Source organism: Jaculus jaculus, chromosome 14 (genome assembly GCF_020740685.1).
Source record: "Jaculus jaculus isolate mJacJac1 chromosome 14, mJacJac1.mat.Y.cur, whole genome shotgun sequence".
Lineage (NCBI taxonomy): Eukaryota > Metazoa > Chordata > Mammalia > Rodentia > Dipodidae > Jaculus > Jaculus jaculus.
The window spans coordinates 82,660,402-82,789,817 of record NC_059115.1 but is presented as its reverse complement, the minus strand read 5'-3'; the positions used below and the strand labels follow the sequence as shown (position 1 = coordinate 82,789,817).

General features: G+C 43.9%; 1 protein-coding gene and 1 non-coding gene across 2 annotated transcripts; one reads left to right on the top strand and one right to left on the bottom strand.

The window, feature by feature from the left end:
* Positions 1-8,838: 8,838 nt before the first annotated feature.
* Cmya5 (cardiomyopathy associated 5) lies at positions 8,839-115,538 on the top strand. Its single transcript, XM_045133397.1, has 13 exons — positions 8,839-9,011; positions 49,555-59,077; positions 64,506-64,601; positions 66,562-66,795; positions 68,564-68,586; positions 74,691-74,809; positions 84,014-84,163; positions 88,300-88,446; positions 90,522-90,669; positions 106,873-107,006; positions 108,129-108,228; positions 110,806-110,979; positions 114,745-115,538. Exons 1-13 carry the CDS (start codon positions 8,839-8,841, stop codon positions 114,989-114,991), a joined length of 11,268 nt encoding a protein of 3,755 aa, XP_044989332.1. The 3' UTR covers positions 114,992-115,538.
* LOC123454936 lies at positions 40,747-40,818 on the bottom strand. Its single transcript, XR_006633580.1, has one exon. It is a non-coding gene; the product is annotated as a small nucleolar RNA SNORD24 (small nucleolar RNA).
* Positions 115,539-129,416: the final 13,878 nt, after the last annotated feature.

The window sequence follows — 129,416 nt, the reverse complement described above, 5'->3', positions numbered from 1 at the left end:
GAGGTGGGGAAAGAGTGAGGATGGGTGTGCCAGGGCATCTTGTGCTCCAGATGAATGCACCACCTTGTGGGTCTGGCTTTATGTGGGTGTTGGGGAATTGAACCCACTCTACAGGTTTTGCAAGCAAGCACCACTGAACCATCCCCCTTGCTCCAAGGTTGAGTATTTTATGTGAGGTCTTTTTCTTGAAAAGATTCCTAAAATTGACTATGCATTGTGTAACTCTTCTCCATCAGCTATGTTCAGTATAATAATATCCTAGTGGTAATCCAGGGACCCATTGTAAACAACAGTCATTGTACTGCAGTTCTTAGGAATGGGTGGGGGGGTGATCTGTAGTATTGTGACATTGCCTAACAGAGCCCCAGGATTTACCATGGTGTGCCCCTCCCCCGCCACTGTGTTCTCAGCTTTCAGTGGCCCACCCTGCTCTACTCCTTTGCAGCTGATGTAACAAATAGATCAAGAAGTTAATAAACTCACATTTTTATTCTAACTCCCATGGTCTGGCATCTAAGATGGCAGTCCAAATAGATCAGTTGGTTAGTATATGTGAGTCATTTAAACTTTAAAGTTATTTTCCATCTCATTCATGTGGTAAATACTACATTATTTTTATTTTCCATTTGTGGTGATACTTACATTTCTTTCTATTTCCATGTTAAAATATTGCTAAAGTTTAAAATATTCACTGTAAAGTTTAAATTGGTTTGACATAGGATTTTTGCAAATAAATCTTGTATACTTTAATGTTTTGAAGAAATTTGGAGATATATGGAAGAAAGGGAATGACTGCCTGTAGTTTTTGTTAGGATTCAACAGAATCCCACAACCATTGGTAAACATTTGTCCTGGGTGAGCTAGCTAGTTCTGAGAGAGAGAACATCTGGACTTCAGGAGTACATATATGGACAGACCTAACACTTGATCTATGCTCTTGATCTGTGTGTCTTTCCGTTGTTGTTTATTTTTATGTTATTTATTTGAGAGCGACAGAGAGAGAAAGAGGCAAAGAGAGAGAAAGGGCGTATCAGGGCCTCCAATCCCTGGAAACAAACTTCAGATGCATATGCCACCTTGTGCATCTGGCTTATGTGGGTCCTGGGGAATTGAGCCTCGAACCGGGGTCCTTAGGCTTCACAGACAAGAGCTTAACCGCAAAGTCATCTCCAGCCCTTGTGTGTCTTTTTATGTGCTGGTCCTGTGCTGTTCTTATTGCTATGGCTTTTTTATAGTTTAGCATGGAATCAGGTATGGTGATGCTTCCAGCACTGTTATTTTTTCTGAGGATATTTTTGTTTATCTAGAGTCTTTTGTGCTTCTATATGAATTTTAAGATCTTTTTTCCTGTTTCTGAAAAGAATGGAACTGAGATTTTGATTAGGATTGCACCGAATCTGCACATTGCTCTTGGTATAATGGACATGTTCATGACATTTCTAGTCTGTGGGCCTGGGAGGTGACTCCGTCTTGTGGTTTCCTCACTGTTTTCCTTCCTTCCTTCTGTGTTCTCATTGCTGAGGTCTTTCACTTCCTTTGTTAGATAGAGATACTCAGAGAGACTTAATTTTAGTGGGTGTGGATATTGTGCATGGATGGGACTGCTTGCCTGGTTTCTCGATATGTTTCTCTTTGGTGTATAAGAAGGCTTCTGACTTTTTTTTTTTTTTTTTGAGGTAGGGTCTCACTCTGGCTCAGGCTGACCTGGAATTCACTGTAATTTCAGGGTGGCCTTGAACTGTCGGTTATCCTCCTACCTCTGCCTCCCGAGTGTTGGGATTAAAGGCGTGCACCACCATGCCTGGCAAGGCTTCTGGCTTTTGAGTGTCGCTTTGCTGAAAGTGTTTGTCAGCTCTAGGAGTAGGTAGTGTCTGAAGATCTTTTAGATGTCAAATTATATCACCTGCAAATAAGGATAGTTTTACTTCTTCCACTCTTTCTTGTACCATTTTTATTTCTTTATTGTCTTATTGCTCTAGCTAAGAGCTCACAATCACTGTACTACATAGGAGTAGAGACAATACCCTTGTCTTCTAGATCTTAGTAGAAATGCTTCAAGTTTTTCTTCTGTATGACATTGACTATATAGGTTTGTTATATATAGGCTCTATTGTACTGAACATACACACACATATCCATCCCTAGTCTTTCCAGAGCTTTTGTCATGAAGAGATGTTGGATTTTTTCAAAGGTATTTTCTCTGTTGAAATGATTATGTGATTTTTTTCCATAAGTTTTTTTTAAAATTTTTTTAAAATATTTTCATTTATTTATTTGAGAGAGAGAGAGAGAGAGAGAGAAAGAATGAATGGGCCTGCCAGGTCCTCCAGCCACTGCACAGGAACTCCAAATGCATGCCTCACCTTATGCATCTGTCTCATGAGGGTCCTGGGGAATTGAACCTGGGTCCTTTGGCTTTTCAGGCAAGTACCTTAACTGCTAAGCCATCTCTCTAGTCCATGTCCATAACTTTTTATGTGATGATTACATTTATTGATTTATATATGTTGACTCATTCCTGAATTACTAGGAATAAAACCTGCTTGATTGAGTTAGATGATTTTTTAAAATTTTATTTTTTTTATAAATTTTTTGTTCATTATTTATTTATTTATTTGAGAGTGACAGAAAGAGCCAGATAGAGAGAGAGAGAATGGGTGCTCCAGGGCCTCCAGCCACTGCAAATGAACTCCAGATGCTGTGCGCCCCCTTGTGCATCTGGCTAACGTGGGTCCTGGGGAATCGAGCCTCGAACCGGGGTCCTTAGGCTTCACAGGCAAGCACTTAACCGCTAAGCCATTTCTCCAGCCCTGATTTTTAAAATTAATTTTTATTGACAACTTCCATGATTGTAAACAATATCCCATGGTAATTCCCTCCCTCCTTCCACTTTCCCCTTTGAAACTCCACTCTCCACCATATCCCCTCCTTCTCTCAATCAGTCTCTTATTTTGATGTCATGATCTTTTCCTCCTATTGTGATGGTCTTGTGTAGGTAGTGCCAGGCACTGTGAGGTCATGGATATCCAGGCCGTTTTGTGTCTGGAGGAGCACATTGTAAGGAGCCCTACTCTTCTTTTGGCTCTTATATTCTTTCTGCCACTTCTGCAATGGACCCTGAGCCTTGGAAGGTGTGATAGAGATATTTCAGTGCTGAGCACTCCTCTGTCACTTCTCAGCACCATGGTGCCTTCTGAGTCATCCCAAGGTCACTGTCTTCTGAAAAGAGAAGGTTCTCTAACCAAAAGTGAGAGTAGCATTAATTGAGAGTAGCATTAATACATGGGTATGGACATTAAGAGAAGTGCCTACTGCGCAGTTTGATGAGCATAGAATATACATTTAGCCAGACAGCAGCAGACATTACACCCCTAGGTCTCCTGACTACCCCCAGTTGTACGTTTTCAGTATCAGGTATGTATTCCGTCCCATAGAGCAGGCTTCCAGTCAAATTATTTTTGTTTATTTGAGAGAGAGAGAGAAAAAGGCAGAGAGAGGAAGAGTAAGAATGGGTGCGCCAGGGCCTCTAGCCACTGCAGACTCCAGATGCATGCGCGCCTCTTTGTGCATCTGGCTGATGTGGATCCTGGGGAATAGAACCAAAGTCCTTTGGCTTTGCAGGCAAATGCCTTAGTGGTTGCTAAGCCATCTCCCCAGCCCTGGATGATATTTTTAATGTGTTCTTGAATTTGATTTTCAAGCATGTATTGAGAATGTCTATGTACATGAAGGATATTGATCTGTAATTTGTATATGGTTTTACTGTTTGTGTAGTGCTGGGTTTATAGGTGTTAGTAGCATCTTTTTTACTATTTTATGAAGTAGTTTTATTTCATTTTTAATTTTATGAGAAGCAGTGGTTTCAGGTGTGATAGAATTCGGAAATGAACCCATCTGGGCCTGGTTGCTTTTTTTTTCTTTTTTTTTTGGTTTTTCGAGGTAGGGTCTCACTCTAGCCCAGGCTGACCTGGAATTCACTATGGAGTCTCAGGGTGGCCTCGAACTCATGTCAATCCTCCTACCTCTGCCTCCTGAGTGCTGGGATTAAAGGCGTGCACCACCATGCCCGGCTCCTGGTCTCTTTTTGAGAGTGTGTTTCTTTTTAAAATATATATCTGAATCTGTGATTAAAGGCATGTCTTGCCACACCCAGTCCACTCATTTGATACCTGTTTTTATAATGCAGACTAAATTTAGAGCTATGTACTTCCTTTTTAGGACTGCTTTCATAAGTCCATGTAACTACAGTCACCTGATTTCTGACAAGAGCCAATAAATAATGCGTTGTGTAAAAGACAGCATTTTCAACAAATGATGCTGAGAAAATTACCTATCTACTTTAGAAAAATGGATCAAGGACCACAATGTAAGACCTGAAATCTTGAAACAACTAGAGGATGAAAGGAAAACGCTTCAAGAGACATGTGTGGGGAAAGACTCTAGTAGCCCAGGGAATAAGGCAATCAGCAAATAGGGCTTTATGAAACTAGAAAGCTGTTGTATGTATAGCTAAGGAAACAACTTAAAGAATTGGAAAAAGTCTTTGTCACTATATAGCTAACAGATTAATTTCTAGAATATACAAACAATTCAAAAAATAAAGCATTAAAAAAATCTAACAACCTGATTAAAAAGAAATGGACCATGGAACTAAATAAAGTTCTCAGAGAAATACAAGGGGCCAATAAATATATTTTTTAAACTTCTTTAGTCATCACAGGAAGGCAAATTAAAACTACTTTCAGATTCCATCTCTGATTGGAATGGCTATCATCAAAAGGGGGAGGGCCTAGCCATTAAAGCACTTGCCTACGAAGCTTAAAGACCCAGGTTCTATTCCCCAGAACCCTTCTAAGCCAGATGCACAAGGTGGTACATGCCTCGAGTTTATATGCAGGCTGTGACATACCCATTCTCTCCCCTCCCCACCTCACTCAAATAAATAAAAGATATTTATTTTTTTTATTTTATTTTATTTTATTTTATTTTATTTTTTGGTTTTTCAAGGTAGGGTCTCACTCTGGCTCAGGCTGACCTGGAATTCACTATGTAGTCTTAGGGTGGCCTCGAACTCTTGGTGATCCTCCTACCTCTGCCTCCCAAGTGCTGGGATTAAAGGCGTGCGCCACCATGCCCGGCTAAAAGATATTTATTTTAAAATGACAAATTCTGGGCTGGAGAGATGGCTTAGTGGTTAAGTCCTTGCCTGTGAAGCCTAAGAACTCTTTTTATTTATTTTTTTAAACCCAAAAGCTGCTCTTGGTTGGGTGATTTCTGCCAGCAGTGTAAAACTGACTGCAACAGTAATGTTGGTACCAGAGAATGGGATTGCTGCTAGACATCTGACTATGTGGTTTTGGCTTTTGGAGCTGATTTTCAAGAGGAATTTGGAAAGATTTGAACCCTTGGCCTAAGAGACATCTTGCAGTGCTGTAAGTACAGCTTGATGGACTATTCAGGTCAGAGTTGAAAGACCTGAATGTAGTAAGAACTATGGACTGTGAGGTTTGGCTTTTGAGGGTGAGAAAAAGTTTTGCTTGGATTGGACTAGAAACAGTTTATGTGAGAGACTTGCTGTTATGGCCATGTCCTGAGAATTTTTGCAGGGTTGCTTTGCATAGAAATGGACTGGTGTGAGCAGAGGGATATGGCACAGAAATGAAATCTTTGAGCTGAAACTTTTGCCCTGTTCAGCTGCGAGTGTATGAGAGATTACAACCATTGAGATTGGGCCAACTGACCTGCACTGGGGCAACAGGAAGAATGTAGACTTTTGAAGGGGTCTGAATGCTCAAGAAATGTCCTGTTCTTCAAAGTCTGCTTCCCCCCTGGATTAACAAATTGGCACCATACCTGTTATTATGGAGTATAAGAAATGCAGGAAATAGAAGGGCATTGATTTTGCAACATGATCTTGTGTTTTGGAAATGGTCATGGGCAGTGTGAAGCAGGTTTGCTGGATGACTCACGGATAGGGTGGTGAGAGTGAACAGTGGGTTGCAATGGAGACCCAGTGGAGATGCTGGGACCACAAGATGGCTGCTAAGGAAAGCTGCCGGCCTGATGAACTTTTCAAGGACTGTGAGTAGCCTAGCTGGAGGGGTGGAATTGGCACTCCAGAGACTTGTTAATTAGAATTGTTGGAGTTGTTGGACCTGGAGCAATAGAGTTTGATGTTTGCCCTAATTATAAGCCAAAATAAACCCTTTTCCCCCAAAGCTGCTCCTGGTCAGGTGATTTCTGCCAGTAATTTGAACCTGAGTGCAACACCACCAGACTTAGTTGGTAAGACACTGTTGTTGAAGACACCACATGCTGTGGTCACAGGAAGCTCAGAGATCTAGCTGGAACTGAGCTGGAAGATGCCACCCTCTCCCTATTGGCTAGCTGCCATAGTGCTGGGCCATGCTGTGCAGGCTCCAGGGAGTGGGGTGGTGGAGGGAATCATCAGCAGTATTAACCAGCAGTGGGCCCTGTGTGCTTTACAACCTAGCTGCTGACAAAATGTGCCCAGTGATGTGGTAGCGGCTCACAAGTTCGTGGGAAGCCACCTACTTTGTGTTATTGAAAACAAGTCAGAAGCCTATGGCTTGGAAGATCATGGGCCCTAGGAGGAAGCTAGTACTGTCCTTTGGCTAAATGGGTACATTATGCCCATCAAATGGCTTTTCTAAATATGTGTGTTTATGTCCATTGATCAATGCTACTCTCTCTTTTGGTTAGAAAAGCTTCTGTTTGCAGATGTTGGTGACATTTGGGGAGACCCAAGACTCATCAAGTTGATGAGAAGTGATTGTTGAGTGCTCAGCACTGGAGGAGATACCTCCATCACTCGGGAACATTGTGGAGGTGAGGGTGAAAAGAATATTAGTGTTGCTTTCACCGCTTGCCAGAGAAGTTCCTTTCTGGAGATGGCTATGGATACTGGGGAGTCTGAAAACTCATTAGAATGCTGCAAAGAGTTCAGCACTATAAGTGACATCTCCATCACACCATTCAAGGCTCAGGAACATTTTAGAAGAGGGGATGGAAAGAATGTAAGAGCTAGAGGGTGGAGAGCAGTGCTTTGGGACACTATCCTCCTGGACACGAAAGGGGTTGGTGCCTTCATAACCTCACAGTGAAAATAGCTAACACTTCACCCTCCAAGGCTTGGGGTCTGTTGTGGAAGAGTCGGCAGTAAGAACATAAGAGTCAAAGGAACAGTAGGACTCTTACAATGCACTCTTCAGACACAAATGGCCTGGCTATCCATGACCTCACAATGCCTGCTACTGTCTACACTGGGCCCTCATAATAGGAGGAAAAGATGGTGATGGCAAAATAAAGGAGAGACTGAGAGAGGGAGGGGGTGAAGGTTTTAAAAGAACAAAGAAAATAGCTCTCTTATAAGACCTGCACAATATTGAGCCCATCAACATTTTGACATAGGTGATGGGGCAGTGTTTCTGGAATTGGGAGGTGGAGAAGAGGGATTATGACCAAATTATGCTATGTTCACGTATTACAATTCTCAATTAAAAAAAATTATGCACACACAAAAGACAGTGACGCAGGGCAGGCTGTGTTCTCCCTTGGTCCTGTGAATCATGCCTGTTTTGCTTCTGTACTGCCTCTCAGCTGTGCCCCGTGGAGCTGAGGATGTTGCTTGGGATAAAAGTGATTTGTCTGAGTTCCACCCCCTTGCCCATCTACACTTTGTCCACAGACCTAATGCCTGCATTTGAAGTGGGCTAACTGGTGAATAATGCTCAAACACCATGTTTAACAACTGCAAATATAATCTGTTGTAACTAAGAGACTTGTTCTAGCCATAAGCTCTTTGTACTTTTCTGCCTGTTGATGTACTCAGCAGGTATGGCCTATTCTCTTCAGAAAGTATTTGTTGAATTTCTGTTATGTTCTAGGTACTTATCCAGCTTATGAGCTTGTAAGAGCCGGGGACAGTGCGGGTACTGATGACTAGTCAGTCAGTCAGTCTGTTGGGGACAAACATACTTCCAAGGCAGGCTGGTGTGGGTTCCTGGAAAACTGGTGTGGGTTCCTGGAAGGGTTCAACTCGGGATTTCATCCAAAGGTGGTGGTTTGAAGACCAGTAAGTAGAGAGAGGACTGGCCTTTCAGGCAGAAGGGATTACGTAAACACGGCATAGCGGAGTGGCGGTGCGTGGGGAACCCTGGATCTCAAAGTGGGTTGGTGGGCAGCATTTAATCTTTGAGAACCTTGAGCTTTAATCCCTCCGCAGTGGCTGAACTCTGATTTACCCAGTCCAATGAGGTCTGGGGCCTTTAGACAAAACTTCCCTTAGGTAATATGGCGGTTTAAGATTGGTGGGGATAGTTTGCTGGCAAAAGTTAGCCACCCTCCACCCGCTTAAGGAATACAGTTTAACATTTGCAAATGAGCCTCAGTTTCCTCAGGCAGGGACCCAGCACTGAAGTTAAACCAGCAGCAGCCGCAGCACCAGCGAGTTGGTAGGGCAAAAGGAAGAGCGAGGCCGGCGCGCCTGGCGCTCGGCAAGCTGTGCGCTCCCCAGTGCCTGGAGCCCCCTTCCTGCCCGGAGCCCGCGGCCTCCGCCAGCTGTCCGCGGGGCCCGGGGAGAGCGGCCAAAGCGGGCGGGGAAGGCGGGCCGGGCCGCACAGGCTGCTGGCGAAACTTTCCGACACTTCTATTTAAAGGCCGGGGGCTTGCCCGCCCCTCCCCCGCGCCGGCCGGGCAGGGCAGGGCAGGGCAGGGCAGGGCAGGGCAGGGCAGGGCAGGCGGGAGGGCGGGCGCTCAGTGGAGGGAGAACACCGGGCGGGCGCGCGGGCGGGCGGCTCCGGCTCCAGGGCGAGCGCGATGGCGAGCGGCGACAGCGACCAGGCCTTTGCGCACAGCTTCCTGGGCTCGGACGGGGACGAGGAGGCGGCCCGGGAGCTGGAGACCGACGAGGAGGAGGAGGAGGAGGAGGAGGAGGAGGAGGAGGGCGAGCTGGAGCCGGAGGAGGAGGAGGAGGAGGAGCCCGATGCCAGGTAGCGGAGCGGAGCCGTGCCGGGCCGCTGGCTGCGCGGTGGCCTTGGCCCCTTTGGGGGAGTGCATTGCCCTGGAGCGAAGTACTTCCAGCCTTTCCATAAAACGGGAGTGACCCATGGTGGGGGTGGGGGGGGGAGCTGCTTGGATAGTCAAGTTCACTGTCCCCCATCCCCTCGCCCCCCAAGCTCCCTGCGGCTTGCTGTTCGGGTTTACTCTGGGAAGTTTATACTTGGGGCGCTGCCTAATGGCAGAGCTGTGCAGAAGGCTGGCCTCTGGCTCCAGGGGCCTCAGCAGTTTGACCCACTGAGCCTGAGCGGGAGGATGGAGGTGGACAGACAAGGCTTCTGGTACCTTCAGAGGAACAGAGGCCTTTTCTGGTCACAGTACTGGGCTAATTCACAAGAGGCAAACTTTACTCTGGTTCAAAGACCCTGAGAATAAAGAAACGCGAAGGCCTGGTGTGGTGGTCCATGCCTGAAATATCCCAGGACTAGTAAGGCAGAGATAGGAGAATCATGAGTTCAAGGTCAACCTGGGCTACATAAATCCCTGCTGGTTCTGTATATCAACTGTCCAATAAAGGTGAAGTGATTAAGAAATATATAAAATGACAAGTCTTGGGCTGGAGAGATGGCTTAGCGGTTAAGGCACTTGTCTGCAAAGCCTAAGGACACAGGTTTGATTCTCCAGGTCTGACGTTAGCCAGATGCACATCCTGGTGCATGCATCTGGAGTTCTTTTGCAGTGGCTAGAGGCCCTGGTGCGCCTATTCCCTCTCACTACCTCTGACTCTAATAAATAAATTTTAAAAATTATATAAAAGAGATAAGTCTCGCAGGGACGCTTTAATCTCACCCAGCGCATAGGAGGCAGAGGTAGGAGGGTCTCAAATGAGTTCAAGGCCAGCCTGGAATTACAGAGTGAGTTCAAAGTCAGCTTGGGTAACAGGGAACCCTACCTCGGAAACAAACAAACAAAACGCGTCAGGCTATGAGGGCCTACATTCACGTAAAAGGATGGCTCTCTCCCCTGCTTCATGCACAATCAGAGCAGTAGTAGAAGTGTCTCTTTCTGAGTACCCATGTCAGTAGAAGGGTTTTGAAGGTGGCAGATGGATGGTACCGTTTCAGAATAGCCAGCCAACACCACAGGTTGAAGAAGGAGCCCAAAGAGTGGTCAGGCGGACTTAAATCACCAATTACACGTTTTCCAAGCAACTTGCAAGAAGGAAACAAGCACAGCGTCTGTCCTCAAGACCGAGGGAAAACTAGAGAGGAGTAAGGACGTTCCCAGGGCCGGGAAAAGCTGCCCACTGGGCAGGTGCATCACCGGCTGCCTGCAGCTCTCTGGCCTTTTCCCTTTTCCTTGTCATCCTCTGGAGTTCATTGCCTTGGAGCTAAGCACCTTGACAAAGCATGGGTTCTGCTGAATACCAGAAGAGAGCAGGCACGGCTGCCTTGAAGCAGTGGGCATGAGTGGGCTTCAGAAGGCAGTGGAAGATGTATAAAGAAGGAACTGGAAGAGCCGTGAGAAATGGAAAAGAGGAGGCAGTCAGTGACTCTCCGCCACATTGAGAAGGGACTCCCTTAGTGGCACTTGGGTTCATATCCTTGCTCAACCACTGTTTCTCAAGAGAATCCGAAAATTCCTTGTGGGCATCTGACAATTTGAAGTGCCACATTGGGGTTGCCCTTGACTAGGGTCCAGGCCTTCAAGTGAGTGTATGCTTCATCTGTGGTAAACTTCAGCCCGCTCTGACTAGTTGTCAGGTAGACGCACCAAGGAAGGAGGTCTGGATAACTTGGGGGAGATGGGGATAAGGTAGGTGGTGATGGAGGCCTGGAAAACAAAAACACATTTTTAAAAAACTGATGACCTATGTAACAAGGAGTCAGTTAAACTTCTGAATAGAAAAGTAGTGTGAAGCTGTGTGTGGTGGGACATACCTTTAATCTCAGCACTTCTGAGGCTGAGGTAGGAGGATAACCATGAGTTCGAGGCTAGCCTGAAGTACATAGTGAATTCCAGGTCAGCCTGCACTAGAACGAGACACTACCTTGAAAAATAAAAAAAAAAGAAAGAAAGAAAGAAAAGAAAAAAGCAAAGCAGTGTGGTAGGCAAGTTAGGAAGTTGAATTTCAGAAGGGTTTGGAAAAGCTGAAAGTAAGTGGTGTGTGGACCATGGTAAGGGCAATGGGCTGTATCTAGATGTAAAGTTCATTCCTTGGGGTGCAGGGAGTCCCCAGATCACTCCTGCCTCAGAATATGGTCAGGAATTAAATCAATGCATTGTACATGAGTTTACAAATATGGCCTGAAGAACTGTGTTCCTCTGGGACTAGAAGTGGGAACTTGAATGATCTCCAGTAGATGTAAGGTGAGACTGATGATTTCTTTACTTCCACAGAAATTTTAGAGCTAGAAGAGGGCCTTGCTGTGCCAGCACAGTCTTAAGTGCTTACCTGTGTTGTCTCATGTTAAGTCCTCCTAGCCACATGACGAGGCGACTGTCCTGTTACAGATGAACACACTGAAGAAAGCAGAAAAATGTATGACATGAGCCAGTGTGCCTGCACCATAAGTCACCAGGCTTTCACTGCCCCTTTGTTTTGGGGAGATGTCCTTCCTTACCCCCTGGGAAAATGGACTGTCTCTCCCTGGCTTTGATTTTGAGAAGAATTAGGGAAAAGGGGAAGCTCTTATCTCTATAAAAAAAAAAAGTGGGATTTTTCTGCTGCTGAACTAGGGAACTCTCTCTACTTTCTCAGAGGTCAGTACTATTCTCAGAGTTACAAATTGGCTTGTTAAATTAAGAGGTATATAAAAGTTTGAGAGCTTATGAGATTGTTTAGTGGTTAAGGCACTTGCCTTCAAAGCCTAAGGACCCAGGTTCAGCTCCCCAAAGCCCACGTAAGCCAGATGCACATGGTGGTGCATGCATTTGGAGTTCATTTGCAGTGGCCCTGGTGCACCCATTCTCTCCCCCAACTCTCTCTCATAAATGAATAAAAATATCTTAAAAGTTTGAAAGTGAAAATAGCCCAAGTAATAATAATACAATGGTTAATATAGCAACTATGTGATTTAATCTTACTAAGCCACAATCTAAGTGCTATTTATGAATATTATAACAATAAGAAAATACTCTGTTGAGTTTGAAAATACAATTCATAACATAATTTAAAATGATATCAACCATAAAATAAAGGATGCACTGGAAATAGACAGAAGATGAATAAAGATTAAATTAAAGTTCACTTCATATAGGCTAGCCTTGAGGTTTAGAAAGACTAACATCAGTTCCTGCATAGTGGGATTATAATTTAATAGAATTTATATTTGTGTGACCTTTTCTGTTTTTCCACAGAGAGTATGTTATACATTATATTGTGCAGAAAAATAAACTTTACTTTTAGAAATTGAAATGATAAACAGTAATCTGCTTCTAAAGCATTTCCTTACTCTAGGACATATGGCATCAAGAAGCTTGGTTTGAACCCTGTTAACTGTTCTATCACAGACCAATTCTATCCTTTCGGAACTCATGATTTTTTTGTTGTTGTTGTTTGTTTTTGAGGTAGGGTCTCACTGTGGTCCAGGCTGACCTGGAATTAAGTATGTAGTCTCAGGGTGGCCAAGAACTCACGGCGATCCTCCTACCACTGCTTCCCGAGTGCTGGGAATAAAGGTGTGTGCCACCACACCCTTTAAACTCATATTTTTAATCCATAAAAGAATAGTATTAATTCTTTTTCTTTTTTTTTTTTTTTTTTTGGTTTTTCGAGGTAGGGTCTCACTCTAGCCCAGCCTGACCTGGAATTCACTATGGTGTCTCAGGGTGGCCTCGAACTCACAGTGATCCTCCTACCTCTGCCTCCCAAGTGCTGGGATTAAAGGCGTGCGCCACCACGCCTGGCTTTAGTATTAATTCTTAATTCAAAGGTTGTCCAAAGGAGTAAAGTAGCTGCTAAAGGATGACAGCATACTTGCCTCTCAGCTTCCTGACTCGTTTCTCTTTCTGACAGTCCTAAGAGGGGTCATTGCAGAGCAAAGCTCCACCTCTGCCCACTGGCTGCTGAGCAGGGCAGAGGGATGCCATCAGTTTTTCACCCTGAGTGATGGCTCCTTTCACTGATGCTCTGCGTGTTCATTTCTTCACTGAGTGTTCATGGATTGCCATGGTTCACGCGAAGTGTTGGAAACAAAATATTAAGAATCTTTTCCTGTCCTCAAGGAGCTCGCATTCTGGGTAAAGACACAGACCATGACTGTGTCATTAACTGGTGAAAGAGACTGAAGGAAGAGAAGTTTCCATGTGAACTTCCTCAAAGGGAGACAGTACTCTGTCACCAGCAAGGGTGTGGGAAGGCTGCGCCACGGGAGCAGGACTTTGTGTCATGACGAAGTTTCCTGAAGGTTTACATTAGGTGGAAAAGCATTTTTGTGCTATGAAAATGTTACCCAAAATCATTTGTGAAAGCAAATCTACAAAACCCACAGGATTTTAGAGCTGGGAGAAGTCCGAGAAGCATCTATTCTCAAACAGTCCTCTTTGCAGATTCAGAAACCAAGTATGCAGGGACAGGGTTTCAAAGTTACACAGCTTTTAATGGTAGAATTAAGACTTGTCCCCAGATGTCTGGACTCCAACCTAATGTTCATGAATTTATTCTTTCAGCAGAGATATGCTGACTCCCACAGTGTGCCAGGTACTGCTTAGGTGTAGGCCTGAAGGATACTGGCAGTCATCTACAGACTCACGTAGCAGGAGAGAGGAAGGGTGGATGGTGAAGAAAGCAGGCGTTGAAGGCACACACCTCCTGGCAAAAGGGAGGGCATGTGTCAGGGCACTGTGGCAGGAGTGTGTGGTTTGCTTGGGAGCTCAAAGAGCTCTGGCTACTGGATGAGCAAGGGCAGAATGGCCAGGGAGAGTCTAAGACATTGCTGAGCTGCACATCATGGACGGCCTTGGTACAGATGTGGAATTTTATTCTGAGTAATACTGGAAAGCCATATTCAGACTGTCAGGACTGAAAACAAATTTTTAAAGATGGTGATTGTGGCTTTTTTTTTTTTTTTTTGAGGTAGGCTCTCACTCTAGTTTAGGCTGACCTGGAATTCACTATGTAGTCTCAGAGTGGCCTAGAACTCATGGCAATCCTCCTAACTCTGCCTCCCAAGTGCTGGGATTAAAGGCATGTGCCACCACGCCCAGCTCTTGTAGTATTTTTTTTTTTAATAATACATTATCTTTCAAATTTTTTTTTCAAGTTTTTATTTCTTTATTTATTAGAGAGGGGGAGAGAGGGAAGAGAGAGAGTGTGAGAGAATGAGAGAGAACAGGTGTGCCAGGGCCTCTAGCCACTGCAAACAAACTCCATATGCATGTGCTACTTTGGGTATCTGACTTACATGGGACCTGGAGAATTGAACCTGGGTCCTTAGATTATTTGGAAGGCAAGTGCCTTAACCACTAAGCTATCTCTCTAGCCCTGTAGTTTTCTTCTTTTCTTCTCCTCCTCCTCTTCCTCCTTCTTTTTAAGGAAAAAGGGCTGGAGAGATGGCTTAGCAATTAAGGTGCTTGCCTGCAAAGCCAAAGGACCTCGGTTCAATTCCCCAGGACCCACATAAGCCATATGCACAAGGTGGTACATGCGTCTGGAGTTCGTTTGCAGTGGCTGGAGGTCCTGGTGCACCTGTTCTTTCTCTCTCTCTTCCCGTGTGTGTGTCTGCCTCTCTCACTCTCTCAAATAAATAATAATAAAAAAAGAAAAAACACCCAGGGCTAGGGAGATGGCTCAGTGGATAAAATGCTAACACAAGCATGAGTACCCAAGTTCAGATCCTCAGAACCTATGTAAAAAGCCAGATTCTGTGGTAGGCTTCTATAATCCCAGTGTGCCTGTAGCAAAAAGTGAGGCAAAGAGAGAAATTTTTTTCTGGAAGCTCATTCATGGGCCAGGTATCCTATGAATAAAACAGTAAACAACAAACCAAGAAAAGCTGCCTTAACCAAGACAGAAGACAAGGCCTCACACTGGAAGTTCTCCTCTGACCTCCACATATATGTGCTGTGGCATATGCATGCCCATCCTCACACATATGAACGTGCATGTAACACACATACAAATATTATACACACTAATAACAGAATCAACATGATACAGTCATATTTTCTTTAAGTGAACATTCACTGAGCATGTACCATGTGCCAAATGTTTCAAACTCATAGGCCCTGTATGGAGGAAGCTGTGGAAAGAGTTTTGTCTTTGTATTTCTTTTTTAAAATATTTTATTTTTATTTATTTATTTGACAGAGAAAGATGGGGGGAGAGAGAGAGAACGGGTGAGCCAGGGCTTCCAGCCACTATAAACAAACTCTAGACACGTGCACCCCCTTGTGCATCTGGCTAACATGGGTCCCAGGGGAATAGAACCTGGGTCCTTTGGCTTTGCAGGCAAATGCCTTAACTGCTAAGCCATCCCTCCAGCCCTTGTCTTTGTATTTTTCTGACTGTGAAACCCAACTCTTTTATTTATTTTGTTTTTCTTGTTTGTTTGTTTTTTGAGGTAGGGTCTCACTGTAATCCAGGCTGACCTGGAATTCACTATGTAGTCTCGGGCTGGCCTCGAACTCACGGGGATTTAAGATGTGCGCTACCACACTCAGCTGATTTTAGCCTTTTCTACATATCACTTAGAAACTTTTTAAAATAATTTTTGTTTTGGATCAATCTCTGTTGAGTAAGTTTAATTTTTTCTATTTAAGCATGGAAAAATTTTGCCACATCAGTAGCTAAAATTCAAAAATCATCTTCTAGCCAGGCATGGTGGCACATGCCTTTAATCTCAGCACTTGGGAGACTGTGGTAGGAGGACTGCCATGAGCTCAAGGCCAGCCTGGGCTTTTACAGAGTGAGTTTAAGGTCAGCTTGGGTTAGTGTGAGACCCAGCTTCCATATATATATATATATGTATGTATGTAAAATATTCAATATATATATGTATATATAATCTTTTGCCACAGCTTTTCCAGGCCTGTATTAAGCCTGTCTGTCTGAACTGATGAAACTGAAATTACTGGCGGCACTTGTATTTAGCTAGTCACTATAGAGAACAAGCATTTTGGAAGGCAAAGGCAGTTGTACGTGGTCTTGGCTATCAGTACGGAGCAGTCTGTTTCCACACATCTATTTATGTACTGTCTTTCGCTGATTTGCTTACCTGGGTGTTTTTACAAGTGTGTCATTTGAGCTAGTCCTCTTCTGAGGTCAGTGGAAAGAGCTGGGGATGGGAGGGGGGCCTGAGTGCCCTGGGAGGGAGGAGGGGGAAGAAAAATGAGGCACTTGGATGAGAAAGTGAGTCGCTGCTAAAGTGTTGACTGCATGGCATCAAATGTCCTTAGTGAGACTTGGACTGGATAGTCAGGAACAGGGAAAGAATTGGACTTGATTTTTCCTTTACAACAGTAAGCCTACTAAAGTGTATGATACACTCACTGAGAGAACTCGGAGGACGTACCTTGTGTTCCCTGGCTGTTCCTTTTCTTTCCTTCCTTCCTTCTTTCTCCCTTCCTCCCTTCCTTCCTTCCTTCCTTCCTTCCTTCCTTCCTTCCTTCCTTCCTTCCTTCCTTCCTTCCTTCCTTTCTTCCTTCCTTTCTTTTTTTGAGGAATGGTTCCGCTGTAGCCCAGGCTGACCTGGAATTCACTATGTAGTCTCAGGGTGGCCTTGAACTCACGGCGATCCTCCTACCTCTGCCTCCCGAGTGCTGGAATTAAAGGTGTGTGCCACCACACCCGGTTCCCTGGCTATTCTGAATGCAGGCTTAATGAAAACTTAATGTCTGGTTCCATCCAGGCATTGTCACCAAATTCACCTTCCTATCAAAAAACTGTCTGTGATTTGCACATGAGCATAATCTTTGATTTAGTTGGCATTAACCAACAGAAATAAATGTCAACCATATAGGTAATTAAAAAATGTTGGGGGCTGGAGAGATGGATTAGCAGTTACGGCATTTTCCTGCAAAGCCAAAGGTCCCAGGTTTGAATCCCCACATAAACTAGATGCATAAGGCGTATATGCATCTGGAGTTTGTTTGCAGTGGCTACAGGCCCTGGTATGCCTGTTCTGTCTTTGTTGGTCTCTCTTCTCTCTGCTAGCAAATAAATAAATAAATATAAGAAATTATTTAAAAAATGTTGGCTTAGCTATTCAGGCGCTTGCAGGCAAAGCCAAAAGACCCATATTTGATTCTCCAATGCCCACATGAGGCCAGATGCACAGGGTGGTACATGTATCTGGAGTTTGTAGTGGCTAGAGGCCCCGGTGCATCCATTTTTTTTCTCTCTGACTGTCTCTCAGAGTGAATAAAGTTTAAAAAAGAAATGCTAGTAGCAACTAAAAATACTAAAAACGAGGGGCTGGAGGGATGGCTAAGCAGTTAAGGCACTTGCCTAACAAGCCAAAGGATTCAGGTTCAGTTCACCAGGACCCACATAAGCCCGATGCACAAGGTGGCACATGCATCTGGAGTTCATTTGCAGCAGCTGTAGGCCCTGGCGTGCCCATTCTTTCCCACCCTGTCTTTCTCTCTGACTCTCTCTCTGCCTCTTTCTCTCTGTCAAATAAACAACAATAAAAATATTAAAAAGGGACTGGGTATGTAGCTTAGTTGGAAGAGTGCTTGTATAGCATGAAGGAAGTCCTGGATTTGATCCCAAGCACAGCATAAAACTGAGCATCTCAGTATTCAAGAGGAAAAATCAGAAGTTCCAGGTCAACCTTGGCTAGATAGTGAGTCTTTTGATGCTAATCTAGGTTAGATGATACTCTGTCTCTCTCAAAAAGTGAAAGATTGGGGCTAGAGATGGCTTAGCAGTTAAGGTGCTTGCTTGTGAGGACCCAGGTTTGATTTGGCAAGACCTATGTATGCTAGATGCACAAGGTGGTGCATGCCTCTGGAGTTCATTTGCAGTGGCTAGATGCACTGTCACTCCCATTCTCTCTCTCTTTTTTTCTCTCTCTCTCCTCTTTCTCTCTCAAGAAAATACTTTTTTAAACAGTGAAAAGTTAAAAATTTATGTAATATGTGATAAATAAATAATGTACATTTTAATAATGTATTGTTTTAAATATTTTATTTATTTGCAAGCAGAGAGAAAAGAGGGAATGGATATGCCAGGGCCTCTAGCCACTACAAACAAACTCCAGATACATGTGCCACTTTGTGCCTCTGACTTAACATGAGTACTAGGGATTCAAACATAGGCTGTCAGACCTTGTAAACAAGCAATACAACCACAGAGCAATCTTTCCAGTCCTTAAAAATGTATTTGATTTAACCCAATGATCTCAACGTGAAATCAGAGTGAAAATATTAATGAGATAGTTTTATTATTTTGTACTCCTTTTGCATTTTACATTAGAGCATGAATCTTTTTTATAAAAATATTTTTATTTAATTATTATGCAAGTAGGAAGAGAGAGAGAGAAAGAATGAGAAAATGAGCATGCCAGGCCCTCTTGCCACTACAAAGAACTCCAGACACATGCACCACTCTATGATTTGGCTTACATGGGTACTTGGGCATTGGAACCCGGCAGTCAGGCTTTGCAAGCAAGCACCTTAAACTGCTGAGCCATCTTTAGCCCCACAGCACACATCTTACTTCATCTTCCCTCAGCACATCTCAAGGGCTGTGGAGCCGCATGTATCTCGTGGCAACCGTCTTGAACGGTACAAGCCTGATAATACCTGAAAGCCTTGGAATCCGTAGAGCTGCTTCACTGGTAATGAGGTGTGTATGCTGGGCCCTATGCCCGGTACCAGAAATTAAAGTGATTAGATGAAACATTTGTTTCTTCCAAAGAGCTTGTTTACAGGCTAGGGAGGGGAAATAGGGACCTCCAACTTCATATCCAGTTCACTACAGAAAGGATAACCAAGGGATAAAAGGCAGAGCTCTTTACTGCAATGTGAGAAAGTTTTTGTTCACTGACTGCAGCTGGAGCGAGGGTGTTCCAGACACAAGATGCGGCTCGATGTTCCTTGACTTTCAGCCCCTGTGCCTCTAATTGCTGCTCTATGCTTCCCTCTGTTATCCAGAACCACTCAAGATTTCCCAGGGTTGATTGGCTAAATGCATAGTATGAATGAGTGAGCAAATGTGAGGTCACCAGACTCTGCCGAGAAGCAAACGTCTTTGGGATATTGAAGTCGAATCAGGTGGAATTGTGCTGGCTGTTGACGGCACCCTTACCACAGCCCGACAATGGGCAGAAACTCAGGAAGTCCAGAGGTGTGGCGGGACGGCGATAAGCGCTGGAGGATTGTTCAATTATGCTGTCTGCAGAGAACGCTTCCGTCTGCAAGCCTCGCCAAAGCCGCTCCTACCAACCCCTGAGCCAGGTTTCAGAAGGAGGGATAAGAACAGGCTTTGCTTCTGTTAAGGCAACTAGAGTGTCCTTACCTCCTAACTTCTACATCCTAATCTGGTGAAGTCCGAGATGTGAGGGAAGATTACTTGGCACTTCTGTTCAATCTACCAAACTCTAAATGCTCTAAACCCACTCCTGGAGCTGTTACTGTGTTTCATTTGGTAATATTTTTCTTTAAGGAAACACCAGATGCTAAACAGAAATTTACATTCACCATTGTATACCATAGACATATTAAATTTTATTTATTTATTTGAGAGAGACAGAGAAAGAAGGAGAGAGAGGGAGAGACAGAGAGAATGGGTGCACCAGGTCCCCCAGCTGCTGCAAATGAACTCCAGACACATGTGCCACCTTGCGCATCTGGCTTACGTGGGTCCTGGTGAATCAAACCTGGGTCATTTGGCTTTATAGGCAAGCGACTTAGCTACTATGCCATCTCTCCAGCCCCAACATATTCAGTTTTTTTAAAATTTTTAAATTTTTAATTTTATTATTCTTTTGGTTTTTCGAGATAGGGTCTCACTCTGGTCTAGGCTGACCTGGAATTAACTCTAGTCTCAGGGTGGCCTTGAACTCATGGCGATCCTCCTACCTCTGCCTCCCGAGTGCTGGGATTAAAGGCGTGCGCCACCACACCCGGCTTGCAGTTTTATTTGTTTAAGTTTTAAAATTTTGCAAAGCTTATATTCACCACAAATTTTCTCTTACTGGCTGAACTCATTAGTATACTAAAAGTTGTTGACTTTTAAATAAAATTAATTTCCCCCATTTTCACAGAGTTATCTACAATAGCCAAAAAGGCTTAGTCACTCAACAGGTATTTATTATGAATTTACCCTGTGCTGGGCAATGTAAACATTGAATGAACCAAAGAGGTCAAGTTCCTATTGTACCCACTCTAGCCTCTGTAGAGGATTGAGTTAAAGAAATATTTTTTATAAATCATGAATTATAGGCAGTACACTGGCAAACTGGATTGGTTCTAGGGAGCTGAGGTAGGGTCTTCAAGGACACTAAGCCTTCGAATTCCAGCCCCTCGTTCATTCTCTGGTTGTTTTCTGTCTGGGCTCTTCTTGCCAGTCCTCCTCCTGCCCAGAGCCAAAGGATTCACTGTCACTGATGGATCTGGCAGGAGAGTCTGGCTGTTGGTGACACTCACCCTAGAGGGACTTTGATGTCACCTTCTGACCCTGTCATGTTTGGGACCAGTGACAGAGGCCTGGAGAGAGGAAGGGAAATCAACACTTATTCAAGGAAAACCCAGGCTGTTTTGAGCACTGCCACTTGGGGGTTTTTACAATAGCTCTATGATGTAGGTGTTGCGTTAATCCTTATTATGTGAAAGAGAAATTGGAGGCTTAGCACTGTTGAATGATTTACCTAATTCCAGAAAGCGAGTAAATACACCAGCAAAGGTCTGACGTGGCCTGGAGGCAGAACCAGTGCTGGAGCTCTCATTTGAGTTGGTCGCAAGAGTATATCTAACTCTATATAACGTGTAATAGGTTGTACATGTGTATACACGGGTGTGCTCTATATAATGTATATGAAACAGACATCTGTTTAGCTAATTTGCTAAATTATTTTTTCTTTGAGCATAATCACAGCAGTTTAAAATAATTATTTTAATTTATTTAAAGCTTTTGTAAAAACCAAAAGCATAAAAGAGCCTGCAAGCCTATGCAGTAGCCAGTCTTGACCAGCACCTTAGCTGTATTACGTTTCTTAATGTGGAACAGAGTAGATCTTATATTTAAAAATAGACATTAGATAATTGAGTATGCTTGCATTTTCATAAGGTCAAAGATAACAACACTAAAATAACTTCTATACAGGCTATATGGAGTCATGTGATAAACATTCAGTAAGAACCATAATAGCCATGAAATTCTGATACTTGATTTTAAAGGCAGAATTTAGAGTAGGTTTACAGTGATAAACAATGAAGTTTCCAATCTATATTTTTGTATCTTGTGTATTTTATTTGGAATTTTTTTGAGATCAAGTCTCACACTATAGCAAAGGGTGGCTTGAAACCTACTATGTAGTGAAGGCTGGTCTCAAACTCACAGCAATCCCCCTGCCTCAGCCTCCCAAGTGCTGGGATCAGACATGAGCTACCATGTCCAGTAGCATGTCCTTACACGACACCATATGGCCCACTGTCCTGGGAAAGAGGACCCTGGAAGGGTGAGATGGGTACTTCGGCGTGAACGGCCCCTCTGTGGTGAGCAGCTGTGCCTCCATCTGTCTTACTCCCATGAGCGAACCTAGGACTCTCGCAGAAAGTTGAAGATACAGCTTTCTCAAACACTTGACCTGACTGAGGTTGTGGCTAGCTATTGGGAAGACTGACACTTTTACTTATCTGACACTTTAGAAGAGCCAAGGAAATGAAAGGGCCTGGATAACATGTACAAACTAGGCAATGTTAATATGTAAAATAAACTTGTCTCACAATCAGATGTGTGGTTATATTGGCTGGCTGATAGAACTAGGATCCCTCCTTCATGTACACTGGTTGTTGGATTAGGCAGGAAAAGCACTGATGGTGTCAGAAAATTTGGTTTTGCCATTTCAATAACTTAACAAACAAGTGGCCAGCTTTATCTTAGAGGAAAATGGCAAGAAATGGCCACCATTTCTTTCTGCTCTAGTTCATACTTGCTGCTCAAGCTGCCAGGCTTTCCGCTTGTCAACCCCATGAGTTTTGTTTGAGGTTGTAAAGCTTAGAATCATGAGCTGGGCAACCTGGACTTCAGGAATGCACAAGCCCTGCATAGCTTTCAGCCTGTCTGTAAGCCTCCGGGAGTTACCTCTTCTAGTGAGGGCGCTGTCCTGGCTTCCAGAGTCTTTCAGCCCTGATTTTTCTTTTTTATCCTTTTTGGTTTTTTGAAGTAGGGTCTCACTCTAGCCCAGGCTGACCTGGAATTCACTATGGAGTCTCAGGGTGGCCTCCAACTCATGGCAATCCTCCTACCTCTGCCTCCTGAATGTTGGGATTAGAGGCCTGCATCACTACACCCAGCTTCAGCCCTGGTTTTGAGTTGTAATAGAATCTAACTGTGACTAATTTAAGAAAAAAAAATGCCAGCAGAACACAGAATCATGGGGGGAAGTGTGGAAAACAGCTGTCCATAGTAGCTAGGAACAACTCCTCACACTGTGCCTAGAAACTGGTCTGATGAATGTTACAATAACTGAATTATAAAAAGACAAACTGATTTAAAACTGAGAAAAGGATCTAAATAGAGTTTTTCAAAGAAAATATGCAAATGTCCAATAAGCACAAGGAAATATGCCTGACATTAGCCGTTGGAGAAATGCACATTAAGCCACAAGATATCACATCATACCTTCCAGGATATCAATAATTAAAAAGATGACACATATTAGTGAGGAAAAATCAGAATTCTCTATAGTGCTGGTGGGAATGTAAAATGGTGCTGCCACTTTAGAAAAGTTTAGCAGCTTCACAGTTAGTTAAGCCTAGAGTTACCATATGACCCAGCAGTTACTTCAGTCTTATGCTCCAGAAAAGTAGATGTGTATATTTTCCTAAAACTTATAAATGGATATTTATTGCAGCATTATTCATAGTAGCCAAAAACTGAAAACAACTCATCAGATGTCCATTAACTAATCAACAGATGAAGAAAATGTCCTACAATGGAATGTTATTTGATCATAGAAAAGGAACAAAGCTCTGACATGTGGATGACTCTTGGAAACACCAGGCTCAGTGATCAAAGGCAGACACAAAGGACCCGTGTCTTATGATGTTACTCATATGAAATTACTATCTGAATAAGCAAAGCCGTAGAGAAAGAAAATAGCTATGTGCTGTATGGCTGTGGAAGGGCAATATGGAAGGTACTGGAGGGTGATTCTTAAAGGGGATGATGAAAATGATTCCTCAGTACCCATTTAAAGCCAGATGCACAAGGTGACACATATGTCGAGTTTGTTTGCAGTGACTAGAGGCCCTGGTGCACCCATTCTCTCTTTCTCTTTTTCTCTTAAATAAATAAATAACTAGGGCTGGAGAGATGGCTTAGCAATTAAGGTGCTTGCCTGCAAAGACAAAGGACCCAGGTTTGATTCCCCAGTACCCATTTAAAGCCAGATGCACAAGGTGATACATATGTCTGGAGTTTGTTTGCAGTGACTAGAGGCCCTGGTGCACCCAGTCTCTCTCTCTCTCTCTATCTGCCTCTCTCTTTGTGTCAAATAAGTAAAACAAAATAAATGAATAACCCCCTCCCATCCTTTTGGGAATGATGAAAATGTTCTAAAATTGGTTGGAGTGATGGTTGCTTAACTCCTTGAATATACCAACATCCATTGAATTTTACACTGTAAATGGGTGAAAGTACAATGTATGAGGTGAGTGTCAGTGAGGCTGGTTTGCTTGTTTATGTATCTTTCAAGGCGGGTCTCACTCTAGTCCAGGCTGACGTGGAACTTACTCTGGAGCCCCAGGGTGGCCTACAACTCACAGCAATCCTCCTACCTCTGCCACCTGAGTGCTGGAATTAAAGGAGTGTGCCTCCATGCCTAAAGCTGGTCTTAAAAGGCTCTTTGATAAACACACTGTTACTACTGGTCACTAGATGTCATAGTTTGTCCTGTTGCCATGTCCATCCCAGCAGCCAAATATTGTGGCAACTGCAATATCTGCTGTTATCAGAGAATGTCTCCTCAGGTCTGAATGGCATACAGGCTATCCCTGGGGAAGCATCTGGTACTGTCAACTGTCTCCCCAGGACTTCCAGAGTAGGGATTTCACTTAATTGTCAGAGATATCAGCAGCTGGACTATTAATAGGGACGTGTCTAGGGAACATGGGGGACACTAAGTGGACGTTCGTCACACTTGTTACCTGACCTTCAGATTGTCTGACACAATGTGGTAGCTTTTGCACTTTCTACAGATATAAAACATTTCATTTACAATAGAGCAAACTAGTTAACAGTTCCCTAAATTTTTATTTTAAAATGCAACAAACAGCAATAAGCAAATCCAGCCACATGTAGTAGTTTCCCATTAAATATCAGCGGGTTATATTATCGTTTGCTGCCACGTGGACTTCCGTTTCACAATAAGATCAACCAGAAGGGGGCGCTCAAAACACCCTGTCACAAATGGTGGTATTTGATATCTCTACTTTGGGGGTTCACAGCTCTTCTAAAATCCCTTCACTGTCTGTTTGCTATTATCAAAAGTGAATTCCTTCTAATCCCTCTGGTCTCCAGACCAGGCCCATCCTTCTCTGGAGAACTGTACTCCATCTCTCAGGGTGTGTGACTCCATGGCTTGTAGAAGACCCTGGCCAAGGGGAGAAAGGAGTCTAGTGCTGGGGTCTCTCTGTCCACTCATAGACACACAGGTTCCGTTTGCTTGGTCTTAGAAGAGGAGAACTTGAATGACGTTCTCAGCTTTTTGGAGATCTATTCAAGTTTATTTTGATCCCTTCAACAACATTGTATGATATGGCATTGGTTTTTGTCTTTGAAAATTATTAGTTAACTTTATTAGTAAAAAATTCTAAAAATATTCTATAAACTGTCCAATTTTTTTTTAAAGAACATTAGGTATAATTTTTGAACATAATTTTGTGTCTGAGATGGTGCCCAGAAAAACATAAAATATATTATGTTCATGTTAAATAACAATGACCTGTCAGGACAGGGTGCCTAGAGCACAGGAGGCTGGTAGGTAGGTATTCATACATAGCAGGGTCCTCATACTAGAGTGTGTTTCCTTTTAAGGTGGGTAGGTAAGTATTCACACACAGCAGTGAAGGATCATACTAGAGTGTGTTTCTTTTTTTTCTAAATTTTTAAATAAAATTAAAACCTTATTAAAATTTTACATAATCCCTTTCCACTATCTGCCTTTGTACCTTCTCCCTATCCTCTGCTATGGAACCCCTACCTTCTCCCTACTATTCCGTCTTCCGTATTGATGGTTTGGGTGTGTGTTTGTCTCCCAGTCATCCATGACTACCTGCTGTTGGGCTGTGCAGGTAACGAGAGCCACTGGGAGACCATGAGGACAATGTCTGCTTTACATCTGGGGACAGGACTCCAAAGCACTACTCCTCCCTTCACCTTTGGCTCTCACATTCTGTCCACCACTTCTTCCACTGTAGTCCCTGAGCTGTTGAAGGGTATGACAGAGATGTCTCACATCAAGTGCTGAACATTCAACTGTCACTATTTCTCAGCACTTTGATGAGTTTTGAGTCTCCTTAGCAGACAGTACCATCTGAAAAGAGAGACTTCTTTAACCAAAACTATAAGCAGCACCAGTATGTGCACAAGCGTATCTGAAGGTCAGTTTGGTGGGCATGACATATCCATGTAGTAAATAACAGTAGTGACTACCCTTACCCCACTTGAGTGTGTAGCCTTCTCAGCCATAGGCTTTTTAAAAATTTTTATTTATTTATTTGAGAGAGACAGAGTCAGAAAGCGGGGGGGGGGGGGGCGGGGGGTGGGGAGAATGGGTGTGCCAGGGCCTCCAGCCACTGCAAACAAATTCCAGACATACGCACCATCTTGTGCATCTGGCTTAAGTGGGTCCTGGGGAATCGAACCTAGGTCCTTTGGTTTTGCAGGCAAGTGCCTTAACCGCTAAGCCATTTCTCCAGCCCACCTGTAGGCTTTTGACTAGGTTTTTAGAATTAGACATGAATTTCCTCCCATGGAGTGGGCCTCAACTCCAAGTAGAGAGCAGTTGGTTACCCCCATAACAGACGTGCCATTATTGCCCTAGCGGGAACAGCTTGCGGGAGCGGTCAGTTGTGTAGGTTGCAAGGCCCTCTCCTGAAGGGGCGCTGGTGAGTTTTCTCCTCCAGCATGCTGCAAAGCACTTTCCAGCACTGTGATCTCTAGTCAGGGAGGAGCTTCCAGCTCAGCTCCAGCTTGATTTCCCTTCCGGCCCTACAATAAAGCAAGTGTGTTTCTAAAACCTTAAAGCAGTCTTCCGGACACAGCCTACATACAAGACATGCTCTTGCTCAGAAGTTTCAAGCAAATCCTATTGTCTAAGGGTCTGAACGTTACTTGACCCTATCTTATCACGCAGGCAAGGCTCCATGCTTGGTAAATGCAAGCAACCAGGTATGATCTTGTACTGGTTTTACGACTCCTTTCTTTTCCTTCTCTGGAAGGAATATAGAGATTAGAATTGAGAAAAGTAATAAAATTTCTTTGCTGAAAGCCCAGGCTTCTCCTTTTTTTTTTTTCTTGATTTATCTCTTAATCTCCCTAGGAAATATTTTCTTCCAAGAAAAACAAGGAAATATTAAGAACTCTAAGATAACTCTGTAAAATCTAGGACTTTGGATGTCATTTCCAGATGGCCATGTGGGATGAGTGGGGGAGAAAAAGGAGGAGGGAGAAAAAGAAAGAGGAGACTCACAGAGATTCGAGCCACTCTGTCACAGAGATGCTCCCCTGCTTGCTCTTGGATTTCTTGTTGCCCCTCCTGTGAGGCCTTGGCCTTTGGGGTGTATGGAAAACATCTCTGTTCTCATGAATGAATGATGGATGAAGGAGTGATGTGAAGAAGAATATTGAAATGCATCAAACCTGCTTAGTTGCCTTTCCCAGACGCGATCACTATTAAGGTGTCGTCTGCCTGACTTACAGCCTTGTTAGCAAGTTACAAGTGGGGGCTGGTGGGGGGCGTGATGGCTCAGCAGTTAAAGGCACTTGCTTACAGTGCCTGCAAATCTAGGCTAGATTCCCTAGTGCTCAAGAAAAGCTGGATACATAATGTGGGGCATGTGTCTGGAATACGTTTGCTGCAGCAGAGAGGCCCTGGCATGCCCATAGACTCACCTAAATAAACAAAAATCTTTTTTAAAAAGAATGTGGGCTTATGGTCCTTCACAATGTGGACTATGCAATGTCACTTCAACATTGGAGAGGAAAGGGAAGAGAACAAACATGCAGTCCATTCCTTTTTTGCCACGTACAGACAGCTCACCACTTCCGGTGGGCTTATGTCCTGATGAACGCGCAGTGAGCATCACAGTCCAAGTGCCTCTGACACACCTACTAAGTGTGGCTTGGCAGTGCAGTGCGCTGCACAAGTGCATCTGACACACCTACTAAGTGTGGCTTGGCAGTGCAGTGCGCTGCACAAGTGCATCTGACACACCTACTAAGTGTGGCTTGGCAGTGTAGTGTGCTGCACAAGTGCATCTGACACACCTACTAAGTGTGGATTGGCAGTGCAGTGCGCTGCGGTGTTCATCGCTTTCCCTCCTGATACACAGCCCGGCCGCTGGGGGTGTGGCTTGCTGTCACTGCCTAGCATCACGAGTGTCAGACACAGAAAAGATCAAAATTCAAAATGGGAAGTATGCTTTCTATAGAATACATACCACTTTCATGTCATCATAAACATGAACAATTATTAAGCCAAACTATTGTCAGCCTGGGTTTTGCACATATCTTTTAGCAGGGTCTCACTCTAGCCCAGGCCCTCCTGGCACTCACGCTGTGGTTCCAGGCTGGCCTTAAACTCAGAGATCCTGCCACCTCTGCCTCCCAAGAGTGCTGGGATGAAAGGCGTGTGTCCCGTGTCCAGTGCGCATATTGTTTGAAGGTAGCTGCCTGATGAAGTAGGTGGTAGTCTTCCTGTTTAACTGAGGATCTTCAAGCTGAGGAGAGGAGGGAGGGAGGAATTTGCCTGATTCACAGTGTGTTACTGCACATCCTGCTTAAGAGGCACCCACAGTAGGTAATGTAAAGACATCAGAACTTGACTGCTCCCAGTTCTGGAGACTGGGAAGTCCAAGACCAAGGTGTTTATGATGCAGTGCTGGGTGAGAGGCGGCGCCTTTCTGCTGTGTGCGTATGTGGTGGGAGGAACAAAGCCACCCTTCCGTCTCTTTTAAGGTTGCTGACCCCATGGATGAGGCCCACCCTCATGCCCGGGTCCCTCATTCTCTCCATGCTGTCGCATTAGTGATCAGTTTTCAACATCTGAAGTTCGGAGACTTCAGACCATAGCATACACTGTGAGTAGTGAAACCTGGGCCTCTTGGTGAAAACGCAATTTCTACCACTCCTCCATGCTGTCTTCAATCCCTTGGACATTGTGTATATATTAAAATACGGAGACAGGGTTTCCCTCTCAAGAAACTTACTGGCAAATAGAAGACACATTGAAAAAAAAAAAAAAAAAGAAGACACATGGCAAATACTAACTATAATAATGCAAAATAGCAGTAAACACTGTGGTAGAATTATCAACAAAGTACTTGTCAGCACAGGATTCCAGGAAATTTCTGGTACTGAAGTTCATCCTACAAGTCAATGACTTCACAAAGAGCCAGTTCACTCACACACTGATTTTCTCAAAATAGCTATCAAGACAGGGTTTGTATGTGCCCAGTGTTGATAAGAGTATGGGTCAGAATGTAAGGCTGTCACAACTCTTCTGGTAGAAATACTGGTGCCAACTACCTGGAGGAAAAATCTGAAGATAAATATGTATATATATGGCTTGGAAAAATTACACATTGTAACTCACATATATTTAAATTATATATATATTTAAATAAATATACATTAAAAAAATCTAGTATCAGGTTTTGTGTGATATAAAGAAAATACCCACAATTATCTGAAAGTTGAGAAAATAGTATTAGCAGTTGTTGTCTGTGTTATTATGCTGGTTTAAAACATTTTACTGAATAAAGTGTAGATTTTTTTTTTACAATTGGAATTTTGTACTTTTTCTTGTGTGGGTGTTTAATTAGAGAATACTGTGGGAAATCCATCTTAATTTTTAGAATGGCTTCAGAGATATCTAAGTATCTTAATGTCTTATAAAAATCATTCGGGTGATGCAAAAATTTATAGTAATTCCATTTATCCCAACAGGGTCTTTCAGAAAAACAAGTTAAACTATCGGATCTGGTTTTCTGACTTCCAATTTTGAGATCTGGTTTTACATGTTACCAGCAAGTTACTTCTTAGTGTGCCAACAGGGATTTCATTGAATCTCTGTTTCTTTTTCTCTGTGGAATTTTGGAGACTTCCTCTGATGAATTTGACTTTTCAGCCTATTGTGTTTTCAGTGAGGCATCTTCTGCTCTGTGCCTTTCCCTCTTTCTCCTGCTGGTGTGCCTGAGCCTAATGGCGTGGTCATCTGATGGGTCTTGTGACTAATCCTCATTTGTCAGCTCTGTGTATCTTCTTTGAACATCTGAGGAACCCAGCAGCCACCACCAGATCAGGGCTGAATTGAATTTAGTATTGTCAATAGAAAAAGATTAAGAACATAAAATACCTAGACATTGCTGGAAAGTTGATGAGGAGTGTAATTGTGTTCATATAAAAAACTCTGTTTGAGCCGGGTATGGTGGTGCAAGCCGTTAATCCCAGCAGATTGAGGCAGAGGTAGGAGGATCACCATGAGTTCGAGGCCACCCTGAGATTGCATAGTGAATTCCAGGTCAGCCTGAGCTAGAGAGAGACCCTACCTTGGAAAACCAAACCAAACCAAACCAAAACAAAACAAAACAAAAAAAACTGTTAGATACATATTCACAATATACCCTGATCACAATCCCCACTACCCTCCTTTTCCCCTCCCCCTTATCCCCTTCCACTGAACCCTTCCTTCTGTGGTGGTTTGATTCAGATGTCCCCCATAAACTTAGGTGTTCTGAATACTATGTTTCCCAGCTGAAGGCAATTGAAAATTAAAGCCTCTTGGAGGTGGTGTATTGTTGGGGGTGGGTTTATGGGTGTTATAGCCAGTTTCCCCATGCCAGTGTTTGGCACACTCTCCTATTGCTGTTGTCCACCTGATGTTGGTGAGGGGGTGATGTCCACCCTCTGCTCATGCCATCATTTTCCCTGCCATCATGGAGCTTCCCCTTGAGTCTGTAAGCCAAAATAAATCCTTTTTCCCCACAAGCTGTTCTTTGTTGGGTGATTTCTGACAGCAATGCAAACCCAACTGCAACAGTAATGTTGGTACTGAGAGTGGCATTGCTGCTAGACTGTGGCTTTGGCCTTTTGGAGCTGATTTTCAAGAGGAATGTGGAAGGATTTGAAACCTTGGCCTAAGAGATTCCTCACAGGGCTGTAAGCACAGCTTGATGGACTATTCTGGTCAGAGTTGAAAGACCTGAATTCACCAAGAACTATGGACTGTGAAGTTTGGCTTATGAGGATGAGAAAGCTTTACCTGAGTTGGGCTAGAAGCAGTTTCTGTGAGAGGCTTGCTGTTATGCCTGTGTCCTGAGAATTTGTGCAGGGTTGCATTGTGTAAAAATGGACTGGTGTGAGCAGAGGGATATGGCACAGTAAGAAATCTTTGGGCCTAAACTTTTTCCTGTTCAGCTGTATTTGTGTGAGAGATTATACCCATTGAGATGGGGCCAGCTGACCTGCATTGGGACAACAGAAAGAATGAAATCTTTTAAAGGGGCTTGAATGCTGAAGGAGTGCCCTGTTCTTCAAAGTCTGCTTTATTTTCCTCTGGATTAACAAATTGGCACCCCACCTGGTATTATGGAGTTTAAGAAATGCAGGAATGAGAGGGTCATTGAATTTGCAAAATGGCCTTGTGTTTTGGAAATGGTCATGGGCAGTGTGAAGCAGGTTTGCTGGATGCCTGCATGGAGACCCAGTGGAGCCATGAGGATAAACCGTGGGTTGCAGTAGAGACCCAGTGTAGATGCCGGGGCCACAAGATGTCTGCTAAGGAAGGTTGCCGGCCCCAGATGAAGTTTTCCGGGACTGTGAGTAGCCTATCTGGAGGGGTGGAATTGGAACTCCAGAGACTTGTCATTGGTTAGAATTATTGGACTTGGAGATTTATTACTGACTACAGTTGTTGGACTTGGAGCCACAGAGTTTGATGTTTGCTCTGGTTGTTTCAAATCTTGTATTGGTTGAATATTTCTTTGCTATGCTCAGTGCTATTTTTGGCAGTATGAATGTTTATTCTGTGCCATTATGGGTTTTGGGGGGATTTTCTTTTATGGTATTATGGCTCAGTTAAAAGATCTTGGACTATGGCAATGTTTTTGAACATCATTAGGACTGATAAAAACTATGGGGACTTTTAAATATGGATGAATGCATTGCATTTTACATCATGGGTGGTTATTAGTTTATGGGGGCCAGGAGCACAATGTGGTGGTTTGATTCAGGTGTCCCTCATAAACTTAGGTGTTCGGAATGCTAGGTTCCCCAGCTGATGACAATTGGAAATTAAAGCCACCTGGAGGAGTGTATTGTTGGGGGTGGGCTTATAGCCAGTTTCTCCTTGCCAGTGCCTGTCACACTCTCCTATTGCTGTTGTCCACCTGATGTTGGTAAGGAGGTGATGTCCACCGTCTGCTCATGTCATCATTTTCCCTGCCATCATGGAGCTTCCCCTTGAGTCTGTAAGCCAAAATAAATCTTTTTTTCCCACAAGCTGCTCTTGGTTGAGTGATTTCTGCCAGCAATTCGATCCTGACTGCAACACTTCCCAACTGGACATTCTTCTATTTTGATGTTATTGTTATTATTATTATTATTGCCTTCATATTATGCAGGTCTTGTGTAGGTAATGTCAGCCGCTCTGAGGTCATGAATACATGGGCCACTTTGTGTTTGGAAGACAGTATTTCAAAGTACTCCTTCCTATCCTTTGGCTCTTACATTCTTTCTGTCACCTTTCTGCACTGGTCCCTGAGCCTTTGAGGGTGTGAGAGACATATCCCTTAGTGCCAAACACTCCACTGTCACTTCTCAGAACTTTGATGAGTTTTGAGACTACCCAGTAGTCACTGCCAACTGAAAAAAGAAGCTTCTGTAACCAAAGGCGAGAGTAGCATTAATACATGGACATCAGCTTAAATATTTAAAGGGAAATTTATTGGGCATAATATATCCAGGTAGCCTAACAACAACAGTAGTACCTTTCTCCCAGAGGTCATGACCTCCCCAGCCATAGGTTCTTGATTAGGTTTTCAGTACCAGGCATGCATTTCCTCCCACAGAGTGGGCGTCAAATCCAATCAGACAGTAGTTGTTTTCCCCCATAATAGGCATGCCATAATTGCATCATTTGGCCTGGCTGGCCCGTCATAAAGCTTGCAGGGTCCACTGCTGGGTAAGACCATCGATATCTTTTCTCCCCCAATAGGCTGCATAGGTCTTTCCAGCACCAAGACAGCTAATCCTTAGAGAAGGCTTCCAGCTCAGCTCTAGTTTTTTTCTCAGTGACCTTCAGGCCAAGCATATGGAGTCTTCAGCAAGAGGTTCTTACCCTCTCATTCTGGTGGGCTGCCAAGAACTTTGGCAATAGATTGTATTGTTTGAGAGGCATCAGTGGTCTCTCTGGGAAAAACTCTCTGGAAGGTATCCCATCCCTGCCACTGAAATTTTCTTGTAACAACATATGGTTTATGCAGCATTTTCCACCCCCACATGGTACTTCTGCCCAAACTCTCTGGAAATTGTGTTCTCGAGAGAAGAATCTTTCAGGTTCCAATTCTCTTCACTGCAGAGGACAATTAGCTACTTAAAAAAAAAAAAGGCAAAACCAGATGAGGTTTTTCACACATACTTTTCAGATCATTACTTTGAGGATAAAGAAAAAAAATGGGAGTTGGGAATAAACATTTTGTGTAATGCACAAAGAAAAAAATTAATACTGCATTTATAGAAAACTGATGGTGTTAATGAGTTATCATCTACAGTTAATCTAGCAGAAAATATCTGAGAAGTTGTCAGTAACAATGACATCATGATTAATTTTCCTGGGTGGATTATCAACAGTTTAGTTTTGGGACTAGATGAAAATTCAGGAAAGGAGCACTTGGAAATTAAAGAGAAGATATGTAGTTGTGATCAGCCAGAATTTTCAGTGTGAGCACTTTCCATCTACAATGCAGTGCTTGGAAGGTTCTCAAAGGAGCTTCTTCCCATGTCTAGATGGTGCCCACCTATGCCTCCAATAGAATCTCTCCGAGGTTCATCAGACAGGCCCAGGAGAGCCCACCCACTGCTCCCACATTTCCCTTCTCCATGACAGCAGCATCCCCTTCTTAACCAACACTCCAGTGCTGACAGTCTCAAGTTACAAAGTACTCACTGAATTGATCTCAACTGGATTTCAAGTCATGAAAAAAGCAAATATGGAGCTGTTTGTAGGAAAGAATGCCTTCTACCCCAGATTTGACACTTCAGAGGATCCTGAAGGATGTTAAATCATCTAATATTAAAAAAAAAATCCATTATGGAAGAGGGGTTCAAAAGAATGTAAGAGCCAAAGGAAGGGTAGGACTGCTTACAATGTAATCTTCTAGACATAAACAGGCCTGGGTATCCATGACCTCACGGTGCCTGGTGATACCAATACAGGACCCTCATAATAGGAGGAAAAGATGATGACATCAAAATAAAAGAGATTCTGATTGAGAGGAGGAGGGGATATGATGGAGAGTGGATTTGTGTAGGGGAAAGTATGGGAAGGGAAGGAATTATCATGGTTAATTGTCTACAATTATAGAAGATGTCAATAAAAAAGCTTAAAAAATAATAAAAAAAAAAGAATTAAGAACAAATGAATAGAGCTGGGCATGGTGGCACACATCTTTGATCCCAGCACTTGGGAGGCAGAGGTAGTTGGATCATTGTGAGTTCAAGGCCAGCCTGGGACTACAGAGTGAGTTCCAGATCAGCTTGGGCTAGAGTGAGACCCTACCTCAAGAGAGAGAGAGAAAGAATGAGTAAAGAATCATGACCGTGTTACCCTCTGCTGAGCAATCTGCACACATGCGTGTAGCTTGCCTGTTCTTCCCTATAATAAGTAAATGCCACTCAGTTTAGTAGGTGCTAGAACACTGGCTCTACCCGCCGTAGCCATGTGCAAAGGGAAACGAGATGGCTGGTCCCCATCTTGCTGACCCTGGGTGCGAATGAATGAATGGCACAGGACCCTGAATGTATAAGAGCTGGATTCAAATACTTGTAAAAATCAGGACAGACTTTTTATGAATATTTAACCTGTTTTCATAAACTCTAACAATAGCTTCCTGGGGAAACAAGAATGAGGAGTGTATAGGAAAGGCAATAGATCTATGCTACAGACACAAAGTCTGGGTTTTTAAAAATAAATATTGTTTCTAAAGTATGAAATATATGGAAGATTACTAAGATCAGTAAGGGAGCTGTTTTCTTCCCTCTCCTCCTTGGTTTTTCATTAATCTTTCTCTTCACTCTTAATTTTGACAGTCTTTGGATAATACACCTAATAAGGTAATATACCCTGGATAATTTTTTTGTTGTTGTTTGACAGTGCCAATGATCAAACCCAGGCCACTTTGTGCATGCTACACAGGTGCTTTACCCGCCCCCCCGCCTGTGACTTTGTTTTCTTTTTGCTGTAGCCCAGGCTGACCTGGAATTCACTCTGTAGTCTCAGGGTGGCCTTGAACTCACAGCAATCCTTTTATCTCTGCTTCCCAAGTGCTGGGGTTAAAGGTGTGCACCACCATGTCCTGCTCTGCCCTTGTTTTTTTTTAAAGACAGATAGAAGGAGAGAGAGAGAATGGGCGCGCCAGGGCTTCCAGCCACTGCAAACAAACTCCAGACGCGTGCACCCCCTTGTGCATCTGGCTAACGTGGGACCTGGGGAACTGAGCCTCGAACCGAGGTCCATAGGCTTCACAGGCGAGCGCTTAACCGCTAAGCCATCTCTCCAGCCCTCTGCCCTTGATTTTTGAGACAGAATTTCACTATATGACTCTGGGCTAAAAAATTTGGATTTCCCCCATTACTCCACAGGGACTGACTGAGGCCTTCATGACCCCACAGTGAATACCATAACACCACTGAGAAGAGTCCCTAGGGTAACATGAGCCAGGGAGAGGGGATATAAGAGTATATCCTGTTATTTATAAAATAAAATTTTAAAAAGCTTGGATTCCTTCTGCTACTGCCTCCTGAATACTGGTGTTACAGGTTTGTTTTACAATATCTGGCAGTGGAAGAGATTTTGATTGTTCGTAGATTAAATCTAGTAGATTCAAATGTTTGCTTGCAGTATATGAAACTGAGTCATTACACACACCCATGACCAGTAAGAATTTATAAATGAATACAATGCTAAAATAGACATTACTCTTTTTATTTTTTTATACCTATTTATGGGAGGGGGAGAGAATGGGCACGTGAGGGCCTCTAGCCACTGCAAGCAAGCTCCAGATGCATGCACCACCATGGGCATCTGGCTTACCTGAGAGTGCTAGGGGATCGAACCTGGGACCTTACTTGGCAAGTGCATTGCTGCTAAGCCTTTTCCCCAGGTCCCTACATTACTCTTTCTCACTCTGGACAGACAAGTGATTTATGCAATTTCAGAGTTCTGTTTGGGTCACCACCACTATGGGGTAGACATACCCTGCTTGAACTAAATGGAGAATTTAGCTGGGTCTGATGGTGCATCTGCAATTCAAGAGCTCAGGAGACTGAGGAAGAAGGATTATGAGTTACAGGTCAGCTTGGGCAACACAGTGAAAACCACTTCAAAGAAACAAAACATGAATGCTCGCTCGCTCTCTCTCACACACACACACAGAGCGAGAGTGAGAGCAAGAGTGAGAGAGAGCGAGAGAGACAGGGAGAGAGAGAGCGAGACAGAGAGAGAGAGAGAGAGGACCATTTATGTATATGGCTCCCATGCAGCGTTCTGCTTGAGGAGGAGGAGAGTTACTATTTTGAAATGTCCTATTGTCAAATGGGTTACTTCTTTATCTGTTCCTAAGTTTTGAACCAATTAACCTTTTAATTCATGCTTTTAGGAGTTATAGTTATGGTCTTTTTAAAAAACAGTTGAGCAGCTGGAGAGAAGTCTTTCTCTGATAATTGGTCAGAGATGGGTAGTGGTAATTAAAGGATATGCTGTCCATGTTAGAGTACATGTGTGTGTGTGTATTGGGGTTTAAATCCAGGGACTTGTGTATGCTAAGCACACATTGCACTCCTGACCTGAGCTAAACTACAGCTCTATAGGTTACTTAAAAAAATATTTATTTACTTGTGAAGGAGGAGAGAAAGGGAGAGAGTAAAAAAAATGAGAATGGGTGTGCCAGGGCCTCTCACCGCTGCAGACTCCAGACATACGAGCCACTTTGTGTCTCTGACTTTATGTGGCTACTGGGGAATTGAACCCAGGACAGAAGGCTTTGCAAGCAAGAGCCTTTAAGTGTGAGCCATCTTTCCAGTCCTAGATTACTTTTTATGTTTTGTTTTGTTTTTTTGAGGTACAGTCTCACTCTGGCCCAGGCTGACTTGGAATTCACTATGTAGTCTCAGGGTGGCCTTGAACTCATGATCCTCCTACCTCTGCCTCCTGAGTACTGAGATTAAAGGCATGTACCACCACACCCAGGTCATTACTTTCTTTTAATTAAAATGTATATTTTTTTATGTATTTGAAGGAGAGAGAGATAGAGGCAGTTAGAGAGAATGGGCATGCCAGGACCTCTAGCCACTACAAATGAATTCCAGATGCATGTATCACCTCATGCATCTGTTTTACGTGGGTACTGGAGAATCGAACCTGGATCTTTAAGCTTTGCAGGCTAGTACCTTAACCACTAAGCAATCTCTCTCTAGCCCGTAGGTTACTTAAAAAAATTTTTTTTTGTTCATTTTTATTTATTTATTTGAGAGCAACAGACAGGGAGAGAAAGAGGCAGATAGAGATAGATAGATAGATAGATAGATAGATAGATAGATAGATAGAGGGAGAGAGAGAGAGAGAGAGAGACAGAGAGACAGAGAGAATGGGCGTGTCAAGGTCTCCAGCCACTGCCAATGAACTCCATATGCATGCTTCCCCTTGTGCATCTGGCTAACATGGGTCCTGGGGAATCAAGCCTCGAACTGGGGTCCTTAGGCTTCACAGGCAAGCACTTAACTGCTAAGCTATCTCTCCAGCCCCCTAGGTTACTTTTTAGTTCAACAAAATTTTTTATTTGCTTGTATAACTAAAATTAAAAAATGTGTATATATGCATGTGTGTGTAAAGCAAAATAAAATGTTTTCTACGTCAAGGTCAGGCATATGCCTTATGAATCAAGTTACTTTCAGCTGCTAATGCCAAATATATGCGCAGCTCGTCATTGACTATGAGGCGGAACAAAAGCCTTGGGAAAGTCAGGGTGATAGGTGGTCTTCACTCTGCTTGCAGGCTGGAGTGGCATTTGCAAGTGTCTACATAATGCTGACATTGATGCCCCTGAGTCACAACTTTCCAGATAATTATAGACTTTTGGCGAAGGTGCCCAAAGCACCCATCGTTCCACCTGTTCCTCCTTTTGCACATGTTTTCCCTTTTACCTGAGTTGCTTTCAATTACCTGCAACCTGGTCCTCCTATAAAATTCATTTTCTAGTACTTTTCTGTTTTTTTTTTCATGAGGAAAGCCAAACAGACTTTTTTCTTTTTCATGTGAGAGAGTGAGAGCAAGAGAGAGAGAGGGAGAGAACTGGCATGTCAAGGCCTCCAGCCACTGTAATCAAACTCCAGACGTGCACGTCGTCTTGTGAGCATCTGTGACTCTTGCATGCTTGTGTCACCTTGTGCGTCTGGCTTACATGGGATCTGAAGAAGAGTCGAATATGAGTCCTTAGACTTCACAGGCAAGTGCCTTAACCACTAAGCCATCTCTCCAGCCCTAGTATTTTTCTATTTTTATTAGTGTTGTGTGTGTGTTTATAGGTGTACACATGTCCCAGAGCACATGTGGAGGTCAGAGCTTGGGGTATTTCTCCTCCCCTTCCATACGCTTTTGAGATGTGGTACGTCTTGCTGCCACAACTGCTGCTCAGAGGGTTCTGGAGACCCCTGGCCCCACCCCCTGCACTGGGTTATAGCTGCTTTGTGTCTGGCTCTACGTGGCGTTGAGGACTGAACTCAGGTCAGCAACCTGTAACCATCTCCTCAGCCCCTGGAACACTCGTTTTTATTTGTGAACATTGCGTCAACTTTTATACTCTGTGGTGATATTTCCGCACCACACTTCTCATAGTCACACGGTCTACCACACTTGCTCCCAAAGATGGAAAAATTGCCTTCTCTGTACCATATCTGGCGCCGTTTGCACATTCTGTTGATGTAGGTATCATCATATGTTTGTAGACATATTTCCATATTAGCCTCCAAGTTCGTAAAAGGGGAAAACTGTTTTGTTCCTTTTCTAAGTCCCATGACTTTGCACTTTAAGGGTACTTGTTAAAACTTAATTTTCAACTTTTTGGGTTTTTTTTTTGAAGTAGAGTCTCACTGTAGCTCAGGCTGACTTGGCACTCACTCTGCAGTTACAGGCTGGTTTCAAACTTGCAGCAATTCGCCTACTTCTGTCTCCTGAGCACCTTGCCTGGCCCTACTTACTAAAACTTAAAAATAAAACTTCTATTATTTATTTTGTCAGGGTCAGTTTTTATTTTTATTTTTGAATTTTTAAAAGAAACTCCCTAGGTACTAACTTACTTTTTTGTTTTTATTTTTGTTTTTTGAGGCCGGTTGTCACTCTAGTGCAGGCTGACCTGGAATTCACTATATAGTCTCAGGTAGGATTCTCCTACCTCTGCCTTCCGAGTGATGGGATTAAGGGCATGTGCCACCACACCTGGCAGATTACTTTATATAACAAAATGTTTTCATTTACTTTTGCCATTAAAAATTATGTGTCTGCCGGGCGTGGTGGCGCACGCCTTTAATCCCAGCACTCGGGAGGCAGAGGTAGGAGGATTGCCATGAGTTCAAGGCCACCCTGAGATGGCAGAGTTAATTCCAGATCAGCCTGGACCAGAGTGAGACCCTACCTCAAAAAAACAAAAAACAACAACAACAAAAAAATTATGTGTGTAGGCTGGAGAGATGGTTAGCAGTTTAAGAGGCTTCTCTGCAAAGCCAAAGGACCCAGGTTTGATCCCCCAGAACCCACACAAGCCAGATGCACAAGGTGGTGCATGTGTCTGGAGCTCCTTTTGTAGCACGTGAAGGTCCTGGTGTGCCCACTCATACTCTTTTATTCATACCCTCTTAGATTTTGATTAACCCTCCTTTCCTTTATTCAATCTCTTCCTCTGATCTCTCTTAGGCCTTTCCACCCCAGTAAAAACCCTTTTTCTATGTCAGGGAATGCAGATGTTTAATGTTGGGGTGAGGTGTTTAATGGCGATTGAGGTGCATTAGTTAGGGATTATGTTAGCCGAGGCACCACTAGCTGTTTTGATAATGAACCCACCACATTTCAGTGAGTTAGTATAATAAAAGTTTCTCTTTAGCTCATTTAAGAGTACAAGTTATTTCTGGCTGGGCGACTCTTCTGCGAGCGATGACTCTGGGACGGAAGCACCTTGCCTTGCTTGGCTGTGCCATCTTGAGCATGCGGTGTTTACGACTGCCATGCACCAAGCTGTGCACAGGAGAAAGAACTAGGCTTCCACCAGGGAAACCGTAGTGGTCCTGCCTGAAATAGCATACATCACTAGCGCTTACTTTTCCTTGACTACAACTTGCTCATTTGGCTATCACCTGGGGACATCTGACTCAGGGGAGGCTAGGACATGTAAAACTATTTGTGAGCTCAGAGTAATGACTACAGTGACAAGCTATTTTCTGTGGTAGCAGGCAAAGAGCATCCCAGATTGTACCAAACAGAAAACAAGAGGTAGTGGAGAAATTCACAGAGGTCACGGAGGAAATGATAAATGGAGAGCCTGATTGGAACCAGGAGAGTTTTGGGTTGAGTCTAGTGTAAGAAGGAGTGACCACCTGCTCTATGTGCCATGGGTGTTCAGCCTTTGAGTCATTCTGTTTAACAAATTCCTGCTTGAAGTGGGACATAAGGAGCAGTGGGTCCCTGTGATCTTAGCCTGAGTCTGTATATCCCTAAGGTATGAGAAGATGGCAGGGCCAGTGGCCCAATGGCTTATCACATGCTAAGTAACATGCCTGCCCTCTTACAGGCCCAGGGGAATTGGTTTCCACCTACTTCTCTGATCTCATGTCCTTGTCTTTCTCCTTCTTGCTGTGCTCCAGCCCATGCCTGCGCTCCCGCGCCCATCTCAACTCCTTGGTTGTCTGTGTTCAGTTCTTTGTGTCTTTAGCTGAGTGCTCTTCCCTTACCACTGTGTAACACAGCACTCCAACCCACAGCCTCCATTCCCATTTATCCCACTCGATTTCTTCCTCTTCCTTCTTCCTCCTCCATCTTCTTCCCCTTCTTCTGCTGCTGCTGCTTGTGGTGCATCAGTGATCTTGGGGTTTAAGATGTCATCGTTGTCTTTCTGAGCAAATATTCTTTTGCGTCATTTGCACACAAGAGCCCAAGATCCTGCTAATTCCTTTCTTCCTGAACAAGTCAAGATGCCTGTACTGGGAGCCAGTGTTTGAAGGCCAAATACCCAAAGACCACTGTCCCATGGACCTCTACAGACATTGCCAGGGACCTGAATACCAACACCATCCCTACCTTGGGGGAGAAGGAGGGTTAACAGCTGAGATTAACTTTTAAGAAAGTGGAATTCCAATCCTTAGGCTTAATGATGCCCTCATAAAAACTCCTCAAAATGTGTGACATGACCCCCACTAAGTTCCCATTTTCCTCTGGAGAAACATTGGAAAGCTTACATCTATTTCTTACTCACCAATGCCAAAACTCTTGGGCCTTTTCCCAAACAGGATTTACGACCGTGTTGGCTTCCTGCTTCTTTACGGCAGCAGGTACCAGCTGCCGGTCTTCTTCCCTTGCCATATCTTGCTTGCTGGAGGAGAGCTTGATTTTCTTTGTTGCACTTGTCTTTTTAAATTTGACTAGAATCTGAGCAACGTGAGAGTTGGGACTTTGTTTGCTGCTGTGTCCCAATGTCCTAGAACTGAGTCTGGAATGTGGTAGGTATTAAAATTTGTTGAATTAACTATATAGTGAATTTAGGGGTGGAAGGTGATATGGGCAAGGTTCCTTTAAAATTGATCTATGCTGATCACGAAGGTGACCATCAGAGTCACGGAGTTTTAAAAGCTTGTGCCCGTAAAGGTGTGTCTAAGTATGACTCATAGGGAGACAATTACCTGATCAGGGAATTGATCAACTCTGCCGGGTGGACTTCTCTTAGATTGGTCCATATATCAAGTATCAGCAAATACAAACATCTTGATTACTTATCGTACCTGTTCTTGCTGTCCAGGGATATCCTTTAGGTCCTACCAGCTGCTGTACATGTGGTCGCTACTTAGCAAGTAGAATCACTACACAATACTCTCTTCCTAGATTAAGTTCTGAAACAACTGATAGGCAAATCAAAGGAATGGTAGGTGAAGACAAAAGTATCATCTTATTACTGGCAAAGCTGGTATAGCCTAGGTATATAGGACAATAGTAGGCTTTCTAAAACCAAACCTTAAAAATAGGCAGATTTACATGTCCAGCCAAAGGCAGAACCACAGGCTTCTTCTCATATATCTCATAGCAGAAGGAATAGAGTAACCTGGGGGCGAGTGAAAAAAGGAAGTTAGGCCAGGTGAGCTATGCTAAAAGATGTCCTTCTAGATGAGAGGAAACATAGAATAAGACATCAGTGCCTCAACTAGTTATTCAGTAAGTCACTGTAATGTATTTTAAGATATTTTGCAGATAAAATGCTCCTTTAAGACACTGAAAAGATGTGCACATTTGATTCCTATAGTATATTAGTGAAGCAGGAAGTGCATGTCCTAAGCTGAGCTGCAGAGTATTGTGACTAGTGATTTCCTTGCACAGAAGCAGGTGAGGGCTTAGGCAAATACCTGGTTTGCTTCACTGTGGAGCCCCTTCTAGAAGCATCATCCAAATACACCCTAAATACAACAGAATTAGTATAAAGTTCTGTTACAAGTCTATAAATCAGACGAAGTTGGTTAATTCAAAGTGCATTCTTAAAATCTTTTGGAAATTTTTCACTGAATAATAAACTTGCTATAAAAGCCATGCCTGAAAGGCTGTCAGTACATAATGTACATTTAACTGTAGTACAAATAGGAAACATAATAAGACAGCAAATGTAGCCCCAGATATGTTGTTAATAATAGTGTTTAAATGAACTAAATGTTTTGTTTGAATTACCAGAATGGAATTTTAAAATAATTGCTAGTTATAAGAGACACATGTAAAATGTAAGTATATAGAAATCTTCAAAATGAAAAATAAAAAAAATGATATATCATGTAAACATCAGCCAAAAGGGATCTGATAAATGTAGCTTTACTAATAGTCAAAGCAAATTGCTCTGGTATCAATATTTTGATATGTTGGGTGAAAAACGGTACATAAATGAGACATTTTATTATGATTAAAAGTTAAAAATCTCAGGGTAGGAGAGATGGTTAGTGGCTAAGGCATTTTCTTGCGAAGCCTAAGGAACCAGGTTTGATTCCCTGGTACCCATGTAAGCCAGATGCACAAAATGACACATGTGTCTGGAGTTCATTTGCAGTGGCTGGAGGACCTAGCATGCCCATTCACTTCTTTCCTTTTCTATTTTATGAAAAAGTTTAAGAAGCATTGGTGTTATTTCTTTCATGAAGGCATGGTAAAATGCACTGGTAAATCCATCTGGGCCTGAACATTTTTCTCTATTTGTTTATTTATTTTTGCTGGAATGACCTATCAATTGATGAGAGTGGGAGTCACTCATTACAAATGTGCTTGGTGTTTTCTGTGACCTTAAGTCTAATAGTGTATGATGGAATTGGGAGCACCCATGTTAGGTGTATAATATTTAGAATTGCAATGTCCTCCTGTTGAATTGTTTCTTTAATAAATATAAAGTGACCTTCTTTATCTTTTCTAATTAGTGTTCGTTTGAATTCTACCCTGTCAGATATTTGGATAGTAACACTTGCTTTTTTTCTGGGCCCATTTGCTTAAAATGTCATTTTCCATTCTTTCACTCTAAGATGGTGTTTGTCTTTTATGGAGAGGTGGGTTTCTTGGAGGCAACAAACAGAAGAATCCTGTCTTTTAATCCAGTCTTCAAGCCTGTGTGTTTTGGTTGTGGCATTGAGGCCATTGATATTAAGAGTTATTATTAGCCAGGTGTGGTGGCACACACTTTTCATCCTAGCACTTGGGAGGCAGAGGTAGGAGGATCGTCATGAGTTTGAGGCCACCCTGAGGATACAGAGTGAATTCCAGGCCAACCTGGGCTAGAATGAGATCCTACCTCGAAAAACCAAAAAAAAAAAAAAGTTATTATTGAAAGATGTATATTTATTCTTGCTGTTATTCTTATTTTGCAGTGCTTCCTGTTTTTACTTTACTCTCTTGTATTAAATAGTATTTGAGTATGGTTTATTTTTTCCCTGTTTCCTCATGTGTATGCTTTTCTTTCTCTCTAGTCTGAAGGATCCCTTTGAGTACTTTCTATAAAACTGGCTTAGTGTTCATATATTCCTTTAACCTGTTTTTGTTGTGAAATGTCCTTATTTCTCCATCAATTTGGATGGATAGCTTTGTTAGATAAAGTAGTCTTGGTTGACAATTGTTATCCTTCAGAACTTGAAATACATAATTTCAAGCCCTTCAGGATTTTAAAGTTTGTGTTGAGTAATCTTTTGTTATTTTTATGGGCTTGCCTTTATATGTGACTTGATATTTCTCTTTAACTGCTTTCAGTATATTTTCTTTGGTTTGTGTGTTTAGTAGTATAATTATAATTATAATATGATGGGAAGTTCTTTCCTGGTTTTGTCTGTTTTGTGTTCTAAAGGCTTCCTATATACCTATTGGCATCTCTTTTCCTATTTGTGGGAAATTTTCTTTTATTATTTTGTTGAAAATACCAACTATACCTTTGGAGTGAAATTCTTCTACTGTTTCCTGAATTCTTACATTTGATCTCTTCGTAGTGTCCCAAATGTCATGAAATTCCCATTCATACCTTCTTACTAGTTTGTTCTTAGTTTGTTCTTATCTTTATTGGACTGTACTGGATCTGGTACCATTTCTTATACTTTATATATTCTGTCTTCTCTAATGGGTTCCATGTCAGCCTGGGTCAAAATGAGACCTTGCCCCCAGGAATTACAGAAGAAGAAGACAAAGGCACTATAGATCAGGAAATCAAAAAGTCAAAAAAAAAAAAAAAGTCAAAAGTCAACCCCCAAATACAGCTTATTTAAGAATGGCAGTTAAACAGGTTGGAAGGACTTTAAGAAAGTCTACCAAATACTTAAAGAAGAAATAATGCCATTTGCAACAAACTCTTCAGATGATAATAAAGTATGTAATAATTACTAACTTGTTTTATGGAGAAACATGATCTTGATATAAAAGCCTGGAAAATACATTATAAGCAAAGAGGTTTCAGTCCCATATTATCCATGAATATGAAAGCAAAATTCCTAAACATATATTAGAATCAAATTCAGCATTATATAAAAAGTATAACATATCATATCCAAGTTTAGTTCAGTTCAAGAACTCCAGATTGGTTTTGTATTGTTATACTGATACTGTAATACACTATTAATAGGATGGAAAATATATGATTATTTTCATAGTTCATAAAACTTCAATAAAATTTAACATTGGTTCCTAATATTTAAAAAAATGTTTTAGAAAACTGTATCATCATATTCAAATAAAAAGAAACTTCCTTAATCAGTTAAGGGCAATCCTCAAAAGGAATGTTTGGTATTAATTTCTGATTTCAGTCTGTTGCTTGCTTTATCAACTTAGGCCAGCTGACTCTTCTCCTTGACCAACTCTGTTTTGGAGGGGGGAGGTGCTGAGTCTATATGAGAAGCTAAGCACCAATCAGAAAATTGCTTTGGGGGAATGTAATCAGAGGAGAATATATGAGATGATCTTCATAGTCAATATCCTTTAATTATGAAAAGTTGATGTATATACATGCATGAGAAGACCAGTGAGAAACAATCCTCTACTGGGGATGTTTCTCTTCTGTTAACATAGTACACTTTTAGATGCAGTGTACTATGAATTCTTGGTCTTTGGCTTTCTACATGCTAAAATAGTCATTCTCTGATTCCTGTTGCTCATTCACCCATGCCTCTCACTGAACCAGTCTACTGTGATCTTGTCCTAGAATTACCTCCCCATCCTCATGCCACCTCCTTTCCTTACTCTGTCTCACAAAATTATTTCTTCTGAAAATCTACTCAAGTTTCTTTCTTCCTTGAAGTCTTCACTTATGTCTTCATTGGATCTTATATGTAGTTCAGTGGTAGAGTACTTGACTAGCATGTGCAAAGTCATGAGTTTTATTTTCAGTAACAGCAAACAAACAAACACAAAAAAATAAAACAGATTCTGTGTCTTTATATTTGTATTCCTTACTGTTTAAACTTAACAAAGTTTATTAGATGCAGAAATAATGGTGGCTGAATACACAAGTGATTGATTAGGTAATCTACCTCAGTTGAGTTCTATCTTCCTTTTACTACCTTCTGCATGCTCTGTTCAGCATTCTTGCACTCATCCTAGCTAGTAATGAAACTGTTTCTGGTTGGGTACACTGAATTTACAGTCAATAATGAACTCTAAATTGAATTTTTAATTGCTTTTATAATACTACTGCTGTCACAGGCATTCCCAGTGGTGATTTCCCAGATACATGTCATAACTTTTGTTTTTAATTTCATCCCATTTTTCTTAAGTGACACAAAAGGAAGAAGGAATAGCATGGGTTGAAAATTTTGAGGAATAACCTTAATTAAATATGTAAAAGAGATTGGAACAACACTCAAAGACTCAATCCAGCCCCAAGAGTGATTGCTAATTAAGTTCAGTAGTCTGATACCAAAACAAATAATGGAGAGCCAAGTTGCCAAAATAGAGAAGCTAGTTCATCCCTCTGTGTCTCAATCTTCTTCCTCAAGGCATGGATAAAGCATGGGATTACTTACAGTAGACCAGAGTCAGTGGATGAGGCTGCCTGCTAATGCCCAGCTTTGCTGGGGGCTGAGGAGAGCAAGATCTCACCATGTGCATATACCCCTCTGCCACACACTTCTGGGGAGTGCTGACATTTAGCCAAAGAGAGAGTATCTGCAAACACTTCCAGTCCTGATCCTCAGCCAAACATCACACAGCAGGAAGGGTTCAGAGGAAGCCTAGATTGCTACGCGCTGCCCATGTCTCAGAGCTAGGATTGTGTAGGTGCATACTTTTCAACTCTGGATAAATACTGGAGTTGCCTGGGAGCCTTTGAAACATAAAAACACAGCAACACCCAGACTCTACCTTAACATTTAAATCAGTCTGTGCAGGGTATTTTTATAAGGCTCTCCACAAGTGTTTCTAGTGTTCCAGAGTTAAACACTAGATAGGAGCAATGACTAATGACAAGAGGAGAAAGGTTAATAAGGATCTCAAATTCTGTATTTATTTATTTATGGGAGAGAGGCAAAAAGAGAAAGAGAGAGAGAGAGCAGGCCAGGGCTTCCAGGCAGTGCAAACAAACTCCAGATGCATGTGCCACCTTGTACATCTGGCTTATGTGGGTCCTGGGGAATCAAACCTGGGTCATTAGGCTTTAAGGGCAAGTACTTTAACTGCTAAGCCACATCTTCATCCCTATGGATCTTTTAAAATGTGCTTTAGTTTAGCATTTATGCTTAGTGTTTTTACCATCATCTCATTTGTCATCAAATGGTACAATAAGCTAGTCAACAGTTTGCTTATATCTCTAACTGTAGCCATATTCCTAGGGGAAAAGAGCATTGGAGTTTTGATCACCAACTTAAGCTTTGATGACGTGATGGCCAACATACAGCGTGGCTGCTCACTTGGTCAGGAATAGTAACAACGGAAGTTTTTAAAATAAGCCTCGAAAGGATATAGACTTTAGATACGCACAAGAAGTGGGGTGTAGTGGTAGACATTCCAGGTGGTGGAGCATCATAAGTACAGGTGGGGAGGAGGTAGAGGGAAAATCCAAATTAGAGTGCTTCAGAGTCTGATACATGGGCCTGAGGCAGATGAAGGGGCACCCACAGCCTGCTATCTCAGAGGGCCTATAACTAGCTTTCCAAACATCTGGACCCTGAAAATGACTACCCTCAGCCTTCTTTGAACTGTAATTAAAGGATTGTATGGAAGTCCTGATTATAGATAGCATTTATTAATCACCAACAATATGTCAGGTACTTTCAGAATTTCACATGTATTAACTCATCCTTACAACAAATCCATGAGGTAAATAATTATTATCTTTATTTTACAGATGATGAAAGTGATACATAGTAGGCTGACATTTTTTGGACATCCTTTTTATTCAGTGATCTGATTTTCTTTTATGACTCAGTTCTCATGAAGCATTTACTAGATCATGAATTACATACACTAATTATGGGCTATGTTCTGAGAAACTCACTGTCCACTGACTGTATTGTGTGAGCATAATAGCATGTGCTCACACAAATCAAGATGGCAGATGACAATCACTCTACATGTCCTTTTGATACAACTAAGAGATGCAGTAAATGTAAGATGTATGATGCTGTTGGTGGCATTGTAGGGCATAGCTTATGGTTTTACATAAGCCAGTCTTTTACTTTATGGTGCTGGGAATCAAATTCATGGTCTTTCATGGGCTAGACAAATGCTTTACCACGAAGCTAACAATAACATCCCACCAATAAACCTTTTAGGCTAGAGGGCACTCCAAAATACTAAAAAGTAAAGTATAGTAAGTACAGGTGATTCTCATTACCAGATGTTTTATATTGTACACAACTGTCCAAGTTATGCAGCTGACAGTGTAGTAAGTTTGTTTCCAGAAATAATGCATTGAGCCACTAGGAATTCCCTACCTCCATTATAATTTCCTACATCCACACTCATCTATTACGTGGCTCATCATTGCACAAATGTCATTATGTTGAACATGATTGTAGATCCAACAAAAATTAACCATGGAAGGGTAGAAGGAAATGGGTACTTAAAGTCAGATAGAAATACATGAGCTAAGCATTTTGATATTATTTTCTTTTAAAAAATATTTTTATTTATTTATTTTCAAGGGAGGAGAGACAGAAAGAGAGGCAGAGAGAGAGAGAGAGAGAGAAAGAGAGAGAGAGAGAGAGAGAAAGAGAGGGAAAGAGAAAGAACAGACAGACAGAGGGAATGGGCCCGTTGGGGCCTCCAGCTGCTGCAACAAACTTCAGATGCATGCGCCTCTTTTGTGCCTCTGGCTTTATGTGGATCAAGGCCAGTGTGAGTCCAGTTGACCAGCCAGGAAGCAGGTGGCACTAACCTAGGAGTCTAGTGGTGCACAGGTAGGTTTGGTGGTAACCATGGGAGCAAAGGACACAGATGTAAGAGTCATGATGAAGGTCCTAGTGATGAAGGTAAGCCTCAATGGCTGAGGAGCCATGAAGGGACTGGAGGGGCCCAGGCAGGATGATGTGGGAAGGAACAGAAGTGAACTTCAGCATTTTGAGTGTAAGGGATACTGAATTATTTTGGTTTAGGATGTGTTATTGCACTTGATATCTTGATTTCAACTTTTAAACTTTATTTTTTAAACATCCTTATATTTAAGGTAGATGGCAACATTTATCTTTGTATTTTAATTTCACATTAATATTTTCTTTTGCTGTTTTTTTTTTTTTTTTTTGATATAGGGTCTCGCTCTAGCGCAGGCTGACCTGGAGTTTACTATGTAGTCTCAGGCTGGCCTCAAACTCACAATGAGCCTATCTCTGCCTAATGAGTGCTGGGATTAAAGGTGTGCACCACCATGCCTGGTAGAGAGAGGTGTAGGGAGAGGTAAAGAGAGAGAGAGAGAGAGACAGAGAGAAGGAGAATGGGCATATCAGGGCCTCTAGCTGTTGCAAACAGACACATGTGCCACTTTGAGCATCTGTCTTTAATGGGTAGTGGGGAAATGAGCTCTGATCGTTAGGCTTTACAGGCAAGTGTCTTAACTGCTGAGTAATCTCTCCAGCCCTCCCGTTAATCTTTTATTTGTTGAAATATTACTTAATCTAATAACTAATAATGTGACTATTATTTTGTTACTTTAATGTGACTTTATTACTTATTATAGGTTGTCAGACCAGGATGAAGAGGGCAAGATCAAGCAGGAGTGTATTATCTCTGACCCTTCCTTTTCCATGATGACAGTCCAACGGGAAGATAGTGGAATCACCTGGGAGACTAACTCAAGTAGATCTTCTACTCCTTGGGCTTCGGAAGAAAGTCAGACTTCTGGTATATGTAGTCTGGAAGGGTCGACTCTGAATTCTCCTCCAGGAAATGTTTCCTTTATCGTGGATGAAGTTAAAAGGTCTCGGAAGAGAGCTTCTAAGTCCAAGCATGGCTCACCGTCATTGCGTCGGAAAGGCAACAAAAAAAGACACTCACTGGAATCCCCAGAAGTTCCATCAAACAAAAAAGATAGTCCTTTAATTTCAGCAAGCCAGACACTGGACACTGAGAAAGAGAAGTCATCTACTGGCATTTATGAAAGAACAAGTAAAAAGAAGACCACCTCAAACACACCTCCTATTACTGGGGCAATATATAAAGAACACAAGCCGTTAGTGTTGAGGCCAGTCTACATTGGAACAGTACAGTACAAAATTAAGATGTTTAATTCGGTGAAAGAAGAATTAATTCCTCTGCAGTTTTATGGGACACTGCCGAAAGGTTATGTCATTAAGGAAATCCATTACAGGAAGGGGAAGGATGCATCCATCAGTCTAGAGCCAGACTTGGACAACAGTGATTCTAATGTACTTTCCAGAAGAGGTAAATCAGTAGCACAAAGCCCAGAAGATGACACAGCAAGAGAGCTTGCCCCACCCTGGAGAGGTGCCCTCTCCAAAGGATCAAAGTCCCTGAGCTCATTATTTGGCCATGAAGAGCAAAAGAAGATTTATGTTGATTCTCCTTTAAATGCCACCTCTGAAACTGAGCACACAGTTTCCTCTTATTCAAGAAATGATAGCACAGATCAAGAAGCACAGCTTAGCTCTTCGAAGTTAGTACCCCAACAGCCAGATGACAAAGCACAAACCCTTGAGGTGGAGCCACCTGGTGCACCTGCAACCGAGTTCCTGGAAACAACAAAGGAAGAGTTTGAGCCTGACATGCGGGGCATGGAATCTTTAGAGAAAGACTCTGCAGCCTTCCCAGCTGTAGTTGATGACAAGGAGGAAGACGTGTATTCTGTCAGCCGCTCCCTGTCACTGGAGGCAGAGGAGGATTCTCTGGAGACAGGATCACCAGGCCTGGCACCATCTAGCCAAGAAGAGTTTAAGGCAGACAGGGAAGAGCTAGCACCCACTTCACCAGGAAGAGCAGAACCTTCCACCAGGGATCTGACCTCTCCAGAGCCCAGCATCCAGGGAGAAGAGGAACTGGTGCAAGAGCTGCCCGTTTCGTTATCATTACCAGAAGTAGAGAAGGAAGTAGAAGCGTCCCTTGCTACAGATGAACCTGAGGACTCTAGTTTAGCAGAGGAGATCATAGAGCTTGATTACCCAGAGAGTCCTTTAGTTTCTGAGAAGCCCTTCCCACCGTCTTTGTCCCCTGAAGTGGAATACAAAGAGACTATTCTACCATCACAGGTGACATCCACACCTGAACCTGTCACTTTGTCTGAAGAAGAAAGAGAGGAAAGTGAGTCTGTTTCCACTGATTCTGCTTTTGTATCTGAGTACTCAATCCCACGGGATTTGAACCATGAATTAGACAACCAGGAAGTTGAGGCAGCTTCTCCATCTCATGAAAGAGCCATATCTGAACCTACAGTTTTTTCAGAAGAAGAGAATGAGGAATTTGAACCCTATGCTGCAGCTGTAGCCTCTGCATCTCAGCACGCTCTCCCACCTTCCACCACTAAGGAGACTTTGCAGCCCCAGACCCCACTGTTTTCAACAGTTACATCAAACCACCTGGTCCTCTCGGGAGATGAGGCCTCAGGAAGTGGCTTTTACACACCGGATCTCACATCTGCTTCTGAATATCCAACCATACCATCTACTACACAAGAGGTGTTAAAGAAAACAACTGACCACAAGCCCCCCTTCATATCCCAAGATGTTTCTGAACCCACGATTTGGCAAGAAGAGAAGGAAGATGCTGGGCCACACACCCCAGCTGCAGTTGCTTCTGAACACTCCCTCTCACCATCCATAACAGAGAAGATATCTGAATGTCAGACACCTCGACCTCCTACTCTGGGGCATGCGGTCCTGTCAGAAGGTAAGGTGTTAGGAAGTGAACATCTGACACCAGTTACGAAATTGATTTCCAAATCCTCAGTTCCATCCATTGCAACACAGGAATCCCAAAAGAAAATAATTGATGATGTACCCCAGTTCAAGTCAGAAGGAATTTCTGAGCCCATGATTCTGTCAGGAGAAGAAAAGGAAGACTCGGGGCCATATTTGTCAGATGTGGCCTTTGCATCTGAACGTTCTCTCCCACCACATACAGTTGAGGTGCCTTCTGAATGTCAGGCCCCAGCACTTTCAACCACCTCATCAGAACATGTGGTCTTATCAGAAGAGGAGACCACAGAAACCCAGTGCTATTCACCCTCTTCCACATTGGCTTCTGAACTTTCACTACCATCATACGCTGCACCAGAGTTCCAGGAGGAAGAAACTGTCCGCAGATCCCCTCTGTATCTGAAAGGTGCCTCGTCACCCACGAATCTATCTGAGCAAGAGCAGGAAGACATTGGACCCTTTTCCCCTGATTCTGCATTTGTGTCAGAATTCTCGTTTTCACCCTATCCAACTCAGGAAGCAGAGAAGAGGGAACTTGAGTTTGATTCCCCCATATGTCTGACGTCCCCATCTGAGCACACTGTTTTGTCAGATGATGACACAGAAGAAGCTGGCCTCTTTTCTCCAGACTCAGCATCGCAAGTTTCAATCCCCCCATATAGAATCTCACAGGCAGAGAAAGGTGAAACAGAGCCAGATTCACCATCAACTGCAAGGTCTGCTTCAGGGCACTCCTCCTTTTCTGAAGCAGATGAGGAGGAGGTCAGGTCAATGGCTGCTACCCCTGTGCCTGAACACGTGGACTCATCACAGAAGCCAAGAGCTGAGCCTGTCCCTCTCACATCTGCCTTTGAAGCGGCGACCCTGCCACCTTCAGCAGCTATCGCAGAGCAGACAGGAAGGATGCCAGATGCTTCAGCAATCTCCACCACTGTATCGGAATATCTCATCCTGGCCCAGCAGCAGGACACTCAAGCATTTTTGGGGCCTGAAGACTTGGTTCAACCACACTTAACTAGGGGATCGGAGAAGGCAGAAATGAAGACTGGTTCCTCAGCCACGACAGCACCCAGTTCTTCCCCTGTGTGGTCATCCACCAGAAAGGAAGAAACCAGACCTGTCTTGCCTGCACCTGAGTCTTTGGTCTCACCTGACTCAGGCCATGTCATTAAGAAAGAGCAGGAACCCAAAGCAGTACTCAGTCTAAAAGTTACAGATGAGCAGACGGCATTGCTGAAAGTCAACAGGGAAGAAACTGTGCTTGATTCTCAAGAAGTTATAGCTCATGTGTCACAGGACCACAGACCAGAGCCACAGCCTCCAAGTGTTCCAGAGTCTGGGATGAAGCATTCAGTTTCATCTGACTTAGTAGATGAGCCAAAGAAGGACGTCAAACCCAGTTTAGCTCTGAGTGCGACTTCTGACCTAGAGCCGAGAATGTTGTCAAAGAACGAGTTTGAAGAAACAGCACCGTGTTTACCCCCAAAGGAGGCATCTGTTTCTGGGCCTGCAGGGCTATCTGGAGTGACAAAGGAAGTGGAAGTTGATTCCAAAATAACAAGAGAGCTTCCTGCAGCTTCATCGGAAATAGAAAAGGCAGTTGAACATGGTCCATTGGCACCGTTTTCAGCTTTGACAGAAAAACTAAAGAAAGCAGTTGAGCCCAACTCTTCAAAATCCATGGCACCTTTAGCTAAGTTTGATTCAAACTTGACCAACTTGGGAAGAGAAGAAATCCTGAAAGGCTCATCTCCTTCCACCCCCATGGAGCATCCAGGCCCAGCAAGATCAGGACAGGGCGAATTAGCAAGTGATTTGCCAGTGCTCGTGGCATCTATAGATGAGCATTTGGTTCCTAAAGAGGAAGAGAAGGTGCCACTTAAAAGTGCTGCTTCTCTCATCGAAGCCTCCTTATCCACAGACTCTGCTTGGTCAGAAGCACAGAAAGAAATTAAACTAGATTCATCTGCAAGCACATCTTCTACAGCAGAGCATTCTGTTTGGACAAAAGCAGAAACTGAAGAAGTTGAACCTGGGTTGCCAGTGTCCCAGATGTCCCTCTCTCAGGATTCAGAGATCTGTGAGGGAGCAAGGGTGGAGGACAAACAAACTCCTTCATTTTCTACAGTCCTTGACTCAGAGCATTTGCTTTCATCACAGAAAAAGGACTCGGTGTCTGCCTTAGAGGTCAGCCCGCGTGGTGAGTTAAAGAAAGCAGAAAGTGAACTTCCTCCATCCCAGAATGCATCACCCGCATCCAAACATATAGTTCCTAAAGACGAACAGAAGGAAATAATTAGTTCTTCTCCCAAGTCTGAGAATTTAGTGTCAGATGATTTACTCTCAACATTACTGGCTGTCAGGGATGATATGAGCAAACAGGCAAAAGAAACATCCCCACTACCACCAAGAGGTTTCCCATCGGGAACACAAGGTCTTGTAGTGCTCCCTTCTGAGCCAGAGAAGAAACACAAGCCACCCCAGCAGTCCAAACTCCCAGCTGCTGGGTCAGAGCTCAGTGGTAGTTTAGGGAGAGAGAGTGGACCCTTCGACTTAGAGCCTGCAGAATCTCCTGTAAGTGGATCAGGGGATTCTGTTTTTGAAAGGGACCTAGCTGAGCTTAGGAACAGAGGAAAAGACAGTGAAGAAAATGGGGAACATCGTGTGTTTTCTGATATCCCTGATATTCTGAAGCCTGACGAAGTGCTTCATTCAGGTCAAGCTGCTAAGGTGCCCGACACGCACACATCTCTTGCACATAAACCAGAGCTGGGTGTGAAGCAGTTCTCTGATAGGAAGGAGAATTTGCCTTTGGAACATGCAGAATCACTCATGACATCAGAGCCTGCAGATGTTGAAGGAAGAAAAGAGAAAGAGCCTCTTATTTCTCCAAAGGGTGATGACTGGGTGCTGAAAAAGCCAGTGACGGTGGCCAGTCACCACGAAGACAGAAAACTAGCACCTGTGCAGCCTGATTCCCCCGGCAGCACAGAGAATGATGTGGGGCCCGGGCAACTCGCGGCTGTTCCAGGGGACAAGGATCACACATCTGAAATCAGAAAGCAGGTCCTGTCTCATTCTGCTGAAGAGGAGCCAGCATCTACGCTTGATGCGCTCAGTAGTAATGTAGAGACTTTGTCAGTTAAAACTTATGTTTCTGAAAAAATTAAGTTGCACCAGGAGCCAAACTCTGTCATTCCAACTGGAAGAGAAGAGAGAAACGCAACAGAGGAGAGGCAGATTCATTCTTTCATGAGGAGCGAACATTTGTTATCAGAGAAAATAGACACAGAACTTTCGAAGCCTTACAAAGATGTGGGCCAGGAAGAAATCAAACCGGCCCCAGAAAGAACCCTTCAGGCAGTACCTGGCCCATCAGTGGAACAGGTGAAGCTGGAAACCGTCCTCTCTCCTGTCCAAGCAGAAGCTGTAGAGCCTACACTGGACCAGGAAAAAGAAGCGTACCAGAGCGCGAGTCCTCTGCTTGCAGAGAGGGCAGCACCAGACGCCCGAGCGGGTGGCTTGCAGGCTGTCTGTGATGCCAAAGAAGGAAGACAACCAGCTCCTGAAGTGAAAATCTCCACCCAAAGTCGACCTGTGCTCCCCATTCAAGCACACGAAGCCCCTCAACCTGCAGAGACACCTGAGGGGACACAAAAGCTGTCTGAGAAGCCAACGGTAACCGAGAAAGGCCTTGCTGAAGAAAAGGGGAAGAGAAGAATTTCATCTTTCACGTCATGGATGTCCAGTTTATTTTTTGGATCAAGCACTCCAGATAGCAAGGCTGCTGAAAAGGAAGATTTAGAAACTCAGCCAAGTCCCTCTGTGGAAAAAGCAGCCAGTCCACTGGAGCCTAAAGGTACAATTCCCAGCGATGTGGCTGCAACTGAGAAACTAGCTGGTCAGTCACTACCTGAGGTGAAACTCAAGTCTGCTGAAGAGTCCAGAAGTGATTCAGTTAAACCTGAGGAAGGTCACGACCTTAAAGAAAAACTGACAGTTTTATCAAATGTAGAAGCTGTAAGTCAGCTAAAATCCAACTCTGGGGTCTCTAGTGAAGATTATGGGAAGCACGAAATCCCAGACTATTCAGATGAGATGAGCAGAAATGGAATTACTTCTGCTGGAGAGAAGAAGCCTCTTAGAACTCAACCTTATTCCTCGACAGGTGAGCAACTGGTTATGGAAGAAACCAAAAGGTCTATTCCTCTTCATGTTACTGAGAATCAGGGGCACCAGAAGCCAGAAATCGCTCCTCGATCTAAATGGAATATTTCTGCTCTTAAGGAAGAGCCAAGCCATGAACAAAAAGAAAAATCACTCGACGTCGTAGATAAAGTGACACAACAGCCAGAATCAGCTTCGTCCAACTTTGAAAGTAAAAATACCATGAAGGAATCCAAGAAGCCAGAGCCAATAATTTTGCCAGCAGACTCAGACATCAGTTTAATTGATCGTGGTGAGGAAAGACTAAAGAAAGAAATGCCAGAGCCGAGTTCTTTGAAATATTCTGAAGAGGAAGTAAAACGCCCAATGCAGGGAAAAGATAGCTTGGAAAGTAGATCCTGTGCCTTGGCAGAAAAGAGGGAGCTGGCAGGAAAGCAAGGCGTCATGGCCACCTTAGAGCTTGGAGAAAATAAAGAATTAGAGAGATGGCAAGTGACACAGGAAGCTCGGCCTTTCAATCGGGAAGAGGCCAAACCTGCCGCTGAGCTGGAGCACGGGGAAAGGGGGAGAGAAGACCAGGAAGAGCCGGCGCGGCGGTCTGCGGAAGGGAGGAATCAGGAAACCAGGCCTGGTTCCCCGCACGCGCGCGCGGCCGTGCCCGGCGAGGCAGCTGTCCCCGTAAGCCAGGCTTTGGGTGAAACTCAGCCATCTTCACTGGTCAGGACACCGCCAGTTACTGCAAAGCCAGGAAGCGTGCTCTCAGAGCTGGTCCCCGCAGCCGGGGCAAGAAAACCAGCAGCGAGCCGACGAGACCCGCCGGAGGAAAGCGAGGCGCTGGTGGAGAGGCCCGGGTCCCCCCGCCCCGAGGCGGTGGCGCTTCCTCGCGGTGAGGTCGGCGACGAGCCCCCGCCAGCCCCGGGAGGGCGCGCGGTCCCGGCGGGTCCGAGCGAGGAGAGGCAGCGCGTGGCGACGCCCGGGCTGCGGGCAGGTGACGGCGAGGGGCCGGCGCCCCCGCTCGGCGCCGCTGCGCGCACATCAGCTCACGCGTCCGAGGAAGCGAGGCGGTCGGGAGCCCAGCCCTGCCCAGCGCCGTCCACGAAGCCTCCGGCTCCGGCTCCAGGAGCTTCCGCCGAGGCTGAGGCCGCGAGCAAAGGAGAAGCTCCGCGGGCAGAGAGGCCGACGGTGCACACCATGCAAACGCCGAACGGCCGCCCGTCCGAGATGCCTAAGCAGTCCGTCGTCAGTTCGAGGCGCCCCTCGGGGGCTGTGGAGAACGCCCCCAGGAATGCGCCGGCCCCGCCAGCGGCCAGCAACTACGCGCGGTTTATACTGAGCGCCGCGCCCGCCGCCGCCAGCGACTCGCCCCGGCCGCCGGCTGCGGAAGAGGCCGGATCTGCAGCCGCTGGCACGCCCGCTGGGCTTGCGGAGCAGCGGCCGAGCGCCTTCCGCACCGCTTCGGAGGGCTGCGAGACACTGAACGTCCACGCGCCCGCCCTCGTTGCTCCGCTGGACCAGGAAGAGGGCGAGGGCTCGCCCGAGAGCGCCCCGCCGGGAACCCGGCCCCGGCCCGACGGCGAGGCCGCTGCCTCCCGGGAAGCGCCGGCCCGCGCGCCTCGCGGTCCCGACGGGGAGCTCGCGGCCCTGCGCGCCCGGGAGCCAGCGGACGCGCCTCGAGCCGAGCCGCTGCAGTCCACGCGCCCAGAAGAGGATTATTTTGAGAAGTACACTTTGATTGATTATCAGCTCTCCCCAGTCCCAGGAAACCTGAAAGCTGTGCAGAAATTAGCTGCCGGAGGACTTTCAAAGGAAGGACGGGAAGAAACCGCCTCGTCCCCAGACCGTTCCCAGGACCGTGTCCTAGAGCGTGAGCATGACCTGGGGGCGGTAGATGAAAGCTCCGACGGGCTGGAAAAGGACCACAGCAAGTTACCTCGCCCAGAGATGCAAAAGCCTCTGGCTGTCCAGCAGTCGCTGGGTGGAAGCGCTTCAAAGGTTGCCAACAGAGGTGTGGGCTGCAGGTCACCCGGGATGCCTTTGTTTGACACCGACGAAGGCGTTCTGTCAAGGAGTCCCATGTTTCCTACCACTGCCAAGGCTGTCGATCCGGAGCTTCTGCAGGAGCCACCTGCACTTGCATTTTTATATAAGGATCTGTATGAAGAGGCAGTTGGGGAGAAAAAGGAAGGGGAGACAGCTTCTGAGGGTGACAGTGCAAATTCTGAGGCATCATTTCCAAGGAGACATTCTGACACTGATGATGGAACAGGGCTGTATTTTGAGAAGAACTTACTCAAAGATGACATGTCTGTATCTCCAGAGGATCAAGGCCACGGTCTGGAGGAAAAACTGCTTGGCAAGGATTATTCACAGCAGCTCAGAGCTGCAGGAGGGGAAGTTGTGGGGAAGCCTGGAACCACTTCATGGGAGAAGAGTTTGGAAGAGGAACGCAAGGCTGCTTACAGGGAACGAGAGCCCACAGACCATGGGAAGAAAGCTCCCATCACAGAGGAAGTTCCAGTGGTTGCTCTAAAAATGAGCTACGTGGTTCCATTTGAAGACACTCCGCATGCTGTGGAGGGCGGAGATGGCCCAAGCAGTCAGGGTAACGAAGTAGCTAATGCGAGTCCAGAGATCCATGTGAATGTCCCTGTGCAAGTGTCTTTCCCAGAGGAGGAATTTGCCTCTGGTGCCACTTATATTCCAGAAACACCACCAGGAGAACCTAATGAGTTGGTCTCACCTGAGCCAAGTAAAGAAAGGGCCCAGAATAGCCCTGTGCAGGACGAGTATGAGTTTGCTGAATATCTGGATCATGAAGTGGTCAGTCGAGGCATTTTATCAGAAGAACTGTATTCAGAAACTACACAGGAAGATGTGTTATCTCAAGGACCACAATCCTTTGAACACATCAGAAAACGTGAATCTGTGAGTGAGGGACAGCAAAGCATGTCTGCTGAACAGAAAGAGTTGGGTGGAGAAAGGATGGAGCATGGCCAGTTAGCACCAGCGTTAGTCACTGAGAAGGCACAAAAGGAACCAAGAAAACCCCAGATCGACTCATATTGCTACACTTGCAAAAGCCTAATTTCTGCAACGGACAAGGTGTTTGACACACATAGAGACCATGAGATTTCACCGCTTGACACAGCTATAAGTGCTGTTAAGGTAAATCAATTTTAATGCACTCAAATGATAGATAATACACACATATTAAATTGGCATTCACATTTTCTCTACTTAATAATGGCAAATATTTAGGGCTGAAGAGATGGCTCAAAGGTTAAGGTGCTTGCCTGCAAGGCCAAGGACCTGAGTTTGATACCCCAGTACCCATGTAAAGCTAGATGCACAAGTGGCATGTGCATCTGGAGCTAATTTGCAATGGTTGGACATTCTCTCTGTTTATTGCCACTCTCTCTATCTCTCTCTGCTTGCAAATAAATAAATGAATAAATATTTTTTAAATCACCCCTATTTGATACACTTACCTTTAAGCAAAATAGTCTGAAAAAAACTAAGACTATTTCTCTAAGAATTTAGTTAAGACTGGGCACATACATGTGCCAAGCAATTTTCATAGATTCTTGGTATACCAAGAAATAGCACAAGGTCTTTTCCATTGAGGGACCTAGTTTATAGCAATGACCATTAACATTGTAAAAATGCCAAATATTATTATATAAAAATAGACCTCTGAGCATGAACACAACTTATTTTCTATCATCAATAATATTGTCTTTTAAATATACATATATTGAGCATTTTAAAGTTTTTATTTCATTTATTTATTCTTATTAACAGCATATTTTGTATGGCTACATCATGTGTTGGCACCCTCTTTTCCCTCGTTTCTGCCCCCATTCCTCTGAGGACCCTTCTCAGTAGGGTTGCACATGTTCCCTATGGGGTTGTGGGAGCAGCAGTCATTTTGCAGGGGGTTGGGGGAGAGAATGCCTTTGAGCATGATATCTCACTGTGGCTCTTAAATTCTTTCCACCCCCTCTTCTGCAAAATTCCCTGAGTCATGGTGGGTGAGTTTTCAGTCTACTTCAGTGATGAGCTCTTAGGAGCCTCAGGATCTCTGCTTTGGTAGGTGTTGAGGGTCCTCAGGGTCTGTCTCCTTCACCTTGGTGCTGGCCAAAGACTAGTGGGAGCTTGACACTGGGAAACACAATCTTTGTCTCTATAGGATGCTGATCTGGTTCCCAATTCCAGATATGGGTTCCTTTATACTGAGCTGATCTCTTAGCCAATCTGAAAGCTATTGGTTACCCACCAAGGCTGTGTGCCACTATTGCACTTGGGTGTACATTCTGTCAGGGTGTTTGCTTCTGAGAAGCTTGGACCTCTGGTTTTTCACACTGTTGCTGGCCTCTTTTCCCCAAGTAGCTCATGTAACACTTTTCAGCACTAGATGGACTGTCTGGGGACTGGCTTTCTCCAGGATTTCAGCCAGGTCTTTCCATGCTCTGTGTCAGCAACATATGGTGTTTTCAGCAATAGGGTCTTGAGGTAGGATCTCACTGTAGCCCAGGCTGACTTGGAACTCCCTCTATAGTTCCAGGCTGGCCTCACACTCACAGTGATCCTCCTACCTCTGCCTCCTGATTACTGGGATTAAAGGCATGTGCCACCATGCCCAACTTACAGTGAGTAACTTTATTGTAAGTTTTATAAAAATACTCAAGACAATAAAAATTTTAAGTTTGAATTTTCTCCATGTTTGATTTTTGCTTATAAAATTTATGTTACAAATGGAAAAATATTTACACCCTCTATGGCAATGTCTGTAGGGCAATGTTCTAGATAAAATGTCAAAACATATCCTGATGTGTCTGAGTATAAATTCTCCACCTCTCCATAGATGCTATTGAGAAGTCTTGAGTCTTTGAGACTCTCATCTACCCTTCAATCATCCTTTTATTGCAGTCACATCTATATTCCCTAAAAAATAGCTAGAATGGCCTTAAAATGACCAAACAACAAAAATTGAACACTCTTTATATAAGAATGCATTTTAGTTTGAGCAGGGCGTGGTGGTGCGCACCTTTAATCCCAGCACTCAGGAGGCAGAGGTAGGAGGATCGCCGTGAGTTTAAGGCTACTCTGAGACTATAGAATGAATTCCAGGTCAGCCTGGGCTAGAGTGGGACTCTATCTTGAAAAACAAAACAAAACAAAATGCATTTTAAGTCTCCAAACACCCTGCTACTGTCATCAGTTTTCAGATAATAAATGGGCTCAGAAAGTTTAAGTGATTGGCAAAGGTCACGGGAGTCGGAACTGGAATTGGGATCCAAGTCAGTCTGATGTCAGAGCGTCTTAGCCATATATGTCTTAGCCATATATCCATATTGTTTGGCCCAGTGCCTTGCTAATGGTAGTGGTTCTCAAAATGATCATTCAGTTTATCACTGTTACAGAATTGTCAGGCTCGTTTTGATTAAATAGGATTACATATTCAAATCTTGGCATTGTCTTTCTTACCAAATTAGTCCTTCTGTTTCTCAAGGTTGAAATTCTGTACTCATTTCATTAAGTCAACCATAAAGATTAAGAGTTAGTTGGCAACTTTCATTTTTATGTTTAAATATTTATTTGCATGCAAAAGTGTGTGTGTGCTGGTATGTCAAGATCTTTTGGCACTACCGATGAATGCCAGTCTGGATAGCTGGGGGACTGAACCCGGGGCAGAAGGCTTTGCAATCAAGCTCCTTTAATTGCTGAGCCATCTCTTCAGCTTACTTTGTAATTTTTGAGACAGGTATCAGGCTATCCTTGAATTTTCCATGTAGTCAAGGTTGACCTTGAACTTCTGATCCTCTTGTGTCTACTTCTTGAGTGCAAGTGCTTGGATTATAGACATGTGCTACCACACCCAATTTACATGGTGCTAGGGATTGAACCCAGGGCTTTATGCATGCAAGGCAAGCACTCTTAACAACTGAACTACATGTCTAGCTTCAGCAGCAGCTTAAAAATGTTAATAGCTATTAAAGGAAATTGTAATGAGAATTTTCTAGCATTTTCTGGATGAACTGTTTTGCCTTCTCAAGGCCTGCTGGATGCATCTGCAGTTTACCCCAAAGTCTTAGCCTCTCCTCTTTAGAACAATCTAATCATAGTAACTTACCTCTTGTTCATCATTTATTTTCTTCTTCATTTGTTCCTTTAAAAAAGTATTTTTTTTTTTGAGGTAGGGTCCCACTCTAGGCCAGACTGACCTGGAATTCACTATGTAGTCTCAGGGTAGCCTCAAACTTATGGCAATCCTCCTACCTCTGCCTCCCAAATGCTGAGATTAAAGGTGTGTGCCACCATAACTGGCTCAAAAAATATTTTTTACTTATTTATTGTAAGCAAAGAGAGATATAAGAGAGAAAGACATAGAGAATGGACACACCAGGGCCTCTAGCTGTTGCAGACAGACTCCGGTTGTATGCACCACTTTGTGTGTCTGGTTTTATGTGGGTACTGGGGAGTAAAACTCAGGTCATTAGGCTCTGCAGGCAAGTGCCTTAACTGCTGAGCACTGAGCAATCTCTCCAGGCCCTCATTTGTTGTTTTTTTTTTTTTTTTTTTTTTGTTTTTGTTTTTGCTTCCCACTCAGTATCTATTGACCTCCTGTTCTATGTTAGGACTTAATGCTAATCTTCGGGGGTGAGAAGAAAACCAGAAAAAAAGATGAGAAAATGGACTGCAGTATGCTAAAAAACTAACCTTTTGTGAGTCAAACAGGATAGAAGAGGAAGCCACAGCTTCGCTTAGCCTTAAATGAGATAGAGCTCTTCTAGCAGTCAAGGGCAGGTAGAACATTCTAGAGGAAGAGGATGCCATAGGAAGAAAGCACACATGTGAGGAGCGTCCATGAAAGAAGCAGTGTGTGTCACGGGAGCCTGGGGAGCTGGGAGGGACTAGAGGAGAGCAAGGGCCCGATCATGAAGCGCTGCATCAGTATAAATCAGTATACCACCATCGCCATTCTGTGGAGAGGGAGGCAGGCCGCTGAAGCTCCGTTACTGTTTGTTAGTTATCAGTTCTAGCTAGACCAGACCTCTGCTGGTCCAGTGGCTCAAGTAGGTGCTCTTCTCACTCATCATCCCACACATTTCCTAGTTGGTTGTCCCTTCTTAAGCTTTATTTTATTTTGACATGGGGAGTTTAATTAGGGTGGCTGGCACTAGCAAGGATGGGGTAATTTACTGGAACATGGGCCACTCGCTTGTGGCCACGCCACTGGACACCATGACTTGTTCTCCCCTAGCAACCATTAACTGCCAACGGCTCCTGAGGGAGGGACAAGACCTCATGAGCTTCTCCACCAGCCAAAATGAAATGTGGGTGGGCTCAGTCTTACTCAGAAACCACAGCTGCTGTGAGTTCCTCAGTGTAATGGCCACACTGTGTCCATTAGACCGCATTCCATAGCACTGGTTCTTAAATTCTTTATCCCTTATTCTGGCTCTTGAATTATTTCTGTTTCCTCTTCCACAATATTCTCTGAGCCTTGGAGGAGGCAATATAGCTATACCATTTATGACTGACCACCCAATGGTTGCTTATTCTCAGTACTTTGGCCACATATGCATCTCTGCATTAATCTGTGTCCACTACAAAAAAAAAAAATCTCTGATTGAGGCTGACAGCAGGATGAATCTTTGCATGAGATATAAATATTTAGAAGACAGTTTGACAATAAGTTCATTTAGCATAATAGCAGTTGTAGGTTTCTCCTTAGGGCCCATGTTCCCATTCATAGGTTTTTACATAGGTTTCCAATATCAGGGATGGAATCCCTTCCATGGAGCAGGCCTCACATCTGATCATAAAGTGGTTGGTTACCCACGTAAGTCATGTCAGTGTCATTGTTGCAACCCAGTGGGCACTTCTTACCTGGTAGGTTTGTTGTAGAGCATACATTGTCCCCGGCTGAGTATGACTGTTGATGTCTTTTCTCCCTGAGCAGTCACCATAGCACCTTCTGGTCCTGTGAAAGCTAGGCGCTGGGGAGGAAGCTTTCAGCTCAGTTCCAGCTTTATTTCTCTAAGTCTGGCATTTCTTCTAAAAAACTTTAACTCAAGGTTATTAGAACATTTATGTCCCTTGAGTAGCCAGTTCCCTTCTGACATTTGGTGTGCTAGGCTTCTGGCTGGTGGCCTTCTCAGGTCTTTCAGGCATACTTGAAGCCATGTGCACATGTGAACCGACTAGGTATGCTGGGCCAATTTAGCCAAGTTGTATGTCTCAAGATGGAGAAAAGAGAGCTTATTAAGAGAAAGCATTTCAGCCGAAACTTCATTAGAACAAGGATGCTTTGAGGAACCAGGAATTTGGTTCTTTTGCAATAGAAGATAAACCATCTTTCTGTAGTTGCTTTGGGGCTCTCATTCACAAACCTCTTGTTTATCCCACAGAATTATGTACAGCCAATTTAGATGAAGCAGCAAAAATAATTCAAAGGTTGATTTTTTTTTTATAGTGAACATAGTATATTAAATCTCTACAAATACTTTAAGAAATTAGAGCCCACTGCTTGGAGGTTCCCTCCCCCCAAAGTTTGTATACTAAAGCTATTTTAATTTTTTTTCTTCAGGTTCAACTAGCAGAATTTCTTGAAAGTCTACAAGAAAAGTCACTGAGGATTGAAGGCTTTGTTAGTGAGATTGAATCTTTTTTTAATACCATTGAGGTAAGTGCGTATACTCTCCTTTGTTCTTTGTTAGTGAGATTGAATTCTTTTTTCATACATTGAAGCAAGTGAGTATACTCCCCTTTACTCTCTTTGTTAACAGCGTCATCAGTAAATGATAGTGAGGTAAGAGGATCTGAATTGGGGTGTGTGTGTGTGCGCGTGCAATTGTGTGTGTGTGTGTGTGTGTGTGTGTGTGTGTGTGTGTGTATCCTGTTTGCATTGCCGTGTATATTTATTCAATTTGATGGTTGTAGAGTCTTTCCTTGGTGTAAGCAGTGTGACTCCTTTCGGTCTATGGATAATGAATTTTCCCTTAAAGACAAACATTTATTAGGGACTTATCCACAGCAGAGCAGATGTTCCGCATGCTTGACCTCAGTTGACCCTCACAAAAAAGCCTGTGTGGTCCTGAGACAGGAGTCACTCTTATTCCCATGTCACAGATGAGAAACAGGTCGAGCATGCTGCCCTTCTTTCTTGCCTTTCCCTGGGTTGACCTTCAGAAATGCTCTAGTTGCTGATTCATGCACTGTGCCCAGGTCCTGCCTGTCAGGGCCTCTCATAGTACCCTTGAGTTCATTCTCATCCCTCCACAGTGAAGGAGTGGGTAGGACTGCTCCATCCTTACCCAGAGATAACCCAGAGACCCTCTGCTGTCAATCAAGAGTGGCAGAGGGCTCAGGCCACTGCAGAAAACTGCTCCTCAGTTTCCTGACTCACTGAACACCTGCTGTACTGCCCCCTCCTGCAGTTTTTGCTTTACAGAATGCATTATATTATAACCTTTTTATTTTAGCTTGATGGAGAAAGAACGAATGAGAGAGAGAGAGAGAGAGAGAAGAGGAGAGAAGAGAATGGGGGTGCCAGGGCCTCAAACAAACTCCAGATGTATGTGCCACCATGTGCATCTGGCTTATGTGGGTACTGGGGAATCAAACCTGGGTCCTTAGGCTTCACAGGCAAGTGCCTTAACCACTAAGGATCTGTCCAGTCCAAATTATACTATTACTTTCTCACTATTCCCGCTAAGTAAAACAGCTACCTTTCCAGAGAACATTTGAGCAGAGAGGTAAAAATAGCAAAAGCCCCTTACCACCACCTGATGGCCAAGGATCTTTGCTCACTGTAGATTATTCTTGTATTTTCTTTTTTTTTTTTTTAAATTTTTTTTATATTTATTTATTTGAGAGTGACAGACACAGAGAAAGACAGATAGAGAGAGAGAGAGAGAATGGGCACGCCAGGGCTTCCAGCCTCTGCAAACGAACTCCAGATGCGTGCGCCCCTTGTGCATCTGGCTAACGTGGGACCTGGGGAACCGAGCCTCGAACCGGGGTCCTTAGGCTTCACAGGCAAGCGCTTAACCGCTAAGCCATCTCTCCAGCCCTATTCTTGTATTTTCATATCTAAAACTTTCTCAATGATGATGATGGTGGTGTTGTTGTTGTTGGTTGTGGTGGTGGTATGTGTGTGTGTATGTGTGTGTATGAGCACACTAGGGTCTCTTGTCTCTGCAACTGAATACCAGATGACTGCACCACTTTCTGCATCTGGATTTACATGGGTGCTGGGGTTGTTCGGTAGTCTTTTCAAGCAAGTGCCTTTAACTGCTGAGCCAGTTCCCCAGTCCTCAGAAACTATGTCTTCATGTTTGATTTTTCCTGACATGTCAGAGGTTGTTTATTTTTTTAAATTTTTATTTATTTATTAAAGAGAGAGAGAGAGAATGGACACAGTAGGGCCTCCAGCCACTGCAGATGAACTCCAGATGCATGTGCCACCTTGAGCATCTGGCTTACATGGGTCCTGGGGAATCAAACCTGGGTCCTTTGGCTTTGCAGGCAAATGCCTTAACTGCTAAGCCATCCCTCCAGCCCACAGGTTGATTCTTTAAAAGGTACAGGTGGGGCATGCACTTTTTATTTCATTCAGAAGTGTTTTTTTCCCACCCTTGTAGGAAAACTGTAGCAAAAATGAGAAAAGACTAGAAGAGCAGAACGAGGAAATGATGAGGAAGGTTTTGGCGCAGTACGACGAGAAGGCCCAGAGCTTTGAGGAAGTGAAGAAGAAGAAGATGGAGTTTCTGCATGACCAGATGGTTCACTTTCTCCAGAGCATGGACACAGCCAAGGACACCCTGGAGACCATTGCGAGGGACGCAGAGGAGCTGGATGAGGCTGTGTTTCTGACTGTAAGCACCAGGGGACGTGGGCCCAACAGCTGGCGCCGACCCTGGCACAGGCTGACTTCTAAAACTCCTGCTTTTGCTATGCCTGAGATTGTTCCTAAGATTGGTGTAGGGGCACACCCCATAATCTTAGGACTCAGGATGCTGAAGCAGGGGGCTCACAGGCACAAGACCAGTTTGAGCTACATAGCAAGATCCCGTCTCAAATACAAATATATATACATAACCCCAAAAGACCATTTTTGTCTCAGCATCGGGTTTATACAATTCTGAAATCTAAAAATTACTTGGGCATGCATAATACCAATGTTAAAGGTTCCACAGATTTTGAAAACCCAAGCACCAAGATCCAGCTATTAGATCCATGGAAGCAGGCCACTCTGCTGTCAGTCTGTCACAGTGGATTGGTCGCCTTCTAAGACAGAGAGAAAGAGCCTTACCACCACGTCTCTACCATATCTGCCCTCTGAAGGCCGATCCTGCTTCCTGGTGCCTGGTGTCCTCAAGCTGGCCCTTGGACTTGTTTGTTTCCCTGTCTAATCTGAGGTGGCCTCACATGGGGACCATTCCCTCTGAGCCTTGCCAAGTGGCTGGGGGTAACATTTTGGCTATATTTATTAATTGAGAAGGATGACATAAACTGTGGTCCCTCCTTCAAGGAGGATAACAAAGTTGCTACAAGGAGCTTGCTAAGGACAGGGTTCCTGAATTCACACAAGTGACTGGGGGAGAGAAACTTTCCCTTGCATGTGCCTCAGTTTACACCACAGAGACATTGCTCTTTATAAATACCTGGAAGGTTTGTTCAGTAAGATGCTGGCTCTCTACAGAGCCATGATTAACAAGAGTAATGCAGACGTTTTCCCAGAGATCCAGTTAAAGCCCAGTTTTCAAATGGGAAGGTCCCACCCTTGCTCAATGGGACCACTCTCTCAAAGTTCCCTGTCTTCCTTGCCCTCCAGTGAAGGGTGCAGATAGAGTGAGGCAAAATGGGCAGTGTTGGGCTCATGGTTTACCTCTGGGTACAACTCTGGCCAGGGCAAGTTTGGGTCAAGTGGATATGGCCATCTTCAAAGAATAGCTAAAAGTCCTTACAGGGTCTTATGTTTAATTAGGGTAAAGCTTTAAGATTTTAACATACTTCTAATGAAGTATAACATCAGTAAAGTGCTTATGTTCCCTGTTTGATAAGAATGTTTTCTTTTTTTTCTAGGGGAACAAGTGGGGGGAGCATTTGTTCCTTTTTATAGGAGTGATTTTATCCATTCAAGAAAAATTGGAAAGTACAGGAAAGAACAAAGAAGGTGCCACTCAGATAACCACTGATGACATCTGACATATCTATGTGTCTATGTATCTATATTTATATATCTCCCACATTGAACACATTTAAGTCACTTTTAGTTTTTGGCTTCTGAGAATTCTATTCTGGAAACTAAGCCATTCGCTACTAAGCAGAGAGGAGCAGAGCACCAACAGTTATGGCCAGCTTTGCTGAGCATAGTGTGCAGAGAGAGGCGCGTTGCACACTGAGGCCCTGCATCCTTTCTCACCGCTGCTCTGCACCCATCTGAGCAATGGCCTTCCTGCTGTCTAGTCTAGAGCCCCCAGACATAAACAGCTCCAGGGAATCAGAAGGGTGACGATTTTCCAACACCTGTGATCTTAATGCTCCTGGTTACTTTTTTTTTCAGTCATTAATTTGTTTCTCTCTCTCTTTCTCTCTCTTGCTCTCATTCTCTTTGTATTTCTGTCTTTCTTCCCACCTAAGTCGTTTGAGGAAATCAATGAAAGGTATATATTATACAACATTGCTCAATGTAGTGGCAACTGAGAATAGCATGAACGTATGCTTTACTTTTAATATTTTGATGCTTTATAGGATGAGCTGCCAATTAAAAAAATACATTTAGTGAGCTTCTGAATCTTTGCTTTTGAGCATCATGCTTTTAAAAGTTAAATGACAGCTTTGAAAGAAAACTGCATGTGCTTTAGTTAAATAACAATTATCATAATGTGGCTTTTTTAACTACTTCCTTGAGCTGTAGTCTGTATTTTCCACCCAATCTCCACCATCTTTCCTGTCACTGCATTCTAAAGCTTTATAGATACTCAGAATTATTGGTTAAATATGAGTATTTGAAAGAACCATTCATACCTGCCTTGAGTCATTTTATGAGTTATGGAATCTTAATGGCATGTTCTCTAATTTTCTCTTCAGAAGATAGTCCTGCATTTATCTTTTCTTTCTGCTTAATCTAAATGAATTTCACTCTCTTGACTTAGTTTGGTTTTGTTTATGTTATTAACACTCAGTCTAAGAGGTTCTTCAATCTTCTGAAAAGCAAAACACAAGAAAACAATTAGAAGATGTGGTGTATGCAAACCAATAAGATCTATGTTTAGCTTTTGAAGCATCTAAAATTGGTCTTCTCACACTGATCTGCAGATCTCACCCCTCCTCCCTTTGCCTTGGGCAAGAACTAAAGTCTTTCCTATCATTGAGCCCAATTGAAAATGGAAATTTCTAAATTATAAAAACTATCATCTGGAGCCGCCTTTAATCCCAGCACTCGGGCGGCAGAGGTAGGGTTGCTGTGAGTTCAAGGCCACCCTGAGACTACATAGTGAATTCCATCCAGGTCAGTCTGAGCTAGAGTGAGACCCTACCTCAAAAAATCAAAAATCAAGACAAAACTATTGTCTATTTATTTCCATTCTTGTCCAGGTTGTGAAATATTAGAGAGTAAAACTAGAAACTTGTATCTGGGATATATTAAGATATAGAAAAATGGGGCTAGAGAGATGGCTCAAGCATTTAAGCTTGCCTGTGAAGCCTAAGGACCCCAGTTCGAGGCTCGATTCCCCAGGACCCATGTTAGCCAGATGCATAAGGAGGCACATGTGTCTGGAGTTCGTTTGCAGAGGCTGGAGGCCCTGGCACACCCATTCTCTCTCTCTCTATCTGCCTCTTTCTCTGTCTGCTGCTCTGAAATAAATAAGAAATTAAAAACAAAACAAAAACGATATAGAAAGATGGATTTGTATTGGAAGCCTGATCTTTTTGAAATACTTGAAACCACACTAATGAATCTTACCTGCTTATAAAGCTTATGTTCCATAGAATATTGTCAATAAGTTTTATGAAACCAATTTGTATGTTATATTGGCATTAACTGATAGAGATTTTTATAACACTGGCCTGTCATGAATAGGATATAACAGAATTACCTGGGAAGCTTTAAAGAATTGATGTTTGAATCTTATCTCCTGTGATTCTGGCTTCATTGGTCTAAAACACAACCTGGGCGTTTTGTGGGTAGTCCTAAAGGTCAGTCAGGGTTGAGAACCTCTGGTTTACATCAGTCTGTCTTAGACCCATGGTTCTCAAGCTGACCCTGCTTGAATCACTGGTGCAATTTGTGTGTCCCATCCTGGGCCGCCTCCCACTGCATGGGAGTTTCCAAAATGGGATAAAGCAAGTACACATTACCAGTTCCTGTGGGTGAGTTTGAGATATACCAGTCGGGTATGGAAACTAACACCTAAGCCTTGATTGTTATTCTTTCTCTCTCTCTCTTTTTCTTTTAACAATACAGAGCTGGAGAGATGGTTCCGTGGTTAAAGGCACTTACTTGAAAAGCCTGACAGCCCGGATATGATTCCCCAGTACCCATGTAAAACCAAATGCACAAAGTGGCTCATGTCTGGAGTTCGTTTGCCGTGGCTACAGGCCCTGGTGTACCCATTCTCATTCTCTCTCTTTCTCTGCTTGCAAATAAATATTTTTAAAAATTACATTAAAAATACTTTCCCCTAAATATTTTTAAATTAAAATTTGATTTATAATGCCATTCCATATACATTGTGTGATGTAGATGTATATTTGTTTATTTCATCTATTCATATAAGATAATGATCAGGAAGAAAATTTGGTGGACCAAAATTTACAAAATGCCTTTACCTTAAAAATGCATTTGGGATGTAGAGGTAGGAGGATCACCATAAGTTCAAGGTCACCACCCTAAGACTACATAGTGAGTTCCAGGTCAGTTTAGGCTAGAGTGAGATGCTACCTCAACAAAAAAAATGCTATAGAAAGCTAACTTTCCTAAACATTATATTATTGCTATTGTGAATTGACAACCATTTCATACTAAGCACCATTTCTTTGGTTTTGTGCTTAAACGTGTTAATCTGTGTGTCATTTTAATTAACTTCTACTTTATCCTAAATTGACAATGAATTAATCTTTACTAAAGCTACATCTCATTACAGAGGATCTACTTAGGGTAAGCATTATTTTTTTGCAGAGAAAAAAAGACAACACAATTTTTGGATTTGGTGAAAAAAATGATTAATTGAAGAGAGCCCTATAATCATGTACACACACACACACACACACACACACACACACACACACACCACTTTCATGTCCTCAAGAATTCTGCCTCCTTTTTATAAGAAATGCTAAGTATCTGTTTTATTTTACCTTCCTACTTTTTCATCTCCACTTCCTATTATATCTCTAAAGGCAGTGCTTGTATAATAAATGATTTTTCAACACTAAAAATGCTTATATTAAGGAATTCTGTCAAGCATATTTAAACTCAACATTTGCATATCTTAAAAAACACATTTGCTTTAGAAATGCTATTCTGTTAAGGGGACACATTTTACCCACATTTTGTTCTTCTGTATTATAATAGTGAACAAGAAAGACAGTATCACCCATTATAGACTTACCTATAAACAGATGTCTACTTGCCCTTTCCTATGCTGTTGTAAAATTGAACAGGCTTGTGTGGCCTCTATAATCACAGCTTCTGTGGTGCAAAAAGCTCTGCATTTTAATGTGGATTGAGAGAGTTTAGTGCACAATTGATCATCACTTTAAAAAAAAATGAATTCCAAGTATATTGCTTCTACCCTCTGCATCCCAAAGTCGTCACAGGCTCCTTTTGTCTTCTCTTACCTAGACCACAATACAGTCCTTCCAGCTCAGCTCACTGCCTCTCTTTGAGTCCTGGCTTCCAGCCTTCCACAGTTACTGTCCAGTCTTCCACAGTTACTGTCCAGTCTTCCTCAGTAACTATCCGGTCTTCCTCAGTAACTATCGGTCTCCTTTGCATAAACACTGCAGTGGCTCCCCTTGCCTAAAAAGATAAAAGGGAAACTCTTAGTGACGCTCCTGCCTCCAGAGTTCTGGGATTAAAGGCACACAGGTGCCCCACAGAGGGACAGAGAGGATGGGAGTGCCAGGGCCTCTGGCCCCTGCAAAGGCACTCCAGACATGGGCCACTCTGAGGATCTGGCTTTACATGAGTACTAGGGCATTGAACTCAGGTGATTAGGCTCTGCAGGCAAGTGCCTTAACCACTGAGCCCTGGAACTGTTGATGAGTGTGAAAGGCTCTTTGCCTTCAAGCCACAAACCGCCTTTCCGATTCTTCTCTATCTCTCCCACCCGCCACGGCTCCCTGTGGTGCACTGTGCTCTCTGGTGAGCAATATATTCTCACTGCTTTGGCCTGTGCACATGTTGCTCTTCCATCTTTACTGCCTAGGAAGCTCCTACTTGTTCTTTAATATCCTGAATAAACTCATCTCCTTTCTGAGGTCCTGAATGAAGTCTCCCCCCAAATCAAATGTCACTGTGTTTTGCTGTGTATCACAGTAGTAAGCATAGAGGGACTCTAGCAGTCCGTAATCATTCCCCTGTGTTAGTTACTCTCTTGCTGCTGTGAACAGTACCTGACAGGAAGGAAGCAACTTAAGGAAGGAAAAAGGTTCATTCTGGTCGCAGCTCTAGGGGAATGAATACATGCATCATGGTGGAGAAGGCAAGGTGACAGGCATGAAGCAGCGTGGCACAGTCAGGAAACAGAGTGAACAGAAAGTGAGGCTGTAACACCTCAAGACCCCCAGTGACCACTTCCTTGAGCAAGGCTCCACTTCTTAAAGGCTCTACCACCTCCCCAAACAGCAGCGGCAGCCGGAGATCATGTGTTCATACACCTGAGTCTATTGGGGGTGGGTGGGTGCACTTTACATTCAAACCGCATTTCCCTCCTACCCATCCCAAAGCTACCACCCCCAAGGCCCTGTTACCTATCTAAACAAAAATATTTGCTTATTAATCCAAAACATATTTATTAAATACCTACCATGTGCTAGGTAATGCATACAATTCAGTAATGAATAAGATAGTCTTTCTTTACATGTAAATCATATTTTGGCAAAGTTGACAGATAAAGAACAAATAGGTTTGATACTCACAGAGAAATAAAACAAGATGAGGTAGTGGGTAAGGGCCAGAGTAGGAAAACCTTGCTGAATTAACATTCTACTCTCCAGTCGCTGACATGTGATTAGAAAAGCCAAGTTAAGTGAAGGAAGAAGTTATGCCAGTATCTGGGAGAAGAAAGTTCTAGCAGCAAGTGCAAAGTCCTTGAGGTGCATCTGCTGCTAGGAAAACCAAAAAGTCCATGAGAAAAAAAAAAAAATCCATTGTAGTTCCTCAAGTTTGAGGCTTTTGCTGGAAGAAAGCTCTAGCCCTGCGTAAGAGAGGTAAATGAGGAAAGCCCCTAACCCACTTTGAGAACCCTCTTGTGAAAGATAATTTTTCTTCTTTTTTTTCAAAGATTTATTTTTCTTATTTATTTATGAGAGAGAGAGAATGAACATGCCATGTCCTCTAGCCCCTGCAAATGAACTCCAGACGTATATGCCATCATGAGCATCTTACGTGGGACTTGGAGAATCAAACCTGGGTTCTTAGGCTTTACAGGCAAGCACCTTAACCACTAAGCCATCTCTCCAGCCCCATTTTTTTTTTTTTTTTAATTTCAAGGCAGGGTCTCTAGCCCAGGCTGACCTGAAACTCACTCTTAGTCCCAGGCTGGCCTCTAACACAGTTATCCTCCTACCTCTGTCTTCTGAGTGCTGGGATTAAAAGCATTCACAACTACACCCAGGGTTTTTTTAAAAAAACTTAAAAAAAGTTTATTTGCAAGCGGAAATAGATAGATAGAGAAAGAGAGAGAGAGAGGGAGAGAATGGGTGTGCCAGGGCCTCCAGCCACTGCAAACGAACTCCAGATGCATGAGCCCTCCTTGTGCATCTGGCTTACCGGGGTCCTGGGGAATTGAACCTGGGTTCTTTGGCTTTGCAGCAAGTGTCTTAACCACTAAGCCATCTCAACAGCACTATATACAGCTTTTTAAATTTTTTGGAAAGGTAATTGTGTGTGTGTGTGTGAGAACTCTCTTTTTCTCCTGAATCCAAATGTGAAGAGCTTGTTAGCCTTCTTCCTAAGTGTTGGAGTCTGCTGAAACTGTTTATATATAGACTATTGAATTTTTGCTCCTTTCCTTTTGTTTTTTTCTTGTTTGATACTTTAAAATGATTGGCCTTGCTGTCTCTCATGCTGGGCTCCCTGCAGTGAGCACAGGGCCTGGCTCGTGGGAGGTGAGCAGTTTTTCATGACTGAGTGACTGGGTGACTGAGAGCAGCAAGGGCCTCCTATAGCATGTACGTTTCGGGAAAGGCTGTGAACACTTACGCGCTTTAAGAAATAAAGAAAATCATCGAAATAAAGCACTTACTGAGACTAACACTAGAAACAAATTAAAAAATGTATAATTTAATAAACCTTTCAAATTTGGGAGCACAGGGATGAGATTTTCATCATGACCAGTGGTCTAAGGACCCTAAGAACGAATGGGTTTTAGTCATGTAGTTTCTGATTTCAAATTTGAAAACTGTCTACAACCTTCTGGATGTTGGGGAGGGGCTGCTTCTGAAAACCACCACTGTCAAGCCCAGCTTCCTGCGGGGCGGCCGAGCTCGCTTTGGCTATGTCAAGTCTCCCCCACTCAGCAGGGCTCTGATCCCACAGGCTGCTCACTGCCATGGACCGCACGGCCTCTTTAGAGCACATGCCCGCTGCCTTCTCGCTGTTTGAACACTATGACGACAGCTCGGCCAGAAGTGACCAGGTGTTGAAACAAGTGGCCGGTGAGTATCTTCATATACTGCTTACCTAGATGAGATTTGACGCCTCTTTCCTGTTTTGTGACGTTTCTATAACTTTACAAGAACTAAAGAACTCAAATGTGGGCTGGAAAATTTGAAAGCTAGACTCTAAATGACATTTGAGACTAGCATCCCAGCTCAGTGATAAAATGCATTTCCCTCTGGGGCCAGAGGAGGCTGAAGGAAAATGTCATGAACCAAAGGATTTCCTCTCCAAACTTTCCTTTCCTTTACTATTTTATTTATTTTGTTTAAAATTAGAGGAGAATTGTTTACATCATGCCAGCAGTCACATATAGAAGCACAAAGGAATCAGGTGTTTCCATAAACATTGAGCCAATTCTTCCTTTATAAGTGGTTCCCTTCTTCAATTCAGATCAGTTTAGAGAACCAACAGCTCAGCATCGTGGTCTGTGGTCAGGAGCCTCCCACTCAGCTGTCAGAAGCATCCTGCTGGCTCTTCAACTTACTTTTTTTTAAGTACTATTTTAACAAACAAGATAATGAAACTTATTTAGGCGTCTCAAGGCTGCTGCATTTCGAGTTACTGAGTTTCATCTATTGTCCTTTGGAGATGCCATATTTGTCTAGATTTACTGTAAAAATGGGAACATGTTTGAACTCTTTCCTACAGGAGGTTTAGTCTAATAAGTAGAAAAAGGCTACTGTGTATGAAAAGACAGCTCCCCAAATAAGTGTAGCCCTCAAACTTCAATCCCCACCAACCTTTCCTCTCCCTTTTTCTTCTTCCCTTCCTCCCTTTCTTTGTTGGTGTGTTTGTAGTGTTTGTGGAGGCTGGTTATGTGTGTATGTGTGTGCTGTGTGCAGCTTACACATGTCTCTGCCTGTGTACAGGTGCCAGAGGACAGCATCAGGTGTCTTCCTCTACCACCTTTCTATCTTATTTCGTTGCAATAGAATCTTTCACTGAACCTGATGCATGTCATTTTTTTCAGCTAGACTGACTAGCCAGTGAACCCAATGGTTGCTCTGTCTCTGCTCTCAGCACTGGTGTTATAGACATGTATGGTCACTCATGGCTTTTTCCATGGATGTGCCTGTCACATGGCGCATAAATGTGGGAGTCAGAGGGCAACTTTCAGGTCAGTCCTCAACTTTCTACCATATTTAAAAGAAGATTTCTCTTTTTAGATTCTTTCTCTGTTATTCTTTTTTTATTTGAGAGAGAGAGAGAGAGAATTGGCAGGCCAGGGCATCAGCCACTGAAATCGAACTACAGATGTTTGCACCACCTAGTTTGCATGTGTGACCTTCTGTTTGCCTCATCTTTGTACATCTGGCGTAAGTGGGATCTGAAGAGTTGAACATGGGTCCTTAGGCTTCATAGGCAACCACCGTAACTGCTAAGCCTTCTCTCCAGCCTTCTCTCTGTCATTTTTTAATACACCTGCCACGAGCTTTCTGGGAAGTTCCTGTCTTTGCCTCCCACCTCGCCGCCAGTGTCACCAGGCTGGGGTGGCCGAAGCCCTCCATGGCCCTTGGCTTTGCTGTGGTCTGGAGATGAGGTGTTCTGGCTTCTGTGGTGAGTGATTTATCACCGAACCATCTCCCCAAGCCCCCCAAACCACTAGTGAAATGAAAAACTGAATCATTTACCCTAATGATTTTTTTTAAGGTTTGTCTCATAGCAAAGGGGTAATTTCTGATGTCATTAGGAGATGTTATACTAGAGCAATGATTACAGATGAAGAAATTCTGATCCACAGAGCTGGTGTATTGCTTTTGAGGGAGTCGTCACAATTGTGCATATGTAAGGACAGATTCAAGTGCCTGATGGTCAGTGGCCTGATGGTCAGTGGGAGGGTGGTTTACATGTTAGAGGTCACAGGGCTGCATTGTCAGAGTGTCAAGGAGCACGTGGGCAGTTTGTGTGCAGCTCTAGACGTGCAGATCCCTTGGTGGAAGGGAGACTCTGCCCTAAGGACCCATGTTCTACTCTCTAGATCCCATGTTAGCCAGATGCACAAAGGTGAGGCAAGCACCTAATAGGTGGCGCAAGCATCTGGAGTTTGATTTCAGTGGCTGAGGCCCTGGCTCACCAGTTCTCTATCTCTTTCCTCTCTGTGTCTGTCTCTTTCTCTCTCCCTCTCTCTACAAATAGAAAAAATTATCCAGGCGTGGTGGCCCATGTCTTTAATCCCAGCCCTTGGGAGGCAGAGGTAGGAGGATCACCATGCGTTCAAGGCCACCTTGAGATTACATAGTGAATTCCAGGTCATCCTGGGCTACAGTGAGACCCTCCCTAGAAAAACCAAAATAAATGAATAAAGAAAGAAAGAAAAAGAAAAAGTTGCTTTGTGTCTGTTTCACAGAATTGGCAGCCAGGGTGACCAGCTCCAGTGTAGTTTGTTTTGTGAAAACAATCAAGTATAAGGCCATCTTCTGGTACCCGAGAAGTGAATCTTATTGACTCCATAACCCAACTAATCAGATAGAGTGAGGAAAGGATGTGAGTTTTCCTGCCTTTCATTGCACTGTGAGAGAGGCCTGGCACAGGTGAGATATGCAGATCCGGTCATCTACTCATTGGACAGGGTGGCTGTTATTCTCACTTTACAGGTGAGGAACGAGAGGACGAATCAAAGTGCTCTACTGCTTACAGCTTTGTGGCTGGTTGGGGATTGGATGAGGACAGTGTGGCCTCAGTCTTTGTACTTTATCTACTGCCTTGTGTCAAGGAGACAGAGTGTATTGCTATGAAAGATGAAAAACAAATTACTAAAAACTAGGCTCTTTTGACTCTAGATCCAAGTGATTTTTTTTATTGTGGTAAAATATATATAGAATTTAGCATAGCACCCATTTTTAATTGTACAATCAGTTGTATTAAATATATTCATATCGCTTTATGACTATACACACCATTCATCTCTGTAACTTTTCATCTTGAAAATCTGTACCTCTATTTCTATTCAACATGAACTTTCTATTCTTCTCATCCCCCAGCTCCTGGAAATCACCTCTCTACTTTCTGTTTCCATGAGTTTGATGACTCCAGTACCTCAGTAAATGAAATCAGACAGTAATTTTTTTATGACTGTCTTATTTTACTTAGCATAGTATCCTCCACTTTAACCCATGTTGTTGCATGTGTCAGACTTTTCTTCATTTTAAACTTTTTTTTATGAGGGGGGGGGAGAGAGAGAGAATTGGCATACCAGGACCTCAGCCACTAAAATCAAACTCCAGATGCTTATGCCACTTAGTGGGCATGTGCATCCTTGCACCTGCCTCACCTTTGTGCATTTGGCTTATGTGGTATCTGGAAAGTTGAACATGGGTTCTTGGGCTTCACAGGCAAGCCAGCTCTCTAGCCCCTTCATCCTTTATGAGATCTCTTTTATGCCTATGCCATCTTTTGTCCATCCATCATCCATCATTCATCCTCCATCCTCCATCATCCATCATCCATCGTCCATCATCCATCCATCCATCCATCTATCATCCATCCATCCATCACCCATCATCCATCATCCATCGTCCATCCTCCATCATCCATCATCCATCCATCATCCATCGTCCATCGTCCATCATCCATCCTCCATCATCCATCATCCATCATCCATCATCCATCGTCCATCGTCCATCATCCATCCTCCATCATCCATCATCCATCATCCATCATCCATCATCCATCCATCATCCATCGTCCATCGTCCATCATCCATCCTCCATCATCCATCATCCATCATCCATCATCCATCGTCCATCGTCCATCATCCATCCTCCATCATCCATCATCCATCATCCATCATCCATCATCCATCCATCATCCATCGTCCATCGTCCATCATCCATCATCCATCATCCATCATCCATCCATCATCCATCATTCATCATCCATCCATCATCCATCATCCATCCATCATCCATCATCCATCCTCCATCATCCATCCTCCATACTCCATCATCCATCATCTATCATCCATCATCCATCGTCCATCGTCCATCCTCCATCATCCATCATCCATCCATCATCCATCATCCATCCATCATCCATCATCCATCATCCATCATCCATCATCCATCCATCATCCATCGTCCATCGTCCATCATCCATCATCCATCATCCATCATCCATCCATCATCCATCATTCATCATCCATCCATCATCCATCATCCATCCATCATCCATCATCCATCCTCCATCATCCATCCTCCATACTCCATCATCCATCATCTATCATCCATCATCCATCGTCCATCGTCCATCCTCCATCATCCATCATCCATCCATCATCCATCATCCATCCATCATCCATCCTCCATCATCCATCATCCATCCATCATCCATCATCCATCCATCATCCATCATCCATCATCCATCCATCATCCATCATCCATCCATCATCCATCATTCATCATCCATCCATCATCCATCGTCCATCGTCCATCATCCATCCATCATCCATCATCCATCCTCCATCATCCATCATCCATCCATCATCCATCATTCATCATCCATCCATCATCCATCGTCCATCGTCCATCGTCCATCCTCCATCCTCCATCCTCCATCATCCATCATCCATCATCCATCATCCATCTATCATCCATCATCCATCCATCATCCATCATTCATCATCCATCCATCATCCATCCATCATCCATCATCCATCCATCATCCATCATTCATCCATCATCCATCATCCATCATCCATCCATCATCCATCATCCATCATTCATCATCCATCATTCATCATCCATCCATCATCCATCCATCCTCCATCATCCATCCATCATTCATCATCCATCCATCATCCATCCATCATCCATCCATCCTCCATCATCCATCCATCATCCATCCATCCATCATCCATCATCCATTCATCCATCATCCATCCTTGATGGGCACATGTGTTGCTTCTACCTCTTGGCTGTTGTGAATAATGCTTCTCTCCTGAGTCATTGTTTTTATTATTTATTTATTTAAAATATTTTATTTTATTATTTTAGAGGAGATAAAGGGGGGGATGGAGGGAGAGAATGGGCATGTCAGGCTCTCCAGCTGCTGCAGATGAACTCCAGATGTATGTGCCACCTTGTGCATCTGGCTTATGTGATTCCTGGAGAATCGAACCTCTGGGTCCTTTGGCTTTGCAGGCAAGTACCTTAACTACTAAGCCATCTTTCCAGCCCCTTATTCTTATTTTTAATCTGTTTATTTTGCACATATATGTGCATGTGGCATGAATGTGTGGGTGTACACGTGTGTGCTGGTGTGCATGGAGGCCAGAGGCCAACATCAGTTGTCTTCTTCACCCAGTCTCGTGCTTTCTCAGGTAGGATCTTTCACTGAACCTGAAGCTCACCAATTTTGCTAGACTAGCTGGCCAGCAAGCCTCATGGGCTTTCCTGCCTTCATTTCTCCAGGGCTAGCATTATAGGTGCACACCCCCAAACCTGGCCTTTTTACACGGGTGCTGACATTATAGGTGCACACCCCCAAACCTGGCCTTTTTACATGGGTGCTGGTGATACAAACTCCAGTTTCATGCTTGTGTATCAAGCACTTGACCCACTGAGCCATCTTCCCAGGTCTTTGTTTTTATTTTCAGAGTAAGTGTCTCCTGTGCCTCAAGATGTAGTCTAGATTCATATTCACACTCCTGCCTTCGCCTCCTGGGTCTTGGAATGACAGGCGCATGTCACATTGACTGAATCTCCTATGGGCTTTCTGAAAACTAAGTTGGGTGGAAATCTATATGTGGCCTGAGGCAGAGCAATCCATGTTGACTGATGCTTAGGTCCAGAGTGTGAGAGTTCTTTATGGATACATCAGCAGTCAGAAGGAATCCACAGAGTGATGCCTCTTCCCAGACCCCCAGGCTCCCATTTTGCCATCTTTGACATCACACTGCTTCAGGTCAACCACTGCAGAAATGTAGACAGAGTTGCTAACACATAAAATCTGGGTCCTTGATGTTTTTCTGCCACATGGGAATTGCACTCCAGCAATTATTATTAGATTGTTTCTATGGAATATTGTTATTCTCTTCTGGAACACTCTGGAGAGTGCATGTGTTTCTTGGTTGTAGGAAAGGTTATTTCACTTTAGTTACTTGGGGAGGGGCAAGGAGTACACTAGGGGCAACATTGTATCTACTCTACATGCTTTGCTTAATTCCCTACATTGGCTCGTTCTTAAAATCAGGTGGTTAGGGATGGCAGAAACTATCAGTTTTTAAGTTTGTTAAGTTGCTTGAGGGAGGAAGCAGACCAGAAAGATGCTGCCAGCCTTTTAAAGATCATCCATAGCTCAGTGTATAGTTTCAGGAGGGAGGAAGAGCATTTGCATTGGTCGTGCTCCAGGGAGTCCCCTGACACTGCTTCAAAGGTGACTGACCAGCTGAAACATTCTGCTTGGCTCTTCAACAAACCTAGGTCACACGAAAACTTCTGGACTGCTTCCATGGAGAGGGCATCTTTACAGTGTAAGGACTGACTCTCTCCTGGAAGAGGAAACAGTACAGGCGAAGACGCTATCAGGGTTCCTGTCAGGCCTTGGGGAGGGGCTATGGTGGGTGGCTTCCACCTTCCCATGCAGCCTGCTCAGCATGTCATGTCCTCACTCTGGCACCTGACACTTACCAGACGCGGGGTCCCTGTTCAGCCTCCATCTTCGGGAGCCTCCTCCCTCACCCCTCCATTTTCTGTGTCCCTACCATGGCTGTCTTGCCTCTGAGTGTCACTCCTGGTTATATGACAGGCATATAACCACTTGATGCACATGATCTTGCTATAGGTAGCAACCCTGGGAGGTAACGGTATTATGACTGCTGTTAACTTTAAAGATGGGGAATCAGTAGCTAGCATCCTGTAGACAGTGAGAGGGAGGCCTCGTTTAACCCTGAGCCAGCCTCTGTACTCTGAAGCCAATGAACTTGACCAATCCCCTGTCCTTGTTTTCACAACTGTGTTTTTATTTAGTTTTTTTCCTCTTGAATCAACTTAGTTTCTCTTTTTTATTGCATTCTTTAGATATATTTTTTCCATTTTGACCTTGTTATTGAACTAACCCTTGTTTTCTTTTCCTTAATGTTCAATACACTAATCTTATGAAACTTGTTTGGCATTATTGCAGTAAGCTAATATCTCAGGAATCTGTTGGCTGGGGAAATACATACTCAACTTAAAGCATGACCTCTTTTCCACTGTGGAAATACTTCCCCCTAACAAGAAATATGTTCAATGATTTCCTGTCAAATTTTCAAAGAGAATTGCACACAGTTTGATTTATGGTGGTGCGTATACCATTAATGTTCAATATGAATAAACATAAACTAAAAAGTCTCCAGTAGAACACTTGAAAACATTGTTGTCTTTAAAATTCATAACAAAGGCTAGAGGGATTGATTAATAGTTAAGGCACTTGCCTGCAAAGCCAAAGGACCCAGGTTCTATTCCTCACGGCCCACACAAACCAGATGAAAAAGGTGGCACATGCATCTGGAGTTCATTTGCAGTGACTAGAGGCCCTGGCAGGACCATTCTCTCTCTCCCTCTCTCCCTCTCTCCCTCTCTCTCTCTCTCTCTCTCTCTCTCTCTCTCTCTCTCTCTCCCTCTCCCTCTCCCCCAAATAAGTTAAGCAAAATAAAATTCAGAACAACAGAATTTTACCTAAATTTATATGTTACTCCATTAATAGGCTACATTCCCCCTCTATAGATTTTATACTCTAGTTTTTAAAAGTATGCAGGAGGCTGGAAAGATGGTGAGGTGGTTAGAGGCACTTTTTAATTTTTTATTTATCTTTTGGTTTTCTGAGGTAGGGTCTCACCCTAGCCCAGGCTGACCTGGAATTCACTATGTAGTCTCAGGGTGGCCTCAAACTCATGGTGATCCTCCTACCTCTGCCTCCCAAGTGCTGGTATTAAAGATGAGCACCACCATGCCTGGCTAAAGGTACTTTTAATATAAAGCCTGAAGGCATGGGTTCCATTCCACAGTACTTAGGTAAAGCCAGATGCACAAAGTGGTACATGCATCTAGAGTTTTCAGTAGCAGGAGGTCCCGTGCTCTCCTAATACTCTCACAAATAAATAAATAAAAATATATTTAAAAAAATCAGCAGTTATGGCATGTTGGCAAGAGAAAGTGAGGTTAGATTTACAAACCAAGTTTAGTATTTATTGACCACAAGAGTTCTTCACCTACAATGGCATGTGAGATGGGTTCTGGGCTGCTATTATGAACATGGGCTGTATTGACATAGTGCAGTGTTGGTTATCTAGCGAAGCATGATATGCTTTCTGTTCAGAAGAAAATCCAAGTTACTGGATTCATCCAGTGTCAGTATACACTTACTAAATATAAAACTACAGGACAGTATATTGTGATTCTAGCTTGGGGTTGAGTTTTGTTGATTCTTGTTTGTAATGTGTGTGCACATATGAAAATACTTTGAAAATGTTCGGGGGGGGGGGGGTTACACACCTAATTGTGACAGGGGCTGTATCTGTAGCCAGGGAATGTACTTGGGCTTGGGTGCTGGAAACAGGGAGCTTGCCTCCTACCTTTTCCTTCATTATTTTTTAATTGACAACTTCCATTATTGGAAACAATATCCCATGGTAATTCCCCCCCTTCCCCCACTTTCCCCTTTGAAACTCCACTCCCCATATTACCCACTTCCCCTCTCAGTCTCTCTTTTAATGTCATGATCTTTTCCTCCTATTATGATGGGCTTGTGCAGGTAGTATCAGGAACTGTGAGGTCATGGGTATCCAGGCCATTTTGTGTGTGGAGGAGCACATTGTAAGGAGTCCTACCCTTCCTTTGGCTCTTACATTCTTTCTACCACCTCTTCTGCAATGGACCCTGAGCCTTGGAAAGTGTGATAGGGATATTGCAGTGCTGAGCACTCCTCTGTCACTTCTTCTCACCACCATGATGCCTTCTAAGTCATCCCAAGGTCATTGCCATCTGAAAAGAGAAGGTTCTCTAAACCAAAGTGAGAGTACCATTAATGTATGGGTGTGCACATTAAGAGAAGTGCTCACTGGGCAATTTGATAGGCATAGTATATACTTTTAGCCATCACCTCCTACTTCTATTCCATTTATTTCTATGTTGGATTTTTTTTTCAACATGCCTAAGTAACTTTTGCAAAATAACCACTGGATAAAACAGCATTAGACATAGTAAACTGTGGTTGTATTCCAGTTCCACAGCCTCCCAGACTGGAACCCCAGGAACCAAACTCTGCTACCAGCACAACACTTGCCGTTTACTGGAGTATGAACAAGGAAGATGTCGTTGACTCATTCCAGGTGTACTGCATGGAGGAGCCACAAGACGACCAAGAAGTGAACGGTAAGATTGCTGCACACATGCAGCTGCAGGTGTCCATTTCTGCATTTAAGGTGCAGTCCTTAAACATCTATATTACATACACACATAAGTATATGCATATTGAAATATGCTTAATGCCAGACATGGTGCTTTCATCCCAGCACTCTGGAGGCAGAGGTAGGAGGATCGCCATGAGTTCAAGGCCAGCTTGAGACAACAAAGTAAATTCCAAGTTAGTCTGGACTAGAGAATGAGACCCTACCTCAGAAAACCAAAATAAAATAAAATATGTATATATTTTTCTACAATGCATTTATAGCCAGTTACAAGATAATAATAACAAAAATCCTGTTAACAACCACAAAGTGAAATAATAGTAGAAAAGGAAAATGTAGGAACCAGAATCAAGGAAAACAAAAGCATAAATGTCATCATAATGGTCAGCATGAGTATTGTCACTGAGATTCAGATTTGACTTTGAGCTCTCAGAGTAGCAATAATTAAGTGGTTTTCATTCTTGTAAAGGAGGTACCATTGCAGAGAACATAGCTTTTTTTTTTTTTTTGGTTTATTTCGAGGTAGGGTCTCATTGCGGCCCAGGCTGACCTGGAATTCACTATGTAGTCTCAGGGTGGCCTTGAACTCATGGCGATCCTCCAACCTCTGCCTCCCAAGTGCTAGGGTTAAAGGTATGCACCACCATACCCAGCTTGAGAACCAAGTTTTAGTCACTACTGAACTAAAACAAACAATGTAATGTGTCCCACTTTGTAGGGGAGAAACAAGCTGTGTGCTGAGCAGTGTCTTCCATAAAAACTTTAATAAGAAGGCCACGTTAGAGGCCATGATTAGCAGATTCAAATAACCTGGAATGTTAAATTCAGCGTTCGCAGTGCTCAAGGCAGGTATGGCGCAGCCTACTGGTGTCCAAAGTATTATGAAAGTGCTTGGTGGGGTGAGCAAATGGCACGCCTTACACCTGACTAGCTAAGCCTTTATAATGATCTCTCTCGCAGCAGGACTTCTAATACGGCCTTGGAGCCAGGCAGCTTGAGGTGCCCTTCCTGATGAGTCAGCGTGGGAGTGCTGCCATGCCCAGCTGCTTGCTGAAGGCAGACCCGCATGCTTTGGAGACTAGAGGAGCCGGTGGCAATGTTGGCCTTCTTTACAAAACTCATGAGCCCAATTTATAATGAGGAAAGAACTATAACAAATTTCACAAGATAATTTTCTTAATTTAGTTGAAAAAAATTTAATTTTTTTTTGAGACAAAGTCTTATGTATTCCAGGCTGGCTGTCAACTTGTTACCTAGCTGAGGATGACCTTGAACTTCTCATTCTTTTGCCTCTACCTTCCAAGTGCAAGCGCTGGGATTATAGGTGTGCACTGCCATGCCCAGTTTAGGAGATGTTGTGGATGAAACCTAGGGTTTTAGGAAAGCCAGTCAAGCACTGTAATAGCTGAGCTATACCTTTAGGCCCCAAATTTAATTCTGTTGAAGTATAATGTGATAATTAATTGAGGGGAATTTTTTAAAAAGATAACTGGAGGGGAAGTATAAATTTGGTCAAGTCTAACCATAGAGACTAATATTTTACTGTTACCATATTCCTGTGAGCACATATCAAAGCATTATGACTCATTTTCAAATGTGAAAACTGATATTGTGAATAATTTCCCCAAATCCATATTAACTTGTACACAAGAGTCAGACAAATCCTTCACTGATAACTAAAAGTTTTGTGTTTTGTGTATTTCTCTGTATTTCTTCTGTTAAACCACACTTCATCTCCTTCAATGGCTAACTGTATCATGAAACCCCAAGGCTCTCCAAATGCCCCCTCCCCTTTTGTCGAGGTAGGGTCTCACTTTAGCCCAGGCTTACCTGGAATTCACCATGTAGTCCCAGGATGACCTCAGATTCACAGCGATCCTCCTACCCCTGCCTTGTGAGTACCAGGATTACAGGTACACAGCACCGTGTCCAGCCTCCAAATCGCTTCTCAATGAGTAGTCATTGCCCAGAACGTGCTCATCTCCATGCTTTCCTAGCTCAGCTTTCCCTGTCCTTTTGTGTCATTGGCTCAATATCTTGACTGTGTTGATGACAGCGAGCTGTCTGGTGTTCTGTCCTGTGATGCTGTGTAATATGCAGTAAGGTCTCCAGTAACATACATCATGTACCTTATTAAAAGGAGTGCCTGAAGGAATGATTCCAGTGACATTTTTTTATAAATATATTTTTAAATTAATTTATTCATTTTTATTTGACAGAGAAAGAGAGGGAAAGAGAAAGAGAGAGGATGGGTGCACTAGGGCCTCCAGCCATTGCAAACGAACTCCAGACACATGTGCCACCTTGTGCCTCTGGCTTATGTGGGTCCTGGGGAATTGAACCTGGGTCCTTTGGCTTCACAGGCAAGTGTCTTAACTGCCAAGCCATCCCTCCAGCCCCCAGTGAGATATTCTTTAAATGGAAATATCTGCTCTCATTGGAAAGGAGAGAGAAAATTGAAAAGTCCTATATTGCTTTTAGGAAACAACCTGGGTTCTTAATGGGAGGAATTGTGAAGAGGTGACCCTCGGGAGTAATACAGGAGGATCACTGAAATTATCATTGATCATTTTAAAAAGAAAGTTATTCTTTTTAAAAAATATGTCATTTAATTTATTTATTTGAGGGAGAGAAAGGCAGAGATAGACTGAGAAAGAATGGGCATGCCAGGGCCTCCAGCCACTGCAAACAAATGCCAAATGCATGTACCACCTTGTGCATCTGGCTTTACATATGTCCTGGGGAATCAAACTTGGGTCCTTTGGCTTTGCAGGCAAGTACCTCAATTGCTAAGCCATCTTTCCAGCCCCCAAATTACTCCTTTATATATAGTGTATGTGGTGGTGGTGGTGGTGTGTATGTGTGCATGTGTCTGCAGATTTGTGGCCTTTGCACAAGCATGCAGAGAGGTCAGAGGAGAACGTCAGGTGCCTCCTTATTTTCACTCATGCACGTGTTTGCTTGAGCCCATAACTGATGGTTTTGGTCAGACTGGTTGACGATGAGCCCAGTGCTTCTCTGGGCTCTGCTCCCCAAGGGACTAGGGCTACTGGTGTACATGGTTATGCCCAACTGGAGAATTAAACTCAGGGCAAATCAGGGCCTTTCATGCTCACATGCTTATGCAGCAAGTGCTCTTGCTTGCTGAACCATCTCCCCAGCCCTAATTATTCCTTTTAAGGGAGAGAAAATTTTAGCAGGAGTAATCAGAATGGTCCAGAAGGCCAGATGCCTCTGGGCATGGTGGATCTTACCTATAATCCAAGAACTCAGGAGGCTGGCTCAAAATAGTTGTCATGAGTTAAAGGCCAGCCTGGGTTACATAAAGAGTTCTGGCTTAGCCTGGGCTGCAAATAAAGGCCCTGTCTCCAAAAACCAAACAACAAAGTTAAACATACAAAACCCCCAAAGAGTCAGATGTTCACAATAGTATTGAAAAATACCTACTATAAGAAATATTGAAAGTAAAAGCATTTAAGAAATATTTAAAGGAAAATGTCTTAGTTGGACAAAGTTACTTCTTAGAAATATCTAATAACCTTTTAGATTTAAGTATTTCTATATACTCTGGAAATATCTAGTTGAAAGTAATCTGAAATTCATGACAAATGGGATTTGAACCTTAGAAAGTCATGTAGAATATCAGAAATATTTACTGATCTGTAAAGGTACTTTGTAGCATCTTAAATTTAGAAAACAAATGGTTGTTCTCTTCATGATGCACTCCAGTGAAATGCTGCCACTGGCTTATAAGTATTTTCTTGAGAATATGTCACTGAGATTTAAGTTAACATAAACTTCATGCAGTTTTAACATTTTTCATTGAAATAAGTTACTTTAATTGTGGTATATGAATTTCAGAAATTGATAACATGCTGTTTTTTGTGTGAGAAGTGTTCACAAGTAATACTTTGTCATTCTGAATCACACTGTCTAGAATTCTGTTGCCTTCTTATGCATTCTAAAGAGCTGATTATCACATAATGATATTTATAGTGTTTGGATTCTTTGAAAAACATAATAGATGACTTGTTTTCCTAACAATAATTTCTAGTTTACTTTAGAAGGAATCTTTGAGCTTATGGTTGTGTTTTGTGCTAGAATTGGTAGAAGAATACAGACTGACAGTGAAAGAAAGCTACTGCGTATTTGAAGACTTGGAGCCTGACCGATGTTACCAAGTGTGGGTCATGGCTGTGAACTTCACTGGATGTAGCCTGCCCAGTGAAAGGGAAATTTTCAGAACAGGTAAGCCAATGTTAAGAAGCTCCCATGAGGTAATACTCAAGTTTTGGTTTTTTTTTTTTTTAATTTATTTGAGAGCAGCAGACACAGAGAGAAAGACAGATAGAGAGAGAGAGAATGGGCGCGCCAGGGCTTCCAGCCTCTGCAAACGAAATCCAGACGTGTGCGCCCCCTTGTGCATCTGGCTAATGTGGGACCTGGGGAACCGAGCCTCAAACCGGGGTCCATAGGCTTCACAGGCAAGCGCTTAACTGCTAAGCCATCTCTCCAGCCCAAATACTCAAGTTTTTATAGACTCTTAAGATCAACCAAGAAATATTTAGGAAGCACCTGTTGTATGTTGGAAAGTGCTGGGTATAAAATGATGACTAAGACTGAGTTGTAGGCTGAGGAGGTAGCTCAGTGTTTGAGTGCTTGTCTAGCGTGCACAAGGTCCTGGGTTCAGTCCCTAGTACAATGACAACAGCAGCAGCAGAAGCTAAAGGGGGGGAAAGGTCTGAGTTTCTTTTTGCTAGAAGCTCACGGTTAAGCAGGGGAGTTAGGACTGCAGAAGCTCACAGGGAATGTATAGTAAAAATCCGTGGTCCAGTGTGCATAGGTTATTATGTGAGCCCTCCTGTGGGTTACCCATGACAACCAGGAGAAAGACAGGGTGAGGTATGGCTTCCTAGGGCTGATGCTGGCACAAAATGCTTTAAAGGATCAGCAAGAAATGTGTTACTGGAGCAGATTCCTCTGGCAGAAAACCTGTGAGTAGACACAAGTTAGGAAACAATAGGGGCTGTAGGACACTCTAAGAACCTTGTTATTATTTCTTAGACTTAAAAATAAGGAAAGGCCTGGGTGAAACAGGCTAACATACGGAGCCTGCATTTGCAGGCTGAGAATCCTGGGCTTCATTGTGTGGATGCTGGGAACCCCCAACATGTTTAAAACCATAGTATTCAGCTGGAAATCTGTTCTCATGATGACATCTTTTAACAAGGGGTTGAAGCAGGAGGTGTATCCCCAGCTAAGTCCGCATTGCCTTCATAACAATTCCAGCTATCTAAGGGCGGTAGTAGCTTTCTCCCATCCTTTATCCTTTCTTCTTTCTCCTTGCCTTTCAAAACAAATCTTTGGCTGGGTGTGATGACTCATGACTGTAATCCTAACATTTTGTAAGCTGAGGCAGGGGGATGAGGCATTTAAGCCAAGCCCTAGCTACATAGAAAGTTCCAGGCCAGCCTGGACTATGTGAGACACTGTCTCAAAAAAAACTAACAATGGGCTAGGCTTGGTGGTGCATGCCTTTAATCCCAGCACTTAGGAGGCTGAGATAGGAGTGTAGTGACTTTGAGGCCAGCCTGAAGATACAGGGGGAATTCCAGGCCAGCCTAGGCTACACTGACCACCTACTGGGGACAAGATCATGTCTACTTTTTGTGGGAAATGGAGAACAAGACTATTTTTATTTGCCTGCACATTCTATAAAGAAACTGGAGTGGGATATACAGGATGCTAATGTTGCAGGTTGTTTGGGGATGGTTGAGAACTGGGCAATTTAGGAGGCAGAGGGAGGAGGGTATTGTAGTTACCTTCTTGTTGCTGGGGCAAAGCACCCAAGCAAAAGTAGCTGGTGGGAGTAAAGTTGCTTATTTTGGTTTACAGTCTCAAGGGGAAGCTCCATGATGGCAGGGAAAAACATGGCATAAGCAGAGGCTGGACATCACCTCTGCCACAACAGGTGGAAAATAGCAGCATGACAGTGAGCTGGATTCTAGCAAGGGGAAGTTGGCTACAATACTCCTAAGCCTACCCCCAATTACGCACCTCTTCTAACAAGGTGCCACCCCCCAAATTACCATGAGCTGGGGACCAGATATTCAGAAAATATGAATTTATGGGAGACACCTAATTCAAACCACCATAGAGAGCAACGCTTAACAATATACATGTTTTATCTCTTTTGGATTTTCTGCCCAGAATGAGCTTTTTTTGATTTCAACAAAAAGAAAAAGAACTAAAAGTAAACGGTGCCTAGGCATTCTTCCCTGAGCTGGAGTTGCTCCACGATTGACTTACCTGCCTCTCTGCAGCACCCGCCACCCCGCTGATTCGTGCCGAGGACTGTACCGTGTGTTGGAACACAGCCACTGTCCGGTGGCGGCCTGCTAACCCAGAGGCTCTGGAGACCTACACGCTGGAGTACTGCAGACAGCACTCTCCCGAGGGCGAGGGCCTCAGGTAAGGACCATTTCCATGGAGATATTGCCCCGAGCCCAAGGTCCATGCTCCAGGCCCTAAGCCAAGCCCTGAGCAGTGCACCCAGCAAGAACAGCGCCCTCCAATCCTGCTGAGCCCATGAAGCTGCCGTATTGATTTGCAGCCCCACCTCTCTTCGTCAATGAACTCCACACTTATAATGAAACGTGCACGCCAGTGCAGAACAACTCCCTTGCAAGAAAAATGTATGCGAATTTTAATAAGAAGAACATTCTTTGAGGTATATTTAACTTGAGTCATTAGACGGTATTCATGCATATCTTAGGCACTTTCTACTAGTACTATCAGAATAGGTACAGCCTCACTCAGGAAGCTGATGGTGAGCTTGTGTATAATGCAAGTCGAATGTCTCTGTGATATATTGGTAACATAAAAAGGAGCTAATTACACATACATTACCACAAAGACATACCTGTGTCTCCAGAACAAGAAGAATATAGAGATTCCGATAGCTTAAATAAAATGAAATGTGAGGCTTTGTCGCTAAAATGATGGGGCAAAGTTGGTCAGCAAAGGGCCACACATCCTCGAGGCATTTTGTAAATACTAGCCCACTTCTGAAGTGGTGTCTCCTTAGCCTCCAAAGTCCTGCTGTAGAGCAATTTCACACGGTGGATATTTGGATTATTGTGATATTTTGACAAGAGGCATTTTTAGTTTTTCTTTTAACCAAGTTTACTAAGATAAACTATTTTGGTAGAATATGGAGATTAGGAATAATGGTATAAAATTAGACAACTTTTTAATAAAGACTATTTATCTAGGCTCTTGATTAGCATCATGATCAATCAACGACTATTTATTTAGTTATGATGTGAGGTTTCATGTGACTGAACAATAATTATAGTCTCTTTCAAAATGAAGACAGGCTTCATTAAATAATGATCAAAGGATAGATTGGAGTTGGGTGGGTGTGCAGAGATGGGAAGTAGATGTTTCTACAGAAGTGAAAATGTAGTAAATTATGAGAAATGGCATGTGTGCTCAAGGCAGACTTCAGGAATCAGCTAGCAGCTGAGACAGGACAGAGAAGAGGGAGGGAAGGAGAGAGAGAGAGAGGATGAGGAAGAACATGACCCTGAGCACCTCCTCTACGCCCCTCTCCAGTGAGGGGTTTATGTCTGTGGCCTCCTTTATTCCTCACAAGAGCTCCAGGAGGGTCCTTGGGTCTTGAGTGGCCATCAGGATCCAACCCCCGTTTTGTCAGGTTTTAAAGTCTAAACTCTGGGTAATGCTACTTGGGGGGAGTACAGGACTCTCTCTGCAAAGTCCCTGGGTGTTAGAATACTGTTTTGGGGGTGCCTGGACACCGGGAGAGTGTCTCCCACCATCAGCGAGGACCCGGTGCTCTCAGGTGAGACTGTGCTGTTTGGGAGTGTTCTGAAGTGACTCCTGGGCTAGAGCAGCCATCCCGGCCACCATTTCAGAAGTTAGGTCAGCACAGCTTATTTCTTAAATCAGCAGAAACCTGGAAGCCTGGAGACTCAGCAGCCTTCTCCTCAAAGGACCGCAATGTCATCTCCTAAGTGTGGTAACAAAGAGAAGGGAAAGGGGGCAAGCAAGAGACAGTGTATCCACTGGGGGCTCTCACCAAGCCAGGAATTGTGCATACTCTCATTTTGCCCTCCCACAATCCCATGAAGTACAGAATGATCTCCATTAAATCGGGCTGAGAGCTTGTATGACTTGGTAAAGTATTAAGTTACAGTGGTAGTTTGGGATTAGAATTTAAACCCAAGTCAATGTTTCATTCTTTGCACTAGTTTAAAAACTCTTGTCACTGCAAAGACAGACTTCACATAGCAGCCTGAAAACTGGGATTTATTATACATCTTTAGTTTCCTTTGTCACATGAAAAGTAGGTATGAAAAGCGAATGCACCGCCATTCAATCTCCTGTGATTAATTCTTTTTCTCTCATCACGAGTCCCTCACAATTGTATGGAGGGGGCATCCATTCGGTATCAATAATGGTTCCCCCCCAAAAAACCTTCTATCAAAGCCAAAGAGACCAATGACAGTTCCATTTTTCGGGAAAACAATGGTCATCCACTAATTTTGTCAAAACCAAAATAGAATTTACTGAAGCATAAAACTAGGCATTAGCTTATTCTATTTGAAGCTTTTCTACTGTGCTCATTTTTATTTTGGTGCAGGAGAACATATATGGGGTTGGATAAGCAGAAGGTTCTTGCTGTGCTGGAACAACGCGCAGCATTTTCTCATTCAGTGGACACAGTCCACAGGGTTGGAAGTGAAGGGGATGTCACACGCAGGGCACTGCTGACAGTTTGGAGCTGTGTTGGAGATGGAGCGGATTTCTAGCTATAGTCTGGATTTCCAGACTCTGGGTTCTGCTGAGTCTCACAGTAGATCATTTTTTGAAGAAAGCAAAATTTTTTCTTGGCCACAGGTTGCTACCTCCTTTCTCTGTCAAATGTGTTGCTGACCCTCCTCCTCCTTCAGGAGAGAAGGGAAACTCTGCTTCTTTAAGATGGCCACTATCTTAAGTTTGCTGACCAGTCAGTTCTCATGACCAACTTTGACACATCTCTTAAGGCTCTGGTGTTTTGAAACTCTAAAATATTATCTAGTTAAAATCTCTACAGCTCAATCTGTAAGATGTCAGCTATGGAGAATCAGACATTAAATTCAATAAATGAAGAACCACATAATTTGATCACCTTCCAGTTAACAGATAGTAACACTTTTGACTTTCTTCCTATTGTATTAAAACCCTATTCCTCAGCTGGGCTTGGTGGCACATGCCTTTAATCCCTCACTCGGGAGGCAGAGGTAGGAGGATTGCTGAGAGTTTAAGACCACCCTGAGACTACATAGTAAATTCCAGGCCAGCCTAGGCTAGAGTGAAACCCTACCATGAAAAGCCAACCCCCCCCCAAGAAAAACACAAACAGAAAACAAAAACAAAAAAAAAAACCAACAAAAATCCTTGTTCCTCATTTGGTTCCTTGCACAACAGCCAATGGTTAAAATTATTTTGTCTCTTAGAAAGAGTAGCAAGTCAAGAGTTGTCTGATCTCAGTCATTTATTGGCTCCAGGTTTTCATCAATGCCTGGCATGTCATGGCCACTCCTTGGGTATGTGTTCCCTTAATGGTAAATAAACATCAAATACATAATACCAAAAAGAACAGTCAGGTAAATTTTGAAGGTAATCTCAAAGTAATAAATTGTGCTACCCAAGGAGAGTTAGTTCATTTTAGTGTTTGTATGCTCAGTCGGGAGACAGGATGGGTCTAGTTTGAGGGCAGAAAGCCTTCCTGTGGATGACATCTAGAGAAGAGCATTTAAAATCCTGTTTGCCTATTGGTTATGTAACACTTATATAAATTGTAAGTTCATAAATCAGAGCCAACAATTAATTCAGAGGTCACTGAGGAGGAGTAAAGAAGATCAAAGATTAGTTATTTTTGATGTTTTCATTTTGATGGCACCTAAACCGCAGACAGGGTGGTGATGGGGAGGGCACTGGTGTAGATGTGCACTAACAGCTTGTTCCATGAATGAGGGAACACGCAGGGTTAGCTTGTCTCCTTTCTCCCTTGCCCATCTCAAGCCATCTAACTGGGTGGAATTTCTGGCAAAAGAGAGAAGGAGCAAGAATTAAATGAGTTCCCATTTTCCTCCTCCTCTCAATCCCTGAAAAAAGATAGCCTTAAAATCTGTGGACTGCTGTAAGAAGAGAAGTTGAAATGGAAAAAAGTGAGAACAGGATGAGTAATGTCACACACGCACATGCGTGCTCACACACATACACACATGCACGGATGCACACACATATAAACACACACACACACTCTCTTTCTCTATCTCTGTCTCTCCCTCTCTTTCTCTTCACATACACACACACACACACACACTCACACTCATGGAAGGAGGGCACCCCTAAATTGTTGAATCTAATTTCGTCTGCCCGAATGAAGGCCCATACATCTTCTATCCCGCATTCATTCACCCAGTGTGATGGCCCTTAGATGTTTTAATTTAAGAGCAAAGATGCTGGTTGAACTCTCCAGTGGGTGTTTGAAAGGAATGAGCCTACTGGGCCTTGAAGTTCCATGGCAATGTCTGAAATAGCTCAGCAATGGAGTCTCTTCCATAATCTTTATGAAAATCTGCGTAATTTTTTTGCACGTGGGCACTGAAGCTTGGTCCCAGCAGTCAGCCCCTGTTGGGACTGGGGGTGGGCGGGAGTGGCAATCCTTGGCTTGTGTGGGGGTGGCTGAGGGAAGTCCTGGTCACCCTTTCCCTGTTTTTCTTTGAATGCTCTCCTCAGGTTGGGTGGGCTCAAAACAGTTTCAGCATTTTTCCACCGCTCTGCTGTTTCCTCAGCTGTTCTGTCTCTCCTGTGTGGAGAGAAGTCAGCAGAAGTGTGGGTGGAGGAGGGAAAACTGAGAGAAATATAGTACAGGGATTAGCTGTGTGGGCTGTGCAGAGAAGCTGTGCATTGAATGACAAATCTGTGAGACTCAATACTCCACAAAATAGTTGGGGGTTAGCTTCCTGTCCCTGTCCCTGGCTGAGGCTGTGGTGTTGGGAGATCCTGTTTAGGCTTCAGGGAGAGCATTCTCAGGGGAGGTCCTCAGGGTGCTGAGCCTGCGAATGCACCCTCATTCTGCATCTGCGTGTGGGGCCAACCTTAAAGCAGGAGCAGTGAGGAGCAATGCTGTAAGTCTTCAGTTGGTGTTCTAGCCATGGAAACCTGCTGCTTTGTCTGTATAATCAGGACAAATAGGTTTCCGGTTCCTGATGCACTCAATGCCTGAGCAGTCTGAAGGAATCTCAACATTTCTTTATTTTTAAAAAACGTTCCAAGTTTTTCAGTGGCTAGAGGATGACTGACCAGCAGTCACCTGGCAAGAATGTGGACCACCTGTGAGTAAAGGAAGCCTCTCCCTGCTGTAGATAGGCTTGCTTCGCAGGGAGACAGGAGGACCATTGCTGAAACTGAGCTCAAGTTTGTGAGCGTTTTTGAGGCCAGCAGACTAGGTAGGTGGACCAGTGGAAAAAGTGCTTGCTATACAAATAGGAGGACCTGAGTTCAGATCCCCAGCACCCACACAATGACTGGAGGTGGTGGCCCATATCTGTAATCCCAGCACTGAGCAGCAGAGAGAATGTTCTTAAGACTTGCTGGTTAGCTAGTTGGGCTGAGTCTTTGAGCTCCAGGTTTAGTGAAACCCCATGTCCAAAAGTAAGGTGACACTGAGGACGATGATACTGACATCCACCTCTGGTCTTCACATGCCCTCCCCCCCACAATACATGCACACGCACACATGTGCACACGTGTGCTTGCACACACACACACCACCAGCAGCAGCAACAAAGAAAAATAAAAAAGAGAAGCTACTGCCATGTTTATGTGCCTGCTACTGTTTTCCTAACCCAAGATGCACTGGCCCTCTACTGGGAGCCTCTGGGAGAGTGAGTGAGGTGAAGATAATTCCTCCCCAGCACTCTTCACAGTCAGCATTTTCTAAATCACATCTAAATGAATCTCACTCAACTGGTCATTTGAAACTCCATACACCTCCCAGTTGTACATAGAAAACCACATGGAAATGCAGCGTGCTCTCTGTTAGGTGAGATGGGCTTCCCAAAAGGAAGTCACCAAAGACAACAGGAGGGCGACAGAGATAGAAAGAAGTGGCTCATCCACATTACTCAAAGAATTGCCCAACCATTAACAATGCCCCAGGTCTAGATTTACTGTCCCCCTATCTCTCATCAGGCCACTTCTGGTCTCACCCTATGGCCAATGTAAAGAACAAAGAAATTCCTTCCCCCAACTGAAGAGCCTCTAAAACCCACTATCTATAACCCCAAGCTGACTGTTCTGCTCTTGAGAGTCAGTCCTGGCAGCTCGTGTCTCCTCCCCCCAATAAAAACTTCCATCTTTGCCTCAGAGTGGTCTCCGCGGTCTTGGTCACTCCTGATCCTTACACTCTCCATTATGCTCTGCCACTTTCCAAAAAGTATTCACAATGAAAGATCCAGACAGGATAGGGCCACTAGAACAGTCCTGTGTGTGAGAGTTTGGTTGATAATGCCAGGGTGAAGGGACTTACCAGAAAGCTCAGACCAAGAACAGAAAGAACCCAAGTGGAACATAAAATTCAAGTCAAAACTTCCTGGCAGCTAAAGTGAAAGCTGGAGAGGGGGAGAGAGCAAGGGAGAGGAAGAAAGAGATTACATAACTCATCTCTTAAAAAGGAAGCACAACATTTCACTAAGAGAGACAATTATATTTCATGACATTCAGCTCTAAGATGAATTTTTCATGTAGATCTTTACATAAGGACTCTTAAACAAGATAATAGTGATTGTCTTTAAGAGCAGTTTTGTAAAAGATGCAACAACATTCCCTATGTAACCTTTTTTATTTTAAAATATTTTCTTTTATTATTTATTTGCAAGGGGGTGAGGGAGGAAGGAGGGAAAGAGGGAGGGAAGAAGGGAAAGTAGACATACCAGAGGCTCCTGTCAGTGCAAACAAACGCCAGATGCATGTGCCACGTTGTGAATCTGGCTTGATGCAGGTACTGGAATCAAACTTGGGTCAGCAGGCCTTGCAAGCAAGGGCCTTTAACCACTGAGTGATCTTCCCAGCCTGTGACCATTTTTTAATCAGGATTTGAAATCACAAGCTAAGTCATAGTTCTACTCCTGCAGGCTTATATAGGTTCCAAAGAATTGTCCACAAATGTGGCCAGAGAGTGGAAACGTGGTGCTTGGAGAATCCCGACAAGTGGGTATTATAAGGCTCCTGGGATTCTCTGCCTGAAATATAAATTCAATTATTCAGGCTTTGGAGGGTAACTGTAGAGATAACCAAGGGAAATTCTTCTGGAATCTTTGGTTCACATTTATTTTTGTGAGATTCTAACCATAGGAAAACCCAAGCCCCATAGTTATCAGCTTCCAGTGCCCGATATGCTGTTTTTCTACACTGTTATGAAATAATGATTATGTTTAGTGTTGCAGTCGGGTTTGCATTGCTGGCAGAAATCACCCAGCCAAAAGCAGTTTGTGGGGAAAAAAAGGTTTATTTTGGCTTACAGGCTCAAGGGGGATGCTCCATGATGGCAGGGGAAAACGATAGCATGAGTAGAGGGTGGACATCACCCTCTGGCCAACATCAGGTGGACAATAGCAACAGGAGAGTGTGCCAAACACTGGCAAGGGGAAACTGGCTATAATACCCCAACAATACACTGCTTCTAGGAGGTGATAATTCCCAAATCTCCATCAGCTGGGAACCTAGCATTCAGAACAACTGTTTATGGGGGACACCTGAACCGAGCCACCACATTTAGTTAATACTGAGTCTTATAATATTATTTATCAAGAGCAAGAGTTCTTTTCAAAATTTTCTATTTGCCAAGTTTTTAAAAGATGAAAATTTGATTTTTTTAAATTAAAAATGATTTCTATATTTATAGTTCGTTAAGGTTTTATAAATGACTTCAAAGAACCATTGGCTAGTTTGTCTTATATTTTTAGGCAATGTCTCGCTCTGTAGCTCAGATTGGTCTCAAACTCACAGCAGCCTTTGGCCTCCCAAGATGGGGGAGCAGATAAGAGCTCCCGGCTTCTTGTTCCTGTATTTAATGCTGCCTTTGTCCACATGCACTTTCCCTTGTTTTCTTCTTCCTTCCACACCCTGTCCTCTTATGACCGTGTCTCCCCAACTTCCCTTCTCATTAAATCAGCGGGAGTGCTTGTCAGGAGCCCAGATGTGCAGGTCCCTTGCAGAACACCCAGTGCGGAACTTCATGTGGTGACACATGCCTGACCTTAGCACCCAGGAGGCTGCGGCAGGGGGATCATGAGTTGGAGGCCAGCTTTAGCTACGTAGTGAGTTCAAGTCCAGCCTGCACGACAGAGTGAGACCATGTGTAAGTGAATTACAAATTGGAGCAGCTGTTCGGATGTCCAGGCAGGTGGGGGAAATGCTACTGAACGCGCTGCTTCCACAGGGCCCAGTACATGTACCCGTTCACAGAAAACGGTATTGATTGACTGAGTAGATGGCTGTAGGTGCTGCCAACATGAATGCCAGTAGGAGCCACCTGTGTTTTTCAACAACAGTTCAGACTTAGCCATCTGTTGTGCACTGCGGTGACGACGCCATCGTAGCTGCTTGCAGCCGTCACGGCGCAGGCTTCCTTCACGCTGCTTGTACACAGGCGGCCCCTCCCTGTGGGGAAGGCAGGTTTCCTCCCAGGTGTTAAGATGTGACCATGCCGAGAATAGACCATTGGCAGCCACAGGCTACCTTACACAAGCTCCTTTCATTCTGCTCCAGCCGTTGAATTATTCAAATTCCCAAAGAAGCTGCTTTACAATGTTCAAATGAGTGTACACTTTTGAGTTGTTGTAAGCACTTTTGAGTTGTTGACAAGTCCTTGCACATATGATTTCACACAAAGACATTTTTCGGGTGATTGTCTCAAAGTACAAAGACTGGTAAAAGCATGTGTGCCTTTTGAATTTTGATAGTTATGCCCAGTCTTCATAGGGGAAAGAGCTGTTTGTACTCTGCCTAGCAGTGAATGAAAACTTGGTTCTTTGCAACCTTGCTTGTACATGGTGATTTTATTTTTATTTATTTATTAGAATCAGAGAGAGAGAGAAGAGAAGAGAGTGAGAATGGGCATGCCAGGGCCTCCAGCCACTGCACACAAACTCCAGACATATGTGCCACCATGTGCATCTGTTTTATGTGGGACCTGGAGAATCAAACCTGGGTCCTTAGGCTTTGTAGGCATTCATGAACCTTAACCATTAAGCCATCTCTCCAGCCCGGTGATTCAGCTTTTGATCTTTGCCAACTTGATGGGTAGAAATGGAATAGTATACTTTAAGTATTCATTTCTGTTGTTGGGTTAATGCCTTTTCATATGGTTCAGAGTCATGCCTTTCCTTTTCCCCTTTTAAATTATTTATTTGCAAGGAGAAAGGGGGGGGTAGGGAGGGAAAGAGAGAGAGAATGGGTGCACCAGGGCCTCTAGCCACTGCCAAAGAACTCCAGATGCATGCATCCCTTTGTGCATCTGACTTATGTGGGTAGTAGGGAATTGAACCTAGGTCCTTTGGCTTTGCAGGCAAGCGCCTTAACTGCTAAGCCTTCTCTTTAGCCCAAGCCCTTATTTTTCTATACCCTGTTTATTTCTTTTACAATCCCCCCTCCCAGTAGACTGTGGCATTTTTTTTCTTGTTGATTTTAGTTTTTTTTTTATAAAGAAAGTTATCATTTGTGTAAGATATGAATTGTAAGTCTTTTTTGATGTATTTGCTATGCAGTATTTTAAAATGTTAAGTTAGGTGCATTTATCAATGTCTTTAGAAAGTAGTTTTTAGTTTTTTGTATATGTTAAAATGTCTTCTGTGTATGCATATATACATATGGTGTATGTATGTATCTTTCCATTTTATGAATTTTATTTTTAAAGCTGGATGTTGTATCATTTGGAATTTATTTCAGTAAGAGGTATGATGGCTTGGAACTCACTCTGTAGATCAGACTGACCTTGATCTTGCTGTGTTCCTTCTGCCTCTGCCTCCTGAGTGCTGGGACTATAGACGTGCACCACACTCAGCTCTGTGGTTTTTAAAATATGACTATCCATGTCTCAATAAAGAAACTTGTCATTTCTTCCATGCTTCCGTTTCTGCACTCAGGAACCTCTGGCCTATTCCTGACCTTGTAATCTCTTCACCTTTCCAGCTCTTTCTGCTTGAGCACCACACTGTTTTAATTAACATAGCTTTATAATTTGGACTCCCTGCATCTTAAGTAATCTGTTCACAATGCCTTTTATTTGCTAGTTTCTGTTTTATGCTCAGCGTGTATAGCTTCTTCATCAGCTGGCCACAGAGAACCTGTTACATTTGGAGAGCACATTAAAGTGATAAATTACCTTAGGGAAAATTGAAATCTTTGTGATGCATTTTCTTATAGAAGAACTGACATGGCTCTTTCTTGTAAAGGCCTTTTTTTAAAAAAAAAATATTCATTTACGTGTAAGGTGAGAGAGAGAGAGAGACTGATAGAGAGGGAGAGAGAAACAGAGAAAGAGAGAGTAGGCACACTAGGGCCTCTTGTTCCTGCAAACGAACTCCAGACACGCACGTTACCTTGTGCATCTGGCTTTCTGTGGGTATGGAGGAATCAAACCTGGGCCTGCACGATTTACAAGAAAGTGCTTTTAACCACTGAGCCATCTCCCCAGCCTCAGAGCTTTTAAAGTTATTTTTATTTATTTATTTCAGAGAGAGAGAGAGAGAGAGAGAGAGAGAATGAACATGAGTACACCCCGATCTCCTGCCACTACAAGTGAACTCCAGACTCATGCACCACTTTGTGCATCTGACTTTACTTGACACTGGAGATTCAAACCCTGGCCATCAGGCTTTGCAAATTAGGTCCTTCAACTGTTTAGTCATTCCTCCAGCCTAGTCCTGTTTATATGTTTTCCTTCTAAAAAAATATTTTGCATATAAATGGTGGACAATTTTATGTTTGTCACTGTTCTCCATGAGCTCTTTCATTTTATCTTCTGTCTAGCTGTTAATTGTATATGAAGGCTTGGTGGGTTTTTTTAATTCTATTTTTTTGTGGTTGTGGTGGTGGTGCTAGGGATGGAGTCAGGCCTCAAGCATGCTAAGCCAGGGCCACACCGGTGACTGACATTCTGAGAACTTGATTTTTTATATTAGTTTCATATCTATCCATCTTACTGAATCCTCTTATTATGTAAGAGTTTTCAGCTGATTTTCTAGATAAACAGTCATATCACGTGCAAATGGCAATAATTTTCCCTCCTACCTCCCTGTTTCTTTTTTAACCTCATGTCTCTCTGCTACTTAATGAGAATGCTTTTAGTAATTCTCTCCATGAGCATGTTGTCCCTGCTGACTTCTTACTTCCTACAGGCTCCTTCTCAGTTCCTACTTGCTCTGTTATCCCTGGCTAGTTGTTTCCAAATCCCTAGTCACTCCCAGGAAGAACTAAAGGTTGAAAAGATTCGGGCTAGGAGCATCTTCCTTTCTTTTTTAAATATTTTATATTATTTATTTGCAAGCAGAGAGAGAGACAGATAGAGAGAGGAACAAGAAAGAGACAGAGAGAATGGGCGCACCAGGATCTCTAGCCACTGCAAAGGAACTCCAGATGCTTGTGCCACTTTCTGCATCTGGCTTTACGTGGGTCCTGAGGAGCCAAACTTGGGACATTAGGTTTTGCAGGCAGAGTCCTTAACTGCTGAGCCATCTCTCTAGCCCATAGAAATAGCTTTCTTATGTTGAGCAGCCATCAGCTTCTGCTGGCTTCCACTCATATGTCCTCTGACACAACAAAGAAGGAGACCAGTGTCCTGTAGAGACCTGTGGTCCTTCTGAGGAGACAGTGGGTCTCTTCTAAGTCATTCCTATGCTTTAAAAATGTCCTTTGTCCTACGGCTGGCAAGAGAGTGAGTCAGAGTCCTGCTGATGCTTCCTAGGCACAGCTAGATAAGCTCTTCCTGCACTCCACCAGCCACCCAGTCAGCCATCTGCCAGTGTGTCGGGGCTTCAAGGTGCTGCTCTTCCTCGCCTCTCTGGGGTGTCCTCACATAAAGCCATCTCTTCCCATTCATAGGGAGGCACTCACACTTAAGACCCCAAGTAACACCATGTGAATGATGTGCACTGTGTTTTTCAGTCTTACTGTTGGCTCTAGACTGCTAACCATAATCCCATGATTGCATTCTCCACCTTTTGAGCATTAGCCCGCCGAGTGCTGAGATTCCAGGTATGTGCCACCATGCTTGGCCAACAACCTTTCCTAACTAAGAAGCAACCACACTTGTGCTTTCATCTGCTAATGCGTCACTTACCTCAGTCTGGGTGTTCTGTGTGAACCTAAATTGTTCTGTAAACTAGGTCAGGCTCATGATCAGTCACATGGGTTCAGTTGCAGCTATGACAAGCTTTTGCTTTTGAGGTAAGAAAGTTGTAATGGAGGAAAGGAGTCCCTCCTCAGATTGCAAACTCCAGAAATTTTTGTTTTCATTTGGCTAAAAACAGGTACAGTTGATATGCAAGCTTTGGTGACATCTAAGTAGAGTCAGACAGGGTCAGTTGACATGACTGGGCATCATTTGAGTCTGAGCTATGTCTTTTTATTTTTTTTTATTTTTAATTTTTTTTGGTTTGTTGAGGTATGGTCTCACTCTAGCCCAGGCTGGCCTGGAATTCTCTATGTAGTCTTAGGCTGGCCTCAAACTCACAGATGTCTTCCTATCTCTGCCTCCCAAGTGCTGGGATTAAAGGCATGAGCCACCACACCCTGAGCAATGTCTTGATGCTTGAGCATAAGGTGGCCATTTGTGGGGCTGGGGAGACAGTCCCTCAGCTCTGCAAGCATGAGGACTGAGTTCAGATCCCCAGCACCCATATAAGGAGCTGGGTGTGGTGGCGGACTTCTGTGATCCCAGGGCTGGGGCGGTGAAGATAAGAGGTTCCTTGAGGCTCGCAGTCTGGCTGACTTGGTGAGCCCTGGGTTCAGTGAGGGACCCTGTGTCCAAATACAAGGTGGAGAGTGATTGAGGAAGACATCCATCCTCAACCTATGGCTTCCATATGCACAAGCACACATGTACAGGCACACCTACATACGTATGCACTAGCACACATATACACATGTGCACTGCACACACATATACATGCCACAAAAGATGGCACTTTGTGGACAATAGAATACCACCACATTTCATATTACTTCTGTTTTTCATACTTGGCACTTTTATCTTACAGACTCAGTGAAGGCGTTGCATGGGTCCATTTAAGCTGTACAGCCTGCTTCACGTGCTGAGACCAGTATCTGATCCTATATTTAAAAAAAATCTTTTAAATTTATCTGCAAGGAGAGAGAGAGAGAGAGAGAGAGAGAGAGAGAGAGAGAGAGAGAATAGACACACCAGGGCATCTAGCTGCTGCAAACAAACTCCAGATATACAGACCTCTTTGTGCATCTGGTTTTACATGGGGAATCAAACTCAGGTCATTAGACTTTGCAGGCAAGCACCTTAACTACTGAGCCATCTCTACAGCCCCTGATCCTATATTTTGATTTCAGTGCCATGTTGTCCTTTATCCTTCACCTGAGTAAGGAAGCAGCCTGGAATTAATTATATATGGAAGCTTCTCCTTGATAGACTTCTAAGAGCAAGTGTCTGAAGAACCACATCCTATTAAATGGGGCCAATGTATTATGTCTAGTCTCTAGAGCTAAAATTTCCTCATCTACCCTTGTCACTCCCCCCTCAACCTTCCTGGTGACAGAGCCTGGAACATGATAAGAGATCAATAAATATTTATTTAATGAGTCAATGAAGTGTGAAATTCAGTTCATGCTGCATGTGCTTACTGAGACAAGAATTTTATTACTAATTATAATTAGTGTTTATTTAAAACATTTCTTTACTTGTCAACTTAAATAAGATAAGCAAGACATCTACCCAGGAATAACATTCTAGATATTAGATGGGAATTACATCCTTAGTCATAGAACATGGTGTTTCACTAATTAATGACAGCAGAGCTGTTTGTCAGTGGTCATGTGGCTCAATTTTACCCCTCCATCCTCAGCACATCTAAATATAGTGCTCCCGAAATAACAACCTATATCATCTGAGGATTCTGCACTGACCTTTCCCGGGCACCTGCTAAACAGCAGAAATGCAGGGCCAGCACGCGCCCCTCCTCCACCCTGCTGAGGAACTATGTTTTTAGTGCACTCAGATAAGGGGTAGGGGCAAATCTGTTATTATTTTATTGTTTGTTTGGTTGGTTAGGTAGGGTCTCACTAGGACCTATGTTTTTAGTGTACTCAGATAAGGGGTAGGGGCAAATCTGTTATTATTTTATTGCTTGTGTGTTTGGTTAGGTAGGGTCTCACTCTAGCCTCAGCTAGCCTAGAATTCTGTCATCCCAGCTTGGCCACAAACTCATAGATCTTCCTACTGCAGCCTTCTGAACACTAAGATGAAAGCCGTGCACCCCCACACCAGCTGCAAATTTGTTATTATGCATAGATTTTGTTTTTTTGATTTTAGGAAATTCTAGGTGCCACATGACTATCTTTAAGGTACTCAGGAACAGGTAGCAGGAGGATAATTAAGTCTGGGCCAGCCTGGGCTATGTAGTGAGTGTGAGGTCAGCCCAAGCTACATAGAGAGACTTTGCTTCACAGAGTACAACTCCCAGCCCTGGAAAACAAAACAAAACAAAATAACTACATTAATCTGTTTTCGTGAGTCAGTGAGTTTTCTGATTCAGCCATTGAGAGTTACAATGCATGTAGGAATATCCTGAGAAAGGGAAAGACTCTCGTCCTAAGCTATTGTAGTACATTCGTGAACAACAAGTAAGCTATGAAGACCCCTCCCGAGAACAAGCAGGAAGGTCCATGTGATTGTTTTCAGTGACCTCTGTCCAGCACACATCTTCCCAAAGCAGGGCACAGCTTCTCAGGCGGGCACAGCTTCTCAGGCAGCCACAGGAACAATGGCAACCTCTCCACGCCTCTGAAAACCGAAGTTGCAGGAAAGACGCCTGGGTATTTGTATCCATGCTGTAGTCTAGGCCATGATATGAAGCAGAGCAAAGAGAATGAGAAAAGAGGGCTGGAGGGATGGCTTAGCAGTTAAGGTGCTTGCCTGCAAAGCCAGAGGACCCAGGTTTGATTCCCCAGGGCCCACATAAGCCAGATACACAAGGTGGCACATGTGTCTGGAGTTGTTTGCAGTGGCTGGGTGCCCTGGCTTGCCCATTCTCTCTCTCCCTCTTTCTTGCAAATAAATTACATATTCATATAAATATATATATATATATGTACATATATATATATATATATATATATATGCACAGGTCCAGACAGCTCCATCTTCAAACCCAGCAAGCCCACCTGTGTTTAAATGGTTGGGATATTGCACACTTGTCAAGCAGTGCCCATTAGACACCACCACCAGCACTTTCCTTTCCATATAAATGGGTGCATTAGCATAGTAATGTTGAGGACTTTTGGAGAGGGGTAATCCAATCCTCTTAACAGGATTAATGTGGCTTGAAAGAGCTGCCATTTTTATTAACTTTGGTGGCGTTGGCATGGTGATCAGGTTCAACATCATGGCTCACCTGAAGGTTTTGACAACTTGGGTCTATTAATGAGATGACTCAAGTTTCTAGTACTGAAAATAGATTGGACATCAACTTAATCCCAAAGTGTCCCCTCATCTGTTGTAGCCCACAGAGCAAAGGGAATAAGAGAGAGTTTATTCTGAACCCAGTATGAGTAACCAGGGCCCAGAAGCACAGATGTAGATTATGTCAAATACCATATTCCAATGTGGCAGTGGTCTTATGAAGTTTTTATAGTAACAGAACAATGAAAGTCACAAAATACATTGGTGGGACATAAGGTAGGCAGGTTACAGCAAAGTAGTGAATGCTCTGGCACGGGCCTCAGATGCTGTCTAATGGCTTTTTTAGCCTTTGGATTGGTGGAAGCTAGGGGTGTATTTGTCCATCCAAAACAGATTCAACCTGTAGTCATAAGTATGTTAGCACAGAGACAGAGGTGGGCAATAAATGGCTATTAAGAGGGCTAACGAGAGCCCAAAAGAACTTAACTCCAAACCTGTAATGTCCTAGCTGTCCATAATCACAGAAGTTCTGATCAGTCAGCCTTGTAGAATCGTTAATACAGGAGTGACATTGTTTCCTGGGAAATCCAGTTCAAATATCCAAATCTACTAAAGAAAATAACGTGTTCTTTGCATTCTTTAAACACAAGATTACTACTGTTGTTTCTTCTTTTTCTTTTCTGAAAGAAAATTTAAAAATAAAAAGGTGTCTGGCTCTGTCCTAAAGAGAATTCTGGAAAGGACATGCTGGACAAAAGCTGACATTAGAAATGACTAGATAAAGTAGTCACGTGGATAATGGCCATTTTTCAGAATCTGTCTTGCTAAATAAAATGGGAAGAAAACAAGTTATTTGTTCTGAATAAAAGATGTTTGTTCCCTACAAAATTGAAATATGAGTCATTTGGCACATGGCATTATATTTAAAATTATTTTCCCTTTGTATTTAGATCTTTCTCTGGAATTAAAGGACTTCAGCTGAAAGTTAACCTTCAACCCAATGACAATTACTTTTTCTACGTGAGAGCCATCAACACATTTGGGACGAGTGAACAGAGCGAAGCTGCCCTCATCTCCACCAGAGGTAGAGCTCCTCTGTCCAGAACACGCCGTTTCACTCCTTGTCTTTTACTGCCCAGAGCCCTTTTAGGGGACAACTTCCTAAAGGGCCCTCCTGCCATTAGAGCTTGGTTTTTATCATACAGCCCCAAGATCAAGATGTTTCTTTTCTTTTTCTTGTTCAGAGGCTCTCAAACTTTCCTGCCATTAGCCATCAGTCAGGGTGCTTAAAAATACAGATGCTCTGGCCTCACCCCAGAGCAGTGGGCTTAATTGGTTTGCAGGCAGGCTTGAACATTTGTGGTTTGAGAAATCTTCCCTACTGACTTGTGTTTCACTAACAAGGCACTGTAATTTGTAGAGGTGTGTGTGTGTGTCTGATAAAGATAGTCCAATTCTATGATTCTGCGAACAAGTTTCCAGTATTGCTTTTCTGATAATTCTATCCTGTGCTAATTAATATTTGTTTTATGAGGGAATAAGTGAATGAGAGAATGAAAAAATAATACAAGGAACTGATAAAACTGTTCAATAGCATTTTTGGGAAATCACCCAGATGACACCAGCACAAAGTGTTTGCTCTTTGCAATTATCATGGGAGGCAGCGGACTAGGAGGGTGGTCGTTATGCTTCCTTATCCTAGATCCAGAGACGCATTAAGTCATTTGCCCAGCCTGTAAGGGCCAGCTGACTTGTGTGACAAGATGTGAGGGCTTCTGTCCAGGAATGCTTTTCCCCACAGTCCCAATGTGGTGCCTATATCTTCCATCATCAGGACCTCTTCTGTAGACAGCTAATGCACCTCCTCCCCTGTTTTAATGTGCACTCAGCTTCTGAAGCTCTTGTTAGAGTATAGATGTGGAGTTAGTGTTCTGGGGTGGGGCTGAAGTCCTGCGTACTTAGGGGATTGGAGGCTGCTGGCCTAAGGAACATATTTTGCCAATGAGCTCTCTGGCACAGGGGACATGCAGCACGGGTAGGAGTGACCAGAATGGTCGTCCACTAAGCCTTCTCAGGAAGAAAAGCTTCAGCTGTGGGTCAGCCAGTGCTGAGGAGGGAGTTTTGAAGCCTAGGGTGTGAATGTGGGTCCTGGCCTAGCTGTTGGCCTAGTGGTAAGGCTTTCATCCTATTTTCTGACCTGCCATAGGAACTAGATTTCTCTTGTTGAGAGAAACGGCTCACCCTGCTCTGCAGATTTCCTCGAATGGGACGGTGATCAGCTTCGTCGAGAGGAGACGGCTCACTGAGTAAGTAGAAATAAGAGAGCGCTGCGGGCTGGCGCTCCATGCAGCCTCCCCTGAGTCCTTTCCTGATGTGCGTGACTAGAAATGTGTGCACAGCATGCTCGGTTCATCCTGAGGGGAAGTAGCCAGAGAGCTCATAACTTGGAGCAAGTGTCAATATTTTTTTTTAAAGTAGGGTTTCACTGTAGTCCAGGCTGACCTAGAATTCACTATGTAGTCTCAGGGTGGCTTCGAACTCATAGTGATCCTCCTACCTCTGCCTCCCAATGCTGGGATTAAGGGTGTGCACCACCACGCCCGGCTCCAAGTGTCAATATTTTTATGGGGAATATATAAGCACAGATGGTTTTGATTAAAACACTGGATGCTTGAAGGTATTATCTCTGGTTCAGTGAAAAACAGGCTCCAGTAATGACTATTATTTTCAATAGCAAACCAGTTATCAACCATTTGAATAGGAATCAAAGAGAAGGATAGTTCCTTGAATTATTGGTTCTGGCCACAGAACCTTGCCCCATGGTTTTTCTCACAAAAAATTAGCATGAAAAAAATCAGTTAAAAAGAAAATCACCTTGCCCAGTGTGGTGGCACATGCGTTTAATCCCAGCACTTGGGAGGCAGAGGTAGGAGGATCACCGTGAGTTCGAGGCCACCCTGAGACTACAGAGTGAATTCCAGGTCAGACTGAGCTAGAGTGAGACCCTACCTCAGAAATAAAATAAAATAAAACAGAATCACCAGCAGCAGCTGGGTCTGGTGGCTCATGCCTCACACTCTGGAGGTGGAGGGAGGAGAATTTCCATGAGTTCAAGGCTACAGAATAACGTACAGGTCAGCCAGAGCTGCAGTGAGACCCTACCTCCAAAACCCAAAACAAACAGAACCAAAAGTCCCAGAGGACATGGAAACTGCCCTGCCACGTGCCTGTACTTCCTCCTAGTTATCTTGAGGGTTGACACACCAAATGGGAGAAAGTGTGGCAAAGCTTTGGAAACACAGGAGAAGTAGGTGTCAGCACGGCGGGGCTCGCAGTGAAGCATGCAGCCAGCCCTGGAGACGTGCAGCTGTCTTCCTGTCCTGGCTCCTCACCGGCTCACAGCTCAGCATAACTGTTATTTGCTTCTGCAAATGACCAAACCTTCTCTGGGCTCTGGTATTCCAGTCTGAGTTTGTGGGAAAGGACTAATAACCATGGAGTCATCTGCCAGTCGCTCAATCATGAGCAAACACAGGGCGGCGGCCCTTTCGCATGGTCTGTGATTCCACAGAGTATAGCCTGGGGCCTGGAATATTGTAGGTGCTAAAAATATAGCCATGAGTGGATTCAGAAAATAAATATTTTAAAAAGAATTAAGAAATAGATTGGACTTCTCTGTCTCTCTTTTTTTAATATCTCAAAAAATAAAAAATAAAAAAAACTAAAGAAAGAACAAGACTGGGGTTTGGCAAGAGTCCCTACATAATAACTGATGGAAACTGAAATGTACTCCATGGAATTGTGTTTATTTATTATTAATGCACAAATTAGCTCATAATCATCAGACAGCCTGGTTTTGCTCCAGGGAGCGAGGCCTCATCACTTCTCTGAAATGAGTTTGCGGGGGAAAGACCTGCACAAGTGACGTTCGTGCCCTGCATCTATCACCCCCTCATCTGGCAGAGAGAGGGAGAGGGTGCTGATGGACCAGGGACACTGCTGGAAGTAAAGATGCCTCCTTGCCGTCCCAGCCATCTCCAAGCAGAGCCGAGCAGTGCGTGCAAAGGCCACCTGTGGGCAGCTGAAAGTGCTTGGGTTCACCTCACTGTGCCTCTTGTAAAAAAGAGCTCAGACGAGGCAGAAAAAAAAAAAAAAAAAAAAGGCCTTCCACCTGCCAGGGCCACTTCCCTAGTTGCGAAGTCACAGAAGCCCAAGCTCTACATGGGCCTCTAGCGAGACCTGGCCAGTCCTGCTCTGTGTCTCGGCCTCGCCGCTGTCTCACCCTTTGAGATCTGCACGTCACGGGGCCGCTATACCTGGGAGGGTCAGCAGGTACAGGAAGCCATTAGAAAAGGGTTGTAGAGCCTCAGCATCATGGCCCAACCTGTAACATCAGCACTCGGGAGGCAGAAGCAGGGGGATCACAGAAGTAAAGAGAGCCCATGTCTCAAAATCCAAAAATCCAAAGCAAACAAAAAGCATTTTGAAAGCTCTTTGTTTTGTGAATGTTGGAAGAAGAAAACCTTGCAAGTCAGGTTCCTCCCCTACCTGTTATGTTTCCCCCATCTCTTTCAAAGTAGACTGTGTGCCACTTACTTTCCTTCCTGTCATCCCTCCAGTTATTTATTGGTTCCCAGCCCCTTTAAGAAACATTCTAACATATGTTCATACAATGAGATAGTGGACATATGCCAAATGCATGTTGGGAGTTTGGGGATTGTGGGGCAATCTAGAAAGGGTTAGAAGCACAATGAACAGATTATGTTGTTAGCCAGTCTCTCACGGCTTCTGAAGTTTCGGCATGCAGGCTTGCAAACATGGATGCTCGTAAGCTAAGGGTGACTGATTCCTGTGGTAAGCTAACTCTGATCTTTCACTTGCAGAATCCCCTCTGTGCTGGGCGAGGAGCTGCCTGCCTGTGGCCAACATTACTGGGAAACCACAGTAACAGAGTGCCCAGCGTATCGACTGGGTATCTGCTCCAGCTCGGCTGTGAGGGCTGGGGCCCTGGGGCAGGGGGAGACGTCATGGTACATGCACTGCTCTGAGCCGCAGAGGTAAGCTGGAGCCCTGCCTCTCCTGACTGAAACCAGACATCATCTACAGATGTCTAGCCACAGGTCTGTGAGGGACTTAATAAGGAGCATCCCATGTGCACGCCCAAATTCCAAGCTAACTGCGACAGCAAGCATCGACTGCACATGGCGGTTAAACTATTACTGTCATTGCTGAGAAAGCTGGTGTCAGAGAATGTGGCTCACACCTGAGGAAAGGATGGTTTCTTCAACTGAACCATGTTATTAGGCATTCTTACCCATTAACCCAGAGTCTTGCAAAGCAGGTTTGGTCTCTGGAGAGGCAGAGACGGTTGTGTGTCGCCTCATCTAGCTGTGACCAAGAGGTGGGGGTGTTGGGCTACGTGTGCCACTCTCTCTTTCAAACTCATCCCATGGTAGAGAGACACAGGGGTGGTGTTTAGAGGCCCACCACAGAGAAGAAATCAAGGTCTGAAGGAGAAGTGGGTCCCCAGCTCTCTCCCTGGCATTGGTCTGTATCAGAGGGCAGAAACTACTGCCCTTAAGCCAAATCTGACTCCGTGCCTACCCTTGTAGATAAAGTTTTATTGAAACACAGTTATGATCATTGTTTATATATTGTCTGTGGCTACTTTTGCCTTAAAATGGCAGATCATACAGACTCAGTAGCCTCTGTCAAATGCCCAAGCAAGTAACTGTTCCTGAAGTTTGCCGACCCCTGGCTTGTGTCTTGCATGTCGTTTGGTTGGTTGATGTGAAAACCCACTGGCTTACGCTAGTGCCAGGGAGCTCATGTCGTGACCTCAGTGTATGGTCTGGTGGAAAGAGCACGGGACTGATTGGTGAACCCTTTGAGCATACCTTATGCATCTATCTCAGCGGGCTTTGGTTTGAAGATCACTAACATAGACCAGTGCTGGGCTGAGTGGAGACCTGGCCTGCCACCTTTAGTATTGTGAGGATCACATGAAATCAGCTACAGGGAAGAACTTTGACACTGGAATGAGTCATACAGATGGAAGGCAGTCTTCAAATGCAAGTCTTTAACAAGGAAGCTGTGGTGCTTGCAAGTTCCCAGAAAAGGCCCACAGATTGGGATTTTGCATATCTTTGGCTGCACATTTCTCCTTGCGTTCTACTTGACAGTTTGATTCTCTGAGATGGTTCATAAGGATGCCATCTTCAAGTGCTATTTAAAGTCACGTTTCATCAAGTCAGAGCAATTTTGATTAATTGATATTCAGTGCTACGCAATGCTTGGGGACTCAGCCTCTGCCTAGAGTTAGGAACTGTTCAGAGCTGGATTTTATGATTGACAGATGCTGAGCCCAAACGAGCCATGGATTTCATCAGCATATCTCTAGATGCTTGGACACTTAAGAACTCTGGCCAAAGACCAATCTCCAATAACACATTTCTTCAAGCTGTTTTGTAGAGAACAGAATTGTCTATTTTGTGACCAGTTCAACTGGAAACTTTGGTCCTTGGTTCTTTCAGGCCTAGGATAGGATTCTGGAAGGAAAAGTATGTGGTCACAGCACAGATGCCAATCGTTTTTTCAATTTTTATTTTTTAAAAAATATTTTATTTTTATTTATTTATTTGAGAGAGGGAAAGAGGGAGAGAGAGAGAAAGAGAAAGAGAAAGAGAGAGAGAGAGGGAGTGAGAGAGTGAGCATGGGCGTGCCAGGCCTTCCAGCCACTGCAAATGAGCTCCAGATGCATGTGCCACCTTGTGCATCTGGCTTACATGGGTCCTGGGGAATTGAACCAGGATCTTTTGGCTTTGCAGGCAATGCCTTAACTGTTAAGCCATCTCTCCAGCCCTAATTTTTAATTTTTATTTATTTTGAGAGGCATAGAGAGAGGGGGTGAGAGAGAAAGGGAGAGAATGAGCACACCAGGGCCTTCAGCAGCTATAAACAAACTCCAGACACATGTGCCCTCTTGTGTATCTGGCTTACATAGGTCCTGGGGAATTGAACCTGGGTCCTTTGGCTTTACAGACAAGGTCTTTAACTGCTAAGCCATCTCTCTGGCCCCCAGATGCCAGTCTTGAGTGCCTTTATCTCATGCTTCCATGCCTCCACATAGACCACCTGAAACTTCTAGGATTCTGGGAGAGTGGCTGCAGCAAAGCCATCTATGTTTGCTGTAGGTTAGTAATTTTATTTATTTATTTATTTATTTATTTATTTTGAGGTAAAGTCTCACTCTAGCCCAGGCTGACCTGAAACTCACTCTGTATTCCCATGCTGGCCTTGAACTCATAGTGATCCTCCTAACTCTGAGTGCTGGGACTAAAGGCGTGCACCACCACGCCTGGCTGGTTTAGGTGTCGCAGTTGGAAGGGGCATGAAGCTGGTCTCAGGAGAATCCACTGGCTCTCTTCCTGGTTACTTCTAACTTTGCCAAACTGTTCCTGGTGTTCTCACATCCTTTGCCAGTTTTACCACAACCGTCCTACCTGCGCCCTTGCTGAAAGGCTCGTCTGCCCTCCAGGCCCAGACCTCCCCATCTGTCATCTCTCTCTTTAGCTTTCCCTGCAGTGAGGCTGCCAGCTTGCCAGCCCTGAACACCTGCCTTGAGCTTGTGGGCCTTTAGGCAGGCCTAACAAGGTCTAATGGTGCTTGGCGTCCACTGCCTGACCACTTCCCCAGATCGTCAGGCTGTAAAGGGTCTGGAGTCACTTTGCCACCCACCACACAGCCTACCTTTTGCCGTCGTCTTCCCACCTCCCAGGCTACCTTTCAAGGCCTCAGTTCCTAAGATTGGCAGAAGAAGACCTCAAAATTCTGTTTCCTTCCTCCTCTCATTGTTCTCGCACAGAGCAATAAGCCTTTTCGGGCCAGTGATCAAGATTTTTCTCCCTCTCTCTCTTATCTATCTCCTCACAACCCAAACCGGTGCCTTCAAAGTGTTGAGTAAGCATTGCAAGCACTTCAGCAATCTATGCCTTACACAGATTCTCAGCTCTAGTCCTGTTTCAGTCAGTAATGTTTTCTTGGCTTCCTGTCTGCTCTGTAGAGTATGGGTTTCCAGAGGGTTCTTGTAGTCCTTCACATCCCCCAGGGTGCCTAGGGAAGTACCAGCTATACAAATTTGCCCACAGAATTGAAGTTACTTGACTTGAGGAGGGCATCAAAGGCAACCTCTGGCTGCTGAAGTCATTGATAAGATGAAAAGGGAAGTTGACTTGGGGCAGGGGACCAAATTAGAAAAAGTAATGACAACATTTAAACTTCATAAAGGCCTTTATGTAAGCGTCCCATGAATCTTTAAAAACTGTAAAATTAATACATTGTATGGAAGGCAGGCCTGCAGTACCTTTAAAAATACATGGCAGCCGCAAAGGAGTTCTTTTCAAAAGAATGACACACTGTGAATGTGGTAGTTAAGGCATGTGGGCAGCTGGGAAAGAATTAGAATGTTGAGAAAAATCACAAGGGAGGCATATGTTGGTTATTCTGGGACCGCCTCTTAATATGAGAGGAGCAGAATTATTAAAAATCCTGCTGTATTAGGATGAGCTGTGCATTGTTTAGCATCTAGGAGGACTCTGGCTAAGAATTTGGGGCAATGTTACCACAACTCAATGTTGTGAACTGTTATGTTATGATGTTGTTTGTTATGTTGTTATGTTATGTTATTATATTACGAATGTCGTAAAGTTAACTAAGACATTGGTTATTTCCAATTTTCCTTATCAAATTCTTCAAGATTTCTAAAGTGTGTGTGTGTGTGTGTGTGTGTGTGTGTTTAATTTTCCCATTCTGTTTCATTACAGATACACATTTTTCTACAGTGGCATAGTGAGTGATGTACAGGTGACGGAGCGTCCAGCCAGAGTGGGCATTCTGCTGGACTACAACAACCAGAGACTTCTGTTTATCAATGCTGAGAGTGGACAGTTACTCTTCATCGTGAGGCACAGGTTCAGTGAGGCTGTTCACCCTGCCTTTGCCCTGGAGAAGCCTGGCAAATGCACCCTGCATCTGGGCATAGAGCCCCCAGACTCCGTAAGGCACAAGTGATCCTTGCCTTTCGGAATTTGCCAAGAGCAAGACCCAAATTCTGGGGAGTAGGGGTGGGTCTTTCTCTTGAGTCCCACACAGGTGCTCCACACTCTGCACGGGAGGGACCCGCCGAGAGCGCCTTGACCTGCAGAGCCGCGTGTGAGTGAAGACGGGAGAGCAGCTCCACCCTTCCCTGCACACGTGCGGAGTCTTTCCTAGAGTCAAAGGACTTTCAGGAGACCCGGGAACCAAACTAGAGACGTAGACTTCCATCTGTTTTACTGGTCAAACAAACCCTCTGGTAGCTGAGTCAGAGTGAGCACAAAGTCGTACTAGTGATACGTCTGTGTTGACGAAGACACGGATGTCTTCCACATGGAAACGTCACCTCATTTCACGACAGGATGATGAATCCTAATCTTTTAGAGAAAGTGTGTTATCTCACCTGAATTTACAATGAGCTCTTTTGTAATTATGTACACTGTAGGATGTAAGTCTTGTTCCCTGAAGTTTTAAATGTAGAAAAGCAGTAGCCATCAAAAAATGTCCATTTTGTTAAATAAATGGTGAGCATCTTATAAAACAAAACATGCTGTATGAAGTTATTTACAGTGACTTACCAGTCTGCCCCTCTGGACCAGGGCATGGTGCAAAGAAAATACCCAGCGCACTTCAGTGGGTGGTGCTACTGTTGATTTTCATCTTCCACAGAACCATATAGTTGACTATAAAGTCAGGTACCTGAAGCCAGGTCTCTCTTTTTTACTAAAAAGTCTGATTGGTTTTTCTATATATCACATTGAAAGTTCTCAAAATTTAGACAAATCTAGAAAGCACATTGAGATAATTGCTTTTGTTCTCTATAATGTAAATGCTTTGATCATAGTTAAGGGTATCTTTTAATATTAAAATTTCAGTTTTCTTCTTTGGTGCATGTGGCATATGCCCATGTGTGTGCAGATGCATGCAGAGGTCAGAGGAACATGTCATGGGTTCTTCTCTATCACCCTTCTGCCAAGACACAGTCTTTCACCGAAGGAGAAGTCTATGGTTTTTGGTTAGGCTGACTGATCAAGGAGTCCCAGTCATCCTTCTGCCTCCACCTCCACCCCAATACCTGGCTTTATACATGGCTGCTGGGGATCAGACTCAGATCCTCATGCTTAAGCAGCAGTGCTCCTATCTGCCATCTCTCCAGCCCCTTGTTGTTTTCTTGAATTGAGAAATAACATCCTACTTTTTGGATATATTCTAAAATATGTTTAATAGCTACAAAATCAAGTCTAGATCTGTAACTTCCTTCACTACCTTGTCTTGAAATTAGAGCAGCTATTGGAAAGATGGGCTTTTTTTTTTCTGAGGTAGGGTCATACTCTAGTCCAGGCTGACCTGAAATCCACTATGGAGTCTCAGGTGGCCTCGAACTCACTGTGCTCCTCCTACCACTACCTCCTGAGTGCTGGGATTAAAGGCGTGTGCCACCATGCCTGGCCCAAGATGGGCTTTGTGTGATGCTGAAGGAGTAACTGCTGCTCTGTGGAGAATGTGATTTCTACTTTTCAAGGCTTCACCTTGGGTTGTGAATGACAAGCCACCCTGCTCATTATATTACCTCCCTTCCCCCCACCTCCCACCCCCCGTTGGTATTGTAATGCAGTTTAAAAACACACCAGTAAAAACCACAAGGATTTAAACATTTGTCTCACTTTGGGTTCTTGCAAAAGTAGATGCAAGACTTAGGTCTTCCTATTCATGTGGACAGTCATTCTAGAAGGAACACTTGAAGTGCAGAAAGAAAGATGGAAGGAGGGATGCCAATGAAGCTCTTGTTCTGCCAACGAGTTATTATCCTTGTGGGCAATGAGCTGGAACCACTTGATCTGAGGGTTCCACTGAAATATGCCAGAGGCGGGCATTTAACTAACTTCAGTGGCTGGAAGGTTACCCAGAGGGCACTTTGAAAATTCAGAAGAATTCGTATCATTCTATTTGCAGGAACAAAAGACTTCACGTACATAAAACCAGAGTGCTTCTTTCTTTTTCCTTTTTCACAGCTTTGTGGAAGTTTTCACTTGTTAATTTTACATTGTACTTCATCACTCCACCCTTGTAGACCAGCACTGATGCTTTAAAGGTGAGACAGCGACACTCAAGTTGAAAGCCTCTTAGTTTCCAGGGGTCTGTACTGAAGTCTCTTCACGTCCCTTAAGCCTCAGTTACGTGCGAATCAACTACGCTCAGTGGCTGAGAGAGCCTTCAGGCTCCAAGCACTCATAACCACAGGACAGCTGGCAAGGGCTGGAGCACAGGCGTTGAGAAGAAAACCCAGCAGCAGGGGTGGGTGTCCTGGTCGAAGCTTCCTCATCTGCCCACTGTTGAGTTGTGCAGTATGTGTGTTGTCTCCAGGCTTTAAACCACCCCCACTGTGTGTGTGAAGCCTTGGTACCCAGAAGTTCAAATCTTGTCTGTTGTGGGGACGGGCATGGGGATGGTGGTGAGTCACTGGCCATGTGATGAGAACTAACCTTTGAAATCCATCTCCCCGACCCTCCTTCCTAGCATCCACCAAAAGCAAGTGCAAAGGATTTTCACAAAACGACGCTGACAGGCCAGTGAAACAACTGGCGGATCTGCGCTTATAGATTGTGACTTATTTTCAGGTCCTGGTGCCCATGGCACTGTCCAGTGGCCAGTGGCTCTGATGTGGAAGTGTACCTGAGCTGGGCACTTAAGCTCCGGTAGTACTGAGCCAAGCCACAACAGGGCTTTTCAAAAACACGGCCAGTCATAGCTAAGTGCTCTGCTGCTGAGTGATCCCCTTTGTGGCCCTGGTTTGGTGACTGCTGGGGCCATGGAGTGTTGCCAAGCACACCTCTGAACTGCATGAAGTTGGACTCGATTTCCAGCTCCTTGGTAAGGCTCAGAAGGCAAGCCATATTTGAGCTGTGTTTACAGTCACAAACACTTCTCATTTTTTCCCGCTACCCTTAAGAGTGCATGCAGCTGTGTCCCCCCTTCTACATGCCCCGACTTATCTTAAACGAATGTCATTTTGTGTTGAGTTTGCTTTCCCAACTGATGCTACCAATATCTGATTCCCAAATACCAATGGACTTAAGAATAGTTTGAGAAAAGGGTAAGGAGAAAGAATGTCTGATGTGGACAAAACACAACTTAGGGAAAAGTATAAGAAGTCTTCCAAGGTTTGAAGGACTGTAACAAGGAAGGAATTAGCTCTGTTTTCATTTCTTCCTATGGGTAAAAGTCCCCTGGGTAGGTAGAAATTGAGGAGGCTTTTGGTCGCGTGCAGGAGCCCACCCCACCATAGAAGCGTCAAGAAGAGGCGCACTGCTTAGCACAGAGTGAGTGAGCAGTTTGGCAGAATGATGAGCTGAAATATCAAGAAGCAGATTGCTTCTTTAGTTCTAGGTCCATGGTTCACAATTGTTGCTTGCTTACTAGGAAGTATTCTAAAGAGGGCCCCAGAAACCAACATGGTTCTAGTGAGAAGGCCAAGTGAACAGGAATGCAAACTTTTATCCCATCTCATCAGGATGACTCAATTTTCACATTTTTAACACGTTGGGTTCCATATAGCAACTGATTTGATAGGGGGTTTCTGTGGTTAAATGAAGTCTAGAACTTTGATAACAGAAACTCCCACTATCATGTGACTCAGGGTAACCCAAGAGGTGCTAAGTCTTCCATGCTTTGAGGGCACCCTTTCCTTTCCTATGCAAATACAGAGGTAATATTGATTGCAGGAAATTCTATCACCTATCCCAAGTATTTGAGCTCATGTAGATGATTACATTTTCCTCTGACTTCCTGCTTTCAAATTTCTCTTCCTTAATCTCTTATCCATTGCATCGCCAATCCTTATTTGTTCCTAGGCCCATTTAGTTGGTGTTATCCAAACATGGACATGGTGCTCCTATGGCAGCACGTGTGCCAGGCTGGCGTTACTAGCAGTTAACACAGCTTTAGGGATAATACGGGACCTTCTCATGTCATCATCAGCCCCATTTTGATATCATATGGAGCAGACTAGCCTCTTTTTAGTTGACTATTCTTGTGTGCTTCTAGCTCTTGCTCATTGGGGTTGTTGAGATCAAACAGTGGAACTAGCAAATATCAAAACATAAAAATCTCTCTGACTAGAGTAGGCGTGTGTGTGTGTGTGTGTGTGTGTGTGTGTGTGTGTGTGTGTGTGTGTGTACTGGTCTGGGAGCAGAATTGGCCCTTCTTATCTCTGCCTCTTTTAACTTGCACAAGCTCTGGGTCTCTTTGCAGAACTAAAAGATGCATTAAAGCAATTCTTCAAAGCAAAGGACATTCCTGTCCCCCAAGATGAATTTGGCCATTACCTTCAGAAGAGTTTAAGAATCCCATGAGCACTTTCCTTTTAGTGATTTTCTAGAGGACTAGCAAGTGATTGAAAATCCATTCTCAGCCCAAGTGTGCTCTTAGACTTTGTGTAGAGCTGCCCCGAAGCTATGGAGGATTTTACTTCTTGAAAGACTTCAAAGAGAGGTGATGCCCTTCTAGAGCCAAAATATTATTAGGAGATTTTATAATTCAGTGGCGGGGCGGGGGAGTAGATGCAGTCATAAGAGGATGGAGAATCAGCATGCCCACCATGGGCTGGTCTTGACTGAAGCCTGGGAGAGGGAAGTCATTAACTCAGGTGATGTGCTCACATCCAAGGATCCTGCCCTCTAGAGGGGGAAGATGGGCAATAAACATGTGCATAATGGGTCAGTTGGGAGTAGAAACTATGCACACAAATAAAATCAGTCAGGGTAGGAGAATACAGCATAAAAGTAAGTAAAGGATGCTATATGTCTTGGATATGGTGGGACGGTATTTCTGATTAGATAATATTTGAATGAAGGACTGAATGAAGTGAGAATGCTAGCCACATGGATATCTGTACAGGAAGAGTACTTCATGACAAAGCAATAGAAAGTGTCTTGCATTAGGGCTGGAGAGATGGCTTAGTGGTTAAAGCACTTGCTTGCAAAGCCTAAGGACTCAGCTTTGATTCTCTAGTACCCAAATAAGGCAGATATACAAGGTGGCACATGCATAGGAAGTTCGTTTGCAGTGCCTGGAGGCCCTGGTGTGCCCATTCTCTCTCTATAAAACAAGTCAATGAATAAAATATTTTTAAAAAGAGGGCTGGAGAGATGGCTTAGCAGTTCAGGTGCTTGCCTGGGAAGCCAAAGGACCCAGGTTCTACTCTCCAGAATACATATAAGCCAGATGCCTAAGGTGGTGCATGCATCTGGAGTTCGTGTGCAGTGATTAGAGCCCATGGTGTGCCCATTTTCTCTCTTACTCTAATAAATAAATAAATAAAAATAAAATATTTATGGGCTGGAGAGATGGCTTAACAGTCAAGGCTCTTTCCTGTTAAGCCTAAGTACCCAGGTTCAGTTCCTTAGAATCCAAATAAGCCAGATTCAGAGGGTGGCACATGCATCTGGAATTCTCTTGTCATGGGTAGACACCCTGGTATGCCCACGCTCTCTCTCTCTCTCGAAGGGGGACTAAGCCTTGCAGTGGAGGGAGTACAGGAAGCGGTAGGAGCAGAGCAGCTGGGGACAGGTTCATAATGGCCTGAAGGCCAAGAAAGGAATTTAGGTTATCTTACAAGTTGGCAACAAGTAACAGGTGTGAGGTGTAGATGACCTGCTTTTCAGGTGTTGGTAGATTGTGTTTCTGAACATTACACAAGAAGTTTCCTGAGGGCCCCCAGGGCTGGCCCTTTCACAGGTGTCAGCTCCTGCAGAGAAAGGCCTCCTGTAAGTGGGAAGGAAGAAGGGTGTTCGCTGTGTCCTCAGTGCTGCTTAGGGACCCTGTGGCATTGCTTGCTTTCTGCTTCAAGGCCACCTAGTTGCTTTAGGACCAGCCTTGGGCAGAACTGCTGTTGTTTCCAGGTTGATTTTGTGCTGAACAGAGCCAGCTTGCCACTTCTGACAGGCAGCAACAGCGAAGCTGGAGAAATAAGGCATGCTTGAAGGAAGGGGCCCTGTCACTCCACCTGCACGGGTTTGCAGTCACAAAGAGGCTGGACTAGTGATGCCGCAGAGAAGCTTCTGGCTACGCAAGGCCTCGGCAGTGTTTGGATGTGTGGTCATGAGAGTGTGTGTACAATTCATGTGCGCGTAAGTGTGTCTGGCTGTGTGTGTATTCGTGTTCACGGAGGGGTGGAGGATGGGGGTGGGATTATGGCCGTATAGGGCCAGCTTTTCTGTCACTCAGCTGATCTGGTGTTGGGCTACACACTGCCTCGGGCTGCTTACCTCACACATGCACACCCAGCGGAGATACTGTCTGTTCAAATGGGCAGTTGCTGGAGTGTGGGAAGTTGTTTGGTGAGCATGGTCAATATTACTGATGCTGTTCATGGGTTTTCTGGTCCAGGTTCATTCTTTCTGCGTCAATGATGGGCTCCCCTAAAAAAAAAATCCATTTTATTTTTGTAGAGAGTTCCTCCTATCTTTCCAATCCAACTTTCTCAAAATCACAGTTTGTTTCTTAAAGATGGCTTTAAAAAAGATACCCTGGCCGGGTGTGGTGGTGCATGCCTTTAATCCTAGCACTTGGGAGGCAAAGGTAGGAGGATAGCCGTGAGTTCGAGACCACCCTGAGACTACATCTAGCCTGGGCTAGAGTGAGGCCCTACCTCAGAAAACCAAAAAATAACAAATAAAAAAATAAGATACCCTGGTCAGGTGTGGTGACATACCTTTAATCTCAGCACTTGGGAGGCAGAGGTGGGAGGATTATCATGAGTTCGAGGCCATCTGGGGGCTACAGAGTGAGTTCCAGGTCAGCCTGGGCTAGAGTGAGACCCTATATCAAAGAAGAAGGAAAAACAAGATACCCTGTCCCAGGGCTCTAACTCAGTGGTAAAATGTTTCCTTAGTGTGCCTGAGGCTCCATGTTCAATCTCCTGCACTGGAAAAAGGAAAGATAAAAAGAGACCATTTCTAAAATGACCATTCTCTTCGCTCAGTGAATGCTCAGTGTGATTGTGAGGCCTGGTTCCTCTTGCTTCTGTCTGTCTTGGTGATGCTGCGGCAGCTAGAGCCTGCCTCACAGCGTGCAAGTCTTCCAGCTCAGCAGTCAGAGGGAAGGTCCCTGCAGGCTCTCACAGCCTATCTCACCGGCTCTCTGGGTTGACTCCTGGGGGGCTGGAACTGATGTGAGAGAGCAGTTCAGAACACAGCTCCGGAGTGCCAGAGACCTGGAGGCATAGTTCTTCTTGTACCTATGTGGCTTTGGACAAACTTTAGCCTCTCCTACAGTCCTCACTGTAAAATAAGAATCCCGCTATCATGTCACCAAGTTGTTCGTGCATCGCATTCACACACTAAACATTTCCTGAGCGCTAAGGAGCTAGGCACCATAGCAATCAGACAAATACCTCCTATTCCACAGAGAATAAGATGTTTAGCATTAAAAAGTGACATATACTACAAAGAAAAAGAATAGGGGCTAGAGAGATTGCTCAATGGTTAAGGTGCTTGCCTGCAGAACCTAATAACCCAAGTTCAATTCCCCAGTACCCTCATAGAGACAGATGCACAAGGGACACATGCATCTAGAGTCTGTTTGTAGGGCTGGAGGCCCTGGTTCTCCCATTCTCTCTCTCTCTCTCTTTGCCTCTTTCTCTCTCTCTGCATGCAAATAAAAAAATTTTTTTTCAAAAAACATTTTTCTTTTCAAGATAGGGTCTCACTGTAGCCTAGGCTGATCTTGAATTCCTTATGTGTCTCAGGGTGGTCTTGAACTCAGTGATCCTCCTACCTCTGCCTCTGGAATGCTGGGATTAAAGGTGTGCACCACCATGGCTGGCTTCAAAAAAATTTTTTAAATGAAAGAAAAAGGGTAGAAGGATTGCTATGACAAATAAATAGAAAAGTTAGTGTTGTGGTTTGACTGTGAAATGTCCCCCATAGACTCATGTGTTTGAACACTTGATCGCCAGCTGGTGGTGCTATTTGAGAAGGTTATGAAGCCTTTAGAAGGTGGAGCCTTGATGGGGGAAGTGGGTCACGGGTGGGGGGGGGGGGCTTGTGGTTTTATAGCCCAGCCACACTTCCTGCACACCTGCTGCTTCCTGACTACAGGTGCAGTATAACCAATGGGCGGTATGCCTGGAACTGTAAGCTGACCTAAACCCTCCTCCTTCCTTAGGCAGCTTCTTGTCACGCATTTGGTCATGGCCAATGAGTAAAATAGCCAATAGAATGTATATATTGTATATATTCTTAGAATGCTCAATATAAGACAGAAGCAAATACAGAGGCCATTGGGTTAGGTACAATGATGAGAACAGTGGACCCCTCAGAATACCATAATGTCTTCAGACATATCTTGGCATGTTATTACGCTACCAATTATCACTGCAACCCCAGTGAAAGTGTAATATGTTCCTGGTTTTACTCATTATATTATAAAAATCAAGGAAAGTATTTAGAACCAAAGATAAATTACCCTTAATTTAACCACTCAGATATAATCAATGTTCATAAATTGTTATGTATTTTCCCAGGTTATTCTTTTTTTATTACACACATTAAAAAAAAAACAATTTTCTTTATTTACTTGAGAAAGCAAGACAGAAATAGGCAGAGAGAGAGAGAGAGACAGAGAGAGAGAGAATGGGCACACCAGGCCTCAAGCCACTGCAAAGAAATTCCAGATACATGTGCCCCCTTGTGCATCTGGGTCCTTTGGCTTTGCAGGCAAGTGCCTTGAACATTAAGCCATTTCTCCAGCCCCTTAGACACATTTTTAAAAATCCAATTAAAGGAATGTGGTTTTATTAATCACTCCATGCTGTAGACACCTCATAACAAGCGGGGATTCACATGTCTGTTTAATGCTCTATGCATTCTACTGAGACAATGTTACCTTAAACTGCTCAACCAGACCCTCACAGGCACATATACAATTTCCACCCAATATTTCATTTCTATAAAATGCTTTAGTATTTAAGGCACTCACTTCACTATCTGTCTGGCCTGGGGTTTACATCAACTTTGCTGTAGGAGAGTATATATTGTTTCCATGTGTACATGAACTTTAATAAAAAAAAAACAAAAACACAACTTCCTGAGGAGCTTAAGGAGATGACTCAGTGATTAAAAAGAGTTGACTCACAAGCCTGCCGGCCCAAGTTCAATCCGCAGCACCCATGGAAAGTCAGACTCAAGGCGGCACACGTGTCTTTATCCCCAGTGTGCCTGTAACAACAGGAGTCAGCTAGAATGCCGAAGCTCACAGGCCAGCTAAACTGACCTTCACACTGGCAAAACAACCACAAAGGAGACTGTATCAAAGTGAAAAGGGGTGCTAGGGGTTCAGGAAAGTCCTTGAACCCCAAGCCCTAGGTTTGTGTCTAATTTTAATCAAAGAATAAGATAAGACTGAGAGGATGATTATTAAATGCTTTTATTTATTTAGGGAAGTACAGAATAAAGGAAAGAGACCCATGTGGCTTGAGAGAGATACTCACATGGGCCTGGAAAAACCGTGGAGAGGACAGCAAAGGAAAGAAGGCGAGGTGGAGAGTCCACGTGGGAAGCTAGGGCTGGAGGTTTTTCTCTGGCCTCTGCCCAGCTGGGCCGAGACAAGGAGAAACTCACCAGAAGGCAGAGGACCGTGACTGATCAGACAGCCCGGTGACCTCACCCTCCCCTTGCAAAACTATGTATAACCTTATGGTGTGGGCCCTACCTTCTGACTCACGTGAGCCAGAGAGACAGCTGATTGGTCTAGGCTAGGAGCTGTCTCAGGAAGAGGCCAGCCATGACCTGGGGTCTCAGCTTGACCAACCAAGTGTAAGGATTAGGTTTAAATCCTAGGAAAGAAGATCTCCCTCCTGGGAGGGGCCCAGGTTGGTTGTGGAAAAACAGATGTAGGGAAGAGATAGGCAGTCAGATCATACTCTGATCTCTAGTAAAGTGGAGACTACAAGGAGACTTCTAGGGGCCCAGTCACCCTCACTGCCTAGCAACGCGACCTGACTGTCTCTCAGAAGAAGGTAGAAGGAGAGGACCAGCAGTTCGAGGCTGTCCTCTGACCACCGTGTGCACATCGTGGCACATGCATGCTCAGATCCATCTCCATAGATACATGCACAAACAAGTCATTAATAAATTAATTTTAAAACACTATCTTGGGAAGACAGTGAAACAGTCAAATTCTCTCATGGGGTGAGCTTGGTACCCACTTTTATGCACAGATAATTCAATGCCATTACCTAATTATACTCAATTTAAACATATATTTTAACATCTACCATGTCAGCACACAATGTTGCTTCCTGTTGGGAATGAAGAAGAGGGAGGTGTCACCCTTACCTTCAAGGAGGCCGTGACAGGCACATTAGTGTCTGAGAAACAACAGACAGGTTGGAATTAGAGTTTCAAAGTGGGGAGGCCACTTTGGAATGACCAGTGACTGTCAGGCAGGGGACAGGGCATTTGGGATATGCTATGTGCAATTGTGCAATTGTGACAGGCGGTGATGAGCATCATGAGGTCTAGACAGAAAGTAATTTTTCTGTGGGGCTGGGAATCCAACCCACAGCTTCGTGAATGCTCCCCAGGCACTAGGCACTGAGCTATATCGCCAACCTAGGAGCAACAAAGTTTAGGTAGAGGCCAGTGTGAGCCAGACAGGTCCGACAGAACAGGTTTGGGGATCCATCCTGCTGGGCATGGGGACATGTAAAGTGGAAGCACACATACATGAAGGTACTTTGATCACAGGAGTTGGTACAGCTCTCTAGTGTGTGAGTGCAGTGGATGGGATAAGCCTCATCACAGATGGAGACTGCCAAGAAGCAGCATGAGCACGCGGTGACAGAGCTTGAGGCCAAAGGCTGGGGGAGAGAGGAAAGCCAGGCTTGCCCAGAGCCCCTGTCACCAGCGCCGTGGGTCACGGTGGAGCTAAGGGGCGGTTACGGACGAAGACGACACGGGCTTCTGAACGGGGACTCTGGGGAGCATGACTGTGCTGCGGGCAGAAGGACCACGGAGAGCACCGGACTGGAGCGTGCGGAGAGACTTCAGCTCAGCTGGGGACGTGTTGAGTTTGGGATGACCCCCACAGAGTGATCCATCAAATACCAAGCCACTGGGGAGCTCAAGGCCAGAGGTGCATGATTTGGAGTTGTCTGAATTAAATGACTCCCTTTCAGCTTTGTGAGCTTGAGGTTGAAGTGATTTGACCTTTTCACGCTTCAGTTTCTTCAGTAAAAGTGGGAAAATAATAGATGGGCTCGTCCTCCTCCTAGAGCCGTTGTGAGGAACACACTGTTTAACATGCATCATGCGCTTGGAGCAGAGTCTGGCATGTTCTAAACACTCAAGAACTGTTCGCTTATGTCACCAGGATGAGTGGCAAGATTCCCAAGAAAGCGTCACAAGACACTTTATTTTTGTCTCCTGGTGTCCTTTTTAAACTTAACTTAGGGGACACGTTCTAACTGAGAACATGGGCAGAGAGGCACAGGGCTTCAGTGGTCTCTGGTTGGAAGACTTTTCTGAGCCAAGGCGTGGTGGCTCCCTTTTTGTCGCGAGGACCGGTGCAGCTTGTGGAGGGAAAGGGCTTGTTTCAGGCTTGCAGTTTTCAGGGGAGGTTTCGTCATGGCGGGCAACTGGCTCACGTCTTCGTACGTCAGCAGCAGCAGCCGGAGTGGTGGGTGGGGAGAGAAAGACAGAGAGAGACAAAGACTGAGCTAGTTCTGAGCACCCAGTGAGCTGGACCAACAAACCTCAAGGCCCACTCCAAGTGACATACCTTCTCCAAAGTTCACCTCCCAAAGTTTCCATCAGCTGGGAGCAATCACAAACGCATGAGGCTATGGGGGACATTTCACATTCCACCTGCTGCCCATAGCCTACTGATTCAGTGTTGGCTGGCTAGCTCATTTGGAGGAGAGAGAACAGTATTCTTTATATACAGCAAAGGCAGGAAGGCCAACAGCAACCTGAGGCTCCGTGGGGCTGAAGGCAGAGCAGAGATCAACTGGAGTAGGGGTGTTCTGTGGACGTGATGGTGGGAAGTAACTATGATGGTTAGATTTGATTCCCAACTGAAGCATATTAAGACATGGCTAGGATATTAGTAAGGCACCTGGATGCATTTGGAGCATATGTTCAGAGAGGATTAACTCACGAGGGAAAGACCTGTCCTGCACGTGGGTGGTCCCATCCCTTAGGCTGAGGCCACAGATGGAATGGAAGAGGTGAAGATGAGAGCCGCTGAGTGCAGGCACTCTTTCCTTCACTGTGATGTGAACTGTCTTGTTCTACAAGATGGTGGGATTCCTCCCCACCATGATGAACAGAAAACCCCTGAAGTTAGGAACTCAAATAAATCTCCCCTCTCTTTTTTTTTTTTTTCAGGTATTTTGTTATAATGACCAAAGGTCTAACTAATACTGTAACTCTAGGGGTGGCTATAAGTGTGTCTGTGGAAGGGATTATTAAAGGAGTGGCTGTAGGGATTGTTTATGGAAGAAATTATGAGGGAATAACTGTGTGAGGGTGCTTGTGGGGTCATGAAATGACTAGGAAGGTGTCTGGGGTGTGTGCTCGGGGACTGTGATGGAAGTGATGGTGTGGGGGTGTGGAGGGGATTATGAAGGAGTGACTGGAGGTGTATATAAAGGCAATGACTGTTGGTGTTTGTGAAGGGTTCTGTGGTGAGTTTGTCCTCTGGATATGCTAAACTTTAACCCAGGACCTCATAACAAGAGGCAAGAACAAACCATCATAAAAGTGAATTCTGAAAATTATACAAGCTTTTGTTCCTTTTTGAACACAATTTCTTCTCTCAATTTAAAATCACCACACATCAACTTCCTACTTTTCTCCACTGGAAAATTTTAGGGCTCCCTTAAAACAGTTCTTGGGTTTCAAGTGAGAGAGAGAGAGAGAGAGACATAAATATTTCCTTGGGTTTTGCAAGCAGAAGCTCTCATGAAATTTGTTTTCAGATAACTAAGTTTTCTCAGATGGCAATGACTAAAGGAAAGCATAACTGAAGGCGTAGGGTCAAGAATTTTCATTCAGATAGGGTGAATAAACTTGCCTGTTCAAAACAAAAGCTATTTCAAAGGTCATATGCCTCATGACAAAATTCTGATCAATAATATCTTTTAGGAAATCAATTCTGGCTTGAAGCATAATTTATACTCTTTATTACTTTGCCTCCTTTTAGTGAATTAACTATAACCAAGCTTATTTCTTGATTTGCAATTTTCCTTAATTATTCTGAGCTAAGCTTTACCCTGCAGAGCTCCAGAAAATGGATAAAATATGCATTTGAGTGTCGAACAGCAGTGGCAGACACCTACACGCCAAACCCTGGCTGTGTGGGATGCTGCCATTTTCCCCAAGTCATTTCAGGTCAGAAACACCTCTGCTCCAAAGAATGCCACTTAGGGGTCCCCACACGAGGTCTCTCTGTGTCTAGTAGAAATCAGGTAGTGGCTCTACATCCTCTCGAGAGCAGGACCAAGGCTATTTTTCTGCCCCTAGAGGTGCAAAAGAGTTCTCAATTATTAAGCCCAATGGGAAACCAAATGAATTACTTTCATAGGACTTGAAGTTCAAAAATCAGAGAATGAGAGCATGATTTTGCTTTGTTGCTCTCTAATTCATGAAGATTCTTTTAAAAACAGTATCAATACATATCACCATGTGTTGCAGTCAGCTCTCCATTGCTGGCAGAACACACCCGACCAAGAGCAGCTTGTGGGAGGAAAGGTTTACTTAGGCTTAGGGACTCGAGGGGAAGCTCATCGATGGCAGGGAAAATGATGGCATGAGAAGAGGGTGGACATCACATCTTGGTCAACATCAGGTAGACCATAGCAAGAGAGCGTGCCAAACACTGGCAAGGGAAAGCTGGCTATAACACTCAGACGCCAACTCCTAACAGCACACGGCCTCCAGGAGGCTTCAATACCCAAATTGCCACGTGCTGTGGACCTAAGCATTTAGAACACGTAAGTTTATGGGTGACACCTGAATCAAACCTCCACATTCTCCCCCTGACCCCCACAAACTGATAACCAGCCAAGATGTAAAATGCAATGCATTCCATTCAACTTTAAAAGTCCCCTACTTTTTATCAATCTCAGTGTTGTTCAAACATCCCCATAATCATCCAAGTGAGCCATAATACAAAAAAAAAAAAAAAAAAAACAAAACCATAATGGCACAGAATAAACATTCATACTACAAAAGATGGAATTAAGCATAGCAAAGAAATATTCAGCCAATACAAGATTTGAAACAAACAGGGCAAATATCAAAGTCTGTAGCTCCAAGTCCCACAACTCTAGTCAGTGACCAGTCTCCAAGTCCAATAATTCTAACCAGTGATGAGTCTTTGGGAGTTCCAATTCTGA

What these genes read in the sequence shown, in the direction of transcription:
- Cmya5 (XM_045133397.1), top strand. Translation starts at nt 8,839, where the DNA reads ATGGCGAGCGGCGACAGCGACCAGGCCTTTGCGCACAGCTTCCTGGGC. An exon ending in GAGGAGGAGCCCGATGCCAG is followed by an intron (nt 9,012 to 49,554) that starts GTAGCGGAGCGG and finishes TACTTATTATAG; the next exon opens with GTTGTCAGACCAGGATGAAG. An exon ending in TTTGAGGAAATCAATGAAAG is followed by an intron (nt 68,587 to 74,690) that starts GTATATATTATA and finishes CTGATCCCACAG; the next exon opens with GCTGCTCACTGCCATGGACC.